This window comes from Notamacropus eugenii, chromosome 5, assembly GCF_028372415.1.
Source record: "Notamacropus eugenii isolate mMacEug1 chromosome 5, mMacEug1.pri_v2, whole genome shotgun sequence".
Taxonomy (NCBI): domain Eukaryota; kingdom Metazoa; phylum Chordata; class Mammalia; order Diprotodontia; family Macropodidae; genus Notamacropus; species Notamacropus eugenii.
Genome location: NC_092876.1, coordinates 333,753,880 through 333,898,058, shown reverse-complemented (window position 1 = coordinate 333,898,058; position 144,179 = coordinate 333,753,880). Strand labels below are relative to the sequence as shown.

General features: G+C 40.2%; 1 protein-coding gene across 1 annotated transcript; it reads right to left on the bottom strand.

Annotated features, from left to right (window-relative positions):
- Positions 1-36,893: 36,893 nt before the first annotated feature.
- Positions 36,894-133,697, bottom strand: KY (kyphoscoliosis peptidase). Its single transcript, XM_072613597.1, has 11 exons — positions 133,442-133,697; positions 127,246-127,308; positions 119,994-120,056; positions 101,398-101,472; positions 98,567-98,629; positions 89,613-89,695; positions 88,591-88,699; positions 81,748-81,865; positions 56,403-56,591; positions 51,043-51,233; positions 36,894-38,226 (listed from the first exon to the last, which is right to left on the bottom strand). Exons 1-11 carry the CDS (start codon positions 133,563-133,565, stop codon positions 37,334-37,336), a joined length of 1,971 nt encoding a protein of 656 aa, XP_072469698.1. The 5' UTR covers positions 133,566-133,697; the 3' UTR covers positions 36,894-37,333.
- Positions 133,698-144,179: the final 10,482 nt, after the last annotated feature.

Genomic DNA, 144,179 nt, shown 5'->3' with positions numbered 1-144,179 from the left:
AAGGAAGGAAGGAAAGGAAGGAAAGGAAGGAGGGAGGGAGGAGCACTGGGTCCCCAGTAAGGCAGCTACTACTACTCAGGAGTCAACACCACCTTCCCGATGTCTTTGGTCCCTCTTAAACAACCAAAGGACAAACAACAACAACTGAACCAGGTGCTGAGGATACAACGACAAAAATGAAATAGTTTCTGCCCTCAAAGAGCTTATATTCTATCCAGGGAAACAACATGTACACATACAAGTAAACACAAAATATATTAAAAAGATTATTGCACTGAACAGGACCTTGGACTACATGACCTGTAAGGACCCTTCAATTGAAAAATGTATCAATGGACTGAGCTTTCAAGGTTCTAGACTGCTGGAGAACATGACATTTTGTATGATGAGACTGAGTAGCAGAACTTCCTGAACCTTGTGAAAAACCACAGCCAAATCAACTGAGGAATTTTCAGGTTGTAGATTTATATTTCCATAAATAAAATCAATGCTTATGAAAAGCATGGAGGAGTTAGTCAACTCTAATAAATTTTTTACAGTGTTTTGAAACATTATGTCAAAATGGGTAATAGTGGAAAAAGAAGGGGAGGGAAGAAAAATCTTCTGAAAATGTTCACTTTTTCCAAAAACAGACTTTTACTGAAAACTGCAAAAATAAACAAGAGCACTGAAATTTTTTATGGAGTACAAAATGGCTTCCCTTATCAAATTAAGGAGTTCTTTCCTGTGTTTCTCCCAGGAGATGGGGAGGAAATGATTTTGGTATTCCTGAAATGGACATAAAAGAAAGGGACCAGTGATTGTAGGAGTACATGATGTTTTCCTTTTGAATTCTTAGCTAGTTCTGCCACCATTTTTCCTTAGGTCTCAAGGAGTATAGCTGCCAGTGTGATCACACATGATAGGTAGTACCACTCCAAGGTTTCACATCTGTGTTTTGGTAGCTTATGTACACACACTGGTGTTCTTCCAAAAGCACGTGTCATTTTTCAATGTATCTAGTAATGAAATAGATGAAAGCCATATATATATATGTATATATACACATCTGTATACATATATATGAACTGTGAACATTTTGACAAATCCATGCATATATCCATGGTGCAAATACCACAGGGGGTAGAACAGTCCACAAATATGCAGCATATCCATCTCTCTCTCTTCCCATATATGTGTGCATCTATACATATATGTACATATGTATATATATATACACACACACATTTACACATCTCTCTGTACCTAGGAACAAATATAGACATGTGTATACATACATGTATATATGTGTATGTGGGTGTGTATACTTTCTCGTCTCCATGGTCAAGCTTGTCCGGTGTCCAGTTTTGTTTTATTGTCCCTTCTGTTTAAGCTGTTGTAGTCACTAAGTATAATGTTCAGCTGATTCTGCTTTCTCTCAGGTCATATGTCTTCTAGAATTTCTCTGCCTTTCTGGACCTATCTAAGAACCATGAAAGAAGGGATTTCCTGTTCTAATATTTTTATACTTCAGATAAAAAGCTCAGAATAATATAATAAATCAAACACTGGGCCTGAAATTAGGAATATTTGGTTTAAAACCTCTCCTCTTGCTCTTAATAGCTGTGTGACAATAGGCAAATGCCTTACCTGATCTGAACTTCAGTTTTCTCATCTGTAAAATGGGGATTGAAGTACCTACCTCACAGGATTGCTATGAGGGCTCCAGTGAGATGGATATGTATGCAAAGAACTTTACAAACTTTAAAACCCCATTTATCTTTGTGAATTTGCCATCTCAATTAATCACTACCGAGGATGCAAGGATTCAACTGCCGGTCAGTCCACCTGCATCATGCCTCTGAACCATTGCTTGGAAGTATCTGAACCATTGCTTGGAAGTATACAGAGTGGGGGTGGGAATGAGTTGGAGGAGGGAGATGATGGGCCTATTTGCCCACCCAGCCTCTGTCCTGTTTGTAGTCCTGGCTCAGGATGAAGTGATTTCTTATTCATTGTGTCATCTGAAGCAGTGAACCATCTTCCTGATGCAAACAAAAGCAATCCAAGCAATCTTCTCACAGCAGGTAGGTTTCCCCTAGAGGTGAAATGCCCAGAACACTACTTTTCAGATTGATCTGTTGAAGAAGCACTGATTGCTTCCTAGAGGCAAAAACCATCAACAGTTTTAGCCAGGCTACAGCTCTTTTAGATTGCACCCAGGGGAATTGGGGTTTGGGCAAAGGAGTTCACTTTTAGACATATATTTTTAGTTGATTTGAAAAAAAGAATATATCACTCAAATGCAAGAAAATTACCATTCTGGATGTTGTTACCCAGAAGCCTTTAGTTTAACAGTTGAATAAGTGGCCCATCTCCCTATTATTCAGTGTTTTAAAAGGTGATCCACATCCATCTGTCAGGGTATGTGCTCAGTGAAACTCTGCCTGGAGGCAAAGAAATGGACTAGATGACCTCTGGAGGGTCCTTCTAGCCTTTAGAGCCTCTGCTAATCTGCTTTTAGCATGTTTTATAGTTGACAGTTATGACCACGGTGAAGTCAGTGCCCTCACAAAAATCCATTCTAGGTACTCGTTATTTTTTACAGAAATCATTACCTTAGAGCTAGGAAAGATCTTAGACGTCTGTTAGATCAATTCAATTCAAATAGACAAACAAACGTTTATTTATGCACTTCTCTATGGAGGGTACTGTGCTAGGTGCTAGAGATGCAAAGACAAAAAAAGAAAGAAAAAAATCCTTGTGTCAAAGAGATTTCATTTTGCTGAGGATGACACTGCACAAACAGTTTTGAAGAACACTGGAGGTCTCAGGATGGGGGGTGTAGAAAGAGGAATAGATATAGTGGCAGCAGAAAGTGGTGGTTAAGGTCAGAATGAATGGGATGTAAGAGTATACATGATGAAGGCATGGCTTCTTACTGGGACTGGTGGCTTTTTCTACTCATCCTTCTCTGTGAAGGGTTAACTGCTGTGAGTCAAAATGAGATGCCTCCATCAGTGATCAGAGAGCTAAAACTGGGAAACACTAACCCTCCTGAGTTGCAGTTTATACTGGATATTTAGTTCCTCACTCTAGACTAAGCTGAGACCTTGATTCTAGAGTTTCTGTATCTGCACCTAATGAACATCTATCTGGTGGGAATTGGATTATAACACTCCTTTTCCTGCTCAAGGTAGGAAGGACTCTAACTGGAACTGTGATTTTCCTGATGCACAGGTCCAACAATATCACCCCCCTCCTCTCAATAAACTCCAGTGGCTCCCAGGAACAAACACCAAGTCCTGTTTGGCATTCAAAGACCTTCATAACTTAGCTTTCTCCTACCTTTCCAGTCTTCTTACAACTTACTCCCCACCATGGTTTCTTTGTTCCAGTGACACTAGCCTCTTCGCTGTTCCTCAAACAAGACACTTCATCTCTTCACTCCAGGCATTTTCTCGGACTGTTTCTCATGTTTGGAATCCTCCTCATATCCACCTCCTAGCTTCCTTCAAGTCTCAACTAAAACCCCATCTTCTTGGAAAGCTTTTCCCAGTTCCTCTTAATTTTAGTGCCTTCTCTTTTTAAATTATTTCCTCTTTTCCCAGTCTATAACTTGTTTGTACATATCTGTTTTCTCTTTCTCCTCTTTTTCTTATGCTTTCTCTTTCTCCTTTGAACTCCTTGAAGGCAAGTACTGTTTTTGCTTTTTTCATCTACAATGACTAGTACATATTAGATGCTTAATAAATATTTTTTGACTTACTGACTCAATTTCTTAGAACTCCTGGGTGCAGACTGATCCTATGGCTAGAGGGACTCCCAGAATCTAGGAACATGGTGGGCTTCTTGACCACTGTATATGTTTATGGTTTATTATTATGCATTGTCTCATTATTAATTACTATTTGTTTACTTATTAATTCTATATGAGGAATAAAAGGAGTAGAAGTGAAGTATTTCAGCATATATATATATATATATATGTGTGTGTGCGTGTGTGTGAGTGTGTGTGTGTATGCTTTTATGGTGGAACAACACTATTATGCCAAAGGGATTTGGCTAGCATTCATTGAAGTATACTTTCTTCAAAAGAAAATGAGGTTAGCTAACAGATGGAGACCCAACTCTAAGTTCTAATTAGCAATCAGTCAGTTAATAATGTATTTAAGCACTTCTCAATGGAGGGCATTGTGCTAGGTGCTAGAGATGCAAAGACAAAAAAGGAAGAATAAAAACCCTTGCGTCAAAGAGATTTCATTTTGCTGAGGATGACACAGTAGGAACAGTTTTGAAGAACACTGGAGGTCTCAGGCTGGGGGTGTAGAAAGAGGAAGTTAATAAGTTATTAAATGCCTATTACATGCCAGGCACTGTACCAAATGCTGGGAACAAAAAAAAAGAAGCAAAAGATAGTTTCTGTCCTCAGGGAGCTCACAGTCAAGGAGACCATAAGCAAACAAATATGAACAAAGAAATTTATGCAGGATAAAAAAGAAAGCATTAATAGGTGGAAATTAAAAATTAACTAGAATGAAGAGAGGTTGGAAAAGGCTTTCTGGAGTAGATGAGATTTTAGCTGGGAAGCCAGGAGGTAATGATCTAGAGATACATAAGAATCCATATATTCCTAAACAACAAGTGGTCCTGCCTCCTAACAAACGGAACTGAGATATGGCCTGGACTAGGGGTGGGCAACCTGTGGCCTTGAGGCTACATGAGGCCCTCTGGGTCTCAAGTGGGACTCTTTGTCTGAATCCAAACTTCACAGAGTAAATGACCTTAATAAAAGGATTTGTTCTGTAAAACTTGGACTCAGTCAAAAGGCCACACCCAAGGACCTAGGAGGTCCTATGTGACCTTGAGGCTGCTGGTTCCCCACTCTCTAGTAAGCATAGAAAGTATGCCCCAGTGAGGTAGGCACAAACTCCAAAAGTGAGTGTGGGACTCCCCAGTGAATAGATGCCAAAGTCATCTAGTGGTCTAACACAGATAAATAAATGCAAAGTATATAAAAAAGCAATGTATATTATTTCAAGAGGGAAAGAGTATCAGAAAAGGTGTCTTGTAGGAAGTGGTAACTGAACTGTAACTGAAGGGTAGCTAGGAATTTTTTTTTAGACAAAAGTGAAGAAGGAGATCATTTCACATCCCCTTATGTTCAAGATGGAGAAACTGAGGTGCAAGAAAATGAACTGATTCAGAGATCTGGAACTAGAATCTCATTCTCAAGTTCTAGTCTCGTTCATTCATTTTAACTTATCTGGTTCAGCTAGCTCTAGTTTTCCCCTCTCAAATTCACAGCTTTGCAACAGAAATAATCCAACTCTTAGCAGTTCACTAGAGGGTTCTCTGTACCTTCTGGAATTTGGCCTCTGGGAATGTCCATTTAATGTCTCATATTCTCTAGGATTCTTCTCTACAACTATGGATGCCTGACAAAAGCTGGCTATGCTGATAATTGGAGTTTTGACTTCTTGGGGCTAGTTTTAATACTATTTGAAAAATATGGTAATCCCTTGAGGATATTCTGACATCCATTTTCTCCTGGATAGAAAATGTTCATGTTTGCAGCTATAGGTTGGTAACTTTTTATTCTTATCATGAGTTTCCCTAAGTTGTTAGAAGCTTGCACATTGAAGGGTCTTATGACATTTCAGTTTTATTTATTTTCTTCCAGTGTACATCTCTGCTGCTCTGTAGAGACTTCACTGGAAATTTTTTTCTGTCTCTCATATTTTAAGAGAAGAGGAAAACATTAATAGGACAGAATGGATAGCCCCTGGTAAATACTTAGAGGATCTGTGATCTCATCAAGGTGATCATTCCCTCCTCAACACAGATCACCCTGTCCACGAGTGCCTGGTCTGCATAACTCTTGTCCACATCTAACTCTAGAGTTTACCCAGCACACCAGGGGCCTGCTATGATGTTGTGAAGCTACCAATGAGGCCAGCAAACTAGTCATCAGTTCTCTCTTACTCTTACTATGTGAACAGCTCATCTTTTTCACTCATATATTTCTTTGCTGACATTTTCCCTTCCAGTTCTCCTTTATTATGTTATGATATAGCCTGCTTACACCCACCACGTGCTTCTCCATTGACTTGTGGGGTCATACTCATTTTCAGTTCTCTTAGATTGTAGTGTTCCATGTATTGTCATACCATGCAAAATGGTATGAATTGGTAGAATATTGGTGTTAAAAAAATGGGCCTTTTGTTTCAAAGAGAATTTTGGGATCATTGAAAGTACTTTTCAGTTTTTCAAAGTCCATCTACTCCATTCTCTTCCTATTCGATCCTGTGTTTGACTCATACATTGGCAGTATCTATCCATCCATCCGTCTCTCTCTCTCTCTCTCTGTCTGTCTGTGATATCTATCTATCTATCTATCTATCTATCTATCTATCTATCTATCTATCTATCTATCTATCTATCTATCTATCCATCTATGATGACTAGGCTTATATGTGGCACAGATAGTTATATGATCTGAAATCTGACTCATCTTTCTTCAAGGGAAGAAAGTGAGGCTGATGACCTTGCCCAGCACTCCCTCACTCAAATCAAAGTCAACTGAAAGTCATGTCATCATTACTCTGATGTCATTGTCCTCTTCCAGAATGAAGGACAAACCCAAGGGAGTAAGAAGAGGGCTGGAACTGATCTTGTTCCTTCCCTCACCCCTCTCTGGAGGGACTTAGACTAGAATATTGAACTAGAATTATGTCTATTCACCAGATTTCAAGTTCTATGGATACAACTCTTGGGAGGAGGGGGCCAGGATTAACACTACTTTTCTTGATCCTCTTAAGAGACAGGGAATACTTAATTTATTGTCATCAGATTAGCTTCCTCTCACCAAACATAACTAGTAACCTTCTTTATCAAGTTGTTGCTATCATTCAGTTGTGTCCAACTCTTTGTGACCCCATTTGGGGTTTTCTTGGCAATGACTCTGGAGTTGTTTTCCATTTCCTTCTCCAGCTCATTTTACGGATGAGGAAACTGAGGTCAACTAAGTGATTTAGCCAGGTTCACTGGGCTAATAAGTGACAGGCCAGATGCGAACTCAGAAGATGAATTGACTTCAGGCCTGGTGCTCCATTCACTGTGCCACAAAATAAACAATAAATGAAATAAGGAAGTTATACAGGTTAGAATAGACCATTAAGTGTAAAGGACCTCTTCAGCAACAAGCAATATAAAATCTTATTCAGCCAAGGAGAGTGAACCAATGGGAGTTTTTACTTAGCGAATTTCTAGGATTGTAAGTGTTGCAAGTCAAGGCCCACATTGGGCTGCCCAGCTCCTCTTACATGTCTTTGGTTCTGACAGTTCTGTGGTCATTCAGAAGTTTGCACTGGCTTCTTGTGACCACGTCTCTTAAATTCCTTCAACTGTTTCTGAAGAAGTACCTTCTCCCTTATGCACATTGTAGCTGACTCTGAGCTAATCAGGAGTCCTGTCTCCTTTACATATACATCTCATGATAAGGTCATAGGGTGGTTCTTCAGGATATCACCAAGCCAGAGTGAGTGGAGGTATCGTTTCTATATATTCAATCTAATAGAAAGGTCTGTAGGTTTTCCATCCTTATTCACATGGGTTTTTTTTCTGTGTGGATGACTAGGCTGAACTTTTTTAAGTGAATATGAAATTCACTTGGGGAGTACTATAATTAGTGCCTATAGTAAAACGCTAGGATACGCCAAATAGAAGGTACTTGCAGCAGATTCTCAGGGTAGAACTACATATAAACTGTTCCAAAATGAGGCTCAAATTTTCGTTGTAAAATCCCTCCCAAAGGAAAAGACTCCACAACTTCCCTCTGTCATCCATTCCAATACTGAATCATAACCTTCTAGCCTTCTGTTACTTCCCTCCACATCCTTAATGCTACAGTCCAGCTGGATATTACACTGTCCCCAAATGAACACAAAGAAAGCTTTTGTCCACACTGTTCCTTAAAAACCTTAAATATTTTCCTTTTGTTTTAACCTGTTGAATTTCTTTTTTTAAATGTTTATTTATTTTTAGTTTTCAATATTCATTTTCACAAAATTTTGAGCTCCAAATTTTCTTCCCATCTCTTCTCTCCCCCACCCCAAAATTCTGTTCATTCTGATTACCCCTTCCCCCAATATGCCCTCCCTTCTATCACACCCCTCCCTTCCTTTATCCCCATCTTCTCTCTTGTTTTGTAGGGCAAGACAACTTTCGATACCCCATTGCCTGTATTTCTTATTTACCAGTTGCATGCAAAAGCGATTCTCAACATTTGTTCCTAAATCTTTGAGTTCCAACTTCTCTTCCTTTCTCCCTCCCCACCCATCCCCACTGAGAAGGCAAGCAGTTCAATATAGGCTATATATGTGTAGTTATGCAAATGACTTCCATAATAGTCATGTTGTGTAAGACTAATTATATTTCCCTCCATCCTATCCTGCCCCCCATTGCTTCTGTTCTCTCTTTGGATCCTGTCCCTCCGCAAGAGTGTTGACTTCAAATTGCTCCCTCCTCCCACTGCCCTCCCTTCCATCACCCCCCCTTCACCCTGCTTATCCCCTTCTCCCCCACTTTCCTGTATTGTAAGATAGGTTTTCATACCAAAATGAGTGTGCATTTTATTCCTTCCTTTAGTGGAATGTGATGAGAGTAAGCTTCATGTTTTTCTCTCACCTCCCCTCTTTTTCCCTCCATTGAAAAGTCTTTTGCTTGCCTCTTTTATGAGAGATAATTTACCCCATTACCTTTCTCCCTTTCTCCTCCCAATATATTTTTCTCTCACCTCTTAATTTCATTTTTTAAAGATATGATCCCATCTTATTCAATTCACTCTGTGCTGTGTGTGTGTGTGTGTGTGTGTGTGTGTGTGTGTAATCCCATCAACTACCCAGATATTGAAAAGTTTCAAGAGTTACAAATATTATCTTTCCATGCAGGAATGTAAACAGTTCAACTTTAGTAAGTCCCTTAGGATTTCTCTTTCCTATTTACCTTTTCATGTTTCTTTTGGTTCTTATGTTTGAAAGTCAAGTTTTCTATTCAGCTCTGGTCTTTTCATCAAGAATGCTTGAAAGTCCTCTATTTCATTGAATGACCATTTTTTTCCCCTGAAGCATTATACTCACTTTTGCTGGGTAGGTGATTCTTGGTTTTAATCTTAGTTCCTTTGACTTCTGGAATATCATATTCCAAGCCCTTTGATCCCTTAATGTAGAAGCTGCTAGAACTTGGGCTATCCTGATCATATTTCTACAATACTTGAATTGTTTCTTTTTAGGTGCTTGCAATATTTTCTCCTTCTGGAATTTGGCTACAATATTCCTTTCTCTTTTTGGATCTCCTTTAGGAGGTGATCAGCAGATTCTTTTAATGTTTATTTTATCCTCTGGTTCTAGAACATCGGGGCAGTTTTCCTTGATAATTTCATGAAAGATGATATCTAGGCTCTGTTTTTGATCATGGCTTTCAGGTAGTCTCATAATTTTTAAATTGTCTCTCCTGGAACTATTTTTCAGAACAGTTGTTTTTCCAATGAGATATATCACATTATCTTCTATTTTTTCATTCTTTTGGCTTTGTTGTGTAATTTTTTGGTTTCTCATAAATTTATTAGCTTTCATCTGCTCCATTCTAATTTTTAAAGAACTCTTTTCTTCAGTGAGCTTTCAAACTTTCTTTTTCATTTGGCTAATTCTGCTTTTGAAAGCATTCTTCTCCTCATTGGTTTTTTGGACCTCTTTTGCCAATTGAGTTAGCCTATTTTTCAAGGTGTTATTTTCTTCAGCATTTTTTTCGGTCTCCTTTAGCAGGGTGTTGACTCGTTTTTCATGATTTTCTTGCATTGCTCTTATTTCTCTTCTCAGTTTTTCCTCCACCTCTCTTACTTGATTTTCAAAATCTTTTTTGAGCTTTTCCATGGCCTGAGCCCATTGCATATTTATTTTTGAAGTTTTGGATGTAAAAGCTTTGACTTTTAGGTCTTCCCCTGATGGTAAGCATTGTTCTTCCTCATCCAAAAGAAAGGAAAAAAATATCTGTTCACCAATAAAGTAACCTTCTATAGTCTTATTTTTTCCCCTTTTTTGGGCATTTCCCCAGCCAGTTACTTGATTTTTGAGTCCTTTGTCAAGAGGGGCATATGGGGACCTGTAAGTTCTCAGTTTCTCCAAGGTGGCACAATCAAGGAAGAGGAGTTTACTCCTCTCCTGGCCTGCGCTTTGGTCTAGGAGCTACCAAAGTTTTCTGCCCAGGATCCGCAAGTAGAATTCCCTTTCTAGAGCCTCCACCAGCTCTACCATGCCAGCCAGCACTCTTCCTCACACCAAAGCTGCCACTCAGGGCTGAGACCCAGTTCAGTGGCTCAATTCCCTCGGGGCTTTAGGATGAGGGTTCCAAAAATGAATGCTGCTGCTAGACTAGGGTAGGACCCTGCTCCCTTCTCACCCAGGTGAAAAAGTTTTCTCACTGACTTTTGAAGCTTTCTTTGGCGTTTGTGGGTTGAGGGATTTGAGAACTGTAGCCACTGCCAGGGATTCTTCCCCCAAGGCCTATTCTGCTTCTGTTCCTGCAGGTACAATGCAGTCAAGACTGAGCTGGTCTCTAGGGTCTGTGCTCTGATCCACAGCCTGTGCAACAGACCTTTTCTGTCAGCCTTCCAGGCTACCTTGGGCTAGGAATTTCTTTCATTCTTTCGTTTTGTGGCTTCTGCTGCTCTAAAATTTGTTTGTTTTATTTTTAAAATTTATTTTCAGTGTTCTACAATCACTACCATATAACTTTGATTTTTTTCTGCTCCCTCCCCCCTACTTTCCCCCTCCCTCCCCAAGATGACATACAGTTTTATATAGGTTCTACACATACATTCCTATTAAATACATTTTCACCATAGTCATGTTGTATATAAGAATTAAAATGAATGGGAGAAGTCATATAACAAACTAAAACGTAACACAAAAGAAAATGATCTGCTATATTCTGCAAGTGAATTCCATAGTTCTTTCTCTGGATGTGGAAGGCATTTTGCCTTAAAAGACCATTGGGAATTTTTTAAATCCTTGCATTGCAGTGAAGTTCCAAGTCTACCAGAAAAAATTCTTGCATACTGTGGTTGTTGCTATGCACAAACTTCTCCTGGTTCTGCTCCTTTTGCTCAGCATTAGATCATATAAGTCTTTCCAGACCTCTCTAAAGTCTTCCTGTTCATCATTTCTTATAGTGCAATAGTACTTACTCCATTACATTCATATACCATAATTTGTTCAGCCATTCCCCAATTGATGGGCATCCCCTTGATTTCCAGTTTTTGGCCATCACAAAGAATGCCGCTATAAATATTTTTGTACATATGGGACCCTTTCCCATTTTTATGATCTCTTGGGGATACAGTCCTAGAACAGTATTGCTAGGTCAAAGGGTATGCACATTTTTGTAGCCCTTTGGGCATAGTTTCAACTCACTCTCCAGAATGATTGGATCAGCTCACAGCTCCACTAACAATGAATTAGCGTTCCAACTCTCACACATCTTCTCCAACATTTATCATCTTGCTGTTCTGTCATGTTAGCCAATCTGATAGGTGTGTTGTGGTACCTCAGAGTTGTTTTGATTTGCATCTCTCTAATCAATAATGATTTAGAGCATTTTTTCATAGGATAATAGATATCTTTAATTTCTTCCTCTGAGAACTGCCTGTTCATTTCCTTTGACCATTTATCAATTGGGGAATGACTTGTATTCTTGTACATTTGACTCAGTTCTCTATATATTTTGGAAATGAGGCCTTTATAACAGACACTAGTTGCAAAAATTCTTTCCCAGTTTTCTGCATCCCTCCAAATCTTGGTTGCATTGGGTTTGGTTGTGCAAAAACTTTTCAGTTTAATGTATTGAAAATTGTCCATTTTGTACTTCATAATTCTTTCTATCTCTTCTTTAGTCAAAAACTCTTCTCCATAAATCTGATAAATATACTATTCTTTGCTCCACTAATTTGTTTATAGTATCAATCTTTATACCTAGATCATGTACCCATTTGGACTTTATTCTTGTGTACAATGTCATGAATTGGTCTATGCCTAGTTTCTGCCACACTGTTATCCAGTTTTCCCAGAAATTTTTCTTGAACAATGAGTTCTTGTCCCAGAATCTGGGGTCCTTGGGTTTATCAAACAGCAGATTGATATATTCATTTCCTACTGTGTCTTGAGTACCTAGCCTATTCCACTTGTTCTAGAATTTGTTCAGAGTCATTTTTTACAGGTATTTTATGGGTGGTGGAGGAAGAGCTAGAGTATGTGCTTCTTTCTACTCTGCCATCTTAGTACCACCCTCTAACCTATTGAATTTCTATGCCTCTTTTAAAGTCCACCTCAAAAAGGTAATTCCTATAAGAAGACTTTCCTATTCTTCCAGTAAATAATTACGTGTTTTCTCCCTGCACTCATTTCAGACTTCAAATAGACTTTATTTGCTTTTGTATCAGATGAACGGACTTCAGATACGCTGTCATTATGTGTGATTTTTTTATATCTTTGTATTATAGTTATTTGTTAATGTGACATTTTCTTCTAGTTGGCTGAAACAAAAAGGCTGAAGAAATATTAGATCTAAATTTTGTATCTCTTCCAAGAACCTGTCACATGATCTGCACATAGCCACACTTAGGGGAGCTTTGACTAAATCCCATACGCTTATCAATCTTTTGACACTGCTCTGTCCCCTATTACTCTGCTGTCGAGATGGAGTCCCTGGGTCTTCTCTATTAGCTGCCCACTAACTACAAACCTCAGGGGGCTTTTCATAACTTAGGATATCAAATCTCCCCAGTTCAGGTCTGTTATCATGTCTGCTCCATCTAATACACTCTCCATTTTTCTTGATGTCAGTTTCAGGCTTTTAATTTTAAAATTTAGTAGTCTAAATTTTGATCATGGCAAAAACCATGTCTCCTATTTATCACACTGTTATTTTGAAATTTACATCTTCTGCAATGTTCTTCACATAACACAAATAAGAAGTTTTGGCTGGGTATGTCTATAATTGATAGCAAATTCTTCTAATTCATCTACCTCCCAGGGTTCCAAGGAGGTATTTATAAAGCACTTAGCCCAGGGACTGGGACCTAGTTGGCACTTAATAAATGCTTATTCCCCTCCCTCTCTAATGAACTTTAAACACCTCCCAGTCAGAGATTGTATTATGTTTATCTCTGCATTTCTCTAACTGCACAGCTAGTACTTTCAAATTGAAGGACTTTAATAATGGATGTTGGATAAATAATAATAGTGATTATCCTTTGCAAAATAATCCTTCATTGCTTTTAATTTTAGACTCATGGAATGTTGGAACTGAAAGGTATGTTGGAGATAATCATCCAATCGACCCCCTTTATTTCATGGTTGAGGAGACTGAGATTTAAAGAAGACAAATGACTTGAACCCAGTCACAAGATAAGGAAATTACAGAGCTAGGGTCTGAACCCTAGACTTTTGATTTCAATTTCCAATGTGCCAAGCTTCCTTTAACTCTGCATTGTTCTGCTTCTCTCAGCATCCTTCAGTCTTTCCTTCTCTAGGAGGCATCATCTCAGTTTCTTTCTCCACAGGTTGAATTTTCTAGCTTTTTCATCATTCTGACCCTATCCTGAACCATTTGCAAATTCTCTGTAGAATCTAGAACCAGGCATAAGGTCTTTTTAAAAAAATAATATTGCTCTTCCCCCCATTACACATAAAACAATTTTTAACATTTTTTAAAGTTTTGAGTTTTAGATTCTATTCCTCCCTTCCTTCCCTCCTCACTCCCTGAGACAGTAAACAATCTGACACAGGTTGTACATGTGCAATCATGTAAAACATTAGTCATTTTGTGCAAAAAAAACTCAGAAGGAAAGAAAGAAAGAAAGGGAGAGAAAAAGAAAGTAGAAAATAGTATGCTTCAGTCTGTATTCAGACAACATTAATTCTTTCTTTGGAGGCACATCACATTTTTCATCATGAGTTCTGTATAGATGAGAATAGCCAAGTCATTCATAGTTCTTCATTGTACAATATTAATCTTACTGTGTACATTATTCTCCTGGTTTTCCTCACTTCACTTTGCATCAATTCATATAAGTCTTCTCCAAGTTTTTCTGAAATCATTCTGATTGTCATTTCTTACAGCACAAGACAGAAGGTCTTATATCTGGTGACAAGTTAAATGAGAGTCTAAGTCTGGGATTTATCGTGCCTGTTATATTCCTTTTTAATTGATCCATGATTGTTTTTGTCATTTTGTCATTACAATAATGCTAGGGAAGCAAGAGGCTGGGGGAGGGGTGGGGAAGGAGAGAGAGAGAGACAGAGAGGGAGAGAGAGAGAGCGAGAGAAAGAAAGGGATTTTTGTGGGCATTTAGGGAGTGGTTGCTCTTTCGATTTGACTGGGATTACTTCCAACTCCAGGTCCCATCAACAACACTGCGAAAAATGACACTGGAAGAAGATGACTAGACAGAGAATGAGAAGTTCTTGAAGGTACTGAATGATAGTTGTTACAGGAACAGCCAGATGGTGGGAGGTGAGGTTAGTGAGCTGAGGTAGAGACTCAACTGCACCTTTAACCTTAGCCCGGAGGTAGAGAGAGGACCCTACAATAAGGGTTTTGGGTATATATCTATATATCTGTATAAATAGATATAGACAGATAAAAATACATATGTAAATACATACATATGTGTATATATATGTATACACACACACATATATATATACATATATACATACAGAGAGGGAGAGAGAGAGAGAGAGAGAGAGAGAGAGAGAGAGAGAGAGAGAGAGAGAGAAAGAAAGGCATAGAAGATTGTTGTTGTTCAGTCATATCTGACTCTTTGTGATCCCATTTGGGGTTTTATTGGCTAAGATAATGGAGTGCTTTTGCCATTTTCTTCTCCAGATCATTTTATAGATGAGGAGAGTGAGGCAAAAAGCCTTAAGTGACTTGCCCAGGGTCACACAGCCAGGAAGTATCTGAGGCTAGATTTGAACTCAGGAAGATGGGGTCCCAGTTGTCCATTTAGGTGGGGGAAACTAAGATTTCAGTATCTGCTTTGAAGTGGTCTTGCTGCTTTAAAATGTTAAAATTATAATTTGTTCATTTATATTCTTCTTGAATACATGAGACTACTTCCAACACCCAGATGCTATGAGTCTATGATACTTTGAACCTATATGTGAATGAATAGTCTTTTGGAGATGATGGCCTCTAACATCTTTTCTAATTTTAAATCTGTGATCCTAGAGAATCAACTAAAATTGGAAAGGGATTGAGGTCCTGTTGGAATGGGAGCTAGAGCCATTTAATAAGCTATGAATTGTTGCTGACAACTTTCATATCCTATACAGGAACATGGGAAGGGCAACTAGGGACTGAAGCATGAGCATGCTCAGTTGTTAGTGAGCAAATTGTTCATTTGGGACCTAGAATCGGCTCTCATATGCACAGCAGAAGTGAGTTGGAGTAGCTCAAGTTTGGAGCACATCCTTGTGACTTACACAGGTATTGTACTCCAAGTAGGTATTCTGGCCATGCTCTCTATGAGGCACATAAAGTACTGGTTGTCTCTATCTGGGGGCATATAATAATAAGCATTTATATTGCACTTCAAGGCTTGCAACATACTTTATGATATTATCTTCTTGTAATCTCAAACTGTGGGGGGTAAATTTCATTGTCCCAATGGGACAGATGGGGGAACTGAGGCAGACAGAAGTCAAGTGACTTACACAGCTAGTAAATATCTGAAGCTGGATTTGACATCAGGTCTTCCGGACTCTCGGGCCAATGCTCTATCTGCTATACCCCTCAGCTGTGCCCTTTACATAATTTTTGGATATGGATTTGTTTGACTTTTTCTTGGGACTAGACTATTTACTTGAACTAGCATAGACTAAGTTAAAAATTTGTCCAGGATTGGTTGAATTTCCTTCTTTGTTTTCTGAATATATCTCTCCTTCTCCACTGTACAGTGAACCATCCTTATTGAATAATAAATAAAAAGAGAAAAAAAGCAGCAAAATAAAAATTAGTTAAATTTTTTTGAAAAATTGAAAATTAAATTTCTGGGAATTTTTTATAGTAAGAATCTCTGATAAAGGCATCACTTCTCAAATATATAGAGAACTGAGTCAAATTTATAAGAATATAAGTCATTGCCAAATTGATAAATGGTCCAAAGATATAAACAGGTAGTTTTTCAGGCCAAGAAGTCAAAGCTATTTAAAGACATGAAAAAATGCTCTAAATCACTATTGATTAGAGAAATGCAAGTTAATACAACTCTGAGGTACCACTTCACACTTATCAGATTGGCTAATATGACAGAAAAGGAAAATGACAAATGTTGGAGGAGATAGGCTATCCAGCTATCCAGAATTAGGAATATGAAGTAGTGTGCCCAAAGATACCCTTGTTTGATTTCCAGGGACTATAAATAGTTCACTATGAGAATAGTGCATGAAAATGAACAAGAGAGATCCCTGACCGATTTGATGAGTTTGTCTAGAGGAAATTCCGGTAGAAATTTAAATTTAAGGTATGTTTTTCAAACTGGTTCCCCCTCTGTCTTCTCTTTTTCTGATGCTGATACTGTCATTTTCCCAGTTGCCCAGACTGTAACACTTGGCATCATGTGATTCCTTTCCTTTCTTCATCTCTTACTCTGATCAGTCACCATATTCTGTTGATTCTTCCTTTTTAATGTCTTTGGAAACTTTTCCTTCTTTGTCATTCTCATTGCTAATACTCTGGGTCAAGACCTTATCATTTCACACCTAGGCACCTAACTAACATTAGAAATGCCTTGGCTAAAATACCATGCTTGCTCCTACATATGTCCTTTCTAGTCATCTGGCTATTTGCTCCTAGTCAGCTCATTCAAGATGGGTTTTTGCCAAGATGAGAGGAGCTAAGGTTGAATCAGCCGGTGCCCATTCTGACCTTGTTTCCTTAGCTCTTGTGAACTTTTTGGCTATTGACTGACTATTTGACCAAGCATCCAGCTCTGTGTTTTCAACTCCTATAGCACTCCTGGTTGCATGGATTTTGGATCTCCCATATTATTCTGCCCTCAGGTCACATTGTACTCTTGATTGATATTTTTTAGCTACAGCCTCTCACTCATGGATATTCAAATGCTCCTGCTTCAAAAATAACCTGATTTTAATATTATCTTCCCACCCAAGTCTTCTTTGCTCATTCCCTCTCATGACTTGGGACTGACTACCTAACTTTAGTGACTTGCCCATGGTCACAAAGTTAGTTGTTGAATTATTTCAGTTGTATCTGAGTCTTTGTGACCCCATTCGGGGTTTTCTTGGCAAAGACAGTGGAGTGGTTTGCCATTTCCTCTTCCAACTCATTTTACAGATGAGGAAACTGAAGTAAATTGGGTTAAGTGACTTGCCCAGTGTCACATAGCTAGAAAGTGTTTGAGGCTGGATTTGAACTCAGGAAAATGAGTTTTCCTGATTTCAAACCCAATGCTCTATCCACTGTGCCTACAAAGTTAGTAGGTGTCATTGTTCCAACTTAACCCTGGTTCTTCCTGACACCAATGCTGGCCCTCCATTCATTGCTCAAAGTTGCTTCTCATGCATCATTATGTATCATGCAAATTAAAGGAGCAGTTGCTGATAACATTGCTGTCTATTACAGACAAGTCAAGAGCTCTCATCAATAAGGTCAGCAGAACACAAGAAAGGCATGCTTCATCACATCTACCCGACAGTTCAGACACTCCAACCCCTCCACAGGCTATGGAGGCTTCTACCAATATTCTGTTCACAGATTCAAGTATACAATGTCAAATCTGCAAGAAAAATGTGACTTTGAGAATGTATGTCCTTTAAAAACCATTGGAATAAAGTCCAGAGCTGCCATAGTGGTTCAAATCATCTTGCATTAAGTAGTCTTGATTATTCCTATAAGCACAATATATCATATTCAGAAGATTCATCGTAGGATGCCTCAGGCATTCTACTATGGTTATATCTATAACCCGGGATATGTAGCAATATTCATCAGTGGCCATGCCTGGAAAAATAGAGATGGACAGTAGTTGTAGTATATCAATCATCACCAAAGAGATCTTTCACAGTTTATTCTCAAAAGGCCCAATGCCCAAGTTAGTGTGGCCACCGTGCATGCGTGGTTATGATAAATAACCAGTGATGCTACTGGGAGCTTTGTTATGACTATGACTGTGACACTAAGAAACTTCCTCTCCTCAGTGCAAAAATAGCAAGAGGGAAAGTCTCTTAAGAAGAGAAGTTGTGTACTCAATAAATAAGCTTTTATTAAACATCTACTTCATTCAAGTCACTGTGTTAGGTACTGGAGATAAAAAATACAAAGATGTGAGACAATCCCTGCCCTCAAGGGGTTTCCGTACTACTAGTAGTTTACAACAACATGTTCACAGATAAATAAATACAGATCATATAAAAAACATATTACAATGGAGTGAGAAGAGACACTAACAATGAGGGGAATCAGGAAAGGTCTCTTGAAGGAGGTAACACTTGAATGTTGTGTTGATGATGATGGTGAAGTGGAAGAATGTGCCAGGCATGGGATATATCCTGTGCAAAGGTATGGAGATTGGAGATGGAATGTTGTGTGAGGGGAGTAGCAGGTACCCCATAGCATGACTTTGAGTATAACTTTCATAGAGGAGAATAAAGGATATTGAGCCTAGAAAGATAGGCTGGAGACAGAATGTGAAGGGAATGACGGCTGGATGTAGCTTCAAGTCTGGGTTCATATCAGTAACTCAGTTATGTGTGCCTAGTAATGCTACCGCGATGGTGCAGCTTAATGGTAAAGTTTAATGGCAAAGAGACCAAGAGAAGTGTTTTGTTGTTGTTGTTGAAGGGGGAAAGGCAGGGTAATTGGGGTTCCGTGGCTTGACCAAGGTCACACAACTAGTAAGTGTTAAGTGTCTGAAGCTGGATTTAAACTCAGGTCCTCCTGACTCCAGTGGCAGTGCTCTATTCACTGCACCACCTAGCTGCCTCAAGAGAGTTGTTAAGGCACATGGCTGCCACCCATATTCATTGCCTCTAGTCACTCACTCCCTTGCTGTTCTTTGAAAAACCTGATCAATCATCTAAACTATCCAACAGCTAATCACTGATGATGTTACTGAGCTAAGGACCTCCAGTTCAGGATTTTTGCTTTCCCTGGAATTTACATATGACTCATGGAAATTCTGCTTTTTAGGATTCCATGTGTATGAGTCATGGGAACCCCAGGGACCTTGCTCCTAGCGTGTAGACCCAAATGGGAATATTTTATGGAAATAATGCTAATTCTAAAAGTAATAATTAAAAATAATATCAGCTAATATTTATATAGCACTTTGAGGTTTGTGAAATGTTTTATATTGTCTCATTTGATCCTCACAGCAATGCTAGGTGATGGATGCTATTTTTATTCCCACTTTACAGATGAGGAAATTGAGACAGGGGGAGGTTAAGGTCACACAGCTAAGAAATGTCTAGGACAGGGGGTGAAATTAGGTCTTTTGGACATCAAATCCAACTTTCTACCCAATGTGCCACTGAGCTGCCTCATGCAAGGACAGTATTTCCAGCACAAAAGTGACCACGACTTGGTCAATCAAGATCATCCATCTTGAATTTCAGCTGAGTTTCTCTTTCCTAGTTGACTGGCTTGGCATATGGAGATAGTCATTGCCCTAGCTGGGCTTCTATAGTCCTTATGCCTACTGACACTTTCCTTCCTTTCAAAGGTGGAATATTTGTGTTGTTTTCCTTCTGGCTCACATTCACTCCCACTGGGTGTCCTTCATGGCAGGGGATGCTTTCTCCATTCTTCCCACAGTTCAGTTGATCATGTTTTGCCACCATTCGAAGAGAGGGAAAATCTTACCTGAACAACTGTGGTCCTGCTTTCCCTTTATTAATTATCTCCATGGCTGTATCAGGAAGCATAACAGCTATACATTGCTCTAGGCTATCCCATCAGGGCTGTTGATCTTCACTTCATCATGACCAAAGTACTTGTAATCCATGACGCACTTAAGTCAAAACCAAAGCAGGAGCTTGAAGTCTTCCTGGGGGCTTCTCATTTTATCCCATCTTTTTCTTCCCCCAAAGGCAGCCACCACTGTACTATTTCTTTGATGCCAAAAAACTATGTTTCATGCTGCTGGGCTCAGTTTCACTAGCATGAGGGTATTTTCTAAGATGTGAAGCAGGTGTTGGTGTCTGAAACTCTGCTAGTAATTTATGGGGGACAAAACCCACTATTTCTTATAATGAATGCTTTGCTAAATGGCTCTGGAGTTGTGCTTAGCCATAGCAAGCTATAAAAGATGGCACTGATGCACTAATTTCTTACTACTTAAGAACAATTCCACCTACAGAATGGAACTTTGCACAAATTGACAGAAGAATTCTTCCTGTAATCCTGGAAGTAAAGAAGTTTCATAACAACCTCTACAACTATACTCTCACCGCTTATATAGCTTGCCAATCTCTAGTGGAAATGCTATCTAATGATACACTGAGACCCTTCATCATGTCACCATGAGTGCACTGATGGAGTCTTTTGCTCAGAGTTCATGACTCAATACCTGTCTTACTAGCCTGAAAAAATAATATCAAATGCTCATGCCCTGAGCCACTGTAGATTCCAGATAATGTGGTATTATTTGCCATTAGAAATTTTGATGTGAGAAAATTTCCCTGACCCAAATGTATAATTAATGTGTGAGTCACAGGCCACCTAACTCATGTCTTGACCTGGGTGTGGAGGGGTTGGCCAACAGAAAAAAAACAGCCTTGAAAATTCAAGTTTGTCAAAGGCATTTTGCACGATTTATCTGTCAATAAAAGATGCCTCTTAGGAGAAAATTCTGTTGTTATACCGAAAAATGATCATCACTTTATTATAGTTAATACTAAACACAGTACATGTGAAAAATCTTTGCATGAAAGCATTGGCTGGTAGCTGTGTTTGGCAGACTTAAATTGACTTAAGTCTTGCTAAGACTGAAAAGAATTAGAGTCTTGCAATCTCAAGGGACCTAAGAAGTCATCTAGTCCAACTCCTGTGTCCAAATGGTATAATATATTAGGCTCCTTAAAGTCATTTGCTAAGCAATTGTTCTTTCTTTGTGGGAAATGAATTTGGTTAATAATCTAAATTGGTCTTATAGGGCCATTTCAGTAAAAAAAAAATTATGATCATGGGAGAGTACTCAAAATAGTTCAAAGTATTCCTAATTTCATCAACATAGCTCATTAGATATATTTCTCATTGCAGCACCTAGCACAGTGCCTTGCACATAGTAGGCACTTAATAAATGGTTATTGTCTAATTTCTGACAACAGGTCTGCATTTACCTAGGCTGAGTTTAAGAGATTTGTAGATAAGGACCCCATTTGATTTGTCACCATTATGTCACATCATCTTGATGAAGATCAGACTGAAAGTATGGTTTTGATTATGAAGATTCCCTGAAACTGATCATTGCAGGAAATTGGTCCTTACATGTAACCTTTTTTTTTTTTTTTTAAATCATTCAGCAAGACACTCCATTTCAATTGCAGGAGTCTGTTCTGTTGACTTACTAATGGTAGACCATCTCAGACATTTTCTCAAACATTTCCATCTAACCATAGCTGAGGATTTATAGGGCAAAGAAAATATTCTGTAGGCTATTTTTAAATCTATACTTTGCTTATTTTTTTTCTCAAAAATTAATTTTTGCTGAATAACTATGGAAATAGTTGAAAGCACATTAAAAAAATCATTATTATCGCACTTTTGGTTCCATATAAGGATTTCTAGAGTACAGATAGGTTTGTGTGGCATGACTATATTGATCAGTATTAAAAGTATTCCTCCTGGGAAGACTTGACAACACTTGGACCATTAAAAGAATTTCATCTAGATAAGTGCCATTGATTTTTTTAAAGCTCTACCTGCATAAGATTGTCTAGAACCACAAAATAAAGAAAGCAGTAAATCTTCTCTGCCTGCTTCAGCTGTTGAAGTGGGTCATCTGTCATTTCTACAGCCACGAGCATTGGCACAAGGTCCTGTGGACTTTGGGAAAGGTCATCCTTTGTTGATTACCTAAGAGGAATTGAGGTGGAGTAGAAAAACCAAGGAGTGCTTGGGCTTTAATTAGTAAGTACAGAAAGTGACTATGTAAGAGACTTGTAGTTAGAGAATAAATTGAGGTTTAAAACGGGAATAAACAGAAACAGGCATCAACCAGCAGCCCCATTATTGGCAAGTACAGTTCACTGTTGCCCCCTTGACCAGGAGCTATGTATCACCCCTGACCCCAGACTTAAGATTACTGAAGGTAAGAAGACCCTCAGCAAAACCAGAAGGAATCATATATGAGCCAATGGTAGCACTAGCTTCAAATGCTGAATTATTCAAAGGGTTCCCCCATGGGTAGTTGCTTCTTTCAAGAGCTAGGTAGAAAAATGCTGAAGCCACTATTTTTGTTTATGTTTTCACACACTAGGGATGGAGCCATGATGGTGGAGAAAAAGCAGCCTCTTGCCTGAACTCTTATAAACTCTAAACACCTATAATAATGCCATAAAACAATTCCTGGAGCAGCAGAATCACAAAAGAATGGTATGAAATAATTTTCCAACCAAAGACAATTTAGAAGGTCTGTCATACCTGGGTGAGAGTGGAGCACAGACCCAGCTCCAGAAAACAAGGAGCAGGCCTTGGGAGCCACTGAATCATCAGTGGCAGCAACTGCTTCCAGAGCTCTCAGCCCACAGAGGGCAAGGGGATCAAGTGTCTGGCCAGATTATAGGGGTCTTTTTGCTAGCACTGAGGCAAGGCTTGTTCCTTTGTCCATATTCAGATCAGAATCACAATCCTAGGTGGCAGTATCATGGTGAGGAGGATCATTAGCACACAAGAGTTTGTGGCTGTAGTAAAGCGTGGACCATTGTCACAGTTCCAGGGTCACTCACAGATCAGAGCACAAGGCCAGAAGAGTATTAAACACACCTCTCCTTAGATCATAGCATGTTGGAAGAACTGAGAACTTACAGGTCCCTAGAAGTATCTTTGAAAATGGCTACATAAAACCCCTTAAGCTTGGGACAGTGCACCCTCCACTCTAAAAGCAGAGTCCTCCTTTGACAAAGACTTAAAAGTCAAGAAATAGACTGGGAAAATGAACAAATAACAGAAAAAAATTCTGACCATAGAAAGTTACTATGGTGACAAGGAAGATTAAAATACATATTCAGAAGAAGATTAAAAAAAAATCAAAGGTCCTACATCCAAAGTCTCCAAGAAAAATATGAATTGGTCTCATGCTATGGAAGAGTTCAGAAAGGATTCTGATAATCAAGTAAGAGAGGTAGAGGAAAAATTTGGAATAGCAACGAGAATGACACAAGAAAATAATGGAAAATGACTCAACAACTTGGAAAAGGAGACACAAAAAATACTGAAGAAAATAATACCTTAAAAAACAGGCTAGGCCAAATGATAAAAGAGGTGCAAAAAACTAATGGAGGAGAAGAATTCCTTAAAAGCAGAACTGGCCAAATGGAAAAAGAGGCACAAATTTCACTGAAGAAAAAATTCCTTAAAAAGTAGAACTGACCAAATGGTAAAGGAGGTATAAAAGCTGACTGCAGAAAATAATTCCTTAAAAATTAGAATTGAGCAAATGAAAGCAAATGACGATGAAAAATCAAGAAACATTAAACAAAATTGAAAGAATAAAAAGAGAAGACAATGTGAAATATCTCATTAGAAAAGCAACTGATCTGGAAAATAGATCTAAGAGAGATAATTTTAAAATTATTGGGGTACCTGAAAGCCATGATCAAAAAAAGAATCTAGACATCATCTTTCAAGAAATTATCAAGAAAAACTGCCCTGATATTCTGGAACCAGAGGGCAAAGTAGAAATTGAAAGAATCCATTGATCATCTCCTAAAAGAGATGAATATTCCCAGGAATATTATAACTCTCAGGTCAAGGAGAAAATATTACAAATAGTCAGAAAGAAACAATGCAAGAATGGTGGAGTCACATTCAGGAAAACACAAGATTTATTAGCTTCTACTCTAAAGGATCAGAGGGCTTGGAATGTGATATTTTGGAGGGCAAAGGAGCTAGTATCACAAAACTCACTCAGCAAAACTGAGTATAATCCTACAGGGAAAAAATGGATATTCAATGAAATAGGGAACTTTTAAGCATTCTTAATGAAAAGACCAGAAGTGAACAGAAAATTTGATTTTCAAATACCAGGCTCAAGAGAAGCATAAAAAGGTAAACAGGATAGGTAAATCCTAAGGAATTTGATAAAGTTAAACTGTTTATATTCCTACATGGGAAGATGATACTTGTGACTCATAAGAATTTTCTCATTATTAGCACAATTAGGAGTACATATAGATGACATAGATGTGAGTTGAATATGAAGGGATGATATCTAAAAAATAAAATTAAATGGTGATAGAGGAATATACTGGGGGAAAGGGAAAGGCAGAGGTAGAATGGGGTAAATTTTCTCACATAAAAGAGACAAGAAAATGCTTTTACAGTAGAGGGGAAAAAGGGGGAAATAAGGGAGAGTGGGTGAACTTTACTCTCAACAGAATTGGCTCAAAGAGGGAATAACATACACACTCAGATGGGCATAGAAATCTATCTTATCCTATAGGAAGGTAGAAGGGGAAGGGGATAAAAGAAGGGAAGAATAATAGAAGGGAGGGCAGATTGGGGGAGGGGATAGTCAGAAGCAAAACATTTTTCAGGAGGTGAAAGGTTAAAGGGAGAAAGACAATAGAATAAATGGGAGGGATAGAAGACAGGGAAAAACAGTTAGAAATAGTAACTGTGTAAAACATTTTGAAGCAAGTTTCTCTGATAAAGGGCTCTTTTTTTTCAAACATACAGAGAACTGACTCAAATTTATAAAAATAAGAACCATTCCCCAATTGACAAATGATCAAAAGATATGAACAGTTTTCAAATGAAATTACCAAAGCTATCTATAACCATATGAAAAAGTGCTCTAACTTACTATTGATTGGAGAAATTCAAATGAAAAAAGTTCTAAGGTACTACTTCATTAAATTGACTAATAAGACAGAAAAGGAAAAAGACAAATGTTGGAGGGGATGTGGTAAAAATGAGATTAATGCACTGTTGGTAGAGTTGTAAACTGATTCAACCGTTCTGTAGAGCAATTTGAAACTATTCCCAAGGAGTTTTAAAGCCATGCTTACCCTTTGACTAGCAGCCCCACTGCTAGGTCTGTATCCTGCACTCAGGGCTTTTTCCCCTCATTGTTTGCTTTAGTGACTCTTAAGCAAGGCTTTCATGAGGTAGGTATTTATGATAGCACTGATATTAATATATCAGAGGATCACAGAATTTAGAGCTATAAGAGAACATCTTGTCTTATGTCTCATGTTCACTGATGAGAAAACTGATTCCTAGAGATGTGAAATAATCAAGGTCACACAGGTAGTAAGTGGCAGATCTGGGTTTAGGACACAGGTCTCTGACCTGAAACTCAGTGCTTTCTTCCCCATTAGTCCATGCAGTCACATTTCAAGTCTTGCTTGTCCATAGTCTGTTCAAGAACACTTGACAAAACGTGAATAGAGGAGTTCCTTGGCTTAAATAAGAAATAAACTTATAAATAAATAAATAATGGTCCTTGCTATTCATCACCAATCACAACCACCACCATCTGTCCACACACACAAATATCAGTCTAAAGAATGAACTGAATCAAAGAGAGGGAAGGACTCTCTTTCTCTTACCTTGGCTCTGAGAAATGGATCTGGAATCTCTCCTCTGCTTTGTGTGTCCTCAGTTTCAGGTGCTGCTGCTGATCTCACCAGCCTGAGAGGTGAAGCCATAGTGACCTTGGCACCAGTATTCTAGGCAGGATGTGGCAGTCAGGCAGCCCAGTAGCCAGGCAAGAAAGTTGGAGAAGCCAGGACAGTTGTGAGTAGTCCCAAAGAGGATTTTGGACTTGGAACAGGGATTGTACTCTATAGGAACTGAGTTAAACTATGAACCTAATCCCCTCTACTTCCCCTAAGATTGAGGTGGTACAGGGGCAGGGGGAGATGATTCCTTCCATGCATTGGGGGAGTAAGTTTGTATAGTTGTGATTATACCTTTTGAAGTAAAAATCCCTCTGTAAAAGTTAATTTGACTGTGACTAAATGGAAATGGAGTGTGGAGAACTACCCCTATAACTGGAAGAACATTTTCAGTGGGGACTGGAGTCATTTACAAAGAATCTAGATACCCTAAAATCCCTTTAAGCATACAGGAGAACTCTGAGGGAGTGGTGAAATGTAATGCCTGGCCTTCGGGCAATAGGGTAGTTCAATGTTACACAAACATAGATAGTCAAGCAAAACAAATTTCCACATTGGTCATGACCATTGGTCACAAAACCAATATGTCTCATTCTGTACTCTGAGTCTACCTTTCAGGAGATGGGTATCTTGTTTCATCCTTAGAACTTTGGAAACACGCTTGGTCATCACACTGATCAGAAATCCTAAGTCTTCCAAAGCTCTTTGACTTTACAGTATCTCTGTCTTTGTATAAATTGTTCTCTAGGGTCTGCTCTTTTCACTCTGTATCAACTGATACAAGTATTTCGAGGTTTCTCTGAAACGATCCCCTTTACCATTTCTTGTAGCACAATAGTATTCCATCACATTTCTATACCATTACTTGTTCAGATATTCCCCAATTGATGGGTGTCCTTTCAATGTCTAATTCTTTGCCACAAAAAGAATTAGAAATATTTTTGTATGTCCTTAGAGTTTGTTTTGCTTAGGACTAAAACACCCCTTAACTTGCCTTCTTTACTATTCACCATTCTTCCTTTTCTCTTCTGTTATCTTGTTGAATAAAATGTATTTTTGTCCCCAACTACATTTGTTTGTATATTCTTTCTACCTTTGATAAATTCAGATGAAAGTGAAGTTTGAATGTTAGCTCCCCCTTTTTTGTATAGATTTCTACTTGTACATCCTGATTATATGAGATAATGTCCCCTAACCTACTTCTTCCTTCCCTCTATAGTGCGCTCTCTTTCCCTTTCCTTTCTATCCTTCTTTTAAGATCATCAAGATGTAACCGAACCACTCTTAGATCTTCTAATTAGACCCCCTGTATGACCCCTGATGACAATGATGATGATGATGACAGGATTCAGGGGGACACACATATCGACTCCTTATATCAAGATTCAAACACTTTATCCTGGTTTAGTTCCTTTTATTTGTTCATACATGTTTACCTTTTTCGCTGTTCTCTCAACTTCTTTGTACCTCAAAGCTGGAGAAGCTAGGTGGCCTAGTGGATAGAGTGCTGGGCTTAGAATTAGGAAGATGAGTTTCAAACCTGTCTCACACACTCACTGTGATCTTGGAGAAATAATTTCATCTTTGACTTGGTTTCCTTATCTGTAAAATGGGGATTGTAACAGCACCTATCTCACAGAGGGCTTATGAGGACCAATGAGATAATATTTGTCAAGTGCTTATGCAGTATTAGGAATGCTTGGAAGTCCTTTATTTCATTAAAAATCCATTTCCCCTCCCCTCCCCTCCCCTCTGCCATAAGATTATGCTTGGTTTTGCTGGGTAAGTTATTCTTGGTTGTAAGCCTATATCTTTTGCCTTCTGGAATAGTTTATTCTAAGCTCTGTGATCCTTAAGAATCATGTGTGATTCTGACTTTGGTACTTGAATTCTTTCTGTCTGCTTGCAATATTTTTTTCTTTCACCTGGAAGCTCTGGATTTTGGCTATAACCTTTTTAGGAATTTTCATTTTAGAGTTTCTTTCAGGAGGTGATGAGAGGATTCTTTCTATTTCCAATTGTCCTCTGATTCTAATAGATCTAATCTTTTTCTTTTAAGATTTACTGAAGTATGCTGTCTAGGTTCTTTTTTTTGGTCATGGCTTTCAGGTAGTCTAGTGATTTAAAAAATTTTTATTTTATAAAATTAAAATCATTTTAATAATTTTTTTAAAAATAAGAACATACATTAATCCACATCCCCTTGTTTTTCTTTTTTGTTCTAACTGCTTTCCCAAGTTAATCATTAATTCATTCCTTAATATTGTTATTGAAAGTATACTAATGCTAGCTGGCATTTATAGATGGCTTTGTGGTTCATAAAGTAGGAACTTTGCATTGACTCTGCTAGGTGTGCAGTGCAAGCATTACTGGCTCCTGCTTTTTAGACAACTAGGTGGCATAGTGCATAGAACCCTGGACTTCAAATCAAGAAATTGTGAACTCAAATCCTGCCTCTGATACTTACCTGTAAGACCCTTGGCAAATCATTTAACCTCTCTCATCCTAAGTTATTTATAAAATAGGGATAATATTTGCCTACATAGTTGCTGTGATAACATACATAAAAAAGACCCTGACATGCCATGTTATTATTGTTATGATTATTTTTAAAAGCTGGGGAAACTGAGGCCCAGAGATGTGAAACTGACTCATTGGTGGTCATACAGATGGTAAGTATCAGAACCAACCAACAGTCTTCTGACTCCAAATGCTGTGTGCTTACCACTACAAAATGAATTGAGAGACGTTAGGAGGTGGTAGTACTTTTTTTTGTGTGTATGTTCTTCACAATTAAATACAGCATCCTTTATGCTCAGTTTCACTTGGTACGTGTTAGTCAGTTAGGTGACTATTAAAGTCTAGTTTAGATCCAAAGGTTACTTGTGGTGACTTTTAAATTTTAGATTCTGATATTATTACTGGAGGACCTGAGCTGCTTCAGGGCTGGGTGTGTGTGGGGTGATGGTGGTGGGTGATCACTCAGCCTTCTGAAGATAGTTTCTTGAAGAAAAGATAAACAGTTGTGGCTGCTGTATGCTCACACACTGGAAACCCTTCTGAGAAAGGAAAACTTGTACCCTCTTAGGAAATCACCAGTGAATACTGATGCCCAAGCTCTCCTGTAGGGATGCCATCTCAGCTTTCAAAGAGGTGAACAGCATTCACATGAGACTAGAAGCTTTAGCATTACAAATCTCATTGAGTTTTTTTAAGCCTCTCTTGAGTCTTGTGTTTGAATGTCAAATTTTTTATTCACCTCTGGTTTTTTCATTAGGAATTTTTGAAAGTCCTCTGTTTCATTAAATATCCATTCCCTCCACCCCCAAGCATTATTTTCAGTTTTACTGGGTAGGTTATTCTTGGTTGTAATTCTAATTCCTTTGCCTTCCGGAATGCCACTCTTTTATCATGGTAGCAGTCTGATTGTTCTTAAATTATTTTTCTTCAGTTTGTTTTCTTGGTCAGTTGTTTTTATCAGGAGATACTTCACATTTTCTTTTATTTTTCCTATTCTTTTGACTTTGCTTTTAATATTCCTTATTGCCAAAGGAGTAATTAGTTTCTATTTGGTCCATTCTAATTTTCAAGGAGTTGGTTGCTTGAACAATCTCTTGTGCCAAATTGTTAATTCCCTTTCTGATTCTTCCATCTATAACTCTCATTTCTTTTCATTTTTTTCCCTCTAGGGATCGTTTCATTTATAAAATTAAAATAAAATCTTTTTATTCAATTCTTTCTTCATCTATTTCAAGAATTCTAGTTGAATTTGTGCCTAAACTGTGTTTTCATTTGAGGCTTTGCATGGAGTCTTTCTCTTCTTTTTGGTTACATCTTGAGCATTGCTGTTGTCATAATAACTTTTTATGGTGCATTTTAAAAATTTGCCCATCTTCCAGTCTACTTCTTGACTTCAGACTTTGTGTTAGGGCCAAGTTCTGTGTCTGTGAGGCGAGAATGTCTGGGATGGTTGTGCTTCTATTTTCTTGGAATTACTGAGTTAGTATTCCAGGATCTTAGGGACAGTTCAGTTGAGGGATCTGCATTAGGGAACTTTCATTAATCCTAAAGTGGTCTGATTCAGGGAAAAGTCTAGTCACTGTCCTCTTGGTCTGTGCTCTGCAAGTTCCTGACCTGGGTTTGGGTCTGAACAACAAGACTATGGGCATTTCTTATTCAGTGTTTCAGTAGACTGCTGCTACTGAACCCGGCCTTTGTCTGTCTAACTGCTGGTTCACAGTGACAGAGCTGTCGACTCCCCTTGGTCTGGGGTTCCTGTTTTGGCTCTTCTTTTTCAGGTTCCAGACTGGGCTGGAAGTTAGAACAAGGGCCCCAGGACAGGGTTGGCCACACAACTGGCATTTGCTCTTGCACTTACTCTTTGCTTGGTATACAGTCTAGGGCTCACACTGGCTCCTCACTTAGGAAGGCCACCCCTTGGGGCAGGTCCCCTAAGGTCACCACTTGTGACCACTGATTAGAAAGCAACAGACCTTCCAGGAAGAAGCTATTCCTGTACCCCACTTCAATTTAAGTCCCCTTCTGTGGATAGAGTCTTCTGGTATTGGTGGGTGGCTCCTTCCTATTCTTGAATTCTCTGAATAAGACGTGGCCAAATTCTGTCCTCAGCATCCATTGACCTCTCTGTTTGTCTCCCTATGCAGACCTGGGCTTGAAGAAAGTGACTCACTGTGATGTTTTTTCTTGGATTTCCAGATCAGGATTGCATCTGTTACATTTCAAGATGTTTTTAAGGGAAAAGCTCCTGGACTCCTTTCCACTGTTTTGCCATCTTGTCTTTACTTCATTATATTCCTTCCTTCTAATTTAATTTGGATATTAACTTTTGGAATTCTGCATGAACCTGAGTTTATGCTTTAAAAATTTATGTCCATCTTTGTATCATCTTATGTGTGTACACTGAAGCCTATGTAACATAAACACCTCAACTATAATCATAGGATCTGATAATCTTCAGTGAGTGGTCATGGTGACCTCAGTGTTAACAACATTCTTTCTGTCCAGCATACAAATGCTAAGGAATCAGAGGATCACAGAGCTGGTAAGGGACCTTAAGGATCACCTTTTCATGTTACAGATGAGGGAACAAAGGCATGGAGAAAAGTGACCTGTATAAGTTCATATTATGAGTGACAAGAGATCATCTCCATGGATAGCAAGGCTCCTTGAGGGTAACCAGGTTTCTGTCTTCCTTCCTTCCTTCCTTCCTTCCTTCCTTCCTTCCTTCCTTCCTTCCTTCCTTCCTTCCTTCCTTCCTTCCTTCCTTCCTTCCTTCCTTCCTTCCTTCTTTCCTTCCTTTTCTTATTTCCTCCCTCCCTTTCTTCTAGATTTTTGATTTGATTGGTATATGGCATCTCCAATGAGAGAGCTCACTCTATCATATAGATTGGCAACCATTTTGCAACAGTTTTAGAGAATTTCCTGGGACACTGAAAAGTTAAGTGAGTTGCCCAGGACCACATAAACAGTATGTATCAGAAGTGGGACTTAAAACCATGTTTGTTTCCATAATCCCTATAATGTCCAAATTACAAATAATCATAGGTAATAAGCACTTTCCCAAACTCCAATCTTCCTGGTTATACATTAGTTAAGTTTAAAATATAAATAGCCAAACTACTACTATGTCAAAAAAAAGACCCAATGAAAACTATGGTGATCAAATGAAATTAATTTTCCTCCAGTATAACAAAAAATTCTGGTGGGACAGAATGGCAGAGGGGATGGAGAGCAGGTTTTGGTGTCTAGATGATGAGAGTTCAAGTGCTGTCTCTGACATATAGTGACTGTGTGAGCCTGGACAAGTACTCTCAGTACTGCAGCCTATTCTTATCTTAGAAATAAGATTATAATTTATAATTGAGTTATTAATTTGTATGAGTGGAGGGAGTTTTCATGTTGTTAGTTTTCCAAGACAATGAAATTCCAGTTCTGAAAAAATTAACAAGGAGAGAAGGAAGAAAAAAGAAAGTAGAGTTTAGTTTCAAAAGTTTCAGGTTTAACAAAATGCAGTGAAAGAAACTTGGCCTTTGTCTGTCTTCAAAGGATTGATGAGCCATAGAAGAAGACTGAACTCACCTAATTGTGTTTTCTTTAATGGAAGATACAGCTCTTTTCTCAGACAGCCTATTTGCATCACATCGTCACATTCAAATGGTCAGACTATTGATTTTTCTTCCCCAGCTCCTTTCAAACATGGAAATGTTTTTGACTTTTTTTTTCTTTCCTTGAGAGCAGTGATAAGAACGGATCGATAATTACATTGTTGGATAAAAATGAATATAAATTTTATTGAAAAACAGCACCAGCAACGATGTGGGAAAGCACACAGATCAAACAGCCATCAGCCTATTCAGTTCAATACAAGGATTATGAAAAGTAATCACATTTTTAACATTTTCGACTACTCATACAAAATGAAAGAGAATTCAAAGGTATTCGGATATACTGATCTGGGACATAGATGCAGAACTGTTCTGAAAGCTTTCCCAGTACCAATATATGGCAAATGGGGTTAATCCTCTGACTGCTGTGGGACCACCTTTCAAGGAACAGAAGAACCCAGTCCATTTGAACTGCTTCTAAAATCTCAGGCAGATAGAATGAAAAGTTCTTTCATCTATGGGATCTTCCAGAGAAGGAAATACAAAAAAAAAAATTCTTTAGCACCCTTTACCTTGCTTTTTAATAAGATGTATTTCCTTATATCTAACATCAAAGCCTTTATGCTAAACTAATGATCATTTCCTCATATATTTATGAAGTTGCAAGGAATGTTTTTCCTGATAGCATTAATGGAGGGGTTCTTCCCCTAGGATTCATTAACTTAAAAAAAAATGAATTTTTTTTTTTTGGATAATGGTATTTTGGTAAAAACTGGTTTCCTTTGCAATCCTATGTATTTTTTTTATGTATTTAGAAACATGATTTTGAGATGGAGCATATAAGTTTCAGCAGATGGTAAAGGGGTCTATGGCCCCCCAAATGGTTAAGAGCCCCATTGATTGCTCACGGTGATCACAGAGTGAAAATAAAGTCCAACTGTAATTGTGGAGCCTAAAACAAGTCAAAAAGAAGCAATTTGTGAGTGCATGACTTCTCTGGTGACACTCCCCCCTCTCCTCTCTCCTTCCCTCCCACTCCCCCCCATCCCCACTAGGTTCCCATCCACCCATCACTTCCTATAGACTGTTCACCTAGCTGCCTCATTTAGCTGTCATTCTGGGGCATGCTAGCTTTCTGTCCAGTTTTTTTTCCACTTGAGCAGAAGGAATTCAATCAATTTCAATAACTTTATTGGCACAGCAAGTTAGACAAGTGCTGCCAGGGCCAATATATCAAGCATTTCTGTTTCAAGAAAGGATTTTAATGCTAGGCACCCTTATTTCCGACCATATTTCATGTCTCACCAGTGACACCCAGGCCATGCTTGCTGCCTCTGGCTTGCTTGGAGATACTTCAAAGCATAAAGATAAGCAGATGCTGAAAACACAGTAACCAGTGTGATCACGAGAAACCCCAAAGGTGAGCCTACCATAAAAACCCTAACAAGATTTCGAAGAAAAAAAAATCTGTATATACATCTGGATAATTTTTTCCAACAATTCATCCTTATTTGTTGTTGGAAGACAAGTGAGCAGTACCAAGTCACAGACACCAGAGGGCACCCATGCCCTTCCACAGCACAACAGAAACCCACTAAAAAAAAAAAAAACAAACAAAAAAACCAAAAAGAGAATGGGATTTGAATAAAAGACTTCAAAATCCAATCCTGCATTCTTACCAAGAGCAACATGCATTTACAATTTCATCTGATTTCAGTTCATGTATTTTTGCTTCAACGAGAGAGAGAGACAGAGAGAGAGAGAGAGAGAGAGAGAGAGAGAGAGAGAGAGAGAGAGAGAGAGAGAGAGATGACAGAGAGACAGAGAGAGAGAGACACGACAGAGAGAGAGAGACAATAGAGAGACAGAGAGAGAGAGAATTTTTCTGACAAGGCCCAAAGCTGTCTTGACAAAGGGGGCACCTGGCTGAATAAATGACTTTGGGGGGCAGCCAGAGGAAAGGGCTGTGGAGCTGGCAGAGCCATTTGGCTGACAAAAGCAGGACTCCCATTCTGGCTATTATCAGGACAGGGGCCCATGTTCTACATTTTTTGGTCCTCTGCACTCTACAGAATGCTGATTTTTTCTTCTCTACTTCCAGGTGGCTTTCAGCTATCCAGGGTCCTGCATTTGCAGCATCTTGCTGGTCTAGCTATTTATTTAGCGACAAAATTCACAAGGCTGAATTTTGTTACTCTTGATAAGACATAAAGCTTTTTTTCCCCCACAAGCAAACATGTAAGAAAAGGCTGTGGTAATGATCTATAAATGCCATTTTCTTTTGAGTGGTGGTGTAAGTGAAATTTGCCTCGGGAGAGGAGTTGTACTTTTTAAAATATAACCAAAGGCTGCAGAAAAGCACATCTCTCCTGGAATCTTGTTACTTCTCAAGAGTTCGGTTTGTTAGCAGCCCCTGAGACCCACAGAGGCAGAGGCAGATGTCTCATTGATGGATTCTTAGCTCCATGCAGAATTGTTTGGTGGAGTCCCATGTAGTAGTCCTCTTCTCTGCCCCCATGGGAAATATTGCCCCCTTCTCAGAGCTGACACTGGGGCTGACTGTGTGGGATGAGAAGCAGAGAGGGAAAAGAAGGGACTGGGGATGTGGTGTGGTGATTTGGAGGGGGAAATGTTAAATAAGTGTGAATATGTGTGTGTGTGTGTGTGTGTGTGTGTGCGAGTGTGTGTGTGTGCATGTTTGTGTGTGAGGGTTGACACAAAAATGAGGATTAGCTGGAGAATCAAAATTCTTCCCACAGCTGCTCATGTTCTAATCATTAGACATCACTGCTGCTTTGTTGAGAGCTGAGCTAAATTCTCAGGGCTCTGCTGAGGATGTGACTGTAAGTGAGCTAGTCTGCTGTGTCTTAAGTTGCTGTGTGGTTTGGTGGTCCTGGGATGGTGCAATTTTTCCTGCTCTGTAGCCAGCTCTCAACCATCCTGTGAGTCAGCAATTTAGGAGTGTGGTTTCTATGTTTGTGTCAGCTGGGGTCCAAGGGACCCAAACCAGCTCCTGAATGGTCCTGAATGGGCTATTGCAATTCTGGGTGACAAGAAATGGATACTAAGGTAGAAGAAATAACTGTGTGTATGTTTAACTCTTGACCAGACAAGCAGCTCCTGGATAGACTGGAATACAGGCTAATAGATAGGGTCTTTCTATAAGGGTCAGAGTGGACAGTGGGGAACTCTTCTTTCTGACATCTTCAGCCTTCAGGGAATGAAGTACCCTTCCTAGAGAGGTAGATTGGGCCTCTTTCCTTTAACTCCAGTCCCCTCCCTGTCCAGCTATGGATGCAGCCTTTTCTCTGTTGCCATGGAGATAGAGAACCCTCTGGGAGGGGCTGCCTACCCTTGACTGGACAGCTGGGCTGAAGGGAGGGGATAGGAGGAGATGCAGGGCTAGGCTGCTAATTTCCTTTCGCAGGCCTAATCTCAAATAGGGAGTGAACATTCTGGGGGGGGTGGGGATGAAGAAGGGGAGGAGAGAGCCATATAGGGAAGATGAAGTTTTCTTCCCAGATGAATGGATATGATAAGTGGTATTTTTTTTTTGGCTTAAAAATTCATTCATGAATAGCAGGAAATAAAGAGGGGGGTTTTCTTTATAAAGAGTAAAATAAATAAGGGACAAGAGAAAAGATAATGGTTGAAAATAGTCATTTTCTGATTACTTATCTTAGGTAAGTAGTTCTTGGTACCAGGGGAAGGGTAAAGGTGACTGGGTTTGCTCTCTGGACTGATGGGGGAGGCAAAGAAAGTCTGGCAGATTCGTCTGTTTCTAAAACAATTCCATGATTAGCTATGCTAGTAGAGGGAGGAGGATCTTGAAAAACTAAAATCTAGCCTCACTCCTCAAGTCAAGTTCCACTTTTGAGACCTTAGGTTAGACAGCTTGTAAGCACCGCCTTCCCTCCTCTCAAACCTTTAGTTAGGGTTGTAAAAAAGGAACAAAGCCTGATTTGACTTTCACTTCCTTTCCTCAAGGAGAATCTAAGTTCCTTGAAGGCAGGGACTTCCCCATTTTTGTCTTTTCTAGCACAGTGCACAGCACATAGTAAAGAATAAATGCCATAGTGTTTGGCATAAAGAAGGCGCCTAATAAATCACTGACTGAGTTCTGATCCTCCCACTCTAAGGTTTTTGTGCAATGAAATTCCTGAATAAAGGTGGAGAGGAGGAGATGGAAGGGTCTTGGGGGCAGTCATGTTGAGTTGATTGTACTTACAATTTTACTGTAAAGATTGGCTGTGTGTGTGTGTTACTAAATTCTGGGTCCCTTTGAAACTGGGGTTGGACTATGCAAGAAGTAAACACTGCTTTTTTTTTTTTAACCCCTCTCTACTCTCTGACATATCCTCTCTATTTTGGCTTCTCCCAGCCCACCTCTCAGGTTGTCATTTTTAATGCATTAGATGAAACCCAAGGTCAAAGAGGGCAGTGATCGTGTCTTCTGGCTGTGTGGAACCCTGAGAAGGTCATGAGGATGATGGATTCTTTTGTGGGCTTTCTTGTTCCTGATGTGACTTGTCTGACTGCTAGCAGAAGGAGACAGAAGGGAAAGGGGATGGGGCAGCAGGGCCACTGCTGAAAGCTTCGAACACTATCGTTTCCTGATGGACTTGGGAGATGTGTGTGTGTGCATGCATGGGTGTGCGCACGTTTGCATGTGTGTGCGTGTGTGCATGTGTGTGCACGTGTGTGCATGTGTGTGTTTCTTTTCAGTGAGTCCAGATACTCTCTACACTAAATATCATACAATTCCATCCTTTGGTATTGATCGATATGATTTCTCGTCTGTGATCATTTCACGGACCCTGAATATTGAGGGCAATTCTCTCTTTACAATGAGGAAACTCTATAATATGGTCAGTATCCTTGTTCCCCTACATCAACATTATAACAAGATTTTACTACGATCACAAAATCTTGGATGGATATAGCACCTTATCTTCCAAAGCTCCATCATATCAGTCATCTTATTCTCACAACTTCCTTGCAAAGGGAATAGGACACAAGTATCATTATGCCCTTTGCAAAAAGGAAAACTGAATTACTGAGTATATGCATCTTTATGAAGATCACTCAGGAGTTATCAGGAGGCAGAACGAGGACCAGCAACTAGCTTTTCAGGACCTTCTTATTTCCTAGATGATGCAGTCTTATGCTCTCTCTCTCTCTCTCTCTCTCTCTGTCTCTCTCTCTCTCTCCTTACTCTTTTCAGCATACTATTCTAACTTTGCTAAGCTGGAAAAATTAGAAATGTCCATCCAGAAAGATGGAGTAGAGGGAGCTCAATGACTGTCATTGGGCTGTCACTTTGTATTTCAGGATGTAGGAGTAGAAGTTGTGGTTGGCATTCTCCAAGACCATGACATAAACCTCTCGGCAGCCTGCAGTATTACAGGTACCCTCCCAGTAGCCGTCTTGGCTCAGCGTCAGAGGCCATGTGTCCTGCCCTTTCACTAATGCTTCTGCTACCCCATGGAGCTTTAGTTTAAATGGGATATTCCGGTTGGCCGGCAGCACCCCAGATAGAGGCTCTAGCAGCTCATTGTCCTGGCCCCAGTTGCCAAAACTCTCCGGGAACACGGGCCATTTCACTTTAGTGTTGGAGCAACAGAGGAGGTAATTGAAGATGAAGACATAGTTGCCTGGATCCAACCTCTTCTTGGCAAATATTTTCAGGGCAAACTTCCCTGCATAGGGGAGTTGGACTTTCAGCTCTGTTCTCTTTTCCCCATGGAGCTGGAAGATGTAACGTCGCTGCGTCTCCTCAGTTATTTTCTCATCGCCGTGTAATGAGGCTAAGACACTGATGTCCTCTTCCACTCCAAAGCTGATGGAACAGCGCCCATCCTTGGTGTGGATAATGGGATCAGGATGTGAAGGCTTCAGGATGCCTGCTTGCTCAGAGAACCAGCTGGGGCCCACGGGCTGGTGGAGTTCAGAGGGAAGCTGGATGCTCCTATCCACTGAGTTGCACTCCACGGTATATTCTAACACAGAGCTGTAGAGATCCGAGGTACCTTTAGCAAAGATCTGTAACTTGTGGATGCCAGTGGTCTGAGGGTAAACCTCCAGCTTCATCCCATTCTTCTTAAAAGTCATTATGCCATTTTCCTGTTTTCCATTAAGCATGAACATGAAGAGTGTTGGAGAGCAACTCTCAATGGAAATGGTGGCTTTTCCATTTACTGTAGGGAAAGAAAGCCAAAGATTTTGTTAGAAGCTTCCCTCATTTCCCCCAGTAGAATGTAAGCTCCCCGAAGACTGTAACTATTATTTCTTTTTGGTAACCACAGTATCTAGCATAGTACCTACCACACAGTAGGCACTTCATAAATAAATGATTGTCAAATTGAATTGCCTGAGTACAAAATGTTGCTCTGGACTGATCCAGTAAATAGGAAGGGGTTTATATGTGAAGTTGAGCCTCTGCTATACATGGTAACATCCTGATCATTCATCCATTCCTTCAATATGCATTTATTAAGTTCCTATTGAGTTTGAAGTACTGTGCTGGAAGATTTCATTCATTATCCTAGTCAAGTACTTCTCTGCTACTCAGAGCAAGAATTCTTAATTTGAGGCCCATGAACCCCAAAGAGATCTTTGGATGGATTTTAGGGTGTCTATGAACCTGGATAGAAAAATACATCTTTCTTTTCACTCAGCTCTAATGAAAATTTATCATTTCAATTATAATGAAAAAAAATATTATTCTGAGAAGTCCACAGGCTGCATAAAGCTTCCAAAAGGGTCCATAATAAGCAAAAAAGTGGAGAATCCTTGACTTAGAGGTTGACAGTGTGGTTTCAGTAAAACAGCACAGTATAGGGAAAAGGTCATTGAATTTAGAGTAGAAAAGCTAGATTAAAAATCCCAGCTTTTTTTTTTTTTAAAATAACTTACTTGAGTGATCTTGGATAAATCAATGTATTTCTTTGAGCCTCAGTTTCCTTGCTTGTAAAACATGGAGGGTGAATTGGATTATCTCTATAGTCCTTTCCAGATCTAAAGTCTATGGTTTTATTCTGTCATTAGCACATGTTTTATTTGGGTTTTTTTATTTCCTCTCTTTTTGTGTGTTCATTTTCCCTTTTCTGGGTTCATTTCTCTAGTAATCAGGGAAGATTCAAGCCAGTACATTTTTGGCTCTTTTCAAAGTCTTAATGGAAGAGGTTGAAACTAGTGGCAAAAGTGAGACAGGAATTTCATTTATCCAGTTTTCCTGCCCTTCCTGATAACAACAGATAAATTGGGAACTTGCTGCCTGTAGTTTGTAAGCCTCAAAATCCTATACACATGAAGGATCATAGATTTAGAGTGAAAAGGGGCTTTAGTGGTCCAAGTGGCCTGTCCAAAGTCACATAGAGAGTGTTCCATCCATTCCTCTTTGCTACACTATGCTGACACACTCAGGTGAACTCTCCTCAGTGTTGTTGTACTGGGTCTTTATCTTTTACACATGCTTAACATTTTTAGTTAATCTGATTCAACGTTATTAGCCCCATTTACTGATGTATTTAAAGAATGGTAAGAAGGAAGTTTCATGCCCCTTTCAAGAACCCCACATTCCTTTTCTTCTTATCAATGGATTTTCTTAAATCTGAGTGGGAGAGAAATCATAGAATGTTAAGAATTGGAAGGGACCACACAAGTCCCTTGACTTTGATTTGACTTTGGACTTTCCTTTGTAATTTCAGGGCAAAGCAAACTGCAGGGGAAGGGTCAAAATGGAAAATACTGTTATAGAAAACATTGTCTTTTTTTTGCCTCTTTCCCCTGTCCCCTCTTAACACGTGCAGAGTCCTTCAATTTAAAATACACACAAAGTCCAAAGCCAGCAACTGTCCCTGGATCCACTTGTTGACCCCAGATAACCTTGTCCTATTTCCTCTCCCTCTTTTACTTCCAGACTATTGAAATAAATGATCAAAACCTATGAGGTCAATTGATATCTTGTAATACAGATTCCACCTCCCCTCCTCTATCGAAGCTGGTCTTTCAAAGGTCATCTTTTAATCATCAAATACAACGACCTTTTCTCTGACCACATCCTCCTTAATCTCACTGAATCCTCCTTCCTTGGGTATCTCTTCTCCCTTAGCTTTTGCTGCATTGCACTATATTAGTTGAGATTCTACTTCTCAGACTAGTCCTCCTCTGTGCTTTTGCTTTCCTTTCCCCTTGCAAATTGTGCGAATTCTCTAAGGTTGAGTCTCTAGTTTTTCTCTTTCTGTACTCTTCCTTGGAGACCTTATTCACCCTTATGAAGGGTACCATTATTCTGCTGATGACTCTTAAATTCTAGCCTAGCATCTCCCTTGAGCTATGTCTCCAGCTCCCTGCTAGGTACTTCTACTTGGATTGTTATTTCAAACTTAGCATGCTGGACACCAAACATCAAAGGCATCTTTGACATCCTCCTTTGCCTATCAAATCCATTCAAGCACCAGGGGTTATCAGTCATTCCAACTTAATGTCTCTTCTGTCCATTTTCCTTTTCATTCTCATTACTATGATCTTAAAGCATGACTTGATGGTGCCTAGATTACTGTTATGGCCTGCTAACTGATTTTTCTGCCCCCATCCTGCCTCTTCCACCCATTCTTCACACTACAGTCAAAGTCCTAAAACTTCACCTTCAAGATGCTCAGAAAACTTTCAGTGACTCTCTATAATTTATAAGACAAAGTTGCAAATTCAAGGTCTGCCAAAATTTGACCCTGATATACCATTTTTATATGTGAAATTTGAAAGCTCTGTTACATACAACTTGTTGTTTTTTTTAAAAGGGATATAATAACTCCAATATATCACTTTCAAAGCTGTCCTGCTTATCTTGTGTTTCCCTCTGAACTTCTAGGTATCTTGTGCATTTAAAAATGTCTTAATGAACCTCTTCTTTTTCTTCTTTCTCTTTCTTTCTCTCTCATAACTATCATGCTACCTGCACACTTAACCCTCACCCAAAATCCCCTCATACCCAAAACCCCCTACAATTCTTGTAACAAATAAGCATAGTCTTGCAAAACAAATTTACACATTTGCCAAAATCAAAAAATGCATGTCTAATTCTGAACCTCAAGTTCATCAATTCTCTATGAAGAAGGTGGTGTACTTCCTCAGCAGTCATCTGGAGTCATCTTAATCTACCATTTAAAACCTGAATTCCCACTACTGCCTTATCCAGACTCATGCCTCCAGCCATATTTATCACAAATATTTGCCATGTTCATTTGTTTCACCTTTCCTGGAATGCCCTGTCCCCTCCTTTTCTCTATCCAGATCCTTCTTTCAAAGCCTAGCTGAAGTCTCATTTCTTACATGAAATCCTCTCTGACCACTCCAACCCACACTGATATTATGGTACCTACTATCAATATGATTCATTTGACTATCATAGCCATTCTTGTCTATCTAACTTTTCCTCTGTGTATTTCTATCTTATGTATTCAATTAAACTATAAACTCCGCGAGAGCAAGATCTAAGTCTTATACTTTTATATTCTTGTCCTGCCAAGACTCAGCCTTAGAGTACTCTCACCATCTACTCTCTTCACTCCTATTCATACACTGTTGAAAAAAAGATGGACAAAATCATAAAACCATCCTGACTGGGTCCACTACATATTTATATTACATAATTTTGAACTGGGCCCTCACTGCAGCACTTTATTCTGTGAAGTTTGGATTCAGTTAAAGGGCTGCCCTTGAGGACCTAGAAGGCCACATATGGGTCTCGAGGCCACAGGTTCCCCACCCCTGGATCTATATTATTTCACTTGGAGATCTCATCAGCTCCCATGGATTTAATTATCACCTCTAAGCTGATGATTTACAGATCTGTTTATCTATCTCTAATCCTTCTTCTCACATCCAGTCTCACATCTCCAACTGCCTATTAGAAATCTCAAACTTATCATCTACAAAACTCAATTACCTTCTTTTCCCACCAACCCCTCCCTCTTCCAAACTTTCCTATTAGTATGGAGGGTGCCACCATCCTCGCAGTTACCCAGACTTACAAGCCAGGTGCCATCCTCTGTCCCTCACTGTCTCTCACTGCCCCAACCCCAACTCCTCCAGATCCAATCAGATGCTAAGGCTTACTGATTTTACCTTGATATGTCCTCTTTTCTGACACTGTAACATCTTTGATCTGGGCCCTCCTCACCTCACTTTTGGAATATTCCAATAGCCTGCTGGTTGGTCTCCCTGCCTCAAGCTGCTCCTCATTCCAGTCTATCCACTGCTAACTTATTAAATTAATCTTCCTAAAGGGAAGGTCTGACTACATCACCCCTTATTCAATAAACTCTGGTGGCTTGCTATCATCTCTAGAGGAGATCAGAGGGAAATGTTATAAGCTCAATAACCCAAACCTTAGATATATTCAGTGCTACCTTCTGGGAAGCAGATGGTTGAACAGGCAGATTTTGACCTAACAATTAGGACTTCTGGATCTTATTCCCAGTGACACCTGTGTTTTGCTATATCCAGACGAGATAAATTTTGAACTTTAATTTCTTCATCATTGGAGGGCCACTTCTCTTTCTTTCAATTGACCTCATCAATTAGGGTTAAAACTGGTCTGGTCAGACCATATCTAGAATTATTGCTGTTGTTGATTAGTTGTATCTGACTCTTTGTGATCCCGCTTGGGATTTTCTTGGTAAAGATACTGAAGTGGTTTGTCATTTCCTTCTCTAATTCATTTTACAGATGAGGAGACTGAGGCAAACAAGGTCACATAGCTAGTCAGTGTCTGAGGCTAGATTTGAATTCAGGTCCTCCTGACTCCAGGCCTATCACTCCACCCACTGGACCACCTAGCTGCCATATCTAGAATACCGCATTCAATTTAACATGATATATTTCAGGAACAACACTGATAAGCTGAAATAGATCCAAAGGAAAGTGATCACAAATCTCAAAATAATGCTTCATGAGGATTGGTTAAAGCAGCTGAGGATGGTCAGCCTGGAAAAATGAAAATAGAAGGGACACATGATACCTTAGGTATATCAACACTTGTCACATGGAAAAGGAACTATGCTTAGTCTGCTGAATCCTAGTAGGAGCAAAGGACAGAAGTCCCAGAGAGTCACATTTTGGTTTCTTTATAAAGAAATAATTCCTAACATCACAACTGGACTGTGATGCTTTGGTGTAGTGAGTTCCCTGTCATCAGAGGTCTTCAAGCAGATGGTGAATGAATGTGTGTTGCGTATATCATGATGTTTGTGGGGAGTTCTGATAGGTATGGGCCATCACAGATGACTCTTGGGTTTCCTTCCAACTCCATGATTCTATAAATTCTTCCAGAAGGATGGTTTGAGACAGAAAAATGCCCAGGATTTTTAAAGCGCAAGTCAGGAGATCAGACTTCTAGGTCCAGTTTTCCAGTGTGAAGTTGGACTGGCCACTTTATTTCATTTTAAAATGAGTAAAATGAAGTGAAGATGACTTCTCAAGTCTTTTTAGCACTGACGTTGGAAGATGCTATGAGCAGAATTACAGAAATACAAGTAGTAGAAGAGACAACAATTATGATTTTGCCTTTTTTGGAGGGTGGGGGTTGAGAAGAGGAAAGATAGAATTCATGTGAAAAAGTGTGCCTTGCACACGGTAAGCACTTAATAAATGTGGAAAATAAAATGCAGAAACAAGAGTGTAGAACCAGGAATGAGGATGGGCACTGGACTTAACTCTCTAGGCAGAAAAATTATGAGCAGTGGTTAATCAGTTAATTAGCATTTCACTTGGAAGCCACAGCTCCCAGGAACTGCAGGGTGTGCTGTTTGATGGACAGGGTGAACCGAATGAGCCCTCTTCCTCTCCCATCTCCTCAGCACCAGTCTTTTTTTCTTTTTCTTTTTTTCCAGGCTCCGTCTTTCTACCCTTTTCTACATTTTTATTGGACCCTTAGTCTTCCCTTTATTTCTCCCACTCTCTATATTTCCCTCTCTCTACCTTTCCTTCTTTATCATTCTGTCTTCTCTTGGTCTGTCCTGCCTCTTTTTCTTTGCCCATCTTCATTTTTTTCTTTTTCTTCCTACCTTTACCGCAACTTCTCATTGATAATGATATGCAACTGATAACAATAATTACCATTATTATTTTGCTTAAAACTTTTTTTGTCTGTTCTTAAAATATCAGGAGGATTTAGCCTTGTATTTATTTGCTTCTTTCTCAAAAAGTGGAATGGATGGCAGTACATGGATGCTGTAATGTCCCTGGGCCAAAACAAATCTTAGGTACTGTGTTCAGTTGGGCACAACTAGCAATGCCTAGGTCCCATCTATCTTTGAAGAGCTATGTCACATATATGGCAAGAGACTGAAAAACTATAGAGTATCCAGAAGAGGGAAAAAGAGATGCTTAGCCAGGAGAATGAAAGAATGGGGAGACAGGGTATAGGGAATCCTTGGATCCTTGATTTAAGACTTGGAAGCTCATCTACTGCACCAACACACAGTTTAAAGATGAGGAAACTGAGGCCCCCTGAAGGTAAATTACTTCCCCAAGGACACAAAGTAATGGGTAGGTATGGTCAATATTTTGTTGGACTTCTGAATCCAAAGTCAGTGCTCTTGCATTAGGGAGGGGGAGGGGGTTAAACCTGTTCTGCTTCTCTCCCTCCCCTCTCCCCCAACTCCCCCATAAGACTGTTTGTTGGGTAGGAAGTAGGAAGTTACAGGGAGGAAGATTTCAACTTTCTCTAAAGAAAAGAAGTGGCATGGCACAGTAGGTAGAGTACTGGGTAGAGTTAGAAAGACTGGATTCAAACCCTGTTTCTAACAGTAACTGTGACCTTGGGTCAAGTGACTTTATGTCATTAGACTTTAGGCCCCAATTCTTCTCTAAAACTTATCTACGAAGTCATGGATGCTTTCTAAGATCACCCACCCAGGAATTTCTTACATGGAAGAAATCATGGGCCCTTCCACACTGGCATAAAGGGATAAAATTCCTAACATCTGAAACAGTCTCAAGATAGAAGAGGCTTCTTTAGGGGATGGAGGTCTTCAAATGAAAGGTGAATAACCACTTGGTAAGGGGATGGTATAGGGGAATTAATGTTCCAGGTATGGGTTATACCAGAGACCTCTGGAATTCTATGACTGATTTTTCATCTGTTTAAAAAAATGGATGATAATACCTGCCCTGCTTATGTCAAGAGGTAATTAAGTCAGTGAGTAGCTAAGTGGGACAGTAGATAGAACGCTGGACCTAGAGGTAGGAAGGTCTAAGGAATGTACTAGCTATGTGACTACGGAAAGGGCAATATCACTTGACCTCTATCTGCCTCAGTTTCCTTATTTGAAAAATGGGGATCATAATAGCACCCAACCTCCTAGGATTGTTGTATCAAGTGAAATAAAATTTGCGAAGTGCTTTGCAAACCTCAAAGTGCTATGTAAATGCCAGTTATAAGATTGTATCTTGAGAAAAATAGAGAGGATGCCATAGTTGTTTTCAATTATTTGAAAGGCTATCATGAGAAAGAAGGGTCATTCTTGTCTTCTTGGTCCCATAGGGAGAGTTAGGAACCATGGGTATAATTCCCAAAGTGATTTCAGCTTCAAATGAAGAAACAGTTCTTATAATTAGAGCTGTCTAATAGCAGGCAGAACTGCCTTGGAACTGTGTACCCAATGATACAATAAAAAAGACTCTGGCTCTGTAGGTGAGTGACCTGGATTTGTATTCTGCCCCTGATACTTATTACCTGTGTGGCCACGGGTAAGTAAGTCTCAGCCCTCTTGGGCTTGGAAAATAAAGAAGTGGCACTGCACAGCTTTTGGACCCCTTTGGAGACTCTTAATCTAAAGTCTATGAGCTATATATGTTTGGTGACTATTCAATATAATCGGTTTTCTCTATAATCCTATGTATTTCATTTTATGTATTTAAAAACATTATTCTGAAGAGGAGTCAACAGGCTTTGCCAGATGGCCAGAGAGGGCCCATGATATTGTTGTGTTTGTCCTTGGTTCTTGAAGAAGACCATGACATCAAGGTGATGACATGACTTGCAGCAGACTTGGATTTGAGTGAGGGAGGGCTGGGCAAGGTCATCTATGATATGCAAAATGATGAAGAATCTTTTCTTTAGAGTGACAAGCCATCACTGAAATGTTATAAAGGGATTCATAAGCAGACAGGAGGTTGGACTAGATACTCCAGGACCATAGACTAAATAAGATTTAGAACTTGCAAGAATCTTGGGCAGCTAATAGTGGATAGGGCACTGGGCCTAGAGTCAGGAAGATTTGAGTTCAAATTCAGCCTCACATGCTTTCTAGCTGTGTGACCCTGGGCAAGTCACTTAACCCTGTTTGCTTTAGTTTCTTATCTGTAAAATGAGATGGAGAAGGAAATGGAAAAGCACTTTGGTATCTGTGCCAAGAAAACGGCAAACAGGGTCACAAAGAGTCAAACATGGCTGATAAAGAACCTTGGAGATAATGTAGTACAATTTCCTCAACACACAGATCAGGAAACTGAGGTTGAAAGACATTAAGTGACTTCCCCAAAGTCAAACAGGTTCTGTGACTCCCAATCAAATACTTTTCCACTTTTTTAATTCAGAGGTTCCACAAGTAAACCCTAATTAAACCAAATTGTTTTTTATGTCTGTGTGGCCCTAGATTGATTTTTTTCTTTCTTCTGAGCGCCAATAACTCTCACTAGAGAAAAACTCTTTACTCCTGATACAGCAGTGCAGAAGCAAGCACTCTTACCCTGTTATTTTAGCAGCTGGAGTTGTCAGATATTTATAGCTTTTTAAAAAGTAAGTGAGAGCAGCACAACCTGTTTAAAGAAACTAACACCGGCTGAAAAGGGCAGGTCATTTGGAACAAATCTGGGTGCTACAGACAATTCACAGCTGCCAGTTATTGGGCGTGAGAGGTGGGACTCAGAACCTTCTGTTCTTCAAGCAAAAACCATTTACACCTCAACTTCAGAGAATCTGTTAGCAAGGTCAGGGTGATGACTTGGGTTTTCTGAGTGATACACGGATGGTTACGGTTATGTAGTCTTGGTGTTGTAGATTCGCTGGACTCAGGAGGCCTAGTTCCTAAGTGTCTTTGCTGTCACTTCTATTTACATAATATTATTATATATAACAATAACAGCCTACATTTATATGATGTTTTACAATTTAAAATAACATGCTCTGTGAAGTAGGAAGTGTTGATTTTTATTTCCATTTTATAGATTTAGAAACTGAGGCAGTGATGTGATTTGTCCAGGCATTCCATGAGTTACTATGTCAAATCAAAGTCTGCTTCCTTTAAGAGCATCACTACTTGAAGTACATCATGTTGTTGGCTTTGGTGAAGTCAGCCTCTCTGTTGTAAAATTAGTGTTCTAGACCAGAGATTCTCAACTTTTTTTTTTTTGTTTCATGGATCCCTCTGGCAATCTAGTCAAGCCTGTGGACCTCTTCTCAGAGTGACATTTTAAAATGTATTAAATATATAGTATTATAAGGAAAACCAATTAGATTAAAATGCAGTTATCAGTTTTGTTTTGTTTTTTTATCATGGGCCTCCATGTTAAGAACTCCGGCACTTCATAATTTCTAAAGCTCCTTCTAGACCTAAATATAGTCTCTAAGTAAGGTCAAACTGAGAGCCTTTCTAGTATGGTGGAGCCTTCCAAAGAATTGTTTCACTGGTTTGGCTTTGGAGAATGTATAAACTTCATTATGAAATACCAGAATGGAACTTTTGCAAAAGGGAGATTACTACTCATGATGGGCAAAACTGGAACTAATGGGTAAAAGTTGCAGAGATGCACCAATTTCAGCCCATTTAAAAAATAAACAAAAACTGCTTCCTAACAATTAGAATTGTTTGAAAGTGAAACGGCTAGAGAGGAAAGATTGGGGAAGTGAGTCCAGGAGCTGTTGCAGGAGTCTATGTAGGCAAGGACTAATAGGGACTTGAAAAGGGCTGTAGAAGTGGTAAGAAAGAGATAGATGGATAAGAGATGCTGTGAAGGTAGTTTTTATATTCCCAATGCTACTTCTCTAGGAGCTAGACATCTAGATGTCTTCCAACAGAAGCTGGACAGTCACTTGTATATAATTATTTAAAGGATTACTACCTTAGATATGGATTGTGATGGGTGAAAAGGTCATGTTCCGAATGCTCTCTACTGTCCCTTCCTATCTCTGAACTTGTGATTTTGTTGCTGTCTTACTGATATGGAACCCCCTCCCTTCATTGGTAAACCAGGCCAATAAATAGGCTCATAGAAGTGTGTATGTATGTACCACTTCCACAGCTTTGATGTCAAATAATGTCATAATTCTGGCAAAAAAGAGGCCCTTTTTGGATTCGGGGTTGTAGCATAACCAATCAAGCAAACATTTATTGATTGCTTATTGTATACCAACTACTTTGCCAAGTGCTGGGGCTACAAGATGAAACAGTTTCTACATTCAGGAAGCTTACCTTCTACCTAGAAAATGGCGAGGGTGGGGAGATATGCACATATAAGCATATATGCACAAACAGATACAAAATAGTTTAGCAGGGAGCTGTAGCAGCTGGGGGGATGAGGAAAGGATTCATGCTGAACTTAGCTGGAGGCATCTAGGTGATGCAGTAGCTAGAGTGCTGGACTTGGTATCACAAAGACCTCATTCTGCCTCCGTCACTTCCTAGATGTCTGAACCTGGATGAGTAGCACTCTCTGCCTCAGTTTCCTTATCTGTAAAATAAGTATAATAATAGTATCTACCTCCCAAAGTTGTTCTAAGGATAAAAGGGGATATTTGTAAAGTGCTTCGTAAACCTAAAGTATACTTCATAAAGTATAATGATAATAATAATTATTAATTGTCATCAAGTAGATAAAAGATCAGGAAAAAGTGCCTGGTGATCAGATATTCTCCATCACCACTAAGAGTGGAACAGGGAAAAATTGGCCATAAGTGTAGATATATGGATTTAGGTTAGACATAAGGAAAAAATTTCTCAGGCTTATGGAGAAAGCCTGAGAAATTCTTATGAAAAAGAATAGTTAAGTATAAGAAATATATCCATCTGTCTAGGACTAATTAGGTGCAGTTCTGCCTAAAGGCATCACAGTCTATGCAGATGACTCACAAATCTACATTTCTAGTCTCTATGTCTCCTCTGAGCTCCAGTCTCACTTTTAGAATTCTCTGCAAGGCATCTTTACCTGAATACCTCACTCGTATCTCAAACTCAGCATGTTTAAAACTGAATTCATCTTCTTTTATCCAAAGCTTGTCCTTCTATTTAACTTCCTTATTTCTGCCAATGGCAACAGAATCTCCCAAATCATGCAGGCTTTAAACCTCAGAGTCATCTCAGACTCCTTCCTCTTCTTAACCCCTCGTTGTCAAATTCTAGCAATTCTATGTCCATAATATCTCTGGCATTCATTCCCTGGGTCTCTCCAAACCTCTCCAAACTCTCCAAACCTCTCCAAACCTAGAATGCCACCATTCTAGTTTGAGTTCTCATCATCTCTTACCTGGAAGACTGTAATAGACTCTTAGATGATCTGCCTGCCCCTGATACCTTTTCTCTCTAAGCAATCCTTGTAGAACTACCAAATTGATCCATATAAAATCTACATCATCATTAATTTCCGTGCTCAAAAACCCTCAATGGCTCCCTATTCCCTATAAGATAAAATACATAATATATTCCTCTTACCCTGTAAGTTGGAAGTTATTCTACACATGTAATTTATTGTTATTCTGGAGATCCGAGATCTACACCTGTCCTTTCTGTTGTGTGATGTAACGTAGATCACACATTTCTACTATGACTTGTTTTCCATACCTGCCATCACTCCCTAGCTCCCAGAGAAGCAGCAACGGGAACACAAGACTGCCTTCACAACACCTCTAGCTCTCATCCCTCCCCTTTCCTTTCACAGCCCCATTATTTTTAACCTCTGCTATTGTAACAACTCTTTGACTAATTTCCCTGCCCCTAATCTTTCCTCTCTCCATTCAATTCTAAACACTCCAATCATATCACATCCCATCTCCAAACCTTCAGGAGCTCCCCTCTGCCTATAGAATTTAGTCCAGATTCTTTGATGTTTCCCAAACATTTCTGAAGCTTTCTTACCTCCATGCCTTTGTGCATAATGTTCTCTTTCTGTCTTTGCCCTGCTCTCCTCCTTCTATCTTTGCTACTGAAATCCTATCCTTCTCAATAAATCTCCTTCATGAAGCATTTCTTGATCTCACTACCAGATCTACCCACCTTGGGGCATTTTGAATTACCTTTTATGCCCTTGTCAAATTTTATTTGATTTACGGTTAATTGTATACTTGTCCTTTATTTGTTGTCATTCAGTCATGTTTGACTCTTCATGACCCAGTTTGGGGTTTTCTTGGTAGATACTAGAGCAGTTTGCCATTTCTTCTCCAGCTCATTTTATAGATGAGGAAATGGAGGCAAACAGGGTTACACATTTACTAGGTGTCTGAGGATGAATTTGAACTTAGGTCTTCCTGACTTTGTCCACTGTGCCACCTAGCTGCCCTTAGTAGCTCATTATAAACTCCATAAATTCAGTGACTGCATGGTCCTCAATCTGTTATTATCTCTGGTACCACAGCAACTAGCAGACAGCAAGTGTTCAATAAATGTTGACTAAGAGAATGGGTTGATTCAGAAGTATCCCATGTCCTGTATCCAGACCAATGGGGATATGGCCCATTAAAGAATCTCATTGCCCAGGGGAATGTTTTCCATATAATGTGTATGTATGACTGACCCAGAGATATCTATGTTCTTTCATATAGCATGACAGTAATTCAGAAAGTCCTGCTATCTAACCTAAATTTCTGTACTCTGAGGCCCTTGTAGAGGAGAAACTGTTTTAACCTGTTGAGAAACAATTAATATACATGATTAAAACAGGTTTCTTAGACAGATAAAACACATGCCATTCCAGAGAACCATTGTTTGTTCACCTGACTCAGAGGCTTCTTTTACCTGTTTTTATGACTGACGTCTCTGGGTGGGCTGCCAGCATCCCCTTGTTGTAGAATTCACTCTTGTGGTACATATTGGTCTCAAATTGCCTCAGAGACTGGACAGGTTTCAGCAGCTGCCAGTTCTTATTGTCTGGGAAGTGGTCCTCGATGAACAGGGCAGGGTGGGTGAGGAAATAGAATTCATTGTATCTGCAGCAGAGGGAAAGACAGAGTCACGGGGAGCCAGGTGCAGAGGAAAGGCAGCCTTGTACAAAGGTCAGCCTAATAAGATGCTATGTTCCCATCAGCATCTGGAGTCACTTTGGGGATATTTACAGTACTGTCTTTGCTTGGGTTAACTACCTCTTCTGCCATAGGAGATTATGGGATTGTGAAATTAGAGCAAGAAGAAACTTCAGAAGCTGGCTAGCTCAAATCGCTTATTTTACAGGTGAGGAAACTGAGGCCCTGAAACATGCAGTGATTTGTACAAGATCACACAGGCATTAAGGAACAGAGGTTCTCTGATTCTAAAGTCATAGTTATTTCCACCATTCACCAGCATGGGGATATGACTGGCAAAGAAATTATTCTAATCTGGAAAAACTCAATTTTAATATCCTTATGTTGGGGTCCACCAATTTCACAGTGGATCATAAATCATAATGTGTATTCCATCACATGCCTTTGATGTGTCATTCCTATGACACCATGGATATGACCTGCATTTATTCACAGATTTGTCATGCTTAGGGCATCCATTAGGCAAATGTTAAATTTTATTTTTAAATGTTTAGTTTAGTTTTATTTTTAAGACCAAAAAGAGCATAGGCTCAAAACTCAGGCCAGATCTCAAATGTTCAGGCAAGGGGGGACGGGTAGGAACTGGGGTAGGGAATCAAGGGAAATGGACAGTGATCTTGTTCTAGCTTGCTCTTCAGTTGCTTCATTATGAGGCTATTTAACTCAGCCTTGCAGTGACACACTAAAAAATATATTTATTATCAGAGCCTTATCCCCACAGGCTTTCCAGGGCACCACATTAATAAGAAAAACAGCACTGCACACAGACACACCATCATTTGTGGGTAGTGGAGGCAGCATGGTGCTGAGCAGACAGGGTTGAAGGGGAAGTCAGGGGACTTTGGTTCAATCCCAGTGTGACCTCAGCAAAGTTACTTAACTTCTCTGAGCTTTTACATTTCCTAATCTATAAATAAGAGATTTGGACTAGATGACCTCTAAGGTCCCTTTGAGCTCAAACTGATGATTCTGCGGTGCAGGAGGCACTGGAAGGCTGGTTCAACACTGGCCTGCCCTTGTTTAGAACTGTCATGTAGGACAATTAAGGACTGGCTCACAAGGACCAAAGGCGGAGTCAGATAGCTTTTTTCTCATCCCTGAGATGAGAGGAAAATGTCCCTTCACTCTAATAAAGGCAAGCAATTTATATAACCATAATTATAAACTAGAGGTTGAAGGGTAATATGTTGGAAAAGAGACAGGTTTGTTAAGATTTCAATTTTTTAAAGCAGATGGTTTTTTTCCCCTATTAGATAAAAAAAAAGGAATGAGAATTGGAAACACATCTTATAGACCATTATGTAGGCTCCTCGCCCTGGGCCAGTGCACTGGGTGAATAATGAGACCTTTGAGATTGGATCTGATGAAGGAAAGATATGCTCTACTTTAGTCCATTAGAATATCGATGGCCTCCTAGCCTAATATTCCACTTCTGTTCCAAGAAGTTTTGCTGAAACATAAGGGAAGAGATGAAATTTATGTGACCTTAAGGGAGAGCCCCAGATCTCTGCTAGTTAATGTGGAGAATTCAAACATGGATGAGACACTTCGAGGAGTTTTCATGCTTGATGACCAGACACAAACTCATGAAATGACTAAACAAAATAAGAAATGATACATTTGAAAACAAATACAGAAGATGAGTCTATGGTTTTCAGCTTAGGTGACTGGAAGAATGATGGTAATAGTGATATTGGGAGAGGGATTGAAGATGGTACTTATTACAGAGCTCTGTAAAAAGTTCAGTCAATGCCACAGATTGACTTGGAGCCAGTGAAAACTTTCATTAACATCCTAATCTGGGCTGTCTCCAGTCACAGTATGTAGATGTCATAGTCTTTGGACTGGAATATAGGACAAAAATGGAAGCAAAAGCCAAGATAAATGAAGAAGTTCTAACAGATCATCTTAAATAAATTCATTCTACCATGGTTGGATTAATTACATCCCATGGTGACAAAAGAACTCATGAATGGGTTAATGATCATAGGAAAAAAATCTATAAGAAAGGGAGAGAGATTATAGAACTGGAGAAAGGCAAATGTCCTGACTTTTGAAAAGTGGGAGAAGGTAGACTCTTCAAACTATGGCCTAGTGAGCTTAACTTTGATTTCTGACAAAATGATAGAACTAGAACTACTGTTTATTAAAGGGGTGGTTTGTGAGCATGTAGAAAAGGAAACAGTGATCATTATGAGCTAGTGTGGGTTCATCATGAACAGGAAATGCCAGACTGATATTATGTTCTTTTTTGACAGAGTGATGATGATGGCAGATTAGGGAAATGTCTTAGATATACCTAAGCTTAAGCAAGTAATTTTACAAAAGGCTCTTTTGATATTTTTATGGATAAGATGGAAAGATGTGAACTGCATGACAGAATAGTTAGGTAGATTTAGAACTGCTTCAGTAGCTAGATGCAAAAAATAATGATCAGTAGATCAATGTCATGCTGGAGAAAGGGCCCAGGGAGTTTCCCAGGGATCGGTCTTTGTTTTTATTTCATTCACCATTTTTATCCATGACTAAGAAGAAACAATAGATGGGATGTTTATTTAATTTGTTGCTCATACAAAGCCGGGAGGAATAGTTAGCATATTAGATGGAAAAATTACAATCCAAAGAGATCTCGATAGAATGAAAATATGGGCTAACTGATTAAAGAAATGTAATAGGAAGAAATGTAAAATTCTATACTTGAATTCAAAATACTAGTGGTACAATTTCAAGACTGGGGGAAACATGGTTACACCACAGCATGTGTGTGAAAATGGGTCAGGGGGTACCAATACTTAGTATGGGTCAACAATGTGATAGAGCAGGGAAAAAAGTGCCAGAGAATCTAAGCTGAGCTTAAGCTGCATGATGCAGAATGATGGAGGTGAAAGGCTTGCTATGTTTATCATATCTGTAGCACTGAGTTCTGGATATCCCATTTTGAGAAGGACATCTTCTCAAAGTTGGAGCCTGTCTAGGGGAAGGTGATCAGAATGGTGAGGGCACTGGAAAATGTGCCATCTGAGGATGAGTTAAAGGGACAGAGGATGTTTAGCTTGGAGTAGAATAGAAGCAGAAAGGGATATGATCGCTTCCTTTAATTAGGAAAGTATCAAGGCACAAAGGAGAGACGTTGGGTTTGAACGGAATTGGTAGACCTGAGTTTGAATCCTGTCTGTGCCCCTGACTGGATTTTTAACTTTGGACAAGTCATTTAACCTCAGTGAGCCTCAGTTCCCTCATCTGTAAAATAAGGGATTGGACCTGATGGTTTCTAAGCTCCCTTACAGCTCTAAATCTATGATCCTAAAACTATTTGGCTGTCATAGAGAAAAGAGATTAGACTTGTTTTAATTGGTCCCAGAGGGCAGAACTAGGAGGAATGGGTTGAAGTTAGAGTGACATAGATTTTGGCTTAATTCATGGGGAAAAAACCCTTCCAATTAAAGCTGCCTCAAAGTGAAATGAGCTGTCTCGGGAGGCAGGGAACTCCCCATCACTGAAGGACTTCAAGCAGGAGCTTGAAGCTTCCCTCTACGATATTTCCCTGTAGAGAATAATGTAGAGGGGATTCCTGTTCAGACCGCATGACCACAGAGGCCCTTTCCAGGTCTGAGGTTGTGTTCCTCTGTGATTCTTAGGGCTTATGCTGTGAAATTCATTGGGAATTACAAATGTTGTTCAGTCATTTCAGCATAACTTCATACTGGAGTGGAAACTTCTGCTCATTTTACAGATGAGGAAATTGAGGCAAACAGCGTTAGGTTACTCACCCAGGGTCATTAGTAAATGCCTGAGGTCAAATTTGAACTCAGGTCCTGATTCCAGATCCAGTGCTCTATCTACTGTGCCATTTAGCTGCTCCAACCCTGATGGTAGGGGTCATAAATCTCCTTTTCAAAGGAGTGGGAACTTTGATTTTCTGTGACAGAGTATGCTGCTGTATTATTAAGTCTTTGCTTGGACTGGGACATACGTGACTACCAGACTGGACTCAGGTGACCTAGAAGAGTGGGATTTCATTGGGGATGTGAGGGGTGGTGTCAGGAGAAAGGGGCTAATGTTTGGCCAAGTGCAAGAAGGTTAGAAGGTTGTATATGGTAGTATATGGATCCTGTTAGTTCAACTGGCATTACTTTCCCATGGAATGTGTATCCCTCCAAAACACACATGATTAGAAAGCTCATTGTATCTTACGGTATTTTTCTCACTGTTCCTCATCTCAACAGACTGGAGTGAACATAAGACTTTGCCTGCAGCCACTACCCTCAGAGTATTCTTCCACCCCTGAGTGAGAGGCTATGTATATATAGCTTCAGGAATATGACCCCAGACAGTATAAAGCAGGGAAGCGTTAATCCTCTACTTAAGCTTGCTACATATGTAGGCAGACACTGTGACTTCAGAGCACCATAGGATCACAGATTTATAGGTGGAAGGGACCTTAGAGGTCATCCATTCCTCTTATTTTACAGATTAGTAAACTGAGACAAAATGACAGTAAATGACTTGACTACACTGAAAGATGAGTGTATGAGGCATTATCTGAACCCAAGGCTTCCTGATTCTCAGGCAAGTGCCTTATTCACAAATCTGAAGCTGTTCTGAATTTCATAGGGTTATTGTCTCTGGATTCTAGTAAGCCATACACAATCTGTGTTTATAAGCCCACGCTGTAAGATAAATCAAAGGGAATATAATAAACTTGGCTTCTCTTTGTTATTTTGATTTCACTTTTTTAAAATGAGAACTTGTATTTGGGGTAAAGAGATAGGGAAGAGGGATGAGGGAAACTTTGAATATTTTTTCAATAGTCCAGTGCTTATTAGGTTAGTGATGGGGAAGCTATAGGATTTAACTGAACGGTAGGGGATAGTTCTGGTAAACCTATATGGGAACCACTACAACCATGGCACCTTCATGTGCCCATCTTCAAGGTAGCTTGTGACAGTAATCTATATGAGTGTGCTTTAATGGGAATGTGCAAATGAGAAAGAAGCTCTCTCCATTCCCACTTGACCCAAAGAATCTTTTCCTCCCATTTCTCCAGAGTCAACAGAAATGAGGAAGGGTACCTACATGAAGGTGAATTTGGTGGTAGCAGGATCTACCAGGCCACTTCCCCACGTGCTGTCCAGTAGATGCCATCTTCCTTCCAGGTAAACGGCATTCCAGGCATGGTCATATTCTCCTGAAAAACTCTGTCCAGTTTGGTAACCATAGCCCTTAGAGTATCCGGCCACTGTCATGCAGTGCACCCCTGCAAGCCTGTGGGGAAGGAGAGAATGAATGAGCAGCACCTCCTGTGCAGAGAGCCTGTCGCTCGTCCAGTCCAATGCTCTCAAGGGGACACAACTCACGATGCTGGAGGTGGCAGGAGCAGCGGAACATGCAAGGCTGAAATGGACTGTGTTGTCTTCTAGCTGCCACACCATTATCTCAGGCTCATTATTGCTATCATTCATTTCTCCAAGAAAGCTCAATGTCATTTTATATTTGGCTTTTCAATGATTACTTTAACATTTAATTTTTATTTTTTCTCAGTGACATGGAAACGACATTTGTTTGACATTCTTTTTTTAAAACTGATTTCCAAATTCTCTTCCTCCCTCCCTCCCTTCTGAAACTTCCCCCTCCTTGAGAAGGGAAGCAATCTGATATAGATTATACATGTGCAGTCATGCAAAACATTTCCATATTAGCCATGTTGCAAAAGAAAATGCAGACAAAAAATCCCGAAGAATAATAAAGAAAGTAAAAAAAAGTGTGCTTCAATCTGCATTCCGACTCCCTCAGTTCTTTCTCTGGAGGTGGATAGCATTTTTCATCATGAGTTCTTCAGAAATTTCATTGAGATATTTTTTGCTTTCTTTTACCTTCTCTAGGTCACTATTTTTTTGTTTCCTCCCTCTCTGAGCCCCTCTGATCCTTGTCTCCTCCTCCCTCTTGTCTTTGTCTTTCTCACTGGTCCCCCTCTCCTTTGTTCCTTTATTTTCTCTCTGATTCTTTCTGTTCAGCTTTGTGTTGGTCCCTGCAATATGTCATAGTGTAAATAGCTGGCTTCTGAACTGTTACTGTGTGATCCTAGCTTAGACAAAGTCATTTCACCTCTTTGATCCTCAGTGGATTAGACTTGATGGAATCTAGGTCCTTTCTAGCTCTGAGGTTCTATGTACTATGCTGTCTCCCCATAGCTCTGTGTTCATAATCCCATCAACCCTTTCTCGTAGACTTCACCAATTAGGTTGACTAAGGCACACTGCATGTAGCTTGATATCGTGGAAAGAGCTCTGGACTACACATCAGAGATTCAGGGTCTAGGTCTGGCTCTGTTACTAACTAGCTGTGTGACATTGGCGAAGTCATAACTTTTTCATGTTTCAGTTTTTTCATGTGCAAAATGGAGGTAGGTGATACCTCTTCCTACAAATCTTATAGCAGAGGTTCTTGTGTCAGAGTATCCCCTGGCTCCCTGGTAGCCCAAGGACTCCATCTCCAAATAATACTTTGAAATGCATAAAATAAAATGCATAGGATTACCAAGGAAACTGATTTTATTGAGATATGTTTATCAAAATATTTGTTTAAAGTTTAGATTAAGAACCCCTGTACACCAGAGGGTTGTTATGAGGGTCAATGGTATGCACTGTAAAAGGGTACTAGAATCAGAATAAAAAGATTTGGGTTTGAATCCAAGCCATGTTATTTGCTACCTATGAGACTTTGGGCAAATCTCTCCCTGCTCTGGGCTCCAATTTCCTAATTTGTTAAATGAGAGCACTGAATTAGATATTCCCTTCCAGTTAAGGTCCTGTCCAACTTTAAATCCCATGATTATAAATTGAATAAATATAAACATAATCTGGGTGACGTAGGACAAGATATGTAAACTTTGAAAACCACAGCTTCTCCATTTGTAAAATGGGGGTGGTAATACTTGCCCAATGTATTTGCCTAATAATAACAATAACTAACTCATAAAGCACTTTAAAGTTTGGAGAACACTTTATATACATTCTCTAATTAGATCTTCACCACAACTCTGAGAACTAGTTGCTATTACTAACCCCATTTTACAGATGAGAAAACTGAGGCACTGGGTAGTTAAATGACCTGCCTAGGATCATGTAACTAAAAATGTTAGAGGTGAGGTTTAAACCCAAGTCTCTTTCTGATTTCAAGTCCAACTATTCCACTATACCATGTACTATCCCATTAGGTTTCCTCATGTAATTATGAGAACAAATGAGATAATGGCTGTAAAGTACTTTGTAAATCTTAAAGCTCTGGATAAATGTTTGCTACAATTATTATCAAGTGAGATAATGTAGCTAAAGTACTCTGTAAACTGTCATATATTAATAACACAGATACAAGGAATTAAGGTTTTTAAAATTTGTGGTTCTGTGGGGGTAGAAAGTCCAGATCTGGGAGTCTGTTGGCTCTCCACATTCAAAATTTGGCTCAAGAACAGTTAGTAGCCAATATGCTGGTCTGTCTCTGTCTCTTTTTCTCTCTCTCTCTCTCCCTCCCCTCTCCTTTTCTCTCTCTCCCCTCCTCTTCTCTTCTCCTCTCTCCTTTTCCTTCTCTTTCTCTCCTCTTCTCTCTGTTTCTGACTCTCACTGTCTCTCTGTGTGTCTCTTTCTCTCTGTCTCGCTTTCTTTTTCACCCTGTAGAGAATTTGGGGTGCAATAGTGAGTGGTCACATGAAATTTATCACAGGGAAAAATTCAGAAAACTGCATTAAAAAGATACTATCCACATTATGCGTTACGATGTTACCTGCGATATATTTGTCCTTTTACCTTAACACTGTTCTATTAGCTCACACAATTTAAATTCATCCTCTTCAAATATGTAGATTAGGAAGAGAGAGAGGAAAATAACTACTTATGAGGTATGGGTGTAGCCAAGATTCTATTTGCCTTGGGAGACAGTTTCTTAGTTTTGCTCTGGTAAATAAGCACTAGGCTGATGAACGTGATGGTTTAAGAGTGTTATCATTTCTAAGCCAAAGTCATGCCTCAACCCTTTCATTTGCACTTACATAAAGATACAGTCCTTCTATAGGTATGCATATTGATTTCTCAGTAAAATGTGAGCTCACTGAGGGCAACATCTATTGCTTTATTGTACTTATATTCCTGTTGCCTAGTACAGTGTCTGGCATATACTCTAATTGATGTATGCTCTCAGAAATTTGGATGTTCCTTCCAGTGTGGATATCACAACTCATCTATGCCTGCTTATTCTATGGGACTATTATCCAGGTCCTCCTCCGGGTTCATTACAGAGTGTCCAAGATTGTGCCATCTCCAGAAAGATTGTGTACTTGGTCTTGTCCAGTGATTCTTACCAACTCTGTCTTGCTAAGTGCTATTTCTACTTCTCCATACAGCACATCATGAACTGAGGGGGTAGAATCCAAATGTGGTGACACTCTATGATCAATAATGAAAATAGATTGTAATAAAAACACTGACAGATCTGTTCCATTTTACAACCATTTGCTAACATCCTGCTGGTTTCATTTGTGAATTCTCTAGAGATAATATAGCTCTCTAGGCTCTCAGACTCAACCTTCTTTAGATTTACTTTTACTTTCATTGCTTTTCATTCTTTTAAAAGGCAATACCACTCACAATCTTTTGTCATTTTCCTCTGTCACATTTTACAAATGAATTTAATATTCTTTACAAGTGTTACTTTGAGCTCCCATCTCTCTTGAATGTTTGCTGGGTAAAGTGGTTTCTAGGCTCTTTGGGTATCATTATAGCAACTGTTTTATATTATAATTTTACATTATAAATTTCCTGCCAGAAGTATTGATGATCAAGGTTAATATCTTCCCCTCTTTCTATTTCCTAATTTTTGGTATCAACGGCTTGTTTGAATAGGTCAAGCTGAAATTAACTGTAATTTTTTAGTGTCATCTCATTTTTAACTTTTCTTCTAATTTTATATTGAGTTAGACTTTTACCATAACTAGGTAATGGCCTGACTACAGCAAACAACAGTTCTATATGGTCCCTTCTCCCATCCACATGAGCAGCCCAGTCATTTTTTTGTTTATACAGATGTAATCATTTTTTAAAAATTAGTTATCATCATTCACTTTTATAAGATTTTGAGTACTAAATTTCCCCCCTTTCCTCCTCCCTGCCCCCTCTCCAAGATGGCATGCAGTCTGATATAGGCTATACATATATAATGATATTAAACACATTGGTCATGTTGTGAAAGAAGAATCAGAACACGAGGGAAAAACCTTGAGAGAGGAAAAACAAAAAACAACAATAAAAAAGAGAAAACAGTATGCGTCGATCTGCTTTCAGACTTGATAGTTCTTTCTCTGGATGTGGATAGTATTTTCTATCATGAGTCTTTTGAAATTGCCTCAGCAGTGCTGAGAAGAGCTAAGTCTATCAAAGTCGATCATCACACAACGTTGCTGTTACTGTATACAGTGTTCTCCTGGTTCTACTCATTTCACTCAGCATCAGTTCATTCAAGTCTTTCCACATATAATAATTTTCACTCTTTGTCCTGTTGTTCAGTCTTTACTGTGTCCAGTGCTTTTGACTTTATTCTTTAATGGAAGAATTCATGAAATAAAGGTGTGAGGCTTCTGGATAGTCTATAAATATTTAATTCCTTGTTTATAAAACCTTAACCAGCATCCACCATTGCATTAAACTCAATAATTATCCGAGTATAGGTTTACTTTCGCTTGATGTATCTTGTCAGGTTCTTCATATAATTTTTCTACTTCTTCATCTTACACATCCGATGGTATATAAGTTGCAAATATCATCATGGTTGTCTTTTTTGCTTATGCTCACGATGAGTACTGTAAGCCAATGGGCCAAGTATGCCATGAAGTGATACTTTTCTGTTCCCTTAGAGTCCAAGAGGAAACCAACTTGGCCAATATCTTTGTTTGCCTCTCCAAAGGGAGTTTGAGAACCAGCCTTCTATTTAGCCAAAATTTCTTTTGTCTTTTTACTTAGTTTGTAGGTAAAATCACAAGATTAACATGAATTATCTTTTTTTCATTAGTATGTTTATTTGTTGGTCTCAGATCTCACATTTAGAGTATTAGCAGTTAATGTTTATAAATTGTCCAAAAATAATGTGATTTTTTAAAAATCACACTTGTCCCCTCCTTCTGTCTTTTTGCCAGTGTCACTGTAGAAGCAGAAGGCCTTCAAAACTGAGGGACAATCTTTGTCTCATGGCCAAATAATTCATCACCAAATGGCTAGTCTCCTTGTGATTAGGCTCTCCATATTTAGGTAGCCTGGTCCTCAGAAATCAAACACAGTCTGTGACGATCATACTTAAACTTTTTCAAAATGGTATAATCTGCCAGAGTCTGTCTTTGAGAGTCCAGGGTCACATCCAGGCCTCAGAGAAGCATTAGAGTCAAGTTTTATGAGAGAATATATCACATCAGTAGAGGGGTACAATCATGTAGATGATCCAAGCTCTGTCAGCAAGCATTTTATTAAGCTCTTATGACATGTCAAAGCAATGGATATTGTCAGGGCTGAGGTTCTCTTCCATCATCAAGGTCTCTACTGAGGGTCAAAGTGGACCACAAGGACTCTTAACATGTATAGGGTCACTTTCTACATGGCCTGGGTAGTAAAATCAGTCGAAGGCACTGGGAATGCTAGGCAAAGTTTAAAAATTGTGGCTAGCCCTTCTTGCATTTGAAAATTACATCCTTTATGTGTTACTGTGCACTGGCAACTTTGAGTCTTTGTAGACACATACTTTTTTTAAAAATTCTGAACTTTACATACACCAAATAACATGAGAATTTATATAGAAGTAGTAGAACAGAAAAAGAGGACTGTACATGAAACTGTGAATCTATTATGCACAACTCGCTTTTCTTTTTAAAAAGAGAATTAATTCAACATGTAACTTCAAAGCCGTCCTGCTTGTCTACGATTCTTTCTTGACTTACTTTCATTCTCTTCTTTTCAAAAAATTGAACAGTATTTTATTTTTCCCATTACATGTAAATATAATTTTCAAGATTCATTTTTGAAAGATTTTTGAGATCCAAATTTTTCTCCCTCTTTCCCCAAGATGGCCAGCAATCTGATACAGGTTATACAATTTCTGTTCTCTTCTGCAATTACAAATGCTTCAATGGCCTTCTTTTATTTTTTAAATACCCTTTCTCTAGTCCCCTTTTTCCTCTTATCCCCATACATATGATTTGATTTATCTTGAAAGAATTATATGCCATAAAACCTCAAGAATTTTGGAGGCATGAAAATGTGTGCATTTAAGCAAAACCAATTAAAAACTGGCCTTTTCCCCCTCCACCATATTGCATACCAGGTCTATTTTATCTACTCTTAGTTGTCTCTGTTGGGGAGCTTCAGACCTAAACAAGTCATTTATTCAGGAAGCACTTAGGTGAAGACATCATTCCTTCCCCTCCTCACACATAATAGTATTTTATATTTTCCAATTATACGTAAAGATGTTTTTCAACATTCACTTTTATAAAATTGTGAAGACATAATCCTAATGAAGCCAGCGGCCCTGTAAAGGTAGTCTTGGGACGAGCTGGCTAGTGTTCACCCACCCTGTCAAATACTTGAACTCTCAAAGTAGATACCGTCAGCACAATTCATCTGTGATCCAGTGTGGTCATTGTTTCCAACTCCAATTTATTTTGCAGTAAGCTAAGTCAAGCTCATTATGGTAACTTAGCAGTTTCCTGGCTCATCTGATCCTGACAAGTTTTTCAGACTGTAGATTTATCTCCTTTCCTGGCTTCGATCAAGTCATCACCAAGCCCTCTAATTACCAGCCACTGTGTCATCTATCTGCTCCTACCATGGAGGATGCCCTGCTGTGGAACAGCAATTAGTAGCACCTGTAGACTTGTCCCACCCATCAGCTCTAGCTCATCTTGAGCATTTTGTGTTTGTCTTCAGGATACCATAAATGATGACACCAAGAAACCATTTTCCTCCTGATTAGATTTTGCTTAAGTGAATATATCCCTCCAATAAAAGTAAATATCCTTTCACTCCTCCACTAGTCAAATCACTATGATGTGGATGATCCTGAGTTCCTGAGTACCATGGATAGGGGTGCAAAAGCATTGCAGGAATGGAAAAGTTTCAGGTATAGGTCCAAGAGTGCGCTAAGGACTGATGATGTCCAAGGGCCAGCTCTGTATCTAACAAACAACAATAGTTAACAATAATAATGGTAGAGAAAGGGACTGTGATTTCATTGGGATCGGGAACTCCCAGCTGAGGAAACTCTCATACACCAATATAGGCTGACATCTTCTCTGTAACCTATAGTCTTAGAGAGTTGGCTGGGACATGAAGAGGTCAAATAACTTATTCAGGGTCTCACAGCTGATATAAGAAATAGGACCTAAACTCATGTCTTCCTGATTCTGAGGCTAGCTCTCTCTATCTCTATCAGCTTGGCTCTCTAAACTTGCCATGATGCAATTATCTTCACTACCACCACCACCACCACCACCACCACCACCACCACCACCACCACCACCACCACCACCATCATCATCATTTTATTAAGCAGCACTGTGAACAGAGAACTGGCCTTGGAATCAGAGAGTGGCTATATGACCCAGAGTACATTACTTAACTGTTCGGTATCCCGAGCCAGTTCTTAAAGCTGAGACTATAACCTGCAGAACAGTTGTTGATCTGCGTTGAGAGACAGAGGGAATTTCCACCCTGGGAATATGCCACAGCAGTGAAATTATAGGTCTGGGCCAACTTAAATTTATATATCTCTTAAAGGTTTAAAAAAAGTTTTACTCATAATAACTTTGTGAAATAGGAAGCTAAAATATTGTTATTTTTCAGTTAAGGAAACTGAGTCCCAGAGAAGTTGTCACTTACCCAAAGTCACAGAGCTATTATTCCAAGGAAGTCTTTCATTCCAGACACAGTGCTCTTTCCTTTATACCAAAATGGGGAATAACACTTTTAATCATTGGCATAGTCATCTGGAGATATTAGTATCTCTGTTCTTTGTGCCAACTATTCATTTCATCTCTGGAGGGACATAACCAGTGTCACTTCAAGGAGTCAGTTTTCCAAGGGGATTGGGACAGCACCAGAGAATGATGGAATCATAGATTTAGAACTGGGAGGGAGCTTAGAGGCTACTGAATCCAATCCCTTTCTTTTGTACTTGCTGCTGCTGAATCATTTTTCAGTTGTGTCTAACTGTGACTCCATTTGGGGTTTCCTTGGCAGAGATACTGGAGTGTTTTGCCATTTCCTTCTCCAGTTTATTTTACAGATGGGGAAACTGAGGCATGTAGGGTTAAGTGACTTATCCAAGGTCATAGAACAAGTATCTGAGCTCAGATATGAACTTACAAAGATTAATCTTCCTATCTATAGCACTCTCTCCATAGCACACTGAGCTACCTTCTCCCCTCTCTCCCTACTGCCTTTTACAGATGAGGAAACTGAGATGCCTAGAGGTTAAATAACTTGCCTAACATGACTTCTTAGGGTCTAGTTGAATTCATTCAACTCCCTAGTGAACCACAAAAATACAGATAAGAGGAAGAGGAACAGAATCCTCTATGGCTGTGGAGACTATGCTGGCACATGGCATCCCCTACTTGGCTCTTCCCTTATCCCACCCCTTGTGTTCCAAACATTCAGCTCCCCTGTTGCTGCTGCTATGGAATGATGGTGAACTTGTTTCAAAATCACCAGCATCCTTTCTGAGTCCTCCCTTACGAACTCTGTAGAAATTCTCTACCCCAATGAAAGGGGAAGGGAATAACCATTTATATGGTGCCTACCACTTGTGAAAGACTGTGCCAAGCACATTTTTAACCAATATTTTCTCATTTAATTCTCACAACAACCCTGTGAGGCAGGTGTCCATTTTATAGTTGAGGAAACTGAGGTAGATGGTGGTTTAGAGACTTGCCCAGGGTCACACAGCTAGTAGATATCTGGGGCCAGATTTGAACTCAGATCTTCCTGATTCTAGGGTCAACACTTTATCCAAAGTACCACCTAGCTGCACTATTCTCCTGTAGTGCAATTGCTGTTGGATTCCATGCACTGTGCCAGCTAAACATTTAGAGTACCCTATTTAGAGGCTGCTGACATTCAGGGTAGTGCTTCCTTTTTAGTCACAGAAGTTTCCTCACTTACCCCATAAGGACACACCAGATGGAAGTCTAAGAAGGCATCCTGGGAGTGTGCTGAGAGACAGGGGGATACCGTCTTGGCATTTAAAAATTCTCTGCACGTAATCCACAAGTTAGATAACTGAGTGGGATAATAGGTCTTTGAGTCAGAAGGGACTTCAGAGGCCAAATGACCTCAATACGCTTATTTCATAGATAGAGCAGCCAAAGTAAGAAAATTAAGTGACTTATCCAAGGTCTGAGAGGTGATGAGTATCAGAGGCAGGATTAGAACTTAAGGCCCCAGAATCAGTGTACTTTTTCCACTGTCACACTGTCCCTAGAATTACAGCTATTTTCTGGATGGCTATAATTGGACATCCCACCATCACTTCAAACTTTACATAAAATAAACTCAGTCCTCTCCCCACGTCAATCCTACCCCCTGGCTTCTTTGTTTCTGTTGAGAGTAGTATCATTACTCCTGCTATAAACCCTCAGTTTGTCCTTGATTTCTGTACATATCAACTTCAAATATGATGTTGAATGATGACTTGAAGGCTAAGAACAATCAGGATACTTAACCAGTTTCAGCACCAAAATGCACTTGCCCATCAAGGCATGTGAATCCAAGATGGTTCAGGGGCCACTTGGTCTCAAGGAAGGAAGGAAGGTGGGGCCATGTTTATTCTTCTCATGGAAGGATTAAGAGATTTCCAGGCATGTATGAACAACAGAGCTGACACTGCTTTGGCAGCAACAGCTGGCCTAGATTCTGTCTGAATTTACAACAGCACAGAGCAGTAGTGAAGTTGGTTGCCACTGAGAGTGGAGGAGAGCAGTCAGGTCCACCGGGAATTAATTCCAGATGATAAACTCAGATTGTGTTAATCGAGGGTGGGTGAAAACAAAAGAACCAGGACGGCGGAAGATGTCCTGGGACACCTGAGAGCCTCCCTAGTGAGTCAGTGAGGAGGTGATGGAGTCAAGTGACAGAAACATCATGTCAGTGAAATTAGTATTCTGGATGTGTGTGTGTGTGTGTGTGTGTGTGTGTGTGTGTGTGTGTGTGCGTGTGTGAGAGATGGATGGAATGAGCCTTGGACTGGGGAATCAGGTCCTTGCTCTGGGTTCTGCTGCTGTGTGAGAACTTGGGCAAGTAATTTTACTTTTGTGGGTCTGTTTCTTCATTTGTGGGATGTGGATCAATTGTTCTCTAAGGCTTCTTGTAGCCTTAATTACCTGTGATTTCACTGGGCGAGAAGACGGCAGGGCCATATGTTAGATGTATAATGCACTGATCTTTATTCCATCGTAACAAGGATGGCAGAAATGGCCTGTGCTGCTTGTTTACATTAGGCTTGGACATCACCTCCCATAGTCTATTTCATTCTCTACTCTTTTGACCTCATGATACAGTTATCCCTTCCACATTGCGACTTTCCCCATCATGGTTTCAATATATTAGGGTTGGCATAAGAAATTAAATGGGAATTTTGGGGCAGTTTTGTGAAAATTGTATCGCAGATGACAAGTGAAGGCCAGCAGATGACACAGAACCTATGGCCAAGTACTTAACCCAAATTTAGGGGGTGTAAACACTCCCTAAAAGAAAAAGAAAAAAAATTAGATTTCTCTGCTGTGAATGGAGGGCCAAAACTTTTATGCAGATTTTCCAGATGATGGGGGCTCTGTGCCTATAGCCCTGTGATATGGAAGGGATAACTGTACCTTCTACACTGTAAGAATAAATGCTTGTATCAAGGACAAAGAGTTTGGATTCGAAGGTTTTGGTTTTCTCCCTTCACAATCAATACTGTAGCAGGGCTGCTCGAATAGTTAACAGTCTCGCCTTCAATATTTTACTTCTTCAAGATAGCATAGCCTTATCAGTGTGGTTATTTCTTCTGTCAGTATAGATTGAAGCCTCTCTATGCCTTAATAAACAGTTTCCCTGAGCTATGATTGAAAATACTTGTCACTTAGTGGCCAACCCATTAGTAATAATTTCTTCAGATTTGGCTATCTAGTCCTGGGGAAAGAGACAGACATTATTGTTACTGGGATTGTACACATATCTTGACAGGGTCCATAAGAGCTTTGGCTCCACTGGAGCAGATTTCAGGGGCCCAGAGTCACCTCCTGACAATGATGAAGTACTAGAGTTTGACTTCAGACAGTCAGTCAGGCAACAAACATGGATTAAGTGCCTACTAAGTGCCAGGTGCTGGGGATACACAGAAAGGCAAAAGAGAGTCCCAGCCCTCAAGGAGTTCACAATCCAAAACAATGTTCTGTGGTTAGATAAGACTACAGTGTTTGGATGAAGAGATGCAACTGCCCCATTGAACAATAGATCACATTTGGGACACTGTTTCATTCTGGGGTTATTTAGCAGAAAGGGACCACTGATGAGATGACTAGAAACCATGTCATCTGAGGAAAGGAAGGAGGAATGGTGAAGGTTTAGTCTAGAGCAGATGCCTTTGAGGGACAAGATAAGTATCTGTAGATACCTGAAATACTCTCATGTGGAAGTGGGATTAGAAATACTGTGTGACTCTAGAAGGTTAACCTAGGGCCACTGGACAGAAGTGAGAGGAAGGTAGCATTAGGCTGCAGACAAGGAATATGTTTCTATGAATTATGACAGAGAACTGGCCTTGGAGCCAAGAAGACCAGGGTCCAACTCTTGCCTCATACTCATACTGGTGGCATATCCCTGGGCAAGTCACTGAATCCTAAGTGCTAAAGCAACTCAATAATTAATAATAAGAAGAACAAAAATAATTACAACATAATAATGACAGCTAGAAAACACATAGTCCCTTAAAGTTTATAAAGCGCTTTACGTAAGTTATCTTACTTGATCTCACCACAGCCTCTTCAGGTAGGGGCTATTACTATTTCCATTTTACAGATGAAGAAACCAAGTTTGAAAAAGGTTAAGTGACTTGTCTGGGGTCACACAGCTAACATGTATCTGAGGCGGTATATAAACTCAGATTTTCCCAATTACATTTCCAGAACTCTATCTATCGTGCCACCTAGGAGCCTCTAATATAATTTATAGAGCCGGTGCTGGTCTGTATTGGTACAGGGAGTTTCTTCGCCAACAATTTCCTACACCAAAGAGATCACAGATCTAGTGGAAAAAATAGAATAGATATTTTTGTGACTTATCACCAGAAGTGACTGAGCAAAATATTAGATGGCAGTTGGTACAGGGAGATGCAGTAGATGACTTTTCATGTGCCAGAGTACTTTAAGGTCTAGGTCAGGAAGATTTGGTCTGTAGGGTTTTATGGTGTGGACTAAATTCAAGAAATTTTCATTCATATTATTTATCATGGCATAATGGCTTTTATTCCATTAAAGTCTTATGATAGCTAATTGTGGAGACATGGAGAAAACCTTGGATTCTTGAAACCTATGCCAGAAGAACCCAAGTGGGAAAGGCTTTGAGTATGAGCTCAACAATGGACGGTACATTTGGTATCTGAGGACCAGGCTAATTCAATTCAGAATGGCTTCTTATCAGAAAATTGGCTACTAGGTAATGATGAATACTTTTTTTTCACCCATAAACTTACAGAGAAAGTTTAGTAAAGGTATGAAGGGAAGGGCTGTGATCTACATTATTGGAAGAACTACACCAAACAATAAATCACAATCCTTTGATGGTCTAAAGTAATATTCTTGTTTCTAATACCATTAATCATGATAACACAGCCATAAGATAATCTGATCTTAGAAACAGCATGTGTTTAGGCCTATTGTTACAGGTTAAGTCACTGAGTTGGTGGCTTACTTAACTAAATCTATTATCTAAAAGTCACCATCTTATGGGATTATAGGATCAAATATCTAATCTGGAAGGGTTCTTAGAGACCACCTGGTGAAACTCTTTCATTTTGCATGTGAGGAAATGGAAGCCCAGGGAGGTTATGACCTGCCCAAGATCACCAAGGTAGCATCAGAGGTAGGACTGGACCTGGGTCCTGTGACTTCATTTCAGTGCCCTTTCCACCATGCCATGCTGCCTCCCTAACCTTGCATTAGGCATTATGACCGCACCATTGAAGAGGCTGAGCAACTCGTGAGACTTCAAGAAAGAAATGATATGAAAAATGTTTTGGCTTTTAGTTTCTGTAATATTAATAGAGAACATTGTTTGGCTGATGGAGGTCACTGGTTCACAAGTGGAAAATTAAAAAGAAATTCTCTAGCATTTTGGCTGTGGTTGACTAAAAGCAATCATGAAACACGTTTACAATTCAATATCTGACTCTTAAACATGACGGGGCGCTTCAGATATAATTAGCTGGTTTAACCACTTAGTGTAAAATGATAACTTCAGGAACTAACAACTGCTCATATTTACATAGTGAAAACATGTCTACTCTCACATTGATCTCCATAACCCTCCTATGAAATGGGGAGGGAAGTTGTTAATAGTACATGGGTGCCCCTAATGGTTCTGTTCCTGGTTGCCTTCCTTTCTCTGGCTACATTTGTGTAATGACCCTGGTAGTATCCTCCCCATCCTGCTAAATGGAGAAGCCCCAGGGAATCTCAAAACCCCTGAATTACTCCATCAGAGTAGTACCAGTGGTAATGGCCAAAGTCCCATTCCTGCAAGAGGGAAGTCTGAATACCAATTAACTGCCAATTCCGCATTAGTCTTCCACCCCCCCTACAAATGAATCAGTACCATCCACAAGTCCAGGCTCCTTGCTCCCCAGACAAGAACTCTATAAAATCCCACCAGACTTTACTGGTGGGGATGTCCCATTCCATTCAAGTTTTCCAATTTCATTCAGTTCTAAGCCAGTGAATCTGATCTATTTCCATCATCCTTCCTAATTTCCCTCAGTGTCCCAAATATCCTGTCAATAAAGCTAGCTTGCTTTACTGTCTTGTGGTGTGCACCATGTTTCCTTATATTGGGCCTTTGTGTCTTGAACCTTTCTAAATCTAGACCAAGACAATTTGCACATATTGATAGTCTTATCCACTTTAGTGACTTTCACCATCATCTCTGTTTGGTGACTGAAATTTATATCTAATTTCGATTAAATAAGTATTGATAAGCAATTAATATGTTCCAGTCTCTGTAACTCGGGTTAGGAATAAGAAGATAAAAATGAAATAGTCTTAGCCCTCAAGTACATTCTACTCTATCCCCAACCTTTCTCCAGGGCTTTGGTCCTGTATTTCCAGAGCCTGCTGGGTATCACCACCTACATATTCTGCAAGCATCTTATATTCAACATGTTAAAAACCAAACTCATAATCTCCCCTCCCGCCCCTCAGAAATGAGTCCCTCCCAGTAACTTTTCTATTTCTGTGGGTGATGCTACCAAGTCAATGTTTGCAAAGCACTTTAGATGTATTCTATAATTTGAGACTTAACAACAATTCTACAAGGTACTTACTACAGGTAGTACTATCCTTATTTAAGAGAAGAAAATCGAGGCCCAAGATGTTAATTGGTGCATGGTCACATAGGTAGTGAGCATGAGATATGAAATCTGACCCCACGTCTTTTTGACTCTTTGTTCACCCTCTACCCACCGTGCCATGCTCTCAGGGACCCAAGCTGGCAGGTCAGAGTCATCCCTTCCCTTTGTTCCCCATATTCAATCAGTTGCCAAGTTTTGTCTACTTAGCTTTCAAAACACTGAATATCTGTTTCCTCCTTTTGACCTACATAGTCACCATATGACCTTTCATTTGGACTATGGCAATAGACTCCTACCTGGTCCTCCTCCTTATAGCCTCTCTCCTCTCCAACCCATTGTCTACAGAGCTGTCAAAATAAACTTTTGCTCAGAAATCTTCAGTGGCTTGCTGTATGTGCACATACAAATTACCAGGTGGCACAAGGGATAGAGAGCTGGGCCTAGAGTCAGGAGGACCTGAGTTCAAATCTGGCCTCTGACACTAGCTGTATGACTCTGGGCAAGTGACTTAACCCTGTTTGCCTCAGTTTCCTCATCTGTAAAATAAGCTGGAGAAGGAAATGGCAAACCACTCTAATATCTTTGCCAAGAACACCCCAAATAGGGTCACAAAGAGAAGGACATGATTGAATGACTACATGACAAGAACAAAAATGTGCATATACATAATATATATGTATAGGTGTATACATATACACATGTATATATGTATATATATATAAGTGTAATGATATAAGGAGAACTATATATATAAATAACTAACATCTACTTAGCACTATTTATATAGGGCTTACTATGTGCCAGGCCTGGGCGGGGAGGTAGGTGCTATTACTATTCTTATTTTATAGATGAGAAAACTGAGGCAAAAAAGTTAAGTAAATTGATCAGGGCCACACAGCTAATAAGTGTCTTAGGCTGGATTTGAACTCAAGTCCTCCTGGCTCCAGGCCTAGTGTTCTATCCACTGTACCATCTAGCTGCACATGTGTATATGCATGTGTGTGTCCCTATACCAAAGAAATCAGAGTTCTGATGTATACACACACACACACACACACACACACACATTTATATTTACCTCATTGCCAAATGCGTGCATACCCACATATGTTGTCGAGTTATAATCATTTCAGTCATGGTCAACTCTTTGTGACCCCCATTAGGGGTTTTCTTGACTAATGTGTGTGTGTGTGTGTGTGTGTGTGTGTGTGTGTGTGTGTGTGTGTGTGTATACGTATGTGTATGCATTTGTAACCAAGAGCTCTAATTTCTTAGGTGTAGGGAACTTTCAGTGAGGTAACTTCCTCTAGCAAGAAAACACCAGAGACTACCTTGGAACTAATCTCGGAGAGCTGTTGGGGCAACAAGTTCAGTGACCTACCCAGGGTGACACAGACAGTATATTTCAGAGTTCAAGACTTGAACTCAGGTCTTCCTGATTCTGTGGCATTACTGTCCACTGTGCCATTTTGTCTTTTGATTCCTGATTACTTTTAGGATAAAATAAAAATTCTTCAGCTTGGCATTTTTGTGGTTTCCTTTTTCAGTCATATCAGACTCTTCATGACCCCATTTGGGGTTTTCTTGGCAAAGATACCAGAGTGGTTTTCCATGTCCTTTTCCAGTTCATTTTACAGATGAAAAACTGAGCCAAACAGGGTTAAGTGACTTGCCCAGGGTCACATTGCTAGGAAATGTCTGAGGCCTGGTACTTAAGGCCCTCCAAGATCTGGCTCCTGCCAATTTTTGTAACCAACTAGGTTCCAATTTGTGAAAATAGCATTAGTTGGGCTATCTGAAGCATTATCATCTTAAAATATAGTAACTAGTTGCAGCCCAATGAAAATATGTGATGAAAAATGAATAATGTGACCACTTCACAAGATTCATTATTCACACTAGCTGAAACTAAGTTATATTTCAGATTATTCCCTTTTATGCACTCTTCATTCCAGCCCAACTAGACTAATACTAACTCACCAAACTTAACACTATATTCCTTGCCTCAGTGCATTTTTTGCAATGTCTCCACTCTCCTTTCTCTACCCGGCCTTGAATTTACTCATCCTTTATCTCCTTTCAAGGCTCAGAGCAAATGGTACCTCCTCTGTGAATGCTTCTCTCATCCCACCTTATTGGGAAGAAGGCCATTAAATGAATGATCTATTTCAGCAGGAGGGACATGTGGGGAAGGAGGAGTTCTCTTGATCCCCAAGTTATCTGATATTTCCTTTTTTGTGCATGTGATATATCCCTCTAGCAGAATATAAGTACACTGAGGGCACGAACCACTTCATATCTGCTTTTGTATCGCCAGCGTCTGGCATAGTGTCTGGCAAATAGTAACCAATTAACTTGAGTGGAGTAACCTTAAAGCAATGTTCTGATTGTGTTACTCTGACTCAAAAAACATCAGTGGCTCCTTCTTGCTGGATAAATAAAGTATGAATTTCTTATCCTGCCATTCAAAGCCTGCCAACATTTCCATTCTACCTTATTTCAATCTCTTACCCTTTGTATGGTCTGGATAGCAGCCAAACTGAACTACTCACTACCCAGAATTCTTATCCTGCCCTTTCCTATTTCCATGACTTTTTATCTTTCATCCTCTTCAAGTTCCCGTCCCTTGTCTCATGGACTTTTCTCCCTATCTGTTCAGTGCAAGCCTTCCTCTGAAAGATCAACTCTGGTTTGACCTATCTATGAAGACTTCTCTAACCCCCTCTTTATCTACGAAGCCTTTTTGAATCTCCCTTTTCACCCTCCCAGCTGAAAAAGGACTTCTCCATTTTCAAACTCTCTCTTGCATTCTGCCTGTATTATAGTTATTTGTGAACATGTATTAACTCCACTCTCTTAACATCATAAGCTCCCTGAGGGCAAGAATCATGTCTTCTATCATCTTTGTATCCCCAGTGCCTTGCACATAGCAGGAATTTAATAACTGTTGACTTGAATTGAATCTCCATTTTAAGATGAAAATATTTTATGTCTGTCAGTCTTAGAAAAGATCTTTTTATGAGCGTAACTAGAATGCTGTCACTGCTCGTAATGATCCAACACTTGAGCAAGACAGTAAAGCCCACAGATAGCACCTGCTCTCTTTTTCTTTTGGAGAGGGGAAGGCAAGGCAATTGGTGTTAAAAGATTTGACCAAGGTCACACAGCTAGGAAGTGTCTGAGATCAAATTTGAATTCAAGTTCTCTTGACTCCAAGGCTGGTACTTCATTCACTGTGCCACCCAGTTGCCCCCAACAGTACCTGTTCTTATGGAGCTTTCACCTTAGTAATGCTATGGTCACTGCCAATGTGATGTCAAGAAATTAAAATCATTGCTAAGCAGGTCGAAGCATCAAACAGATTAGGTTTTGACCGAGAAAGAGAGAAATAGAAGGGCTGATGTTATTGTTCAATTTTGGGCTTTAATCATCACGTTGCGAATGGAGAGTGACAATAGGAAACACCTTTTATAGGTATGTTGGTTGACAATAAGACTTTAAAATTGAAATCTTGCCATTAATTTTGAATCAACTCAGATGAGAATAGAATTCAAATTCAGCTTGAGTGTCTTTAAAACCAAGCTGTTTGTTGAGGTTGGTGGGCATCATTTATTAAAGCGAGATATGACTATGCCACTCTCCCACTCATGAAGATGCAGTGGTTACAAATTATTTGTAAAATAGAGAAGATTTTAAAAAATCTTAATTCTAGAGCTGAAAGAACTTTAGAGGCTATCTAACCCAATCTCACATTTTACAGATGAGGAAACTGAGGTTTTGTAACTGGTCTAAGGACACACAGGTACTAAGTGGGGATGGAGCCCGGGTTTACTGACTCCACTATACCATGCTGATGACCTTACAAACTCTTCTGTTTGACATTTCACAGTTTGGCTCCAGCTTATCTTTTTAGAATTATTTCACATTACTTTCTCTTTTTGTTTCAATATTTCAGTCAAACTGCCCTACCTGCTGCTTCCTGTATACATTATTCCATTTCCCCAGTTTGTGTCTTTGAATAGGGTAGCCTCCATTCCTGGAATGTCCTCCTTTCTCACTTCTACCTTTTGGAATCCCTCCCTCTCTTCAGGGAGCTCAAGTGCCCCATCTTGAGAGGAGACTTTTCCTAATACCCCCATGGTTAATTCTTATCTATGTCCCCTTATTTACCCTGGAGATATGTTGTATTTTCTTATCTGTGTACATGTTGTCTTCTTCTACCAGAGTATAAGCTCTTTGAGGGTAGAAGTGGTTTCATTGTCTTTGAATCTCTCAACACCTAGGGTAGTGTCTGGTTACAGAGTAGATGCTTAATACATGCTCATTGAATTTAAATGACCTTGATGATGACAATGACAATGATAACCACCACCACTAGTATATTACTACTACTACTGCTGCTGCTACTACTACTACACGCAGCATAGTGGATAGAGATGTGGCTCTGGTATTAGGAACACCTAGATTCTGTCCTACCTCAAACACATACTGGCTGTGTAACCCTGGGCACCTCTCAAAGATAGAGGTTCTTAACCTTCTGTGGGTCATAGACCCCCTCTGAGAGCCTGGTGGAGCCTTTTGACTATTTCTCAAAATAATGTTTTTAAATAGCCGAAGGAAATGCTAAATTCCAGTTAGAGGTTTGTGAAAATAAAGATAAAGGATTTTTTTTTTTCCCATTCGTGTTCTTGACCCTCCCTGAAATCTATGTGTATCCCTCTTAGGGGTGTGTGGATTCCAGGTTAAGAGCCCCTGTTCTAAGACTATAAATTATGGAGAAAATGTTTGCCTGTGATGGTAAATAGGATTTTCTTTCTAGGAGCTCTCCATCCATACCAGTGAAATCTGAGGATCTCCCCTATTTCCCCTCTAGAAGAAATTTTGTTGTTGTTAGTTGTGACCCTATCTGGGGTTTTCTGGTCAAAGATACTGGAGTGATTTGCCACTTCCTTCTACAGCTCATTTTATAGATGAGGAAACTGAGGCAAATAGGGTGGAGTGACTTGCCCAGGGCAAACGGCTGGTAAGATTTGAACTCAGGTCTTCCTGACTACAGATCCAGTGCTCTATCCACTGTGCCACCTCACTGCTCCCCAGAAGAAAACAGTCCTCCTCTAAAGTCATACTTGGAATGGAGGTATGCCTGCACAAACTCTGCAGGATCATGACAAGCTGAAAAGTTTTAGATATGTGTCTTGTCCATTGGCAATGAACTTGATATTGGTCTAGCTCAGTTTGGAGAAGTTTATCTCCCCACAGGACTGGCCACTGGGTGATCTTTTTTCACTCAGTGGCAGCTTGTGACTATTGTCTCCTAAAGGATCGGCAAGAGGTGTGCTTGGTACATGTGAAAGGAAGACCCACAGTGATGAAATCCTAACTCCTCGGAACTGTGGCTGTTTATAATATTAGCCATGTAAACAGTTTTAGGCTGGTAGAATAGCAGAACCAAAATCTGATCTGTGGTAACCAGAACTCCCAGAAAGCACACAGAACTTGGCCTATTAGTAATAAACATCATAGATTTATGGAAAGTTATGTTGGAAAATCTCCGCAGCTCCCGGAGCTAGAGAAACATTAAGAGGTGACGAGAATGCTGTGAAAACAGAATCAAAACGACAGGAGACTGGAGGGAATGAAGCGAGGCTCTGGACGGGGAATGAGACACAATCAATTATGACTTTGGGCAACAGAAGCAAAATGGAAGGAATTAAAACCTGACAGCTGAGAATATGAACAAATCTGGCCCGGCAGTTGAAGACAAAAGAACTAACAGAAAACACATTTATTATTTGAAAAGGAAGATGACGAAAAGAATGATGTTTATGGAATATCTGAATTCTCCATTGAAGCGCTTCATTAAGTCAGCCTTTAATGAGAAAATGCAGGTAGGACCATTAAGAAGTAATGATGGCCTTGTAAATACAACTGCTGCTAAAAGGCTACTTTGGCAAGGGAGCCGAGATAAATCAGCTGATCGGGATCATGTGCGTATGTCAGGTTAGTAAAGGATTAGCTAATGAATTTGCCAAACCTCTGACAGTTGTTTTAAAGGAAAAAAAGAATGAAGAAGGTGATGTATAAATAGGGAGAGAAAAGGACAGGTGGTATTGAACTGTAAAACAAAGGAGGGAGCCCAGGAACTATGTGCTGACCTTAAGACAAACAAGGTTCATGTTTATAATCCTCTAGGGCTGGGGTGGTGGAAAGAGTGCTAGATTTTCTAGAGTCATAAGGAACTGCGTTCAAATTCCATCTACCTGGGTGACTTTGACCCGCCTCTATGTGGACCTCAGTTTTCTCATCTGTCAGAGGTTTGGATTAGATAGTCTGTGGGGTCTGTCCCTTCTGACTCTGAATCTATGATTGCTAAGCAGAAAATGTAATTTTAAAGGATGAAAAATAATAGAATATTATATGATCACATAAAGTAATATTTGTAAAAAAGTACTTACTACAATGATTAGCACATAGTAGGTGCTATGTCAAATACTTCTTCCTCTTTCCCTTTCCCTTTGTTGGATGGCAATTTATGGATAAAAATGGCTCCACTGTTAAGCTTTTGGTCCAGAAAATCAATCAATGAATCAATCCAGTATTTATTAAGTACTTATTTTCCGTCAGGTACCATGTGCTAGGTGCTGGATACAAGTACAAAGAATGAAACCACCCCTAGAGTTTATATTCTAATGGGGGAGACAAGAAGTACGTATAAAACAAATACCGTGTGAATACTAAGTTAATAAATACAAATATGTACAAAGTGGTTGAATGAAAGGGGAGAACAATAGCAGGTGTTGGAACAGAATAGATTTCAAGCAGAAAATGGTACCTGAGCTGCATCTGAAAGGAAGAGAAACTCCGTGAGGAAGAAGCTAGGATGGGGTGTGTTCCAGGCAAAGGAGTGCTGTGAGGGATGGCTAGTACAAAGCCAGGGTGTCAGGATATGGAATTCCCTGGACAACCGGCAGGGAGAAGGCTGCTTTGGTTGGATCTCAGAGTCTCAGAGAGTAGGAGGGGAAGTAATACACAGTGAGGCTAGAAAAATGAGTCGGGGCTGGTTGAGTGGGGCTTTAAAGGCTAAACAGAAGAGTTTGTCTTTGAACCTAGAAGCAATAGAAAGCTACTACAGTAGGCCAAGTAGAAGCAAGTTAATATCTCCATTCCTTCAGGACAGTAAACTACTTTGTAAGCATGAAAGAATTATTGAGCAAAATGTAGCCAAATGCCCAATAAGAATATACAAGGTAACTAGGAGCCAGGTTGGCTAAGAAAGTCACATAAAGATGTTTGAGGCTTAAATTGGAATATTCTAAAATGTGGAAATTAGCTTAGAGAAGAGGAAATTTGGGATGGGGAGCTAGAATATTGCCATCCATAGTCTTCAGTTTATCTGAGGGGCTGTCACATGGATATCAGATCAGACATGTTTTGTATGGTTCTGCATAACAGAATGAGGAGAAAAATGACTGTTGTGGAGAAGATGATTTTAGCTAGATATAGGGAGGAGCTTTTGAGCCATTAAAACTGTTAAAGAATAATCTGCCTTGGGAAGGAGCAAGTGCCCCCTTTTGGAGGTGGGAGGTGGGGTGTTCAAATGGAGGCTGAATAGACCACTTTTGAAGTCAATGCTAAAGGAGCTGGGCACTAGGTAGGAGCTAGTCTCAAGATCCCTGAGGTCCCTTTAAGAAACCACATAAGATTTTATACAGGCACACATACATGTTGATACATACACAATGTGATTGTATGCATGTGTATATATTTATGTATATATATGCATATATGCACATACATATACAGACATGTGTGTATGCATACATATGTACATATACATATATACATACATATACATGTAATATCTGGTCACTGGATTCAGATGGCTCAGGAGGAGAAAGTGAGGCTGGTAACCTGAACAGCCATCCCTCACTCAAAACAAAGTCAAGTGCAAGTCATGTCACCATTTCTCTGATGTCATGGTCTTCTTTGAAAACGAAGGACAAATACAGCAATAACACACATGTGTGTATATATGTTACATGTATGTGTGTGTATGCATACATATATATCTATCTTTAGATAAATATATTTAAAGTCCTCCCACCAAGGTTCATTCTAGACTCCTAAAAGATACCCAGAAGCATTCCTTCAATACATATGGCAAAAAGATTTGCAGAGATAAAATTAGGAAGTTTAAAGCACCCCTGCTCCAAAGTGTATGCTCCTAGAACTTTAAAAGAAAACAGAAGTATTTTTTCAATGCATACGGCGAAAATGTCCTAACAAAATTGCTCCTTTTATTAGCTGGTGAGGCGCAATCAACAGCAGATGAAAGTACTGGGCAGAGAAGCATTTAATCTCCTTCAGTCTTACAGAAAAGGTCAATAGCAACTAAATAGCCAGAACATATACTATCTAGGAAGGTAGAGAGTCAATATTAGATAAGGAAGGTTATCTTCTAAGACTGTTTATTAAAACTCAGTGCTTTCAAATAAGCAAGCTCCAATCAAAAGTCACAAAAGTTGCAGTACGTTACAGGTACAAGGCATGTAACAAGACTGGGTCCTTAGGACAGATTGGCACATACTATTTGATCAAACAAGCTGTCGTGGCCCAGAGAGGATGAACAGGAGTACATTGTAATATTCAACAATCACTCATCTATTAAGTGACTACTACATGTTAGGCACTTCTATGTGCTGGGGAGGATACAAGGCAAGTATGAGACACTGCTCTTGAGCCTCTAGTCCAGGGGGGAACTAAGGCTAGGACACTTAGTCAAATAATAACACGAGCCAGTGAATTGTTGCTGTTGAGCTGTTTCTGACTCTCTGTGACCCTTCTTCAGCCCATATTATCTCACTATTTCTCATATTATCATATTGTCCAAAAGTGTGGGTTGTGCCCCGATATGGGGTTGTGAAAAATTTGGCAGCAATAAAAGGCTTCTAAATGCGTGATGACTAAAAATTAATGAAAAATCAAATACACAGTGAATCTGAGGTATTTCTGGCACTGCTTACCTGTGTTGCAGCTTGGTATTGAACACAAAGCATGTGCACTTTTTCCTGTCCATGCCCTCAGGTCATGCAATGCCAACCAACATTGCAGAAACTTGAAAAGGGGGTAGTAGTGGAAAAAGTTTAAGGATAAGGAAACTGAGGCAAACAGGGTTAAGTGACTTGTCCAGGGTTGCACAGCTAGTGTTTGAGGCCAGATTTTAACAGGAAAATGAATCTTCCTGGCTTCAGGCCTGGTGCTCTAGCTATCCATTGTACCACCTAGCTTCCCCAAGACAGTAATGAGTGACAAATAAGCAGAAAAGGAATTAAATTCCATGTAATTTCATAGGCAAGAGAGTTCAGTGTGGTCTGAGAGCTTCTGTATGAAAGGCTTCATGGAGGAGATTCAACTAGAGCTGGATCTTGAATTATGGGGAGGAATTGTGAGCAGTAAAGGAGGGAAGAGGGAGACTAAGGTGAACAATGGCAAGGAGGAGTCAGGAATGGGCTGGGTATGTGTAGGAGACACTGGGTAGATCCAGAATAGGTGGTTCACAATGACATTTTAAAGGTATGTTGATATAGAAAAGGCAGCTATGTGGTACAGTGGATAGTGCCAGACCTAGAATCAGGAAGACTCATCTTCCTGTCAAAATCTAGCCTCAAACACTTACCAGCTGTGAGACCCTGGGCAGGTCACTTAACCCTGTTTGCCTCTGTGTCCTTATCTGTAAAGTGAGCTGGAGAAGGAAATGGCAAACCACTCTAGTATCTTTGCCAAGAAAACTCCATATAGGGTCACAAAGAGTCAAATATTCTCTGCGTTTGACTGAAATGACTCAACACCAGCAACATGATACAGAAAGGCTTTGGCGGGGGGGGAGTGGGAGGGACTTAGAAGTTCAAACTTTGAATCTTATAAACGAGGCAAATGAGGTCTAGTGAATGGTAATGACCCATCGAAGGCTGCAGCAATGGTAACAGTGGTAATAGGGCCAACAGTTTTACTTCATAAGAAATCACTGGCCAGGTGGAAAATAATTTAGATGGCATTGGCTAGAAATGGTTTTCTTTCAAATCAATTTTATAAACTAAGTACCAAGGTTTACCATACTAAGAATGCCTGTTTGCTCACTTTAACCAACCCAAATCAGCATCATGGGGATGAGGTGTATGACATAGGCTTTCTCTCCATTCAGCCTTCCTTGTTGGTACCCCAGGTAAAAATATAGAGAGCTCTTTCCTGGGTCTTTTAAAATGGAACCAGAGAGGCTTAGAAGAGAGCTAATTATTCACCTCTCCCCACTGCCAAAGCTTTCCAGGTAAGAGACCTTTTGTTTCCCCAGGAGGGCCACTGGGCCAGAACAGAGGACAGCTTTTCACACTAGGCCTTGGCTGTCTGAAGATACTGGCTCTCTCGTTCCCAGACCTGCCATTCTTTTAACCTTCAGCTCCATAGAGGCCCAGAGAAGGAGGGGGAAAAAAGCCTTTTATAACCAAATTATCTCTGTGTATTCATCTGCCATTATGTTAATGCAATGTGAAGCTCAGCAGATGGTACAAAGTAAATTATGCTGGTGGAAAAAAAAAAGAGAGGGAGAGAGAGAAAGAGAGAGAAATTGACCTTTTCAGGACTCGTTCAGATTCCAAAGCCGAGTTTGCAAACTAAAGTTTCAAGCCTGGCACCTTGGCAGACAGTGATTTACAAGGGGCAGCTGAGGATAGGGTTAGTAGGTTGCAGAGCCCTCTCTTGAGGCCTGGGTTTTGCCCGGCTCCTCACTTACCTGCACATTTTCTCAAAGAGCTCGGCGTACCCATCACAGTTGCTCTTCTGGCTCTGCAGAATGTCAGTGGGCTTGTAGGACCGACGGTCCTTCTCCTGGGCAGCCACTATATCATATTCTGGAGAGAATAAGGTGGAAAAGAAAGCATAAGAGGATGGAAGGCAAGTTCTTCCCCAAAGAGGAAAATGGCAGAATAGAAGGACACTGTTTCCATTAGGACAGATCCAATCATCTGATAATCGTTGGGTCTTGAACCTGTGATTTCATTGGCATAAGGAATTCCCAATGAAGGGGCTCCCTCTTCCACTATAGACTGCTATCTGCTATGCAACTTATCATCCTAGAGGGATAGCTGGAGCATTGAGAACTGTGAGTGACATGCCTGGGGTCCTACAGACAGTTTGTGTCAGCAAAGGGACTTGAATGCAGTCATGCTAACTCTCTATCCATAACATCTCTCCTGATCATCATTATCATGAATAGCATTGGCTCATAAATAGCTTTGTATTTAAAAAAAAATTGAAAATGGGCCCTGTGAAAATGAAGCACCAGACCTGAAATACATTTCCTAAACTCCTTTTCATTTTCATTTGGATTGGTTTCCACGGGAACCTGAATCTGGGAGGCCACTCTACTGTGATGAGCACATTCACCAGAATGGAGGCAGATGCAAAGGAGGTGAAGGAAATTTGGGACAGGCTTTTTATGAGAACTTTCGGTAAAAGTTTGGAGGGGGAAGGAGGTTAAAATAGAATTTAGAGACTGTAGGTTTCGGTTACACCTGCTTGTTCTCCCAAACCTCCCAAGCATATAGAATTTGAAGCTGGCTATCCAGGGGCAGCTAGGTGGTGCTGCTGTTGATAGAGATCCAGGCCTCTGGTCAGGAAGACCTCAGTTCAGATCCAGCCTCAGACACTTCCCGGCAGTGTGACCCTGGGCAAGTCACTTAACTCTGTTTTCATCAATTTCCTAACCTGTAAAATGAGCTAGAGAAGGAAATGGCAAAACATTCCAGTATCTTTACTGAGAACACCCCAAATGGGATCATAAGTTGAACATGACTGAAATGATTGAATAATGACCATAATCCAGGAAATCTGTTCCCATGGACACTGTTATCAAGAGGCCAAGTCTTCTGTGAATGGTAAGGTCTGTAAAGAGATTCACCTGCCTTTTAGACTGAAACAAAGGGGACAGAGGACGCTCCAGGCTGGATGGGTGGCATTGCATTGGCTCCTGGGGCCTGTGCCCACTGTCTTCAGCTGAAGGCTTCTGAGTGCGTGTCAGAGGAAGGAAAAATAGACTCGCAGGGAATGCAAATCAAGCTATGAAAGCTTAAGCCTGGGGACCAAAGCATTGTTGCTCTGTCATTAACTGCCAGACCAAGAGATTGATTCCCACCATTCTACACTCACTGCCATGAGGGCAGTTGAATAGTTGAATCCTCATAATTTCCAAACGGAGGGAGAAATCTGCCCCTGAATGGAATATCTCAACGATCAGGGGCTCATTGGAACATAGTTCAGTGTGCCAGGAAATGCTTTATATTGGATGAATGGCTTATAGTGCTGGTCCTGTGCCAAGAGCAGAGGTCCTGGTGATCTGTTTTTAGAAGTGACACTCTCATCATGAGGGCAGAATCCATCCTCCAGGAGACACTACAATTAACTGATGGTAGAGAAGGAATCGCTGGGAAGGAGGTCTACTGTGACAGGTGTGATATATATGTCTACAAGAACATGAATGAGTATGACTTTATTATATGCATGTATGTTAGAATGACTACACATGTGTACATCTATATGTATGTGTATATATATGTGTACACACACATTATATGTATGAATGTACCTATAAATGCGAGCCTATGTGTACATGAGGGTGCATATTTGTGTATATGTAAGAATGTACGTGAGAGAGTGTACGAAGCTATCTGGCTGTGAATGTAGGCATATGCATGAGTGTAAATGCATGTGTATTAGTGTGTATACACACACATATAAGGGCATACTGTATCTGTGTATTTGAATGTATATGATTATGCATCACTGGGTGTATGAGCATTTGTTCATGCACATGTATGTGTGTGTGTGTATGTACGTGGGGCCAACATGGCATAGGAGAGAGACAGAAAGTTGGTCTTGGAGGCAGAAAGTCTGGGGTTTAAGTCCTGCTTTTGAAACATAATGGAAAGGAAGGAAAAAGTATTTAATATGTACCATGTATGGTATAAGCACTTTACAAGTATGACCTCACTTGATTCTCATCATAACTCAGGGAGGCAGGTGCTATTATCTCCATTTTATAATTGGTGTAACTGAGGCAGACTGAGGGCAAGTGACTTACTTCCCCAGAGTTACACAGCTATTAGTAAGTGTCTTAGGCTAAATTTGAACACAGGTCTTCCCAACTCCAGGTCTGGTGCTCTAACCATTAGGCAGCAATCTAGGTGCCTGTATCATCCTGGACAAGTCCAAATCTTTAAGACGCTCAGTTGTAGAGGAGGTCTTAATATGTTTTGGGAAAGGGTATTTGCTCATTTGGGAGTTTTCTATGCCAAACAAATCTCAGGTCTAGTCTCTCTCTCTATATGTGTGCATCAGTTGTTCAGTTATTTTCAGTCATGTCTGATTCTTCAAGACCCCACTTGGGTTTTTCTTTTCAGTATCTTTATAACAGAGTGGTTTGCCATTTCCTCCTCCAGCTCATTTTACAAATGAGGAACCTGAGGCAAACAGGGTTAAGTGACTTGTCCAGGGTCACACAGCTAGTAAATGGGTGAAATTAGAAATGTGTATAGCTGTGTGTTTGCATGGGAGGAAGAATGAAGAGCCACAGAAGTTAACGTTTATATAGTGTTTAATATATATCAAACACCATTCTAAATGGTCTACAACTGTTATCTCATTTGATCCTTACAACAACCCTGAGAGACAGGTGCTATTATCATCTTCATTTTACAGATAAGAAAACTGACCCAAATAGAGCTTAAGGAGCTTGCCCAGGGTCACACAGTAGAATGGAATGAGGGCTGGGCCTGGAGTCAGGAAAACTGGGAATCCCACCTCTGACACCCATTAATTGAATGGCAACGGGAAAAACACAAGCATCTGAAAAATGAGGACTCAGTGCCTCCCTCATGGGTTTTTGTGAGCTTCGAGTGAAATAATGGTTGTAAAGAATACTTTGCAAATGACAAAATGCAATGTAAACAACAGCTATTTTACTATTATATATGAGTAAATAAATATATTAGTGTGTGTATGTATGTAAAAATAAGCACACACACGTACAAAAACAATCACAGGTCTAGTCCTATCTCTATATGTATATATCATTAGCTATATGTCAAATAGAAAGAACAGACAGACATGGATAGATAATGAGAAAGAGAGAGGAGGGAGGGAGAGAGGAAAGAGGGAAGGAGAGAGAAAGAGAAACAGAGAGAGAGAGAAAATCTCTGCATGTGAGAAAGGTGGTCATGCTTCCTGACATGATATAATGTGTAGCCCTAGATTTTTTAGCCCTAGATGTTAGTTGGTTCCTGTTGGGTTAGGCTGGCAGTCAGACCATAAACATTTATTAAGTACCTACTATGTGCCAGTCACTATGCTAAGTGATGGGGATACAAAGAAAAGCACAAAACAGACTGTGTTCACAAGGAGCTCACAGCCTTGGCAGAACAGGGGAATGGCAGAGGACAGCAGGAATCTGTGGAAGCAGGTGGCACTTTGGGTTACAACCTTGTGCCTGTACCAGGTGAGCAGTCCCCTTCTATTGAGCATCATTTGGATTGGTCCTCTAATTTGGCATCATTTAAATCCTAAAACCCTGGTTTAAGTAAAAAGACCACTGACATTGAAGTCAGTAAAGGTGTCAAGTGCTGTTAATATTATTGTATAAGTAATAACACTACCCTGATTTGGTTCTGCTAAGACTTAGCGGAGTTGGGCAAAGAATGCAGAACCTGGATAGAGTGCAGCAAATGAGTTTGAATCTTGCCTTGCAAACTCATCAGCTTGGTGACCTTGGGTAAGTCTCTAAGCCTCATTTTTTCATCTATAAAATGGGGATAACACTAGTAACTTCCTCACGGGGAGTATATCTATGTTTAAATCTATGTAGATAAATAGATGTAGATTTGTGCATTACAAATCTTAAAGAGCTATATAAATGTTTACTGTTGTGATTAATTAGTGCTGTACATCTTTGTAACACCCCTAAATCATTCCTACAAATGAGGCAGCACACAATGGTAATGGCACTGGAATAGGAGGCTTCCAATCACCTCGGCCCAATCCCTTCACTTCTCTGAGCCTCAGTTACTTTATCTGTTCAGTTGGGGGTGGCAAGGAATCTGCTAATTACATCACAGGGATATTGTGAAGATCATTTGACATAACGGAAGGAAGGAAATCAGCATTTATTAAGCACTTACCATGTGCCCGGTATTGCCCTGAGCACTTTGCAAATATTATCTCATCTGATACAACAACCTTGGGAAATAGTGGGAGACTAAGTGACTTGCCCAGGGTCACACAGCTAGTATGTGTCTGATGCAGAATTTGAACTTAGGTCTGACTCTAGGCCCAGCACTTTATCCACTGTGGCATCTAGCTGCCTTCAATAATGCATGAGAGTTCACTTTGTAAACAGCATAATGATAGAGAAATATAAGCTCTGATTGCGATTTTGTTGTCTTTACTAACGATGTAAGAGCAGATATAGACGGAGAAAGAAGCTTAGCTTGATTGTGGTTGTGGTTTTTGTTTGTCCTTCATTCTTGAAGAGGACCATGACATCAAGAAGGTGATGCTTTGACTTGCAAGCACATTTGAATTAAGTGAAGAACGACTGTGCAAGGTCATCAGCCTCACTTTCTCCTCCAGAGCCATTTGGGTCCTTTGGCCAGATAGAGATCAGAAGACTGGAGATGGCCCAGCTCAGGTCGATTAAATGTTTGGCTAAAGGGCATACTGAAAATCAAGTCCTTTAAAGCCTGACTGTTATTCAGTGATAGTTATCCCTCCTGCCTTCACTTACAAATGAAACAAATTTAATAAGCATGACATCAAATGCCTTCATCTAAGTCACTGATAAAAATATAAACAGGCACCAAGGACAGATTCCAGGGGCATTTTACTAGAGACTCCAAGTTGACGGTAGCCACTGATGGCTATTCTGGGGATAAAAATACATACATTAGTTATCTGACAAGTTGTTGTAAGGAAAACACTGAATTCCATTATGGGTTAAGTAGGCCTTTTTAGGCTGTCCTGGGAACTTAATTCCCTTGTTAGATAAAGAAAACACCTACTAGAAGCCACGATCATTTTCTGTACTGGAGACATTAGGTTTAGAAGGACATTTATCCTTCTTGCTAGCAAGAACATACATCATTGCCATAATGGGAGGTAGTTATTAACAAAAAGCATGCTATTTAAAAGGAGGCTCTGATCCACCACAAAAAACATTGATTTTATGGGAAAATCATTCCAAATGACTGGCTTACAAAATAGACTTTTATTGTCTGTTAGCAATAGGTGTCGTAGAAGAATAACACACCTGGGGATAGGACCCAGAGATGACTTGTAATGGGCTTACTCATACTGGGCATAGAGAAAGAGAATGTAAGCCAGTTCCATCTAGTGCTGGCATGCCAATATCATTATTGTTCGGTAGTTTTCAGTCATGTCCAGCTCTTCATGACCCCATTTGGGGTTTTCTTGTAATGAGACTGGAGTGGCTTGCTATTTCCTTCTCTAGCGCATTTTACAGATGAGGAAACTAAGGTAAGCTGGGTTAAATGATTTGCCCAGGATTATACAGTTACCAAATGTCTGAAGCCAGATTTGAACTCAGGAAGATAGGTACTTTTTGACTTCAGACTCAGCATTCTATCCATTGTGCCACCTAGCTGACTCATACTGATGTTAGAACAACTTCACTTTTATGACATTCATAGTGAGGTATGGGAAGAATCAGGGAAATGCCTTGAGAAGCTTGCAGTGGTTTTGCTGAGGCCTTCTACATTTTCCTTCCCATCTCATTTGGTGGTGGCGGAGTGTGCGTGTGTGTGTGCGTGTGTGTGTGTGTGTGTGTGTGTGTGTGTGTGTGTGTGTGTGTGTGTGGTCTTGGCTGCTGTACTTCAAGGAAAGGAAGTCAGAGATTTATGTGATGGATTTGTGTTCCCTGGGTCTTTAGGTAAGGTCTGTGGCTGGGTGCTGTGATGCTCTAGAGATGGAGCAGAGTTCATATAAGAGTGGATCTGAGTGGTAATGACATGACCTGAAGCATCAGCCTAAGAATCACAGATCAAATTTTCCATGATTTCTCAATCCTTCATCACTAAAGAAGACTGCTCATTGCCCAAGGGATGGGCACTCCTTGGTGATGGGTCTACTTTTAATCTCTTCCATAAAACCCTTTACTAAAGGTACCAACAAGAAACAAAATGGACCAATTTGAGACTTAACTTCTTTAATTTAATCTGCTCTCTTCTAAAGAGAGGTTTTACAGTGGACTGGAGACCACAAGGTAGCTCAGGGGATGAGAGGATTGGACTTGAAGTTAGAAAGACCAGTGTTCAAATCTCTCTTCAAACACTTGCTAATCTGTGGCTCTGAGCAAGTTACTCGACTTCCCCCATTCTCAGTTTCCTTATCTGCAAAATGGGCAAAATAATAGCACTCACCTTACAGGGTCATGAAGATCAAGGGAAATAGTGTATATAGAGCTTTGTAAACCTTAAAGAGCCATATAATGCTAGTAATTTATAATTATTTTACTATTATTATGACCACCATCCCAGAGCTGACTGTATGTCTGTGTTGTCTGACCTACCTATGTGATGGCATATCCATATCCAAATGGCTCTGACTTTCTCCAGGTCCGTATGAGCCTCCTGGAACAAATCTTTCACCAGTTCTTCCAAACCAGATTTGACTTTCACCTGTTTGGAAAGGAATACGATATGTCAGAAATAGGACAATTGTGGAAAAAGTTGAGCTATCGTTTCTGTCTTGTTTAGCTTGGAAAAGATCAGACATGAACTGAAGCATGGAGCATGGTGGGGGGGCAATGCAATTGCTAATTGTGCACTGAGAGCAAGAACAGCACTGGCCAGCCTCTGACACAGCTTCTCCTTTTGCCCTCAGTTCATGGTCTCCCTTTGCTTTCACTCATCCTCCTTCTAGCCACTAGAGTTTTTGAGGTATCAGAATATAAATGCTACACCTCTTACTCTCTCTTCCCTCAACCTGCACCAGTTTTGCAATCAAAACTAAGTTGTTTTGTTATTAGGGGCAATGTGTAACGTTGGGGTTGGGGCAGCAATAAATCAAGGATGGGCCAAGAGGTTCCAGGACCAGAAGGAGAGCTCAATAGACTAAGAGTAACACACCATGCAGGTCCTAGACAGACAAAGGGGCAGATCCAAGAAGGTCAGCTAAGAATGGTTGTAGCAGGAAGGCCTATACAAGAGGGATCCATCACCTGGAGGTGGTAAGGGTGGTCAAAAAGAACAAGAGACCTGAGAAGAGTAAAGGTGATGAACTCACTCATCCTAGCTCCAAGGTTAGCTACTCTCTGTGTTTTCTGCAAACAGGCTCACCGAAGTTCATTTTATCCAGAAAGGATACATAGGAATAGAGGGACAGAGATGCTCCTAACAAAGAGTAGGCATTTCCCATAGTCTTTACATTGGTGTGGATGCAGACCACTTTTAAAGGATGAGTTTGCTAAGTTTTCAATATTCTGAAGGGGCTCAGTGAGGATAGACTTTGGTTGGTACTCTAACTCGTACGATGAGAGGGTCTTTCTATCTGAGAATCAGAGGCAAGCACAGTACATGTTGGAACTCTTACCTTGGAGGCATACGCATCCAATTTTTCAAACTGCCTTAGGTCTAATGGCATGGATTTCAGACTAGATCGATCCCATGGGTAGGCTGGAAAACACCAGGAGAACTTTCTCAGTCATGACGGTAACTCTTAATAGTGCTGCTCATTCTAGAACTAGTAATGTCTAGTGAGCTAAGGCCAGGAAAATGGAGAAATGGGGGAATTCTACCCAAAGTGGGTTCCTAGCACGGACTACTTGGGACAGTTTTAACCTTGCAGGTAAGAAAGTGTAATAGAAATGCTTTTTCTCTGCCTTCTTCTGAGAGACTCAGGAGACCTGGGTATTATGACTGGTTCTGCCATTTACTAGCTGGATAAGTCTCAGTTTCCTCACCTTAAGATAGTGTGTGTGTATGAGAATGGATTAGGATAAATATCCCTCCAACTCTAATGTTCTGTGATACTATGAATCTATGGATAAGATAAGCAAAGTCAACATAATTTATTACTGCTTAGCATAAATCAATCTCTCCCAGTCAAGGTGATTTTTGTAAATATGAATGTCATTTAGATGCTATCTACTTCAGTTTCTCCATCTGTAATATGAGTGTCTATAGAGACACAAGATATAACTAACTCAGTTATCTATAGTCATAGGAGATGAGGGGAGGCACTAACAAAAATCTACCAACAATCTTCCACCTCATAGCACCCAGTTAGTTCCAGCCCTGCATCCTTACTCCTGACCATGGATCAGCCTCATGTGTGTAGGCAGAGTATATGGGGACCCAAGTGGCACAATTTGGAGGACACTTAGGAAACTCTTCTGATCCAAAATTGCCTCTCTCCTCAGCAAATTATTTTTTTAAAAAAACCCACTGGTTTACACTATTTACTGATTCATTCTCTTAGCTTATCATTTATCATTGGCACCATCACTTAGTAAAACATAAACCTCCCTCCAAGGACAGAAAGATAAAATTTTACAGGGGGTAATATATTTAATGAGAGGCGTGCTGGCACTGAGGATAGAGAGTAAGCCTTAGGAGAGTGAGATCTGGGTTCAAGTCCTTCTTCTGGAGCATACCTGCCATGTGACCCTGAATAAGTCATTTAACCCTCTCAGTACCCTAGGAAACCTCGAAAACTTAGTTTTGGGTCAGTTGATGATTTGCCTTGGTAGAGGAAATTTTGTCATGAGGGGTTTCCTATACTAGTGAAATCACAGGTCCAGAACAACAATAGCAACACACACAGAATCTAGTTTCTGTGCATACACAAACCCACCCACTTTCCATAAGACATATATGTATTTGGTGTTGTTTTTCAGTCATTTCAGTTGCGTCCAACTCTTCGTGACCTCATTTGGGGTTTTCTGGCAAAGATACTAGAGTGGTTTGCCATTTCTTTCTCCATTTCATTTTATTGCTGAGGAAACTGAGGCAAACAAGGTAAAGTGACTTGCCCAGGGTCACACAGCTAGTAAGTATCTGAGGCCAGATTTGAACTCAGAGAGATGAGTCACTATCCACTATGCCATCTAGCTGCCACATATTTGTATACATGCAACATATACATAGGTGTATGTGATATATGCATATACACATATCTATACGCCTTAGGGATAAGACAGATGGAATTTAATAAAGATAACTGTAAAGTTCTGCATTTGAGTTAAAAAAAATCTACATCACAAAAATAGGATAGGGTTAGTGTGTCTAGACAGTGCTTCCTGTGAAAAAGATGTGAGATGACTGTGGGAGATGAGTCAGCAGTATAACATGGCTGCCAAAAAAGCTACTCTTACTCTAGTTTGCATTAAGAGAGTCATAATGTCCTGAACAAGAGATATAATAGCTCTGTTCTACTCCACTTTGGGGCTGCTAGGTGGAGCAGTAGATAGAGTACCTGGGCTTGGAGTCAAGAAGACCTCAATTAAGATCTAGCCTCAGACAAAAACGCTGTGTGACCCTGGGGAAGTCACTTAACCCTATTTGCCTCTGTTTCCTCATCTATAAAATGAGCTGGAGAAAGAAATGATAAACCACTCGAGGACCTTTTGCCAAAGAAAATCCCAAATGGGATCATGAAGAATCAGACATGACTGAAAAAACTGAACAAATTACCCTACTCTGCTCAGGCCATATCTTGATTATTGTGTTTTGTTCTGGGTGCCATATTTTAAGGCAAGATAGAGTGTTAACAGCAGAGATTGACCTACATGGTAAGGGAACTGAAGGATGTGCCAGATAATGATCCTTTAGAAGAACTGGAGATGCTGAGCCTAGAAAGGAGAAGATTCAAAAGGGATTTGACAGCTATCTTCAAGTATTTGAAGGGCTGTTTTGTGGAAGGGGATTAGTGCTTGTTATTCTTGACCCCAAAGTGCAGAATTAGGAGGAAAGGGGTAGAAATCACAGAGGCATATTTTGACTTTAAAGGTAAATAACTTCCTAACAATTAATACTCTCCCAAAGTGGAATGATTTGCCTTGGAAGGTAGTGGGTTTCCATTCATTAGAGATCTTCCACCAAAAGCTGGAAATCGTTTTCTAAGAATATTTTAGCAGAGACTATTTGTGGGCACAGATTGGGCTAAATGCCCCTTGAGGTCCCTTCTAGCTTCTTGATTCTGTGATTCATCAAGCTAATGAGCTATTAATACCTTAGTATGAATTAGTATGTATTAGCTTAGGGGCAGCTTGGTGGTGTGGTGAATAGTGCACTAGGCCTGAAGTCTGGAAGACTCATCTTCCTGAGTTCAAATCCAGCCTCAGACACTTACTAGCTGTGTGACCCTGAGCAAGTCAAATCATCCTGTTTGCCTCAGTTTCCTCAGCTGTAAAATGAGCTGGAGAAGGAAATGGCAAACCAGTAGTTCCTCTGCCAAGAAAACCCCAAATGGGGTCATGAAGAGTTGGATGTACATGTAAACCACTGAGCAACAGAATGAACCAGATTTTCTGGAGCAACTCTAAGAGTGAGATATGAAAGAAGTTTCCTTAATGGAAGAGAAAGAAAGAGGTCCAGGGCTTTGGGATGGAGGTTAGCATATGGGTACATATCTGGAAGGAATCAGTATAAAAAAAGACTTGAGCTTTTGGCAAGGGCATGGTAGATTACAGAAGAAAATATCCTTATTTCATAATTTTATCTAGAGTTACCTTTAACCCCTATTAAAACTTTTCTCATGGCAGGTGCTCAATTAATGTTCATTGGATAGATGGATGGAAGGAGGGATGGAATTATTTAAATTGGAGTAGAGTGAACTGACTTTGACTGAATTCTTAACCATGCAGGAAAAAGTCAGAAAGTAGGCAGCCCAAGGAGGTCATAAGTCAAAGGAGTCCTAGATAATTGACCAATTAAGTAATGGACCCTTGAATAATTGAGACCTGGCTATCCACACAATTTTATTACCCAGTTTGCAAAATGAGGGCAATAAGTGGAAGAATATTGCTAATATGAACTCAAACTTTGAAAAACCATCTTCTATTTGATGGTAAGCTCCATCAGGGCAGTGGACACCTCTTAGATCATTGATGTATCTCTGCCTGGAGTGGCAGTGCTTAGTAGATAATCACTGTGTTGAAACTGAGTTGAAATAAACTGAATTGTCCCATCAAAAATATACTCTATTGTTGCAAGCTGAACTTTTTTACACTATGAAAGAATAATTTGATGTTTAAGAAGAACCTAGGCATTTTAATTTATCACTAGCAAGGACTTTAGGATGGACATTGACAGAGAGCCCTGACCCCAGAAGTGCTTTGTCTTTATGTTTCGGGGGAGAAGAGCTGCCAGCCAAGCTGGAAGGACAGGGAGGGAAGGCACAGACAAAATAAAGAATATTAGATTTTTGCTTTTTTGCTTAAATCATAAACACTGGCAAACACCCTACAAACTGTCATTGAACAAAGACATCTGGCAAACTCTGATTAGCTTAACGGACAACAGTGGGAAGGAAGGATGGTCGCTGAGATCCATTGTGATAGTGTGGGATTATGTGGCAGTAAGGTAGGAAAATTCCAGTGCTGGGAATGCCATTGCCAAGGGTTCCAACCTTCTTGAAGGGCTAAGTCCTGGAAATGAAAAGCTGTGGCTTTCATCTGGTCAACAGACCAGGATTGCCTGGTTTATATGCCCTTTGGCTCATACCTCACATACCTTCTATTTCAAGAGTTACTGCCCCCAGATATTGGGTCCTGAACAAGGTACACACTTTAGAGATCTTTTCATCCATGATTTACTTGAGAGATCTTTGTATCCTACTGAGGCAGAGGGATTTTGTGAAGAGAAAATGTGGCTGGGATTGAAGAAAACAGCTGTTTTCCTGTCTCTATCCCTCAGCCATTGTGACCTTCGGCAAGGGACTGCCTCCTGAGACTACATCACAGGGTAGAGATAAAAAGATGTAATCGTGCTGGTTTTTATTCTCCTTTTTTGCCCTTCTGCTACTGTCCTGCTCCAGACTCTTCTTGAGGTGTAGATGGTGAGAGAAGGAAGTGGTGAGCTAATACCTCTTTTCCTTCCCATCCCTAACAATGTAGCTCAGGAGATTGCAAAGGGGGTGAGTATAACTGCACAGTCACAAAAAAGGGTTGGAATTGTTGAGCGCAGTGCCTGCTGCTAAAAAAGTATCCAAAAAGTGAACCAAGTGCTTCAGGGGCTGGGGGTGGGGAACCAGCTCCCTGATCACTAGCCCCTAAGACATATGGGCAAGTGGGTAATTACATGGTTGCAGAAAGATGTAGGCTAACTATCTTCTTCTCTACACTGTCTATTCATCCATAGTAAGAAAGGGATTTCACTGTTTTTAGATCTTAGTCCATCCATCTCCAAAATGGAGAATAGTAGAAGGTCATATTTCATAGAGACATGGAGAGAATCTAATTAATGTTTGCGAAGAGATCTGAAGTCCCTGGATACAGGTTGCATAGGAGTACAAAGCACTTTATTTCTAGATTGATTATTTCTTTTGGAGGACTGGATGTGGGAGGGTTGAAGAAAGAGAGATGGAGATTGAGGGACTATACCATTCATCTTCCTGTTTCCAGGTAGGTCCACCCTTGCACTGTTCCAGACAGATCAGTCAGCAAGTATTTATGGATTGTCTACAGACTGAATGATAGAATCGATCATAGAGGCATAGAATGTTAGAGCCCAGAGATCCTCTGGACCAGCCCTCTCATTTTACAGAAGTCAGGAAGGTGAATTTCAGAGTGGTGAAGTGAATTACCCATAGTCACACAGATGCTGGCTGAGCCTGAACCAGAACCCAAGTCCCCAGTGTCTGTGCATGCATACAAGAGGAGCTCAGTATTTGTTGAGTGAATGAATGAGGATGAGAATGGGGTGGCATCTTTTCCACATACTGTAAAATCTGAAAAATGAGACTGCCTGACTCCAGGCCCAGCACTCTGTATTAACTGCCCCTTGAAGTTACATAGAAGGAGATTTTTAGTACAGTAACATGGACTTCCAAATAGCTACAGCTATCTGAAAATGAAATAGTCTGGCTCAGTAGGTAGTGAGTTCTTCATGACTAGATGTCTGTCATTGTCCAGGGTGATGCTGGTTTATAGCTCAGTCAACATTTTGGCTCTGTCAACTACTAACTTTGTAAACTTGGGCCCGTTTCCTCTCCATTTCTGAGCCTTGGTTTCTTCCTCTGAAAAAATGAGAGGTGTTTAGTGTATATGATCTCCAAGGTTTTAACATTCTATGAAGTCTGTGTCCCACAAGTATTTCTGGAGTTTCACTGGTAAGAAAGTCCACAGATGGCCCTGAACCTAGATGGTCATCTCTTTCCCTTTCCTCTTGGGATGATGTCACTGAATTTTAGGGCACAGCATACCCACTGTTAGCTTTACAGTCTTCTTTCAAGGTGGGGTTGTAGATAATCAAGTGACCAGCTAGATCAAAGTAAAGCTCTGTCCACGACCCAAAAAATACCCCTAAGTTCTAAGATATCTACTTTTCACAACAGTGAAAGGGATTATCTGCAGACAAGAGGAGCAACCTTATAGAACATTCTTTTCCTGTGTGTGTGCATACTGTTTTTTTCCCTTTTGAAATGATGGAATGAGTCTCATGGACTTATTATTCAAGGTATTACCAGTGACACACTTGTTCTTCTGGTTTCATAGTTTCACTGCTCAGCTGTCTAAGAAGGTGGATGTAATTCACATAAACCAAGGCTTGGATCCTTCTCCAGGTATTCACTATAAGAGAGGCAGGAAACTGATAGAATGGAAAGGCATGAATGGGAAATTAGGAGACCTGGGTTTGAAGACCTATTGACCTGATCATTAGCCATGTGACTTCTCTTAGCCTTGGTTTCCCTATCCATAAAATGTTAATAACACTATAGGCCTTGTTTATCTCTAAACTTATTGTAAGAAACAATTGGAATAACTGATACCCTTTCAGGCCCACTTCAGTCTAGCCAAATTGGCCTTATTATGGTCCCCCTCACCTCCTGCCTCTGTCCTTTTGCCTCAACTGTCCACCTCGTTCCACTGAAATGCCACCTTCTGCAGGAAGGTGAAGGTCATGATTCTCCCAGTGCTAGTGCCTTCCCTTCAAAATTGTCTTACGTCTGCTTTATATGAAACTATATATGCGTATGTTGTTTCCATCGGCTAGATGGAGAGCAAGGATAGTTTTCAGTTGGCATGTAGTAAATATTTCATAAATGCTTATTGATTAATTGATTGGATATTATATGTGAAAGTAACTTTGTAAACTGTAATGTGATATACAAATATGAGGGAAAGGAAACATGATATAGAAAAAGAAAGCTCTAGACTTTGAGTCAGGTGTTCAAGTCATGGTCTCTGACATTTACTAGCTGTGTTACCATAGGCAAATTGACGTCTGTGAGCCTCAGTTTTTCCATATGTACCTTGGGGATATTACTACATGCCTTGACATTGGGTAACTCAACTAATTTTGGTGAGTTTAGTTTCCTCATCTGTAAAATGGGGATAATAACCCCCTGTACTACCTACCTCACAAGGCTATTATGAGGGAAGCACTATTATGTCACAAAATGCCAAATACATATGAGCTATTATTAATAATTTTTGTTATTATTATTGTTACCTGACCAATCAGAATAAGGACTGCACCTGCTGGATAGCCTGAAGAGCTGAAGTCATGTAAGTCCTGGAAACCCCAGGGAAAGGAAGCCGACTTGCTTTACCTTCCCCTCCCCCCTTCCCTCTTTAACAGCTTTTTGTATCTATAGTCAACATCTATCAGGTTTTCTCTGACAAGGGCCATTGCATTGACCTAAATGGATAGAAAGTGGATTTACACATTTAACAGGTTTCTGCTCAATATAGCTTGGAAAATGAGGGATTTTTTCCCCCTTCCATTTGGAAGAAGGATGACATTTCTAAAATGATGTTGAAAACACTGTTACGAGCTTCACTCCTTCTCCATTCCATTTCATAATATCTGCATATTTTAAAACCCTATGATGATTTATGCCTCATTAAATCTCCCCTCTGTATAGATTATATAAGGCTCAGAGGCATAGCACCCCTACCCAAATATGTTGTGCATAAATACATTTAAAATATCCATGGCATTAACCAAGTTGATCTGATTTCAAATAATGGAAAATGCATGGAATAGAGCTAACTATATTTAACACAAAGAATCACAGAACACTAGCACTGGAAGGGGCTAAATCAACTAACAGAGTTGATTTCTCTCACCTTACAGATGAGGAAACTGAGATCCATGGAGGGAAAGGGAACTGCCCAGTGGGCTGGTGGGGGAGCCTAGGCACCAGCCCAAGCCTTCTGGCTCTCAGTCTGGTATTTTTTTCCCACAAGATCAATTTGCTTTATTAACTTGCCTTCTAAACCATGGTGTATTTATATAGTCAATGTTTGCTAATATATTTTAAACTAAAATGCCTTTAAAATTTAACATAATTTCTTCATACCATTGAAATACAGGGGCAGAAATCAGGCATTTTTATGTGGCTACTGTTTCAAATTTATTTTTCAAAATGGGACCTTACCTAGTTAAGGAATTCATTCATTCTTTCCTCCAAGCCATCCCATACATTTCTTGATTGTTGAATTAACCTTCCTCATTCTCAGATGCCATTGTGACACTTGGATGCTCAGAAACCTTTAATAATCTCTCATCACTTTAGAATAAAGTCTAACTTCTTCAGGCTTGGCATCAAGGCCCTCTACACAGGAGTTCCAACTGACCTTTCTAAACTTATCTCTGCAGTTAATGCTATGGTTAAACAGAGCTGGCAGACAGGTGGAGTAATGAACAAAGTGCTAGGCCTAGAGTTAGAAAGACTCATCTTCCTGAGTTCAAATCTGGCTTTAGACACTTACTAGCTGTGTGACCCTGGGCAAGTCACTTAACTCTGCCTCAGTTTCCTCATCTGTAAAATGAGCTGGAGAAGAAAATGGCAAACCATTCCAGTATCTTGATCAAGAAACCCCCAAATGGGGTCACAGAGAGTCAGATATGACTGAACAACCACAAAATGACAGTCGTTGTGCTTTCCTACCTCTGGGTCACTGCTTTTGTTTTTCCCTATGTGCTGACTGCTCTCCTACCCTACTGCCCTTCGCTACCTTTCGGACTTCTACTTGTCCTATAAGGCACAGCTCAAGTGCCAATGCTTCCATAAAACTTTTCCTGATATCCTAGTCAAATATGGAACTTCCTTTATCTGATATAATAGCTCTTTGTGCTTCATCCATTTGCTTCATTGCTTCATTCACTTAATGGATTCCATGCATTGTAATCATTTGGACATGACTTATCACCCTTACTATATTACATACTTCTCAAAGACAGGGATCATTTCTTCTTTCTGTTTGTATTTTCCCCCAGAACTTGAACACACAGTGTGTCATAGACTGTGGGCACTTACTGAATTGTTGGCAAACTAAACATAATGAAGGAATGCCATAGAACTTAACCGATATTTACCATGGGTGTCTTTTCCTCCTGGCTGCTGCGGTCTTGTGTTTCCATTCCGATCGCCTTGAAAACCTACAAAATTCCAAATGTCGGTAAGTCAAGTATAAGCAATTCTCAGCTACCCAATTATCACATACTCTTGCTTCTGGTTTCTCTTACACTTTGCCCCTTAGCCTTAGTCTACTCATTAGTACAGATCAAGAAAAAACAGTTGAAATTGGCACCAATAAATTCCCAACTTGTTGACTCCTCCTGGGTAAGGTGAGAGGGAAAAAATGGGGAAGAAGGGAGAAGGATTTATCCAGTGGGTGATTAGAGATTATTTGTGATCAAAGGATTTGTTTTTAGCTTTCTATATTATCAGCTAAACTCTAGGAATGTTGATGACAGGGACAGTGCCCCATTAATCTCTATATTTCAGATGGGGCTTAGCACATCATCTTGGCTTTTAGCAGGTACTCAAACATTTTTGTTGGATTGAATAGGTGCTCTAAGAATTGACCATGAGTTGTTGTTTGTCCTTCATTCTTAACATTCTCCCCTCACATCAGGGAGGTGATGCCATGACATGCCAGTGAATTGAATTTAAATGAGGGAGGACTATGGAAAATTACTAGCCTCACTTTCTCTTCTGGAACCATCTGAGTCCAGTGGCCAGACATAGATCAGGACAACTGGAGATGGCCCCAGATGCAGTGGGAGACCTTAGCCTTTACAAACTAAGGTCTTTAATAGACCTGGCCATGAACAAAAATAAAAAGGAAGAGGAAAGGGGAAGGGAAAGGAACAAAGGGAATAGAAAAGGGAAAAGGAAAGTTAGAAAAAAAGGAAAGGATAAAGAAAATACGAAAATCAAAGGGCAATCTAATAATTCTTTTCTCAAATATTGCATATTAAAGGTTTTTGCGCTATGGGAAATGACCAGCTGTTCCTCACCTTACTGAAGGGTAAATAAGGCAAAAATTGTTTAAGGAGCAACGTAAGTTATTTAAGTTAGATGCAAAAACTTTTGGCAGGGCCCTCACAATTATTGGAAGGGATGTTAAAAGAGTTTGTAAATTCTTTTCTGCTAAGCTTTAAAAATAAGATAAAATTAAACTTAGCAGGGAAACAGTTCACTGGGAGAAAAAAATCTTTACAACAAATTTCTCTGATAAAGGTCTCATATTTAAGATACATAAGAAACTGATTCAAATATATAAGAATGGCAGCCATCCCCCAACAGATAAAAGGTGAAAGGATATGAATAGGCTGTTCTCAAAGAAGGAAATCCAAGCTCCAAAACACTCCAAATCATAAATAGTTTGGGAAACACAAATTAAAATAACACTTAGGTTCCACCTTCTACCTATCAGATTGGCAGAGATGACTAAAATGGAGAATGACAATCGGTGGGGATACTGTGGGAGCACAGATGTGCTGGTGCACTGTTGGTGGAGCTGTGAATCAATGCATCTATTCCGGAAAGCAATTTAGAACTATACACCACCCCAGCCCCTCCTTCGATCCAGTTATATCACTTACTAGGTCTATGTCTCAAGAGATTTAAAAAAAAAAAGAAAAGGAGGAAAAGACCCATATGTGAAAACATATTTATAACAGATTTTTGTTGTTGAAGCAAAGAACTGCAAACAAAAAGAGTTTTCATCCATTGGAGAATTCTGCTGTCAAAAGATATGAGATGTATCAATGAGTGTCACTCTGCTTGCCTTCTCAATGGGTGGGGGAGGAACGTGCGGGCAGGAATGAATTTGGAACTAAGAATTTGAAAAATGAATTCTAAAATAAAAGAAAATAAAAGGTTCTACTTTAAAAGAAGATACAAGAAAGGGGATGGTTTCAGAGAAATCTTGAAAGGCTTCTATGAAGTGAGTAAAGTGAGCAGAACCAGGGAAACAGTCTACACAGTAGAAGCATATTGTGCAGAACCATGATTCCAGAGGATGGATGATGAAATGATAATCCCTCCCACCTCCTGCCATAGAGGGGATGGACCCTGGATGTCAAGTGAGAGGTGCATTTTTGGATATGGCCTATGAGTTTTTGGTTTTTTTGGCTATGCTTACTTCTTATAAAAATTATGGTTTTTCTCCTTATTTGTTTTGGGAAGGAAAGAGGGGGATTAAAAAATAAATAAAAACAGTCTTCATTCTTTGGCACTGACTGAAGGCAGGGTGATAGACTTCATGACATTGTTAATACTTCTTTAATTCCCCCTGGAAAGAAGATAAGGGTAGATTTGAACACTAGATCTTGTTTCCAAAGCAATCCTGCAACTGTTTTCATTCCTTTCTCAGTGTCTGTTTCAGGGAAGGAGCTGTGTCAATTCAGAAAGCAGCTGAAGAGTTCAGCTCTTTCTCAACTGACACTTCCCTCTGAGACTGGAGTATTCTGCCTGAGTACCAAATATGTCTGTACAGAAAGAAACCAGACAAATGAGGCAGCCAGATGAGCCTCCTACTCACCAGTCTGTGAAACAGATTTGGGGATGTAATACATTCCTCCCACCCAAATGATATGAATTCCCCACAAATATATAGAAAATTAGAAGGAGCAGGTATAGTGAGTATGGGGAATAGTTCCAGGCAACTAACTACTGAGAAGGAAATACAAGTCATCAGCATTCCAGAGATCAGACCCTTACCAATGCAAGCCTCTAGATGCAGCTGAGCTCAGGCTAAAGTGCTCTATATATTCTTCCTGTTTCTCCAAAAAGAATATAGGACTGAGTATAGACTCCAGGGGCATCTAGTCTCCTCCCTCCTGAAATTACTTCCCATTCCTGATAGATACAGTCAGTACCCCTAGGGGTTCTGCAACATATGCAAATGAATACTTACGTTTGTCAAAGGAGAATTTCTTAAGTAGCTGTGGTGTTTTGTTCCCAGGGTGTATCTCCACCGTTAAATGAGTTCCTAGAAAGGAACAGTTGAGAGTATATGCAACTAAATGACAGGGTCTGTCAAATATAAAGCATCAATGAAGAAGCATTTATTAAGCGCCAGTTCTATATTTGGCACTGTATTAGGTATTGTGGAGATTCAAAGACAAGAAAATGAAACAGTCCCTGCCTTCAAGGAACTTACATTCTATTAGAAAGGAATATAATATTTTAACATGTAAACCAGAAATCATTGATTCAACAAACATTTAATAATGACCTCATATGAACAAAGAACTGTATCATGCATTGAGAGGAATCCACTAGTGTGTTAGGGAGTAAGACAGCTGGAAATTAGAGATTAGTGATCATTATATTCCACATGAATCCTGTTCTCTTCAAAGCATTTTGGGAAGCTACAGCATGATAGAGTAGAAAGAATGCTGTATTTGATATGAGAGGATATGGGTTCAAACCTCTATTTTATTTATCACCTGCCACTGGGGTGACTTTGGTTAAGTCACGTCACAAATCTGGAGACCTTCTCTTTTCACATAAAATGGAGAGGGTGGATCAGATGGCCTCTAAAGTTCATCCTAGCTCCAAATCTCTGATCCTAGAACATCTGTTCCAGTGATGCTGTTACTGTTCACATCACTGTGTACTCAATGGTGTCCAAATTCTATTTTTTGATGAGAATTTGAAGGGTAGGAAAGATAGCCAAAAATAATTTGGGGCTAAATTTGAATCAGAGGGGTGTCCAATTGCAATTCTAAGAAATATCACTTTGTGTATAAAACAAGGTAATTAATGATATTGGTGTGTGTGTATGTGTGTGTGTGTGTGTGTGTGTGTGTGTGTGCGTGCGTGCATATGTGTGTGTGTGCACATGCATACAAGTAGGTGATGCAGTGGATAGAGTGCCAGGTCTGGAGCCAGGAAGACTCATCTTCCTGAGCTCAAATCTGGCCTCAGACACTTCCTAGCTAGGGGACCTTGGACAAGTCACTGAAGCCTGATTGCCTCAGTGTTCTTATCTGTAGAAGGAGCTAGAAAAGCACTCCAGTATTTTGCTGAGAAAATCCCCAAATGGGGTCACAGAGAATTGGGTATAACTGAAACAACTGAACAGCAACAAAACATCATATATAAATACACACACACACATACACACACACATATATATCACTATTCTAGGCACCAAGGATTAAAAAAAAAAAAGACATTGTGCTTGTTTTTGACATCTATACAACCTTATTGGGAAAATATAGAAGGCAAATGGTAAATAGCCATGTCTGGCTAATTATCTACTCTGGAGGTAAAGCTAATATAACTTTCTCTCTCTCTTCATTTCTTCCTTTTTATAGTTTTGTTTTCACTGGTATAGGGAAACCTCAGTGAAGACATCTCCCATTATCAATACAAGTTAGGAAATGCTCTGAGACTACAATTTTAGAGACTTCCTGGGAGCACTGAGGAGTTGTCTGTTGCCCAAGGTCACACAGCCAGTATGTTTCAGAGGAGGAATGGGATCTCAGGTCTTCCTGACTCTGAGACCAAATTACTATCCATTATACTATGCTGACTCTCGCTGGTGTAGATGCCATCTCTAAAATGTCGGGTTCTTATTATTCTAAGAAAGCATTATTGTCTCTCTCTAAGGTCATAGGTCATACCTGGAATGATATTAGAATTTGGTTGTGTAGTCAGGAGCACTTTCTCTTCTGTGCCTTTTCTATGAGTCCTTACCAAACTACAAAGATTACAGATTCACAGACTCTTAAGAGTTTAGAAGGGGTCTCACAGTGGGTGGAGCCAAGATGGTGGAGTAGAAGCAGGGACCAGCTAGAGCTCTCCCCCAAAACTCCTCAAAAAAATCTGTAAAAATGACTCTAAACAAATTCTAAGGCTGTAAAAGTAAAAAAATGACAGACTGAAGCAAATTGCCAGTCCAAGACAATCTGGAAGGTTGATAGGAAGGGTCTATTGCACTGGACTGGGAGTGCAGCATAGTTTGGTGTGGGATACAGTGGAAGCAGACCTTAGGGGATTGAATCAAAGGTTGCTGTTTTGGATTCCAGACTTCTTAACCCACAAACACTAAAGACAGCTTCAAAGGTCAGTGGGAAGGGTCTCTCACCTGTCTGAGAGGGGTGCATGGTCCTGCCCTTAGCCCTGTCCTGGTCCCAGCCCCAGGGCATCTGCGGCCACTGTTGAAGTAGAGGCTACTTCTAGAGACCTCCATCTAACAAACCTCAAAAGTCAAGTAATTGGCTGGGACAATGAGCAAACATGGGAAAAAGAAACAGAGTATAGATTCTTACTTTCTCGGTGAAGAGGTATTTTCTTATGTCATTGATGATGAGGAAGATCAAAATATATAGCCAGAGGACAACAAAGCCAAAGCTCCTGCATCCAAAGTCTCTAAGAAAATATGAACTGGTCTCAGACCATGGAAGGGCTGAAAAAGGATTTTTAAAATCATGTAAAAGAAGTGGAGGAAAAATTGAGAAGGGAAAAGAGAGTGATTCAAGAAAATCATGAAAAATGAGTCAACAGCTTGCTAAAGGAAACCCCAAAAATTCTAAAGAAAATAACACTTTTAAAATTAGACTAAGCCAAATAGCAAAAGAGATCCAAAAAGCCAATGAGGAGAAAATGCCTTAAAAAGCAGAATGGGCCAAATGGAAAAAAGAGGAGCTCACTGAAGAAAATAATTCTTTAAAAAGTAGAATGGAGTAAATGGAAACTAATGACTTTATGAGATATCAAGAAATTTGAAAATGAAACCAAAGGCATGAAAAAATAGAAGACAATGTGAAGTATCTCACTGGAAAAACAACTGACCTGAAAAATGGATTCAGGAGAGATAGTTTAAAAACTATTGGACTACCTGAAAGCCATGATCAAAAAAAAAGAGCCTAGACATCATCTTTTAAGAAATTATCTATGAAAACTGACCTGATACCCTAGAACCAGAGGGTAAAATAAAAATGGAAAAAAATCTACCAATCACCTCCTAAAAGAGATCCCAAAAGGAAAACTCCTAGGAATATTGTAGCCAAATTCCAGAGTTCCCAGGCCAAGGAGAAAATATTATAATCAGTCTGAAAGAAACTTAAGTATTGTGAAGACACTATCAGGATTAATACAGGATTTAGCAGCTTCTACACTAAGGAATCAGAGGACTTGGAATATGATATTCCAGAGGTCAAAGGGGCTATGATTAAAACCAAGAATCACCTACCCAGCAAAACTGAATATAATACTTCAGGGGAAAATATGAAACTTCAACGAAATAGAGGACTTCCAAGCATTCTTGTCGAAAAGACCAGAGCTAAATAGAAAATTTGACTTTTAATTACAAGAATCAAGAGAAACACGAAAAGGCAAACAGGAAAGAGAAACCATAAGAGACTTGTTAAAGTTGAACTGTTTACATTCCTACATGGAAAGATGATATTTGTAATTCATGAGTCCTTTCTCTCCACTGCATTTTCCACTTTGCTTAGGTCAATAAGGGTCATATTGTTGCTCAACCCTCAACAAGATGAACAACCGAGTGTGTAGTGGTAGTAAGTTTAGTATCCCTGGTTCTGGTCCCAAGAGGATTTCCCCCATACTAACACTATGTGGAAGTCCAAGAGTCCCTAATGACTTCAACCTTGACTCATCTCTCCATAGTACAGAAATGATAATAAGGATGAATGACTGAGCATCTCTACTGTACTGCAATACACTTGGGACTTGTTATGTACTCTGAGGGAGCTGTCATGGTCACCTTATGGCTCTGAAGAATCTCTTCCTCAGTCTCTAGTCCTGTTAGGTTTCCAATGCCATCTCAGAATCTGACTCCCCAAAGGAATTTTCTTGCATTTTCCTAGCTTTACTGAAACTATAACATATTACAACATTAATCTTTATTTTATGGGGTTTATTTTTCAAACCTATCTCTAAATTTGATTTTTGCCTAGGTAATGTGCCTATACTTCAGGTCAATACCTACCAAGTGGTGGTGAGGGGCATGGTTAGTGGTCAATCAGTCAATAAATGCTTATCAAGTGCTTCCTATGTATTGGTACTGTGTTAAGCTTTGGGGTTACAAATGAAGTAAAAACAACAACACAAGAAACAAAAATAAAGTTCCTCTCTTCAAGGAGCTTGTATTCAAAAGGGAGAGACAATATGCAAACAGTTGTGTCCATACAAGATGTATACAGTATAAGAGAACAGAGTGAGGATTTTGCACAACTCTTTCTCACCTAAATCCAATTCATGCACAAGTCAAGACTTCACCCTTGTGATGTCATTGGTGCTCTTTGATAATGAAGGACAAACATCAACAATGCAGCATCAAAGGCACTGGATCAGTGAGTAGGGGGTGAGAAGAATAAGGGAGCCTGAAAAAAGGCTCCTTGCAGAAGATTGAGCTTTGAACTGTCTTGAAGGGAGTCAGGAAATGAAAGTGAGGAAAAAGAGCATCACAGGCATGGGACAATCAGTGAAAATGCATGGACTCAGGGGATGAAGTCCTGTGTGTGAGAAATAGCAAGAAAGCTGACATCTCTAGATCAGAGTTCATTGAGGAGGGTAAAGTGTATGAAGACTGGAAAGATAGGAAAGGGCAGGTTGTAAAGGGCTTTAGAAGTCAAGCAGATATGACATGGGATCCGGTAACCAGAGGGTCTGAATAGATTTTCTCTAGCTCTGAGTATCTAAAAGAATTTAGCATGTTTTCCCATTCAATCATAGAATTCAATTAAAACGGGGCTCTAAATGTGAACATTATGATTTCTACTCTTATGACTGTATTTTTAAAAATCTGCTATTTAGAACAAGATTTAAGGAACTCGGCAACAATAGAAACACTGAAGTGCAACCACAGACACCTGCCTCACTAATTCTTAACAATTAATTGTGGCCAAATTTTGCCACTGCCATTCCCCAGACCTGAGGAGATTGAACTCATTTAGGGGCCTCTCTTTGCTTATCCGTGGCTCTTCTTCAGTTCAGAGGGAGCCCCCACAGTTTCTCCTGCAGCCTTTCCCCTTTTGTACATTTAATTACTCTAATGAAAGAAGCTTTTAAAATTAGATCCTACAAATATTTTAATCATCTGCTTTTTGCAGAACACTATGAGACAGAAAATTGAAATAGAACATAGTCCTTGATCTTAGTAAACCAAGACACAAACACTGATATCTAGAATATACAATAATCCAGTTATAATTATTTTAGAGGAATGCCATCCTTGTACACATGCAAAGTACAAAAAAAACCACCATGGAATGTTACCAAGGGTAAGGATGTTACCAAGAAGGGGAATCAAGGGAGGCTTTATGGAGGAGGTATTATTTGATCTGGCCTTTAAATGTAGGGGAGGAATTTAATGGGGGAAGATGAAAGGGAAAAACATCCTAGGCACTGGGAGCACTGTGAACAAAGATGGGGAGGTGAGATAGCTGAGGGCACAGTTTGAGGAAAAGGGGTAGTCTAGAGGAAAGCTAGAGGAAAGAGTCAATAGGGGGAAATAATGTGAGACAATGTTGAAAAAGTCAGGTGGTACCAGATAGTGTAGTGACCTAACTTTGAGACAAATGAATTTGCTCTTAGCAGAAAATTGGAAGCCATTGAAGGTTTTTGAGTAGGGTGAGCCATGACTATATCTCTGCAAAAAGAAAGATTGGTCTGACAAATGGATGAAGGATGGATTGGGTGGGAGAGAATGGAGGTGAAAAGAACCTTTGGGAATCTATTACAATACTTTAGGCAAGTGACAATTCAATGACCAAGGCTCTCCTTGGCCATAGATGGTGAGGTAAATACAGTTCCTACTTTTCACAAGACTGTTTTCTCACTATATTGTCTGTCAACTAGGTGGTACAGTGGATAGAGCACTGGGCCTGGAGTAGAAAGTCCTGAATTCAAATCTGGTCTCAGACACTTGCCCCCTGTGTGATCCTGACCAAGTCTCTTAAATTTTGTTTGCCTCAATTTCCTTAACTATAAAATGAGGATAATAATAACACCTGGCTCTTAGAGTTGTGAGAATCAAATGAGACAATTGTAAAGTACTTAACACAGTGCCTGGAACATAGTAAAGTGCTATATAAATGTTAGTTATTGGTGTTATTTTTAATGTCAGATTAAAAGTAATTGAGCAGCAGCACATGCCCATTGTACATCAACCTGTCTCTTTTCCCTGAACTTCCTACAAACCTAGCTGATTCTTTGGTTCCTACTTATTCACTCAAGTTCTTCCTGTCTCTATTTATGACTGTTGACTACACATGCTTTAGCCTATGCTTTGATATTTGTGCCTATTTTCTCCCACACCTCTGGCATCTTGTTTTCTTCCCTGGCATCCCACTGACTGATAGAGTATTTGTTCTCTATCAGAGAGAAATGTCAAGGGGCTACAAAACTGAAGAAAACAAATGGGGGCACATGCAGCATAAGAGAGAGATACGCTTCCTCTACTCTGTGGTTACTGAACAATACTGCCAGGAGGATGAAGCACTGCTTTGGCATTTCCACCAGGAGCTGTTGTAAGTGAATGTTTTTGTCTTTGAAAATACTAAAAAGATCACAGAATTTAGAAGAAGAAGGAATTGTAAAGGCCATTTAGTTCAAATCCTTCATTCGCAAATAAGAAAGCTAAGGCTAAAAAAAGTGACTTGCCCAAGATGGCATACAAAGTAAGGAAAGCCAGGATTTAAACCCAATCAATAATAATATGCTAATAAATGTTTAACAACTGGCTGTGAAAAACTAGACTTTTAAGTTTAATCTGCATCATAAACATCTCTGTCATATTTTAAAGTCTAAGCAACCAACAAAACAAGAAATCATGCCCTGAATTGTAGCATTTGTTCATTTCCAAGGTGTAAATGTTAATACTAAAAAATTTAATAACTGGCTCTTGGGAGACAGTTTGAGTCAACTCCAGCACACCCTTGAACCCAGGTCTCAGTGACTCCAAATCCAATGCTCTTTCTCCTACTGCCTTTCAGTTATATGGGTAGCAAAACATTAATAGCAGCATCTTTAAGAAGGAGAACAACTGGGTTTCCATATTATGACTAATGCCTGAATGATGGTGAGCTACTATTGACATTATCTGGCTATTTAATATTGACATCAGACAAATTCACCAGTTACATGTGTCCAGTAAGTAAGCAGTTCTGTATTTAACCAGTTGATAATATAATCAGATGCTTGGCTAATGTTAACAATTTTCAGCTAGAGTTGGGAACAGATCTTTCTGTTTTGGTTTGACATTATAAGTGAGCACTGTTTGATAGCTTAAGTACATTCTTATCCAACAAATACAGTTGTCAGTATGTGAAGATATTGATTAAGCCTAGGTTCCTGTTTATAAAATGAAGGGGTCCAAATTCAAACATACATATTAAAAACACATTATCATTCCCTTACTAGCATTAATGATTTTAATGAGAACAAAACACCTCATTTAAAACAAACAAGTAATTAGAAGTTTTAGCAGGCCCTAATTAATCAAGCTGCAAATTGTGCCTCCCTGTTGCAGACATTATTCCTAAATTGAGTTTTCAGAAAAGGAAGGTGGCTTTATTATTACATATGCACATGAACATTTGCAAACATATTTAAGAGCCAAGATATGGATACATTTGAAGAGTTTGGGAGTGATCTCTTAGAACCACTCATCCACCCCAAGGATATACATCTCTACCAGTGGTCACTGGAAATGGACAGTCTAGATAATACACCATGAAGCTGACACCTCTGGTGGTACTGGGATAGGGCACAAACCATTAGGGAGATATTGCAGAAATTATTAGTGCAGATAGCAAGAATACAGCTTAGTAGGAATGCTGGGGACAAGTTATGCTCAGCCTCTCACATGCCTTTGCAGCAATAGTTCCACTGTCTGAGCTCATGATTATATTCCTTCCCATTGTCTAAGACAGTAGGAGAAGAGATTAGCTTTCTTTGCACCCTTGACCTTGTTCCCTCCCACCTCCTCCTGCACATGGGTCTGGCAATCATTCAGGCTTTCATGTATCTTCAATTGCTCCTTTGCCCCTGAATTTGTAGAATCATATATTTAGAGTTAGAAAGGACCTTAGAAGTCTGATTTTACAGATGAAGAAACAGTCCCAGAGAAGTATAATGTGTTGCTCAGAGTCAGAGACAGTAATATTAATGGTGCCACTTCCTTCACAAATATAACCAAGTCCTCCAGGTCCCAAAAAAGGCTTTCTCTTGGTCCTTCTATCTTATACAGCTGCCAATCACTCTCTTTTCACCTAGACTGTCCAATTTCTTGAACAAATTGTCTATATTACTCCATGTTGATCCCCTTCCTCACTACTCACTCTTGCTTCAAAACCTGATAATTTGTTTCCATCACCGCATCCCCCAACTCTACTGAAAATGACCTCTTAAAAAGTCAGTAACAAACTCTAAATTGTCAAATTCAATGACTGTTTTTTTCTAGTCCTTATCCTTCTTGACCACTTTATAGCATCAGACCCTACCTTCCACCCTCTCCTACTATATATTCTCTTCTTAAGAGACACTACAAATAACCACTACTTCTCTGTCTCCTTCACTTATTACTGGTTTTTCCCCCATCCCCCAAGTTGGGTACTCTCCAAGGTTCTGATCTTGGTCCTTTCTCTTCTCTCTTAGCAATTCCATTCATTCCTACCTTAAGCTCCCAATCTTGAACTTAGTAAAATTTCCCCGAAACCTGCTCTTCATTCTGACTTCCGAATTCCTGTCAGTGTCACCAACACTCAGTCATCCAATTTGGAAAACTAATTGCTACCCTTGACTTCATTCCCAAGTCATATGCATTTAATTTTGCCAAGATACTTCAAATCTGTTCCCTCCACTTTATTTCCACTGTCCCCATTTTGAGAATTCTCCCCTTCCACTGATCTGGACCATGGCAACAGCTTCCTAATTGGTCTTCTTAATTTTACTTTCTTTTTCCTTCCAATCTATTCTTCATACCTTTGTCAGATTACTTTTCTAATACATATGCCAAATCACTTCTCTTTCTAACCCTTTAGTGACTCTATTGCCTTCTTGGTGAAGTTCATATAAACAAACAAATAAATAAATAAATGTGTGTGTATGTGTATGTGTGTGTGTGTATTGTGCTGTGCATTCAAAGTATTCTATCATCTGGTGCACCTTTCAATCCCTCTATTCACTTTTTGCTGCAGCAATATCAGAGAAAGTTTCTCAGTAATGTTCTTATAATGAAGCAGAATGACAGTTGAAGGATGAGGACCCAAACAAGAAAATGACTATTTAATAATGTGCTTCTGGGACTCCAAACCACAAATGGGAGTTGTTGATAGGAGAACTAAGGTCCAAAGGACCCTGTGCAAGGGAGGGACAGCCTATTCTTTTGGCCTGTTCCAATCCATTTTGTATAATGATACAAGATTAATCTTCCCCCAAAAAGCCTGTGCTCAAAATCTTTCAATAATTCTTCACTGGTTATGGACAGTTATGTGGCACAGAACACCAAGTCTGAAGTCAGAAAGACTCGTCTTCCTGAGTTCAAATTTGGCATCAGACCTTTACAAGCTGTGTGACCCTGGCCAAGTCACTTAACCCTGTTTGCCTCAGTTTCTTCATCTGTAAAATGCATTGGACAAGGAAATGACAAACCAATAGAGTATCTTTGCCAAGAAAACCCAAATGGGGTCACAGAGAGTCAGACCGAACAGCAACAACTATGGATAAAATCTAAACTCCTAAGCCCAGGAGTCAGGAACCCCACAGTCTGGCTTTTATGTATCCTTCCAACCTTACCTCCAAATTCTCTTCTACATATCTCCTATTTTTTAGCCCAAATAATTAAGTCATGGTTCTCAAACACATCAGGAAGGGCCCTACTTCCCCCATTTTGCTCCTCTTTTTCCCATTCACCTCTGATTTAATCTTCTCCATCTTTTAGATTCAAATCTCTGCATTTAAACCAGAACACATCACGGTCAATGGCAGAATTATGGACCTATTTCCTAAATTTGACGTCTCTTTGCATTTATCACTCAATCGGGCACCTACTTGGTGACACTTGCTTGGCACCACTAGAAGACATTTATGTTAGGTTTCATGGGAGATAAAGAATAACTTTAAGAAATAGTCATGCCCTCAAGACACTTTACAGTCTAGCTGGTGAGAGAAGACACACATATGGCGATGCAGCTTCGGGGGAAAACACTTAATTTTGAGTCAGAGGTCTGGGTTCAAATGGCAGCTCTGATACTTACCACTTGAGGCAAATAACTAGTGTAATAGATAGATTATAAGGAAGATTGGAGTTCATATTCAGCCTCAGACACTTACTAGCTATGTCACCCTAGGCAAGTCACTTAACCTTTATCTGCCTCAATTGACTCACACATAATATTAGGTTGTTAGAGTCAACAGCCCCCAATGTCCCTTCTAGCTCTAGAGCTATGTTCCTATGATTGTTGACTCATCAACATCAGTAGTGATAGTAAAGATATTTAGGATACATATGCAAGCAGGAAGATGACTTAGAGATCACCTAGGAAGGAAGGAAATGAGCATTTATTAAGTGCCTACTATATGCCAGGTATTATCTCATTTGATCTTCAAATCAACCCTGGGAGGTAAGTGCTAATATTGCTCCCATTTTACAGATGAGGAAACTGAGACGGACAGAGATTGCTTGATTTACCAGCTTCACACAGCTGGGAAGAGCCTGAGACTAGATTTGAACTCAGCTCTTATTGACTCCAGGCCTAGCACTCTATCTATTTCTCCACTTCATTATCTACAGGCTGAAGAGTTCCTAACTTATTTGTGCATCACGGCTCCCTTTGGCATTCTGATGAACTTTCTGGACCCCCTCCTCAGAACAATATTTTAAATGCATAAAATAAAATGCACAGGATTACAAAGGAAGCCAGTCATATTCAAATAAAGATTTTTTTCCCACTGACTCCTTAAAATTGATCTATGTACCCATGGAAGTCCACAGTCCACAGACTGAGAGCCCTTGATCAAACCTAATCTCATTGTATAGATGAAACTGAGGCTCAGAAAAAATGCCTTGCATACTCATCATAATAATAGCAACAACAAAAGATAAAAATTATATAGCATTTTAAGCCTTGCAAAGTGTTTTGTCTTGGAGGCAATTGTGATTAAGTGACTTACCCAGGCTCATATAGCTAAGAAATGTTTGAGGCTGGATTTAAACTCAGGTCCTCCTGACTCCAGGGCTGCACCCCCTAGCTCTCCCTAAGCCTTGCAAAGCATTTTACAAATATTCACTCCTTTGATCCTTTAAACCCTGAGAGGTAGAAGCTAATATTATCCCCATTTTACAGATGAGGAAACTGAGGCAGAGGTTAAGTGATTTGCCCAGGGTCACAAAACTAGTAAGTTTCTGAGGCTGTATTTGAACCCATGTTCAGTGCTCTCTCATGGTTATCACATAATAAATCCAGCATCAGGGCTGGGACTAGAACCCAAGATCTCCTAATTTCCAGTACAGGACTCTGCTTAGTACTGTAGGAACATGAGCCTGAAACTTCCTCTCAAGTGCTAGCCACTCTACTCTGTGGGACCTTAGGAGATCTCAGAGAATTCTATATATAATTAAAACCTCTCAATATGTTCTATAATCCCACACATTTTCATGAAAAAAATCAAGTAGGGAAAACCCATCTTCATCAATCACCAACATTTATAAAGCATTTACTATATGTCAGATAGCATACTAGCCAACTCAAGCCAATAATCTTGTGTAATCTCATTCACAAAGACTCAAATAATCCTAATTCAGAGATTGATCCATGAGGCAGCATGGGGGAAATGCACTCTGAAGTGATCTATTTATTCTATAGCTTTTGTTATCCTGAGGTGCTCACCCTGTGTCTTGTTGACCTGTTACTATGTAGGGGATCTTTCTTGCGATCACCTGCAAATCTTGCAATGTGTCTATTATTCTCAAATATGGACACCAACACGATAAGGGGTTCTTCTATGCTTTCTCTCCTCTTCCTTCTCCTCCCTTACATTTCCTTAGCAATCCTCCAGAGCCCAAATGCTCTGAGACTGGTATGAGAAGACAGTAGAGAGAAAGCTTCTCACCTTTGTCAGAGGCACTGCTGATAGCCAGTCAAGAGGGTACCATCTGGTATAGTCAGAAAGAAATTTGCTGTATATTACTCTAGTGACCTGAAAGAGTCTCCATTTCCCATACATTTCTCATTATTCCCCAGGAAGCCAGAGATACCATGTTATTATTCCTGTTTTTTACAGGTATGTTGTCATTTTAATTATTTCACAGATGAGGAAACTTAGTCAAATGAGTTTCCAGGTGCTATACCACAAGGGAGATGGGAGCAGAATTCCACTGGTTCTCTGACCCCCAATCCCTCTCCTGAATACCCTGACCCTGTGTGGAACTGTCAATGGTTGCTGCCCAGACAGCATTCCAATACTATGAGAGGTGGACATGAGGCTGCCAGGAGGGGAGTGGAAGCCTTGGTCTTGGAGCAGACAATCAGGTTGGAGAAGTGCCACGCCCATTCTACAGTCCCATTGCCCAGCCGTCCAGACTTGGGGACTCTCTCTCTCCCACAAAGGGACATAGATACAGACACTGCAGGAGACACCGAATGCTCTCATACAGAGGAAAGTCAGATTCATGTACATGAAAGGAACTTAATTAAGAAGTGTCTCATCTAATCTTCAGAACTTTTCTGAGGGGCATTGAATTCCTTCAGAGGTTGTCTGAAGCCTTCAACTTCGGTCGCATCTTCCGGGCCTCTCTTCTGGATGACTAATCTCCTTAATGTATTAGAAAATCAATTCTGAGTGTAAAGGTTGGAAGGTCATCCAGTTGAGCCCCACAGTCTAATCATATCAAGTGCTGGGAAAGCTTTTAGCCATCAGTGTTATTATTCTTTAAAGAAGGGTAGGCTACAAGTAAAATGAAATGAATTTAACCTAAGCTTGTTCTTCAGCCACAGCTTTGAAAAGAATTCATTGTGATGCCCCCATTCCGTACCCTGTTATTTTCTGAAAGGATTGTCTAGTTTTTCCAAAGAAAGGGTCAAAGAGGCACAGGAGAGAGTGGTGTTAAAGACCTCATTTTTACCCACAAGCTTTCAAAATGGGTCCTGGCAAACTGGGAACTATTAAGTGCAGCCCAGAACAAATTGGGTTGTGGGTGTTGTGTGCTTGTGTGTGTGTGTGTGTGTGTGTGTGTGTGTGTGTATGTGTGTGTGTGTGTGTGTGTTTCAATTCAGCTGAACCTGCTTTGTCCCCTTCACAGAGGATTTCAGGCAGAATGCAGGAGGGAGGACTGTTTGTACTGGAGGAGACTATGGCTGGCTGAGGACTGAGTGACTTAACTGTCTTCAGGCCCACAGAGGGTTAGTTGACACTCCATTTCTATTGAGAACAGAATGAAAAGAGCAGGAGAAATTTAACGATAAGACAAATGTTGAGACTCTTAAGTCGCAGAACAGTTGCTGACCTGGTTCTGCAGAGGAAGCTTCCTTCCTGGAGCTCCCTGTACTAATGAAATCCCAGGTCCGGTCAATAGAATAATACATGAGAAGGTGTTGGAAAAGTAAGTGAAAAAGAATAATTACAGGATAGCAACTTTTCCCAGGACCATTTCTATCTGAACCCCATCGAAAAAGATGGGAACAATGAGAACATGATGATGTAGCACTTTAAGGTTAACAAATCACTTTACCTACGTTGTCCAATTGGCACTTCATAACAGCCCTGTGAGGGAGGTAATAACAACAGATCGCATTTATAGATCACTTTAAGGTTTGCAAAACAGTGATCTCATTCTATCTTCACCACAACCCTGTGAGATGAGTGCTATTACTATCCCCGTTTTACAGGGGAGGAAACTGAGGCTAACTGACACCCCCAGGGTCTCACAGCTAGGAAGTATCTGAGGCATGATTTGAACTCAGGTTTTCTTGACTCCAGGTCTAGCACTCTTATCAATTGCAGGTGGTAGTTGAATTGTTTTCTTTGCTTTAGAAATGAATAATTCCTTGAATGTATATAATTTCCTTTTTTTTCTAAGGAATTCAAATTATTCCCTAAATTATCTATTTTTTCTTCCTAACATCTTTGTTCAGGATTAGTTTGCTTGTTTTTTATTTGCATTTAACTACTTTTTATATATTTTTGTAGTTACCATCTTTACACTTAAGCACGTATATTTATAGGTGCTGTTGTTTCTTCCTCTTCTACTTTACATTGTAAATTCCTTGCCAGTAGAAAATGTTGAGCACAGATTGTTTCATTCTTTGCACTTGTAGCTGTAGTACCTAGAACAATGCCTGGTACATGTTAAGTCGTTTTCAGTCGTGTCTGACTCTTCATTGACTCCATTTGGGTTTTTTTTGGCAAAGATACTGGCGTGGTTTGCCATTTCCTTCTCCAGCTCATTTTAGAGATGAGGAATCTGAAGTAAACAGCGATAAGTGACTTGCCCAGGGCCATATAGGTACCACATATCTGATATGTCTGGATTTGAACTCAGAAAGATGAGTCTTCCTTATTCTAAGTCCAGTGCTCTATCCATTGTGCCACTTAGCTGCTTCCAAGTGCACATAACAAGAATCTAGTAAATGTTTGTTGATTGAGTGGTTATTGTCATTATTATTATGAGGAAACTGAGGCCCAGATCAGCTAAAAGTGACTTTCCAGGAATCACACAGTTATGGTCAGAGGTGTGATTGGAACAAGGTCTTCCTGACCCAAGGCCCAGTACTACATCCACTACACCTCTGCCCATATATAAGAAAGGAACTTTCTGACAAAAAGTGGTATGAGGAGTGTAGAACTTTACAAATGAAAAAGAATCCCATATATTGCAAAATTGTCCCCAAGCACTCCCACCTGAAGTTAGGGGGGTAGGTGATGTGACTTCCAAAAGGCTCTTCCAGAGCAGAAATTTTATGCAAAAACAAGCAATTAAAGGAACAAAGAAGCCTGAGTCTGGTGTAGTCGATTCAGAAGTGGATGGAGTCTGGGAGTTAAGAAGTTCTTGCCTCTGCTGCTTATTGTGGGATCCTAGGCAAATCACTTTACCTCACTGGGCCTCACTTTCCTCATCTGTAAAATGACAGAACTGGATTAGACCTAAATCTAAATCCTATGTTGGGCAGCATGTACCTGTAAACTACTTTGACTGCCTTACATGGGACTGGTGAGATTAAAGGCCAATTACAAACCTCCAACTTGAGTGGGATCCTTTCTACAAAGTACCAAAATTCCTCAAAATTTCTCTGATTCATGTCCCACTTTCCCTCTTCCTACTCTGTGGTCACAGAGAAATGAATATCCATACTCCTTACTAAGGCTCCTATTTCCTTTCTCCTGTTCTTCAGCAAATCTCTTTCTTTCTCATGTCTCTTTAATCTCTGATTTTTCATTGACTCTCATTTGCTTGCTAACACACTGTAATTATTTTAGTGTGTAAGGTGGGTTTTTGCAATTTTTTCTTAGAGTTTAGTTTCCCAGGATCCATGGCCATAACAATCTCTGTTTCCCAGGCTCATGACTTGTATGCATCTCCATCACTTTTACTCAGCATTATATAATGACAAATAATATGTATCTACCGCAACTGCACAGTGAGATATAACAATGAGGTAATGTAAACTTGTAAGACTATTGCTAGAAATATGCCTTCTCTGTCTGATGTCTATAAAGCAGGTGGGCGCTGGTCAGTGAATGGGGAACCTGTAAGGTTGAGAGCACAAGCTGGAATGTTGTATATGCCTTGATCGGCTCCCCTCAAGGCTTGGGGGGAAATCTGTGTTTGCCTCAACTGGCCCCAACTGAGTCTTGAGGGGATTTAGAGGAGTACACAAGCTGTTCCTGTCTCGATGGACCCCACTGAGACATAGGGGTAGTTGCCTCCTCTTCTCTCCAGCCCTTTCAAGAAGGGTGATTAGGGAATGCTGTAGGAGTTGGTGCTCATGTTATCAGCAACACCCTCTCCTAAGAAGACTAGTGTAGAATAAAGTAAGATTGTCAACCCCTCTAAAACTCCTTCCTGTCTGACCAGATTGAGTGAACTTGTGATAGCAGCCATCCTGCGTGCTAGTGTTATCTGTCTTACACACGCTCAGGTCTCTCCAATCCTAAACAAAACAAAATAAAAAATTCTCTGACTCTTTCATCTGATCTGGCTGCGTATCTGTCATATTTCTTTATTATCAAACTTCTTTAAAAAGTTGTCTATGCCCATGAAACTCACCATTCACTCTTCTCAACCCTCTGGAGGCTGGCTTCCTCCCCCACCATTACACTGAAACTTGGTCCCCCAGAAGTCCCCTAATTCCCATATTCAATCACTATGTTCAGCTGTCATCCCTGTTGGTTTTTCAGTAACACCCAATGTTGTTGACCACTGCATCTTCTTGGATATTTTCTCTTCCTTTGGCTTCAGAGACACCATATTATGACGGTTTTCTTATTTCTCTCACCATGTTTCTGTCTTCTTCACTGGCTTTTCACACTTTCCAACCCTTCAAGGTTAAGTGTGTTTCCCAAGGAGAAGCCTCTTGTCTCCTCTCCCTGCACTCTCTCCTTTGGTCGTCTTACTCATTCTCATGGCTTTAACCATCACCTTTATGCAGATGACCTCCAATTCTGTATCTCTAGCCTTGACCTTTTGTTTTAATCTCTAAACACACACCTCCCTGGGTCTTTCTACAAGACTGCCTTTCATTTTAATTTTTAACTCAGCATGGCTAAAACCAAGCTTATTATCTTTCCCCCAGAGCAACTCTTCCTCCTCCTCATGCCTTAGTTATTTTGAAGTGGTGTCACTATTTAATTTTGAAATTAATTGAAACCTGGATGTTATGTTTATATCTAATCAGTTTTCACTCCAGTCAGTCAATTAGCATTTACTAAGCACCTATTATGAGCTGGCCAACTGGGGATCAGTGGAGAGGGCTGGGTCTGGTTATGTCAGGAAGACCTAAGTTCAAATGTGGCCTCAGATACTTACTAGCTGTATGACCCTGAACAAGTCACTTAACCCTGTTTGCCTTAGTTTCCTCATCTATAAAATGAGCTGGAAAAGGAAATGACAAACCACTCCAATATCTTTGACAAGAAAACCCCCCTAATGGGGTCACATTGTTTATCAGACAGTAAAGATATTTGCCCACTTGCACCTCGGGTGTGTTTTCATGCCTCATTCTGCATTACAGAGTCATAATACCAAATATTTTACTGTCTATTAAAATGGAATCTATTCCAGTCTTTATGGTTTCATTTAGAGCATGCCACTTAGGTGCCACTAGGTGGTGCAGTGACTAGTATGTTGGACCGAGAGTCAGGAAAACCAGAGTTCAAATCCTTATGACCAGGAGCAAGTTACTTAACCTCGCTCAACCTCAGTTTCCTTATCTGTAAAAAGAGGATAGTATCAACTACTACCCAGGGTTTTGCAAAGGTTTTATAAATATATATGTGTGTGTGTATGTGTATATATGTATATGCATATGTACATATATACATATACATATCCATGTGCCTCTATGTGTGTGTGCATGTGCACACATGTGTATTTATGCGTGAGTATATGCGCATATATGCATGTGTACATGCACATATGTGTATACACATATATGTATGTATATGTATACACACATACACATATTATCTTGTTTGATCCTTACAATAGCCCCACGAAATAGGTACTATTATATCTATTTTATGTGCCAACACAGATGCTCACATATGTAAAATGTTTCACAAACTTAAAGGTACTCTGTAAATACCATTATTTATTATTCTATAAATGCTACTTTTATTGTTAATGAGCATGTTCAGGCCCTGAAGGGAGTCTTCACAATGTGTGAAGACAAGGGCTGGCAGAACTCAAGCTGTGGTCCATCCCACCAAGCTGGAAAGCCTGCCCAAGTTTTGTCATGGGCTGTATCTTCTACTCAAGAGGCACCCTTGCTGCAGTAACTTCAGAGATCCCATCACCAGGTTATGTTCAAAGTGAACTTTTCATCCTTACCACTTCATAGGGACCAACTATTAAGTAACAGAAGGGTTGTGACCTGCAGTGGCAGAGGGCCCCCTACCCTGACAAGATCACTGATTCTTTAAGACTATCTATATTTTATCCCCCAGTAGAGTTGTTGTTGTTGTATTTGTCCTTTGATCTCAAAGAGGGACATGACATCAAGATGGTGACATGGCTTGCAGCTAGCTGACGTTTGATTTCAGTGAGGGAGGCTGTGAAAGGTCACTGGCTTCACTTTCTCCTTCAGTAGACTATAAACTCCATGAGGGCAGGGGGTTGTGTCTTTGTGTCCCCCTCCCAGTGCTTAACACAGTCTCTGCACCCTCCAGACCCTTTGTAGAACTGAATGATCCCTGGACCCTCTGGATCTCTGGAGGCAGAGGGAGCTCGTGAGGAGCTCGTGTCTGTCTACTCACTCCTGAGCAGGGGACACAGGATACTGCTGGGGGAAAACCAGCACAGACTAGCTAACCACATACCTTGGTTGTCATAGGACTTGATGACTTGCGTCTGCTGATGGTGCTGTGTCTGGGCCACGTTTCCTATTTAAGTAAGAGAGAAAATACTGCAGTGACCATTGGGACTGGGGTGAAATATCCCTCAAGGCAGAGTAAGGAGACGTGTGTGCCTTCAGGAGAGGCAGGTTTTATCCAAAGGCTGCCAACACCTCCCCCCTCTCCTTCCTTCTCCCTCCCACACAGGGTCCAGCTCAGCAGGAGGGGACCTTTCATCAGCGTCCCAAAACATATTGAGTTTCTTTCATTACCAGAGAGCTGATCCTAAGCTTAGAAAGAATGGCACCAAGTCAAGTAGCCCTTTGTGCCTGCTGGGGAAGAAGGCCCTTGTCCCTTGTAAATCACTGCCCTAGAGAACAATTCCCCACCTTCATTTTAGGCCTGCCCCATGATGGGTGCCCCAGCCGTGAGTCTGTTGCATTCAAAAACTAAGGTGTCTTTTTCAAAGGTATACACTCTAATTTATACCTTTCAAAAGAATTAAAAATTGCAGCAGCTCCTAGGAGGAACTTATATGATTGTGTAAAACATGATGCTGCACCTTTTATCCACTTACCTGTCTACACTTTGGATAACAATTCTGTCCCACCCTAGCTCCCCTTAGCTCTCTCTAAGGAGACAGTCTAGAAAAGGGGAGTAGTTATCCTAATCATCCTGCCATTGAACTCAGCACCATGGATGATTTTGGGCAAGATATAACCCTTCTCCAGGCCCCAGATTTACAGAATCACTGAATGTGAGAGTTGGAAGAGACTTTAGCAGGCATCTCCCCAATCCATACATGAAAGGAATCTCCACCAAAATAAATTTGTAAAATGACAAGGGTGGACTAGATGATCTTTATGGTTCCTTCCATTTCTGGTATTCCTTGATTTTTGTTAACTGAGCAAGGGGGTTGGGGGAAAAGGGGAGGCAGGGTTCTGGCAGCAGGGAGCACTGATGTTATGGCACTGAACCCATCAGTCTTCCCTACCTTCCCCGTTTGACCATCTTCCTCTTTCTATTAGTTTTCTGTATCATCCTTATTGGCTTAAATCCTAGTGGGACAAAGAAAACTTTCTTTAAAAGTAGGGAATGGTGGGATCCGGTAGATAATAAGCTGTGCTCACATTTACGTAGTCTTTCACAATAAACCTGTGAAGTAGGTGGTGCAAGTAATAGCATACAGATTTTACAGATGAAGGAATGGAGACTCAGAGGGGTTCACTAGGGTCATTCATATCCACACACACAAATCTTTTGACTCTTTCCCCCACCCTCAAAACACACACACACACACAGACACACACACATACATCAAGATGTTTCTTCATATACAATACACCCTTGGAGATAGATTTGATTTTACAAATCTACTTTCCCTGTGTCCTACCAAAGCTGTAGATAGTAGTACTGAGGAAGCTACTCTCAGTTTTTGTTTTACCTAAACTCTTATTTCTTTGCCCTGAACTGATTTGGGTAATTTTTTTATGGTCCTTAATTCCTCTTTCTGACCCTACCACAAGGTAAGTCTACGCTTATTCTTTCTTCTTTATCCTTTGTTCAGGGTCATAGAATCAAAGAAGATAGAGCTGTAAGGAACCTTAGAGATTAACTAGTCTACTTTCTTGTTTCATAAAAATCCCAGGGACCCACAGAGAGAGTGCCCTATCTTCTAAACTCTATCTTCGGAGACTATACGTGGGAGGAACTAAACTACTCAACTTTGAATTTTCTGAGTTCATGCTTCTTCTGGACATTTTCTACTTCTCCCTCCATAGGGATAGTGCTCCGCCCCCATCCCCCCTTTCCACCTCTGGCTTCAAGAAGTATAATCAAATTAGCATTAATAGTACACCTGGAAACAGCTTATCAATCGATTAACCTACTGTCTCCCTCACCATTCCTATAACTTCCCAGACCAAACCACCTTTCCTTGGCCACAGTACCATGTGTGTTTTCTCTCTCTCTCTCTCTCTCTCTCTCTCTCTCTCTCTCTCTCTCTCTCTCTCTCTCTCTTTCTCTCTCTAAATGTTTTGAGGACAGAGACTGGCCTGCTTTTGCATTTTTATTCTCAGAGATAGCACAGTGTTTGGTGCATACTAACCACTTAAATGTTTTTTCCTTCAATTTTTTCATTTTTCAAGGTCATTACAGATAGTAAGTAGCAGAGCTAGTATTCAAATCTGTGTTCTCTAACTCAAATCTCTCTTTTCTTTAAATAAACTTCTGGAATTTTTTGTCTTTTTACCTCACATTTTTCTCTTGTTTCCCTTCCCTTTTCCCCTCCCAGAGAGCCATCCCATACAGAAAAAGGAATTTTTTTTTAAAAAGAAGAGGAAAAAAAAATCTATAATATCAATCAATATGTTGAAAAAAATTGACAATATATGAAATATTCCCCACTTATAGACACCCCCACCCCCATCCCTCTCCACCTCTACAAAGAAGTGAGGGGAAGTTTCTACCTCTCTGTCTTTGGAGTCAAGCTTATTCTTCGTATTTTTGCAGCATTCATTTTTGCATGTTTTGTGGTTTTTCTACTTTTCTTTTTACTACACCAGGCTGGTTTCTTAGTCCCAGAGATTTAGCATCCTCTAGCAACATCTCATTATTTCCCCTCATTTAGGGCCAAAGCCAAGCCCAGAACAGGAAGTTGGCCTTACAGCAGCCTCCTGTGGGCATGCAGCAGCCTCCTTCCAGCGGCTCTCATGTCCTTTTCCCTGAGTCTCTCTATAACTCAATAAAACACTGTGCTCTGTGGGAATCCCTAGTCCTCAAACCCTGAAGCCTCAATACAGGAAGGCTGAGTTTCTGCATAGGACAGCTGGTTGTCTCTCCTGGGAGGGGGTGTGGTTCGAGGAAACCAGATCCTGTGGAAGGGAATCCTCGAGGAGGAGGATTGGCTGGCACTGATGGATGACTGGTATTTTTAGACATGACTGTACAGTTGATTTCCATATGTAACAACAGAGCTGTACAGTGCTGCTAGGTAGAGTTCACCAAGAGACTGGGAAACAGCGAATAGAAACACAGGGGAACGCAGAGCCAGGGAAGCGGGCACAGTTCCATCCTGAGCACAGCCGGTTGGGTGACAGTGTTGCCAGGCTGGGTTTCTCAACAATTTGATATAGTTGCTCTCCCTTTAGAAATTTTATGGGGTAACAAGAAGAGGAGAAAGTTTTTTAAATGGACAGAATCTATATCCAATTACATGCAGCAAAATGAAAATTTAAAAGGAATAAAAGGATTATCTACAAAAATATAAAAAGCCTAAATGAACAGAACAGCAAATTATATTATATTAAATAATCCAAATTCAGAAAAAGAAATTGAAGTAGCTAGAAAGAAACAACTAAGGTGGGGGGGAGATACTTTGTTTCATTTGGATTTAGGGGAGAATTCACTATACTTTTAAAGAACATTTAATACCTATATTCTACAAATTATTCCTAAAGAATAAGAAAAAAAAACAGTTTTGACAAACTCCTTTTATGAGACAAATTTAGTCCTAGAATCTAAACCACAGGAGCGTAAAGCAAAGAATACCATTCACAAATATCAATTCAGAAATTTTAAACAAAATCTTATCTTAAAAAAAATGATATACAATGATTATCAGCTTACTTCCCCCTGTCCCCAGTTTTGATCATTGGAGTAAGCATTCTGCTACTAGATGTACCTTAGCATATCTCATATTGTCTGAAGCTAGAGCAACAGTTCTCAAAGTGTGGTCTCTGAACCCTTGGCATTCCTGAGACTCTTTCAAGTGGTCCTTGAGGTCAAAACTATTTTCATAATAATATTAAGACACTGTTTGTCCTTTAAAATACTTCTCCCTTTTTTCTCTACTTGTCTGTGTGAGGCCAGATTTTTTTCATAGACTTCAACTAAAGCAATATACCACAACAGATTGAGTGCAGAAGATGAGATAGGACCTAACTGTCCTTCCATTAAGCTAGATATGAAAGAGAATTCTAAAAATATGTAAAACAATGCCATTCTTTTTGCTACATTTTTTTTATTTGCTTTGGACAAGTTATTTTTATAAAGTGTTTATTTATGAAAACAGGTAATATGTTCATTATTGTTATTTTAAATGAATAAATATTTTAAAATTTTATCAGTTGTAATTTTCAGTGCAGTAAATATTAACAGATATAATCCACACAAACAAAAGCTCTTTGGGGGCCTTAATAATTTTTAAGAGGATCAAGGAGTCCTGATATCAAAAATGTGAGAACACTGACCTAGTGGGTGTGCTTGAAGGTTCATAAAACTAATTTAGTTAAATAAGCACAGGACAAGAAATCAAAAGACCTGAATTAGAATCCCATTTTGGCTGTTATCAAGCATGTTATCATGGTGGTCACAACTGTTTTGGGTCTTGATATCCTTATGGTGCTAAGAAAGTGTTAAGAATTGTAGAGTAGTAGAGAAATGGGAACTCTTGCATCTTTCTAAAACTCACTTCAATTTTCTGTCCCTCATTATTTTCATCTATCTAAGGGGATCTCTTGGGATTGTTGTAAGTATAAAAATGAGCCATGAGACCCGACAAGTCTTTAAAAAAATAAAATTCATTCTAGAAATGGTGGCCTGTGTATCACAAACATTCAATAAGTACGTGTTAAATAAATGAAAAAGGAAAGGAATGATAGACCAATCTGTATTTCCAAATAAGTACACCAACAGAAGAGACTAGCTTGCCACTTCCCCAGCTCCCCATCTCCCCAGGGCATACATGGAGTAAAGCAAAAGTCAGCAGTTTTCACCTAGCTTCTAGTCATGACTTGGCTAGAAAGTCATTAGATTAACCTGAGAGAACTCAGGCCCAGGCTCCTAGATTTAGAGTTGGAAGGAGTCTAAAGGTCATGGAGACCAATCCTTTCATTTTCTAGATTAGAAAACTGAAGCTCAGAGAAGTAACTTGCCCAAGTCACACAGGTAGGAAGAAGCTAACTTGAGATCTAGCAATCTTTCCACTGGACCTCTTGGCAATAAAGAAGAAATGGAATTTAAAAATTGGAAAAGGCTGGCCTGATGCTGGCACTGGCTTTCACCACTTTTGAATCTTTGCGCTGGACTTCAGTTAAAATGGAAAAGACTTATGAACACTGTAGAAGACAATAAATCTTTCCACAGCTAACAGCACCTTGGAACTCGTCTGAAAAAAGTATCCTGTGAGTGATAACAGAGAGGCTGGTGTATCAGCACAGATGAGAATCTTTGGCTCACCCAAAGAACTGCTGCTACTGAGAGAGAAAAGAGTGGTCCGTATTCATGGGCCCGTCCTGGTTCTTTGTTCAAAAATATCATGGGATTCTGAGCTCAAAGCAATCTCGGAGAATCTTCTCTTTACAAATGAAGAACATGAGGGCACAGTTGCTTGTCCAAGATCACACAAGTCTGCATTAGCAAAGCAGAACTCTGACCCATGTCTTGTAACTCCTGTTTCCCATTTCTTTTTGGGTGCATCATGGAGGGGCAGGGAGGAAGGGAAGCTGTGGGGACTGTGGGGGAGGAATCTGAACCTCTGATTTCACTAATTTAGAGAGCTCCTAGTGAAAAAAAAAAATCACCAATAAATCCTCAACTTTTCCAGACTTAGAGATTTGACTGGGGGCATTTTCAGATGTTGGGTGACTTGCCCAGGGTCACATAGCTACTGTGTTATCTCCAAGACTTCTCTTCTCATTACTGGCTTCTCTCCAGTGTTTTTTCCACTGTTCTTTTCAGTATACCCTTCTTGATAAATCCCACAGAAAAACAGAGGTGCTCTTGAAGTCAGTTTTTATCCAGCTCCTAGATCCTAACTAAGATACTCAAGCAGATCTGTGGGAACTTAGTTCTGATTTTTCTTGCTCACAGTCCAATTTCTTTTAGGATTAGCCTGATTTCTCAGGGCTTGATTCCGTGGTTCAAGGCTGCTTTAATTGGAATGTCAGCTGGCTGCTGGCTTGTAACCTCTGTTAGCAGAATTAAGAGAGTCTCTGAAAGGACACAGGACTTGATCATCATTATCATCATGCAGTAATAATTCAAATTTATATGAACCTTTAAGGTTTACATACATATAATATTGTAGGCGGGATTATTATCTCCATTTTTGACAGATGAGAATATTGAGGCCAGGAGAGAAAATGTGGCTTGCCCAGTATCATTTAGCTAATTAAGTATTTGAGGCAGGATTTAAATTCAGGTCTTCTTGATTCCAAGTTACTTAGTATTCTATCCATGATACTTCCTAGCTATGTAATAAAACACAATTTATATTTTATTAATGTTCTTTTCATCTCTATTACTTCCTACTTTTTCACCACTTTCCCCCAGTCCAATAAGGACCCTCCCTTGCAACAAACAGCTAAAGAAAACAAAATTAGCACACTGGCCTAAATTGAAAAATCTGTACCTCTAATCCATCATTTCTCTTCCAAGGTTAGGAAGGTTAGGAAAGATACAAATTCCTCAAATTTGAGAGGACTTTATAAAAGCTAAAGTCTTCAAAACACACACACACACACACACACACACACACACACACACACACAAATGTTAGTGACTGTTGCCAAAGCAGTCCAGGATCCGGCCCATTTGAGTTGGCTCATAGATCCCATCCTCAGAGAGATTACCCTTGGATTGGAACAGAAGGAAGTAGTGGGTTGCATCTGGATTGAACAGTTACATGGATTGAATCACAGAATAGAGGACTTCAGAATCTTTCCAGACTAATGCTTTATCATGTTCTTTGCTCCTAGCTCTTTATGGAATCACAGAACTCTTGGCCTGTCTCTGCAGGTAATTTTGTCCAAAACCTCACCGTAATCAGAAAGACCATTTTAAGGCAGAACACCCTGGCAGCCCAACACATTCAGCCTGCCTTCTTTAGCTCCGAGAAGCTGAAAAAGACCTTAGAGATCATTTAGTCCAGTCTCTGGCCACTCCAGGCTGCAAGAGGAGCAAAGTCACCATGACCTTGTGTCACAGACAGAACAACATTTGGGGCTGATAGACATTTCAGAACCAGTCTGCAAGCCTTGTCCAGCTTTAGCTGCTCTCATTCCTTTTCAGGAAGACTGAATTCCCACAGATTTCAAAGAACAAAAAGAAAAGAGGTGAATGGGGTTTCAGGTTCCTCATATATAAAGTAAAGGATTAGACTAGGTTGATCTATTGCTTAGGCTCCTTCCAGCTCTAACATTCCATCACCCCCCATGACCTCCTCCCAGATATTTACCACGAAGGTCCTTTCCTTCCAATTTCTGTCGTCTTCGGTTTCCATTTCCGATTCCCTGGAAGCCTACAAAACAATGAGTTGGCATGAGACATGCCAGAGCAGTTAAACATTCAGTTTAGTGATCTTTAAAACTTTGAATAAAAAATACATTAGGAACTTAAGTTTGACCATTAACAATAAGTAAGTTTTTACATTTCCAACTAAGTTTAAAAAAGACTTTAAATCCACAGGTATCTCTGACCTATCCGCTAGACTCACCAGATGTATTCCTTTCCATTGCCTTGTTTGTCCCAGTAACACCTGAATTAGCTGTATATTTTCCTCATCTGTTGTCATAGTAGATACATATGCTGATTTGGTTCTGGTATTTTCTTGTCATTCTAGTTCATGAACTTTTTCACCCATTCACTCATTCATTCATTCGATAAACATTTATTAAGTAGTAAGTAATATTAAGAGCATAGGAGTAGGAATCTTAGGATCTTAAAATCTAGGGGATGGAGAGCCTAGAGATCACCTGATCCAATCCCATAGGCAAGTTGTAGGAGAAGAAACAAGGGTTCTGGAGCCAGGTGGCCTGGGCACTGGGTAAAGCACTGGTGATACAAAAAGAGGCAAAAGGAAGTCCCTGCCCTCAAGGAACTTACAATTTAATGAGTAAGATAACATGCAAATAAGCTAAACACAGGATAAATAAGAAGTAATAAGCCTAGGGAAAGCATGGGAATTAAGAGTAGTTAAGGAAGGTTTCCTACAGAAGATGGGATTTTAATTGGGCCTTAATGGAAGTCAGAGAGATCAGTGGTCAGAGCAAAGGAGGGAGAGCATTCCAGGAATGGGAGATAATTCCAAAGAACATAGATCTAGAATTAGAAGGAAAGTTAGAGGCCAACTCACAAATTTTACAGATGAAGATACTGAGGTCCATGGAAGTTAAGAGATTTTTCCAAGGTCTCACAGGAATAAGTGTCTGAGGTGGGATTTGAACCCAGGTTTTTTTACTCTAGCATCATTGAGCTATGCTGGGCCCCTTTCTCAGTTTCTCCCAAGCCTTGATACCCTTCACCTGGTACTTCTCCAACCCCCTTCTTTTTTCAGTTTCTTTTTATCTGTTGACTTCTCATTAGAATGTCACAGGAACTATTTTTTTCCTTGTTGTATCCCCAGTACTAAACACAGTGCCTGGTACACAGTAGGCTCTTAATAAATGCTTGTTGCCCACCTGCTTTTCCTGCTGCCTACCTTTGCCAGTTTTCTAGTTGGAGATTTATCTAGGGCAGTTGAGTCAAACTCAAAGAGGGATCATAAAGATCCCTGCATACAGTAGACTTTGTTTTAAATGCATAGTTATCTATGCTTTAGGGTATGTTGAATTTTATTTTGTTAAATATTTCCCAATTACATTTTAATCCAGTTCTGGCCACATTCTAGAATGTTGCTGGCCACCTCTGGTTGACACCTCTGATGTAGGGCACTGTATTCCACTTGAACATCTATTAACATCATGGCAGCTGAGGACAGTCAGTCTTATGAGTAAAGGATAAGTGAAGGTAAGAGGTTTCCCATAGGCCTTGGGTTCTTCCTTACAAAACATGGCTGCTTATCTCTTAAAGAAGGCCTGTGAACCAGACTGCAAACCAGAAGTGCTTTTGTGGAAGATTCCTTTATTTGGCTAACAGTTCTTTCTTCCATTTATTCCTGGAGGTATTTTAATTGCGTGAAAATACCTTGTGATAGAAAGAGCACTGGAATAGGAATCTTAGGATCTTAAAATTTGGGGAACTGGGAGCCTGGAGATCACCTGATCCAATCCTATAGGCAAGTTGGAGGAGAAGGAATGGGGCTCTGGAGTTGGGTGGCCTGGGCTTAAATCTCACTTCTGATGCTTACTATGATTTGGTCATGGCCAAATCACTGAACCTCACTAGGAATCCATTTTATCACCTATAAAATGAAGAGAGAGGTGATCTAGATGGGCCTTTAAAGTCCTTTCTAAATCTATATCCGAAGTCCTATAAGTCTATGGTCCTCTTTAGACGGGAAGGACAGGAGGAAACAAAGATTTATTAAGTACCTACTACATGCCATGCACTGTGCTAAACATTTTACAGACACTACCTCATTTGATCTTTACAATCTTGAGAGGTAAGTGATATTATTATCCCCATTTATAACTGAGGAAACTGAGGCAGGAAGCAGTTAGGTAACCTGCTTAGGGTTACGCAGCTAGCAAGTATCTAAGGATATATCTGAACTCAGGTCCTCTTGACTCCAGGCCCAGAACTCTAGCCGATGTACTACCTAGTTGGGTAGGGATATCTTTTCGGTGTGTGTGTGTGTGTGTGTGTGTGTGTGTGTGTGTGTGTGTGTATGTATGTGTGTGTGTGTTTTCCTTTTCTATCAAATTAGGAGATTAGATATGGGGTTAGCCATGACAGTCTAGCAGAGTGGATAGAGAGCTGACCTGGAAAAAAAGACCTAAATTCATATCCTACCTTCTATATTGGCTGTGTGATCCTAGGCAAGTAACTAACCTCTCAGCACACTCAGCACCATGGATATAAATGTACAAGAGGCAACTGGTAGAGGTAGTTTCTTCATCTGGGAATTCCCTCTGTTGATGACATGGCAGCTTCAAGTCCCTACCCCTGGGTTAGGTGATCTCTGAGGTGCCTCTGACCAAGAGTTAACTTGAGAGGGATCCTTAGACAGACTTTTATCAGAGCCTGAGTCAACAGGTCTTGCATCCATAATGCCTTATCCAGGACTAGTACCTCAGATACCAAGCCATACTAGCCACCAAGAACATGCTCCAAATGCTGGGCATCTTTGGATTGTGCCACCACTTTTTCCTGTTTCAGTCGTTCTCCTGAAGATTCATTCACCAAATATTTACTGATCCAGATGCCTGATCCGATCTCCCTCCTTTTTTTGTATTTGAAAGAAAACAAATGATCTCTGCCCTCCTCATCACAAGACCTTTGAGAGTCAGAGATGCAATCAAATAGTACATTCCAGTATTATGTCTAGAAAACTTCTGCTTCACTCTTTCCCCTTTCCTATGATTCAGACTAGTAGGTTACTTAGGCAAAACATTCTCTTCTGTTGTTACTACTTTCTGTTCCCTCATCTCTACCCACCTCAGATGTATCTCTCCTGAACCCTTTGGCAACCCTGTTTTATTATTTAAAAATTTCCCTCAATCCTCTGACATCTGGATAGAGAAAAAGCTTTGGTGTTCTCTGTTATGGAGTCCAGGTGGAATGAGGGCCTACTTCCTCATTCTGGCTCCCTGGAGAGAGGATGCAGAAGAAAAAAGAGATTTTCTAACAGCAGTAGTTCTGTACCAAAGAGCTAAGGTAAATAGAAAGGAAGAAATTTTTTTTTCTTTCTGGATGTCCCATTTTCATTTAGGCCTCTTCATTCCTTCTCCTAACATGTTAGGTATGCTCAGTGTTTTCTCTCCATGAAGGATCTGGGTTATCCACATAGAGCTACAGCTCAATCCTTTTGCTGAGTTCACCCACCCGTTTAACAATGGATCTGACCAATTCCCCTTCCATCCCCGTGAAGACACTGAACTCAGTAATTGATATGCCAGTAGCTACTTATTTCTGAGGTGGTCAAGGGGGGAATTCCAATGGAAAATACTTCCTATTTTTCTTTTAAGTCACAAGATGACTTTTGAATCCACCAGTAAAATATTTTAAGAAAGAATTTTTTAAAGAAAGTTTAAACAGAAAGAATATTCTCAGATTTCAGTGTATGCTCGGATTTCTCCAAGGTCATATTCAAGTGCGTGAACTGTAATGCTAGGAGAAACACAGGTGGATTTATGAACTGCCTATTCAGTCTATTTTCAGGCAATTGTATAGTTAAACTACTGTTACTTCTATTCTGATGGTGGTCTTTTGGGCCATTTTCTTTATTCTTTCACCTACTGTCATTAGTGCCAGATCTTCCAAGACAAAAATGTACAGCAGAAGTTACACACGATGCCAGGGAATAAATGAAGTGATGCCGGTAAAACACCACAAAGAACCACCAAAACCTTGATCTGGCATCTTAGGTTCTGAAATGCTGTTTGGAGAACCCTGTGTTGGATGATTATATAGCATATCTCAATAACAGAGAATTGAGAGACAGAATGGACAAAGTATAATTTCTTAATCAAGATCCTATTACCTCTGCTAATTGCCTAATTATTTTAACCCAAAGCTTCCAAGCTCTCTCCCTAGTTTACTGCTGTCCCTCCCACCTAGAGAATCTCAGAGAATTGCCTTTGGCCCCCATGTGCCTTCTGAGTCCAGGACACCTGTCGGTATTCCCAGAACTCCTGAATCTATTTATTTTCCTTGCCCATGTGCAGTGTCTAGGCTAACTCCCAGGAGGCTTCTGAGCCTCTCCAGCTGTAATTGACAAGGACAAAGACATCTTCAGCACCACCACTTCAGGTGGGCAGGTAGGAGTGGAAATTAAATGGGTTCAAGAGCTCTGGGGACAGAATCGGAGCCAGAGGCAGAGAATAGCAGAAGAAAATATAAATACTGTTAGTATAGGAGGCTAAATGGAAGTTACACAATGCATTTCATAGAACTTCCATTAGGTCTTGTTCTCAACCTACTTATTATTAATGCAGTGGATAAGTAGCTTCTCTTGTTGATGAAATAGTCTATTTATTGATAACTACTAATGGCCCTCAAATGCTTAAGAATGGGCTCTTATCATCATCATCATCATCATTTCAAGTAAATAACAGGCATTATTATGCTCTTACTATGCGTCATGCACTATGTTAAGGGCTAGCAATACAAAGATTCATCACCATCAGTGAACACGCAATCACATATAAAATACTTCCATAAAAATACACATGTATGTTTATATATTACATATGATGCCGAAACCAAAGACCATTTTTTAAAAAAACAATAGCTTTGTAAGCAGTCCCAAGTCTTTATTTGCCTACCTCCACCCAAAGGAAGCCTTCAGGATACAAGGCAAATTAGGTCATTATATTTGGAAATCAGGAATCATGTATTCTAGTCCTGGCTTGGCCACTGACTAGTTATGATTATTTCCCTTCTCTGGGCCTCAGTTTCTTCATCTGTACAGTGAGAACATTTAGCTAGATGATGTCCAGAGTTCCCTCACTTCAATATTCTATGGTCGTATTTCTCTCCTGGTATAATGACACAGTAGCACCTTCCTTCCAGAGATGAAAGCAATTTCTTATCTTTCATTTTCTCCCTCCAAGAAACATCCCCTGTAATTTAAGTCAGAGAATTTCATATCTAGGGAAACTGAGGTATCAGGAAGGTCATCTCCTTAGGCCACTAAGTCAATCTTGGGCAAGCTTGTATTATTGGAACCTAAATTTTTGGCCAGTGTGAAAAGCTAGGCTCAGAGCTAGACAAAGTTGCTTTCTGTTCTCGTGAACTTTGTCGGGCTAGGGAACCCGGCAAGTGAAAACCCAAGCTGCCTTTACTATCAGCATCTTTAAACCTGCCTCTCTGATCAGCAGGATTGATAGAGGGGCTAGCGGGGATTGTTTTTGTTGACAGAGGTGATGGACAGAGACTGGGGACAGGGAAATGAACTCATCCAAGTTTCCCTTCGTATCAAACCCTCCAGTGGCTGCCGCACCTCAGGGTCCCCGGTTCTCTTTCCTAGCTAGCTTCCTCGAGACTGGACAAAGTTCAAACGGCCCTTAGCAAGAGAGACTGGGTAACATTTGTCCCCATTGATTTCCCATCTAGGAGCTGCGTCTGGTTCAAGCACCGATCTAACATCGGGTGCTACATCTGCTGTCCCAGGGGCTTCCGGGCTTGCAGAAATCTATGAAGACACAGGTGGGAAAGGAAATAAAGATTTTAGGAGGCCTCGGAAACCGGTGGAGGAGAGCGGCTGCCACTAGGCAGCATTCGGGGCTTCCACCCCACTGTAGGCGGGGAACAAGGAGCACACCCAGCTTCGGACTTCTGCCGGAACCCACTCTGCCCCTCTGTCCAGGGCAATCTCTTTGCGTCCTGCAGGCGCGGACAGCCACCCTGGGACCGGGTACCGTAGAGAGGCCGGGCACCCCAGAGAGACTGAGCACCCCAGAGAGACCGGGCACCCCAGAGAGACTGAGCTTAGTGCCCCCTTCCCCGCCCCTTTCCGGATTCCGGGACTACAACGCTTGCTCGTTTGTTACCTCGGCACTGCAGCGAAGCAGCAGGATCCGTCTGTCTGTCCTTCTGCACAGTCCGTCTCCCGTCGGGGTGAACTATAAGGAGCATATCTATGGTTATTTCACAGTTTTCCTTTTTCACCTCCATGACACCTGTTAGCTGTGCGCATTGGCCCTCACTGCCCGCCCCACACGCAGCTGCAGCAGCCGCGGCCGCCGGCTGTCGTCCCCGGCGCGGCGTCTTTCGGCGAATGACACTGTTTATTTTCCTCCCTTTGAGCTGAGAGCTCCCCCTCACTCAAAACGAACACACAAACAGCGTTTCGCTGACTCTGCCAAACACGCCATTAGTGCCCAGGAGAGATCTACCCTAATGAAGAGGTTATAAGTCACCTTTGAAAGGAAATCCCGGCGCGGATCCATTACCCACGGTGGAGGCAGGAGAGCGCTTGGAAAGGACAGTTCTAGTTTCACAAGGGCCTCTCCCTCTGCCCCCACCCCCTCCCCTTTCCCTCTCTCTTCCCCATGTTCTCTTTGCCTTCCTGCCCTTTTCATTTTGACCCCTTGCCTTCTGCATGAATACTTTTCTCAGAACTAGTTTGGACTTGGCTGACTTCGCTTTGGAAGCTTCGAAGCTGCCTTCTTTGCAGAGAAAAGGAGGATTTTCCTCTCTCCTGTTCCCAGGTCTAGTCTCATGTGGAAATCTTACAACTTGGGCAAAAAGTTCTTTTTAATTGAAAAAAAGAGGCAGAAAATGAGGAGTAACAGAGCTCGTCTGAATAGCTGCGAGAAATGGGACAGTGGTTGGACAATTTCCTCTTTGCACCCTCACGTAGCCCGGCCCCTCTCATATGTATCCAAATATATATGGATACTTATGCACATGTATCATGTATATGAATTTAAATATACATGGATATCTGTGTATATAGCCCTTCTCATATGTATATATGTATTTGGATACATATATGGATATCATGTATATGTATCCAAATACATACAAGTATATATTTTTACATATATACTTATATATGTGAGAGGGGCTAAACACACATATATACACACACATATATTTATTAATCTACTGGAGAAGAAGGGTAAATAAAGTGGTTTGCAGGGTGTGGGGATGAAGGGAGAGTGAGAGAGATCTCTGCAGGCAATTGATCTTCACACTAGTCAGATTGGGTAATAGAATCTCCTGGGTGTTTAAGTGACAGCTGACAGTAATGTAGAGTGAAAGTCTTGAAAATTCTTTCTCAGTTAAAAGTCTGATCTCCCCTCTACCCCTCATGTCTGTGCCCCTTTCCCATCTTCTCTCTCTCCCTCCCTCTTGTCTTTCAAATAGGCTAGCCAGGAGACAGAGAACAGTATGATTTAGCAATTAGTAGGGACCCTGTTTAGCTGGCCACTGAGATTTGGAGAAGGTTTGAGCTGAGAAATCCTTTCTAATTTTATCTCAGGCTCCTCTCCTGTCACAGAGCCGGTAGCTGCAAGTCATTTGGCTGGTGGTCTCTGGGGGAATGTTAACACCTGTGGGTGACAGGCCCTGCCAGTGCTCTTCTATGATTCTACATGCTTGGAAAACTCATTTGTCATGCATAGGATGTATGCCATCTCAACATGGGGTCCAAGTCCTTACTTAGGATCACATAGTCATTAAGACTAGCCCCTCAAGAGGCATTTGTTCCCTCTCTCAGGCCTGTCGGCTCATCCTCATTTTGAGACTGAAGATTCCTCCCCTGAGGCTCTCAACTCCCAAAAATGTTCTGCGAATTGTTAACCTCTCAGATTTACGTTTGGCACCCTAGGATCCAGGACAAGCCCAAGGAGGCTGTCTTTGGAAGGCTGGGGGACTTGGGAGTATGAAAAGGAAGTGCCATACTCCCTCGAATGGGGGTAGGGGTCAGAATAGAGTTTGCACTGGTATAGGGAACTACCAAAGGAGGAAACTCCTTCTAAGTAATATAGGTCAAAAACTTCTCTGCAGTTTAGAGAGTTGCAGTGACTTGCTCAAGGTCACACATCAGTATGTATCAGAAATTGGACTTCTGCCTAGGTCTTTCTGACTCTGAGGCTAGCTTTCTATTTGCTTTATCATCTTGCTTCTTCGTCTCTCAATAATAATAAATGTATGAATAAAGTTGAGTTTGCATGCCCATACTTTTATTGAATTACAAAGAGTAGTCATTTTATCCATTCATGTAAGTATTCATAAAACATAAAAAGATAATACAGGATAGGGACCTCTCCCAGGACCACTTCTATGTGAACTCCATCAAACTCAGATAAGAATGAAATAATAATAGCTGACATTTACCCACCTTCCTCTCTTCTGCCTCCCCTCCTTCCTTGGTACAGGTCATGGAAAATGCTTTGATGGTTGCTGTAGGACTGACTTAGACCTATGGGATTCTACCTGTTCCTCAGACCTTAGTTCTCCTCCCTAGGTTCCCTCTCCTACACTGCAGCTGAGGTCATGAGTCACTGCTTTCTGGAAGACTTGAGGTATTGTTTATGTATTGGGCTAAAGGTTGGAAAACAGGTAATTGAATCCATTTGCAAGCATACCTAAGAGATATTGCAGGTTCAGTTCTAGACCACCACAATAAAACCAATATTGCAATAAAGAGATTCATATGGATTTTTGATTTCCCAGTGCATATAAAAGTTATGTTTACACTATACTAGAGTCTATAAAAATGTGCATACTTTAATTTAAAAATACTTTATTGCTAAAAAAATGTAAACCATCATCAGAGCCTTCAGTGAGTCCTAATCTTTTTGCTTGGTGGAGGGTCTTGCCTCCATGCTGTTGGCTGCTGACTGGTCAGGGTGGTGGTAGCTGTGGCAATTTCTTAAAGTAAGACAACAAGTCCATCAATGGACTCTTTTACCCAACCACTTAGAGGCTATTAGGTAATTAATTGGCCTAATTTCAATATTGTTGTGTCTCAGAGATTAGGGAGGCCCCAGGAGAGGGGGAGAGACAGAGAACCATCAGTTTGTAGAGCAGTCAGAACACATTAACATTTATCGGTTAAGCTGGCCATCTTAGATGGGAGAGGTTGGTGGCTCCCTAGTACTTTTCGAGAACAAAGGGCATACGACAATAGTAATGTCAAAAATCCCTGATTGTAGATCATCATAACATAATCATAATGAAAAACTTTTAAATTTTGTGAAAATTACCAAAATGCGCCGTAGATGCATTGTGAGCGCATACAGTTGGGAAAATGGTGCTTATAGATGTGCTTCACACAGGGTTGCCACAAACTTTCAATTATAAAAAAAAACACTGTCTCTTCAAAGTGCAGTAAATGAGGTATACCTGTACTTATCTTGTGGTAAAAGATTGCCATGGGGGTTATAGTCCTGCAGTTTTCATGGACTCAACTTAACAATCTCTCTGCTACCAGTCCCAGAAGGCAGGGGAATGTTCTAGATTGGTAAAGTAGATGGTGAAGTTAGTCCTCTGGGTTATGTGTCCTCTTCCTTGTTGTTCTCTCATCCTATCCAGGTGACTACCCAGACCTCTTGTGCTAATCATATCTATCCGTGGGTGTGTCTTGGGGTGGGGGCAACACTGACTTCTCCCTTCTTGTTGTCCTTTGTTCTAAAAGATGACCAATGACATCATGGGGATGATGTTTTGACTTGCATGAACTGGATTTAAGTGAGGCAGAGCTACACAAAATGTCAGCCTCACTCTCTCCTCCAGATTTGTTGAAGACCAGTGGCAAGAAAAAAATCAACAGGATTGTTGATGACCCAGGATTCAGGATGCCAGTATCTTGGTCTTGCTAAATTAAAGTCTTTCCCAGTTCTCAGTTTGTCTGAGGCAGTACCTATTTAATGACTAAGGGCTAAGTAGGAAATGAAAAAAAAGATGGTTCAATTTGCCATCACAAAAATTTAATATGACAGGGCAAAACTCTTAGAGTTTTTGGCTTTAATAGAAAACAATTACTTTTTACACTCATTCTAGGCTGTCAAAATCTAAACAATGAGCCACCAATGCCCATTGGGTTTGTGAGGGGCAGGGGTGGAGGTGTGTATTATTGGACATTCAATGATAACCAGAGTGCTTTGGGTTCAAAGACGTAGTGAAGTCCACTTGAATCCCAATGGGCTACTTAGAAGAGGTGTGGTGTAGTAGAATGAACATTTGATTTAGGGACACTTTGTTCAAATCTCATCTCTATCATTAAGCCTGTAATTTATGTATCCTAAGTCTAGTTTTTCTCATCTGTAGAATGGGAATAATACTTGGACTCCATACCTCATACTTCAAAGGAGATAACATAAAGTACCTTGTAAATCTTAAAGTGTTATATGAAAATGTATAGTAATTTCCCTCCTAATCTTTCTAGAACTTCTCACCTCCTTCAACTTAAACTATATCTTGTTCTTTGGCAATCATGCTTTTGATAGGGAATTAATTAAATCTAAATTGTGAAAGAGGAAAATGGTTTAATGCATTATCCCTTTCAGCTACATGCCTACTTTGTACAAGGAGCTGTGCTTGGTACTATATTGTTGCTTAGTAGATTTCAGCTTTGTCCCACTCTTTATGATCCCATTTGGAATTTTCTAGACAAAGCTACTGGGAATGGTTTGCCATTTCCTTCTCCAGTTCATGTTATGGATGAGGAAGCAACCGAGGCAAACAGTGCTAATTATCTTGCCCAACTTCACACAGCTAATGTCTGAGACTGGATTTGAACTTCAGTCTTCCTGATGCCAGGCTTAGCACTCTATCCACTGCCCTCTTAGGTGCCCTCATGGATATTATAGTCGAACAGATATATTCATACACAAATAGCTACCAAACCTCCAGAATCAAATATAAGCTCCTCAGTTCAGCATGGCTCTGTACTGTTTTTCTAACTTTATTACATGTTACTACCCTCCACACATTCTATGTTTCATCAACGATAGGGGGCTTGGGTGCCTGTGGTTGGACCATATTTCTCTCTAGTCACAAAAACACTATCTCTGGCAGTTTTTCTCCAGTCCACAACATTATGCCCAGCAATTACTCATGAGTGGGTCCCAGTGGCACACTCATCCTGGTACAACAACAAACTGTTCCTGTAGGAATTATTAGTTTGAACTGACTTTGTACTGGCTCATAAAGATATTTGGTACCAATCAAACTATCTATACCAACTCCCTACCTCATTATATGCATCCTGGACTCCTCATTAGAGGAGTCTTAAAACATATAGTGCACTCCTTATATCTATCTTGTCAAACAAGACATCAGTTAGTGGCAGACTGGACAATCCTCAGTTGGCTTAATTTAGTGATGCAGCAGACCTAAAAGCCATACCTCTCTGTAACCCCTACCCCTAACCCCATGGGCTTTTCCTGGTAAACTCTGGGTAAAATGCCTGAACAGTAGATACAAAAAGTGCATGTTCCTTTAAGAACTGACCACTCCTTAACCACTTCCTAATTCCACCCTGAATCAACTAATTAGCACATGTTTTACTATAGTTTTTCTATGCAAACTTTATACCCCTCTAAGGTTTAAGAAATTTTGCCTGCTAGATAGCAGAACAATAAATCTTTGCCAACTTGACTTAAAGATTGCTTGAGTCTATGAATTCTTTCCAGACAACCCTGTCCTGCACTTTGGTCCTTGAGGACTCCTTGAACCCCTCAAACTGCATCATTAAAACTAGCTTTCTTGCTGTTCCTCTCAAATAGCAATCCATTTCCTATAACCAAACTTTTGCACTGGCTGTTTCCACTTCTAGGATGGTCTACTTTCTCATCTCTAACTTTTGGAATCTCTTCCTACAAGACAACTCAAGTCTTTTGAAATGTCAAACTACTGTGAAACTCTGATAAGAGCTAGTCCCTGCTACCAGGGAGTCTGAGGCTAGTGGATCACTTGAGCTCAAGAGTTCTGAGCTTCGATAAGTTAAACCAATAGGATATCCACACTAACTCTTGTCATCAATATGGTGAACTCTAGGGTTAAGGATGGAGGGCAAAACTACCAGGTAACCTAAGGAGGAGCAAATCAGCATAGGGCAGAAATAGAATAGGTCAAAATTCCCATGTTAATCAGAGTGGGAATGGGTTTCTGAGTTGACCCTGCACCTCCTGGATGAGATAGAAAGAACCAATCTAACAACTGCGTTAGTTCTGTTAACAGGCAATCACATCACAAGACATATGTGAAAAACAAGTTTATTACAAGAGAAATGAACATGCATGTGGAGCCCAAAGAGTTCACAGTCCTTACAGAAGTTGGCCAGTTTATGACTGTACAACCAAAGAAGGGGGAGAACACAGGAAGGGGTGTGGCATAGGAGAGGACAGGTGCAATAAAGGTGGAACAAAGGATAAAACCCCTCTCTAAGTGGAGGAGCAAGGCAATGACAAAAGCCACAATCTTTTCCTGTGAGGACCCTAGACTATGCCGCTAGATGCTTATCTACAAATGACCCCTGCAGTACATTTTCCCCAGCCTGTCACAGACTGACTGGCATCTGTCTTGCCTCCCAAGGGCACAGGGGAATCTAGGTTAGAGTGCAAACAACAAATTATGTTAGCTGAGGGCAGGAGGCTTTGTCCTTAACACATTCAGGGCCTTCTGCATGCTCTGGATTCAGTGTTTCTGGAAAATATGGCAACTCAAAAAGACAAGTTCGGGGGACCCCTTAACAGCCCTTACCAGTTCAGAGGTGGGGAATCATAGCTGGAAAAGATCATAGAGGTTTCTTGGAGTTGGTGGCATTTGAGTTGGGGCCTCAAGGACAAGAGAGACAATTTTAACAGCTTTTTAAATGTCAATACAAAGGAGGGATTAGTATAGGACTTTTGGGGAATGAATTTGGATGGGTGAAAGACTCCGAGTTAGGAGATCTTTATTCTCAGCTTTGGCACTCTGCTAGCTTCTGTGTGCCCTCGAGCAGGTCACTTCACTTCTCTGGAGTCTGTGCCCTAACTTATAAGGCGAGGAGGTTAGACTAGCTGACTTCCAAGGTCCCTTCCTGCTCTAATTATCTAGCATTCTATTATGCTATGAATTCAGAACCAGATTCACCCCTGGAGAAGTAGAGATAAATGCTGAGTCCTGCACTTTTATGGAATTATATATTCAGAGTCATGTCCTACTCTACTTGACCCCATGGCTTTTGTCCATGGGGTTTTCTTTGCCTATTTCGGAGGGAATTGGAACTTGCCCAAGGTCACACAGCTAGTAAGTGTCTGAGGCCACATTTGAACTCAGGGCCTCTTGATTCCAGGTCCAGTGTTCTATCTACTGTGCCACCTAACTGCCCCATACATGGGGTTTTCTTGGGAAAGATACTGGAGTGATTTGCCATTTCCTTCTCCAGTATGTCCCCATTTTACAGATGAGGAACTGAGGCAAATAGGGATTAAATGACTTGCCCAGGGTCATACAGCTACTAAGTGTCTGAAAGCAAATTTGAACTCAGATTTTCCTGAATCCAAGCCTAGTACTCTATCCACTGCACCACCTAGCTGCCCTCTGAGGCCATCGAGTACAGGCCCTTCATTTTATAATGACTTATCCAAGACAGTAGAAGTGGCAGAAGCAGGATTTGAACCTTCAGCTTCTGACTTCAAATCCATTGAGTTTTCCATTGTATCCTGCTGTTGCATTATGGGAGGCTGTCATTTCAGGGGAATCTTACATGATCTTAGATTTGGAGGTGGAAGGAATTCTCACAAGCCATCTAGTCTGACCTGACCCTCAGCCTCACTTTATAGACAGGAAGACTGAGGTCCAGTGGGGTTAAATGGATTGTCAAAAGTCTCACAGGTAGCAGAGTTGAGATTTAAACCTGGATATTCTGAATCTAAATCCATTGCTTTTCTCATTGTGCCAGGCAGCTGTTATTAGCCTGGAGGCAGTTCTGACACCAAGACATGTACCGTCAGTGTCATGTTTTGTGCGTTAGAGAAATATATAGCAACTACAGTATGAATACAATCCCTGAAGTGTGTTATCAGTTCTGCTCTGCCCCAATTCCAAAGGGGCATAAACTGGTTTGATGAGCCAGACTCAGAAGGTCAAAGTCTCCTCCATGGTCAGTAGGGAGTTGAGGTCTCTGGATGGGAAATAGAGCAATGGAGTTTCACTCTTTTTTTGTAATTCCTTTTTCCTCCTCCTCCAGATGGCTGACTGTGAAAAGAACAGCACAGCCATTCCTAGGTGATCTTTTACAATGAAAACCAAATTCCCAAAGGCTGACCCTGAAGGAATGAGAGAATGACATAGAGAAGAAAGAAAAAAGTGACAAAATGAAGATTCCGAGGAGATAGCAACCTAGAGAGAAAAAGAGGGAGGGAGGGAGGGTGAGAGAGAAGACTGAGAAAAAAGGATGAAAGGGAGTCCCTTGACATGGCTTGTTTCTCCAGATTATCTCATTGAAAAATAATCATTTAAGGCAAATATCTATTATGGGGAAGCAAAGCTCACAGAAATTCTTGGGAGGAATCTGACAGATTCTCCATTGTCTTTATGTCCTAATTTTGACCTGTACCAGATCTTTCTCTCCAGAGCCTCTCCAAAATAGACAGTCAGTCAGAACATCTTATCTCTGTCCTGTCTTGTGCATCTATCTCCAAATCATGTTCTAGTGAAAAATACTGGTTATGGTCAGGCAGAATGAGGGTAGAAAGCTTCTTCCTACCACAATACACACACCTAGTCCCCTTTCCATCTAAAGTTAGCTTTATTCAAGCTCCAAGCCCAGGAGTGAGGAACCTTAGGTCTCGAGGCCACATGCGGTCTTCTAGATCCTCAAGTATGGATCTTTGACTGAATCCAAACTTCATGGAACATATCTCCTTAATAAAAGGATTTGTTCTGTAAAACTTGGACCCAGTCAAAGGGCTACATTGAAGGACCTAGAAAGCCTTCTAGGCTGCAGGCTCCCCACCCCTGTCCTATTCCCTACAATATCAATGGAAGGGGAAAGATAATAACACAACTGGATAGAAGTATTGAGATGCTAGGAAGAGGGAGAAGGAAGACTGAGAGAAATCATAGTGTAGAAGAAAGCATGATCTTTCCATCCATGGAGTATCATGGAATTGGGTTCTGATTGTGACTTTGGTAATTTTTCTAAAGTTTCTTTTGCTCTTACTCACAGAATTAGGAAATTCTGAAAATAACTCATGTATACAGTTGCTCACCAGCCTAACAGATCCAGGCAAGGAATAGCATGGAAATAGTAAAACAATTTATTGGGCTAGAAATGAATAATAAAGCAACAGAAAATAGGCTCAGGCAGGTCTGAATGCATAGCTTTCTTCCTAGAGTAGATGCATCTAAGCTTTGCCCACAACTAATAGAGAAGGTAGAGACAGTCTCCACAGCCTGATTGTTTTCCTGGATAGGTAGCTTGCCTTGACCTCAGTGAAAGGTCAAGTTTCTCTCTAACTAATCATTTGCTTTCTGGTTGACACCATTTCTAATACACATTCTTCTTGGATCTCTTTACCCCAGACACCATTTGCAGTTCTCAGTCAGAATCACAATTTTACAACTTTTGCACAGCCAGGAGATGTCACCTCCCAGCTTTATGTTGAGTCCAATAAAAAACCAAACCAAAAAACCTGTTATTGATAGTATTCAGTCTCAAAAGCCCTATGCATTTCAGTGGTCACCAATCCAGTTCTACTTTTTTCATTTTGTTGCTCTCTCCCCTCAGTCCCCTTAATGCAAACAGACTGTGCTGTGGTCAAACATACTTCATAGGAATTGGATTTTCTATCTTCCTGATGAACTTTTGCACTCTGGGGCACAGTCATTCTGGGAATTGTCCTGCATACCTTGGTGCTGCCTGATCTGAGCATCCTGGGAAATGTAGGCCTTCTCTTCTCTCCTTTCCCATTCCTGCTACTGATGCAACTTGAATTTAGAGATGGAAGGGATCTCAGAGGCCATCTAGGTTGTCTCCCTCATTTTCAGATGAAAAAATTGGGGCTTAAAGAGCTTTAGTGATTTGTTTAAAGGTTCCTCAGACTTCAAATCCACGGCTTTTCTCCACTGTGCCAGGTGGTTTGTTAGCAGCCCCATATGAGCCTGAGGGCAGCCTTGTCCTGGAGACAGGCACAGTCATTATTATGCTGTGTGAGCTGGATAGATATACAAGGGGAGATTCAGGTAATAGTGACGCTTCGAAAACAACAATAATCATGTTTGTATAAAACTTTAATATTTGCAAAATATTTTCCTCAGATCAACCTTCTGGGTTAGCTTTTGTGTGGTTAGCGTAAATATTATCTCCATATTTCAGATGGGGAAACTGAAGATCGTAGTGCTAAAGTGACTTCCGCAAGGTCACATTGTCTTAAGATAGCCCACTCAAGCTCCTCGGTCCTACAATATCAATGGGAGGGGGAATATAGTAACAGGAGAACTGAATAGAAATGTTGAGATGTTAGGAAGAGAGAGGAGGATTGAGAGAAGGATGGTATGTGTCAGTCAGGATTTAAATTGAGATTTCTCCCAGTTCTGGGGCCAATACTCTTGGTACTTTGCCATGTTGCCTTCAGGAGGGCCCAGAAGACATATTTATGTGATAAAATAGCATATATATGTATATATACTTATATATACACATACATACATAAATATATAAATACACATACATACATATATAGATAGATACATATATATCTACATATGTATATATAATAGATACTGCGAAGATTGTCGACTCAGCAGTCATTTATAGTCTTAGAGAATTATCTAGAGACACTGAGATGT

Bases quoted from the DNA above. Each gene is read 5' to 3' on its own strand.
- KY (XM_072613597.1), bottom strand. From the start codon at position 133,565: ATGGAGGTGAAAAAGGAAAACTGTGAAATAACCATAGATATGCTCCTT. The intron at 88,700-89,612 runs GTAAGAGTTCCA...CTTTCCAAACAG, and splicing joins TGGATGCGTATGCCTCCAAG to GTGAAAGTCAAATCTGGTTT. The intron at 38,227-51,042 runs GTAAAAGAAGCC...CTTTCCCTACAG, and splicing joins GACGTCAGTCATAAAAACAG to TAAATGGAAAAGCCACCATT.